The sequence below is a fragment of the Rana temporaria genome, chromosome 1, assembly GCF_905171775.1.
Source record: "Rana temporaria chromosome 1, aRanTem1.1, whole genome shotgun sequence".
Lineage (NCBI taxonomy): Eukaryota > Metazoa > Chordata > Amphibia > Anura > Ranidae > Rana > Rana temporaria.
Window position 1 is genome coordinate 216,846,368 of NC_053489.1, and position 121,961 is coordinate 216,968,328.

A 121,961-nucleotide genomic window follows, 5' to 3' on the forward strand; every position below is an offset into this window, starting at 1 on the left:
CGCGGGTCGGGTCTCCCGTGGATACGGAAGGCCCGGTAAGAGTGGCGGGAGGGGGCCATCTTTCACAAGACGAGAAGTGAGACCAAATCTTCCCAAACTGAAGAAAATCCACTTAAAGCGGAGGTACACACAAAGTGAACCTCTTTTTGGAAACTCCCCCCCTTCCGGTGTCACATTTGGCACCTTTCGGGGGGTGCAGATACCTGTCTAAGACAGGTATTTGCACCACTTCCTGATTCCCTTACCCAGGATGGTGGCTGGAGCAGCCGAGGACTGCTGACATCGCGGGCGCGCTGGAAAGGTAAGTGTCCATTTTTTAAGTCAGCAGCTGCGGTATTTGTAGCTGCTGGCTTTTAAAAAAAATAAAACTAAAAAATTGGCGGAACCTCTGCTTTAAGCAGTTGTATTTGATTTCTGGTGGAAACTTAAAGCGGGGGTTCACCCTTAGAGGGAACTTTTCCCCCTTAGATTCCTGCTCGTTTTCTCTAGGGGAATCGGCTATTTGTTTTAAAATATGTGCAGTACTTACCCGTTTACGAGATGCATCCTCTCCGTCGCTTCCGGGTATGGGCTGCGGGAATGGGCGTTCCTTCTTGATTGACAGTCTTCCGAGAGGCTTCCGACGGTCGCATCCATCGCGTCACGATTTTCCGAAAGAAGCCGAACGTCGGTGCGCAGGCGCAGTATAGAGCCGCACCGACGTTCGGCTTCTTTCGGCTACGAGTGACGCGATGGATGCGACCGTCGGAAGCCTCTCGGAAGACTGTCAATCAAGAAGGAACGCCCGCTCCCGAAGACCCATACCCGGAAGCGACGGAAGAAGATGCAGCTCGAAAATGGGTAAGTACTGCTCATATTTTAATACAAATAGCCGATTCCCCTAGACAAAACGAGCAGGAATCTAAGGGGAGAAAAAAAAAAATTTAACAAATGGGTGAACTCCCGCTTTAAAGTTTTAGACTTCTTCCATTCCTGTGACATTTGTCACCAAGACAAATATGATGAAGCAAGGACACCGAAATACAGATTCCAATCCTGCCACACTCCAAAGTTTAGGCAGTTTTTCTGCATGCGTTCTGCAAGGGCACAAATAATTGCTCTGTGTGTCTCGTAGGTTTTTTTATGTGCAGGAATCTGCAATGTATATGCATTTTTCTGGGAAGAAAAGCCGACGTGACATCCACATTAGTGTGAACAGGGCACATACCTGACATGCATTAAAACTGATGTCAATGTGCATAAAACTCACTGAAATGTGCATTGAAACTGAATAAGTTCATGTCTCTGCAAGTGAAATCTGTGATTTTACCATCTGTTTTCATGCATGTATGGTCTGAACGAGCCCTTAAAATACTGTGAAGCAGAGCTTTGTATCAAACAAGATCTGGCTGTTGGGACTATAAACAGAATGTCTGCCAGTGCCACTGTTGTACCCCTTTTTGGGCTTCCTGATGGCCAAACTTGCCTTTAGTGCTGCTCAACCCCTCCCTTAATTATTACTAACACCTAAATTCCAGTACTTGCTGCTATGGGGAAGACCTGGCATCCTGTCTAGTGTACTGCACAGGCCCACGTGGTTTGTCACCAGACCGCAGTGCTGTTACATGTTTTTTTTTTTTTTTTTAGAGGTTGATCTGACTAATTTTGGTAGCATAATTATTATTCCTTGCTAGACATTATTTTTTATCAAATTATGGGTAAAATTCCGCTTTAAGGAGTCAATCATTTGTCTGCTGTTATACTGCCTTAGCACTTGAGCTACAAAGTAAGTTTGCCAATATTATTTTTTTACAGGTCATCAGGTCTTTAAACCCTTTTTGTGGCAATCCTTGGAAGCACTGTCAAGATGCCCAGGGAAGACAGGGCGACATGGAAGTCTAACTACTTTTTGAAAATCATTGTGAGTTTCTGGTTTTGAACTTGTTCCTTTGCGTATAGTAGGCACTACTACACATACTTTAATTGAAATGGTTATTGCAAATATTAAATTTATTATCTTTGCCCAGTCCTTTAATGACAGATAAAGCTAACTTAAATTGTGCTCTGATAAAAATCTGTTTCGTTATGATGGGCAACACAACTTAGATGTGCAGTACTAGGAGCTGACAACCAGCAAGCTTCTTGCAGATAATATATGCCAGTATATTTACTGCATCTTTTCTGACTTGCTCATAGCGCTGTAAAAGTTTTATCAGTGAGTTCTTCATGGTGGAACTCAAGCAAAAATTCTGCACTTTCACTTGTGTAATTTAAAGCAGAGTTGCATCCTGGAAACGATTGTCACATTTTTTTCAGTCTTATTAATAAACATTTGCAGGACTTTTTTTTAACTTACCAGAAGTGCCCTGTTAGGTGGTGGCTTCTAATATGCCACTTCTGGCTCCGCATCACCTCCTCCCTCGCCTGTGCTTGTGGGAAATGTGAGTCATCGTTTCCCAGGAGTCAATGGGCAGGACTATGTGAAAGAATCATGTTATTTCCCGACAGGAATTTGTGTGATTTAAGGAGGATCACAGCGGCATTTTTAAAAAGGGAACACAGCCTTGTGTTTGTGTACTTCAGCTTATCCAAGCGCTGCAAATTATTGAGCTGCTTGGAAGGATAAAGCTTCTTGGTTTTGTTCTGCATAGACAATGTTGTCTGTTACCATAACGGAGCGGGACCTTCCTCCGTTGCCACCCATTGTTATGGCAACTTTCTTAACAATCTGCGCTACTGCCGCAGAAGCATTGCGCATGCGAGAGATCCATGCTGGTTGCCCAGCATGCCCCTCTCGATCGGTTATCCAGGAAGAGGTTGTGATTGGGCTTCATATGCCCACACATCATGGCAACGGCCAGAAGATGATCATCTAAATCGCAAGATTTACAAAAAAATGCTTACTATCCACTAGCAAATATACATATAGTTTGTGTGTTACTGCAGTGAGGCGATGCCTGGAAAAAAAATTGTGTCTGGAACTCTGCTTTAACTACACAAGTGCCTATACATTGAATATAAATTTGTTTTGAGGGCGTTTTGTTGGCCTGTTTACTGGTAGGGCTAATAATTGACAAGTTCCTTGCTTGTTTAATAACTGCAACTTTTTTATTTTCAGCAACTGCTGGATGATTTTCCAAAATGTTTCATCGTGGGGGCGGACAATGTTGGTTCAAAGCAAATGCAACAGATCCGTATGTCCCTGCGAGGAAAAGCGGTTGTGCTTATGGGAAAGAACACCATGATGCGCAAGGCAATCCGTGGTCACTTGGAAAACAACTCTGCCCTGGAGAAGTGAGTAAAATCGTTCCTGTATGCCCTGGTTGAAACTAAAAAAAAAATACAGTTTTTAACTTCTTTTTTTTTTTTTTTTTTTTCAGGCTTTTGCCTCACATAAAGGGGAATGTGGGCTTTGTTTTCACCAAGGAGGATCTCGCTGAAGTACGAGATATGCTGTTGGCAAACAAGGTGGGTCATTTCTGCTTTTACCTTGGTGGCCGTTTCAACATGCCACATACGCTATCTTGGATAGGATTTTCTTACTTTTTACAAAATGGTACTTGTGTGTTTTTTAGATAATCTAAAGCACTTGTTTGATATATTCTAGGTGCCAGCTTCTGCTCGTGCAGGGGCCATTGCCCCCTGTGATGTCACAGTGCCTGCTCAGAATACTGGTTTGGGCCCTGAGAAGACATCCTTCTTTCAGGCTTTGGGAATCACCACGAAAATCTCCAGAGGAACTATTGAAATCTTGGTAAGTGAGCAAAAATTTTAGTTTTTAATGAGGCCATACTTTCAATGTACAAATTTGGTTGCTTGTTTTAAGAATGTGGAAAAATAGCGAAAAAATATAAATGCTGAAAATAAATGTAAGAAAACGTAAGTTGCACACAACCGGAGATACTTTAAAGCAGCATTCCACCCAAAAGTGGAACTTCTGCTTATCTTTGTCCTCCTTCCCTCTGGTGCCACATTTGGCACCATTCGGGGGGGGGGGGAGCGAATACCTATATTTTACAGGTACCCTGTCCTCACTTCGGGGAGACAGGGCTGCATTATGAGTAGGTGCTGACTTTTAATTTTTAAAAGGGTGGGCGGAAGTCCGCTTTAATCCTTAGGAGTTTGACGTTTTTTTGTTATGTCAGCAGCTACAAAAACTGCAGCTCCTGACTTTTAAAACTCTCACCTGCCACTGAATAAGCGATGTGATCACCCAAGCCATTCCTTCCCTCTGTTGGGTCACCGGCATTTGGCTGTGATAGCTTGTTGCCCGCTGTGCATTGTGATGTGTCCCAGATGGCTGCAGGGAGAAAGGGAGTGGAAGTGTTAATGGGCGTCTGTCAAAACCAGGTACCCGCTTTGTCACATTTTTCCAAACGTGCCATTTGAGGGGGGGGGGGGGGGCTTTAAAGAGAAACTTCCCCTTTTTTGCATTGAGCTCTGCTTTAAGGCCCATAATTAAGATGGCCTTGCTGACCAACGGCAATGTACAGAGGGAAGTGGGCAGGAGCCTTGCCTGTTAGACTGGCCTGGGTTGCTCTAGGTGCTGTAGTTTTTCTTTAGAGGGGAGTTGGAGCTAGTGTTAATAGTTTTAGTGGATATGTTTTGGGATCATATGGATCATGTTCACCAAGGGGAAACGGGAAGTTCAGCTAATGATTGTACCCTGGTGATGTCATTGGTGGTGGTAAAACAAATAGGACTAACCTGCTACATAATTTCCTTTCAGAGTGATGTACAGCTGATTAAGACTGGAGATAAAGTAGGTGCCAGCGAAGCCACCCTCCTTAACATGCTCAACATTTCCCCCTTCTCCTTTGGTTTGATCATCCAACAAGTATATGACAACGGCAGCATTTACAGCCCAGAGGTTCTGGATATCACTGAAGATGCTCTGCGTACTCGCTTTTTAGAGGTATAATACTGTTGCATATATTTTATCTGGTTATGTGTGCACTTCACCAACTGGACTCAAGACTAATTTTCAGTTATGATTCTGGTTTTCTAGGGTGTTCGCAACATTGCCAGTGTCTGCCTTCAAATTGGATATCCCACTGTTGCCTCTGTACCTCACTCTGTCGTCAATGGGTATAAACGAGTTCTTGCTCTTGCTGTGGAAACCGATTACAGCTTCCCATTGGCAGATAAGGTAAGTGTTAAATTGAACAAGAGGGTGGAAGTTTGCTGGGGCTGAAACTTTGGAACAAAAGATCCCTTGATTTGGGCATGTGTTGCACATTAGTTATCCCTAGGGTGTTATTACCGGGCTGCCCATCTAAATTGTGTCCACCTAAAAAAAAAAAAAAAAAAACTTCAGGGAAAACACTGCATAGTCTGCCCACACTTCCCCATCACTGGGCTCACCTTGTTACTCTGAACCCAGGAGTGCTGCAAAGGGGAATCGGAGGGAAAAGCACTAATAAGATCAGCTGAGGGTAGATGATGCAGGGTCTTTGCTAATGAGCTGGTCAACTCTGAGGACCCTGTGCCATGACCTAAAGTGTGTTCAGGAAGTAAGGCAGAAGGAAGGGTTTTTTAACATCCATGAAGAGTGAGGTAAGCTTGTGCAGAATAAATGGAAAGTGGTTTTTATTTTGGCAAAAGTACATTAATGCTATATTGGGACATAAGGGAGCTGGAGTTTATAAAAAAAGTGAACAGAGGTGAACTTGGCCTTTTTAATTTTCAGCAGTAAAGTTAAAAAAAAAAAAAAATGGTTATCTCTCCCCTACTTGAGTTCTCTCTTGATCCAGTGCTGTGCCTGACTGCGGGTTTTCTCCCCTCCTGCTCCTACAGATGTCTGAGAGCGTAGTTTTTATTAAAAAAAAAAAAAAGAACCTTTATTATCACTTTAACTCTGCTCTGAGCTGTAAGGCTAATCAAAAACTTTGAGTATGGCCTCAATTAAAAATGATATATATCAGTGTGCCATCATCCAGAATACTTGGATACAGGAAACGGGACCAAGTGAATATAGGGTAGGGGCTGCTTGATGCCAACTAACCCATCAATAGTCACAGGTCAAGGGGTGTTGACTAGGATTTTTCTAGGCACTGATAACAAACATACAATAGTATGAAAAATATTTATTAACATAAACTATACAATGTTAAAAACATTTAGGACAAGCCCCACAAAATAGAACAGCAATGTTGGCAACAAAAACCGTAATATATCTTGCTGGAGTGGAGCAGGCCACAACCTCGACTGTTTCGCAGAATTATCGCTTAAGGAGGATCTACAGAACATTTATATAATATTGCTTGTTTCTATGTATTATATTACAACATAATCGACATAAATTAACAGTATTTTGTCATTACACGAAAGATTGAGTACTGTTGCCTTTGGATGGTAATCAACATCCTTAATAAATCAATATGCCACGTCCTAGTATGTGAATAGAAAACAATTTAGGAGGAATTGAGGGAAAATGGACTTTGTAGGCACCTTTATATAAAAGTACAAAATTTAATGTTTTACAAAAGAAATAACATCTGAATACATATTAAATAGAAAGGAAATTGATATACAATACACAGTATTGGGAACAACCAGTGACCCTCTATCAGGAGTAACTCAATAATAATGTAAGTAATTGGCTATAGAGATGTCTATATAGTAATTGCCTATATTGAGTATAAATGTCTCCTCAATAGGAGGTCCACCGGATCCACAATGATAGACTTGTGCTTTGTCATTACAAAGCTGTCAAATGTCAAGAGTGTAGATTGCTCACCTAAAAATGGTTCATGGATCAGGCACAGGCTCGGTAACCCCCGGGGCGCACGAGGGGGAATAATGTGACAAGCTCTGATGGAATAAGTAAAATACTTTAATGATTTAAAAAATGCATAGATGGGGGGGGGGGGGGGGGGCGGGCCACCACGTGTGAATGGTAAACACTTGAGTGAAGGAAAAGTAGATGAAGGGTGAAACGGGAAGGGAAGGAAGGGGGGATAAGGAAAAGGTGTGAGGAAAGAGGGCTAGAACAGGGGGAAAGGGAAGAAGAGGGGTGGAAAGGGAGGGAGAACAAATGGGGAGGTGAGGGGGGGGGGGGAATACATTTAGAGGGATGAAAGAGGGGTTAGAAAAAAAAATGGGGGAAGGAGGAAAGGAAACCAGGGGGAGGAGAAATGGGAACTGATAGCCGAAAAGGGAGGGGGAAAGGGAAGAGAAAAAGATAGAGGGAAAAATTAAGGGGGAAGAGCAGAAAGAGAATGCAGGTAATGGAGCGGTAGGATTGAGGAAATGGAAGCAGGTCCCACACTACCACAAATGGCAACAAGACATTAGGAGGTAACAGGAAGGAGAACAAACTGACTCCTTACCATCAAATTACAGTTGAGGATAGATTAACCGAGGATAACTAGTCACAAGTACCAACGGCAGCACTGGTACACTTTGGGGTCGGATGGATACAGTAAGGCTATTGTATTCCTTACTTACAATTATAGTTTTGAGCCTAGATATACTATATTTGTCAGCGTATAACTCACCCTTTTTTCCCCCTGAGAATAGGGGGCAAATCACGGGTGAATTTTACCTAGGAGGGGGGATGAGCTCTGCTAGAATTCACTGAGCCCGTCATGTCATCTCCTGTTTACTTGGTTCTCATGTCTGTGTCCTGCCTCTACCACTGGACCAGTGTTCTGTCTATCACAGGAGCTAGTCAAATGCGATTGCGTGACTACCGGCTGAGAGCTGAGTAAACAGGAGATGACGGCTCTGATTCCCTGCACTGTTTCGCCTGCAATGATGCACTCCTGTGATCCTATAGAAGCCCAGCCAAACAAGCTTTGACTGGACATGGCCTTTAATGTTTATCTGCTCTGCAAAAGCAACATTCATGTAAATATTACTATAATACTTCCCTTCCTTCGCCATTCTCTTGCTGGAGGATTAGCCCTACACATGTGCTGATCAGATTCTCCCCACTCCTACGTGAAATTACAAGGGGGGCCTAGTGACTACTAGCATCCAGTGCCACATCATAGGAAAAGATAGTCAGATTTTCCTCATCCATTTGTACTTTACACCATTTGTTCAGGTGGCTGAGTGACCTTGTGGGAGAACAAAAAGGATGATCAGTGTAAGAGAAGGGCTTATAAAGTGAAGCTGTTTTGCCACTTGATTGTCACTGGTGGTACAATACTAGCTAAAGCTCTGATTAGACCGTAATTGAAGAATCTATTCTCACACTGTACGGTTGGCTGCTTATTGTATGTTTACTTTAGGAAATTTTGTCTTTGCAGGTCAAGGCTTTCTTGGCAGACCCATCAGCCTTTGTGGTTGCTGCTCCTGTTGCTGAGACAGCTGCTGCTCCGGCTGCTTCAGCTGCACCAGCCAAAGTGGAAAAAGAGGAATCCGAGGAATCCGATGATGATATGGGCTTTGGGCTCTTTGACTAAATAAATCTGTTTTAGCCTGAAGTCTCATTAAATGCTTACATCTTTAAACGCTAAATGCTTGAATTGTTTTTATTTGCTTTCAGTCCATATATGGGATTTTTCATGAGTAATGGATTAGTTGTGGGGCAGCAAGTCATTTGAATAAGCTATTCATGGTTTAGAAACTACAGCCCTGTGCAAAATTAACAGATCCTTTGGTAAGTTTTTTACGTCATAATATGGAAATTTCCCCCATTATCTATTTCCGGGAGGGGGACCAGCACAGTCTCTCTCTGCAGATGTATTTTTTCTATAGTATAAGTCATTGGCTCTGCAGCTTACCCCTAATGACAAAAGTTGATTACCATCAAAAACGAATTAACTTGACCTATTATCCTTTGCAGAAAGAGACAGAAATGTCTGACACCATAAAATGAAAAACATTTTACATTTAATACGTTGGTATAAACCAGTGATGGCAAACCTTTTTGAGCCTGAGTGCCCAAATAGCGGCACAAAACCAACTTATTTATTTCAAAGTGCCAACATGGAATTAAACCTACCAGTGGCACTGTACAGAGGAAGGGACTGATCATCCCTCTGAATGAGCCCTAAGGGACCAAAAATATACAATTCTGCCCTGAATTTTTTTTTGCTTTTTTAAAGGAGTGAGTTAATACTGGGATCAGGAATAGATGCATGTTCTCAGAATACTGGGATCAGAGATGGATGCATGTGCTCAGAATACTGGGATCAGAGATGGAATGCATGTGCTCAGAATACTGGGATCAGGGATGGATGGATGTGCTCAGAATACTGGGATTAAGGGGGGGTGATGTGAAGGCCTTTCCCAAAGCAGTGTCCTCTGCCCCTTCACCCCCCCCCCCCCCACATACACAGCAGTGTCCTCTTAGCCCCCCCCCCCCCTTCCCCCATAGCACTGTCCTACCTGTGTATGTGAAGTCCACATTGCCATGCTTCAGCCTGAGCCCCTGCACAGGAATCTGCTCATAAAGTCCTGGAAGGGAGGAGGAGTCAGTCTTCCCGGTTTCCAGAGGCATCATGCCCTGCTTACAGCAGACACTCTGTAACCATGGGTGCTCAACCTGTGGCTCTCCAGCTGTTGCGGAACTACAATTCCCATGAGGCATTGCAAGCCGCTGACAGGTACAAGCATGTCTCCCAAAGGCTGAGGCATTATGGGAATTGTAGTTTTGCAACAGCTGGAGAGCCACAGGTTGAGCACCCATGCGGTAACCTATCCACTGGGCTGCCCCAGTGAATGCAGGGAGGGCTTTCCTCACATCTGCCGCCCCACTTCCTGATCACACTCACACTGCCGCCCGATCGCACTGACTATTGCCTGCACCGCAAGTGATTGCTTTGCTGTGGGATTCCCTCCTCTATCCTGGAGTGCCCACAGAGAGGGCTCGGCATGCCAGCTGTGGCACGCATGCCATAGGTTCACCATCACTGGTATAAACACAACCTGGTCACTCTATTAAGTGATCAACAGTGTGGTTCTAGTAAGCTCAGACTAAAATAGATAGTGGCATTCCACAAGTGCAAAGCAAAATGTCACCTGCACACCAAGAAATTGCTTTAAATGAGCTTTGTTTATCCAGTCCATATACAGTTTCATTGCTACACATAATTCCATCTGTTAGGCAACTGTGACCTTGTTATACAAAGTTAAACAACATTAAAGCAGGATCAAAATCAAACCCTTATTGCAGCTTGCTCATTTTCAGGTTTGGCTGCATTTTGTTTTATATTTTTAGGCATTTTTTTCTTCTGGTGAGCCAGCCAGTAGGTGTTTTTCAAGGAACAGCCTCTTTCAGATGTATCAGTTGGGTGTTGAGACAAACCATTTAACACTGATCAGCTTTTATTCATGTAATACCTTCATCTATTAACTAGAAAGCTGCAATATATAACATTTTTATTTTGGGTTGAATACAGTTTTAAGCAGCCCAAAACAGGACAATTTACCCTGCACCAAAGACATCGCCCGCTACCCATAACTTGATAAAAAAAAAAAAATAATGCACATACATTCCACGTTAATTTGCTACCAAAATAAGTGTGTGTTGTAAATTGCCTCCAGCATCACTCCTGTTCTTGCTGGGGGCTGCCATTTTGCTGAAGCCCAGAGCCCCAGCAATAAATCTAAAAGCAAAACTAAACCCATTGATTTAAATTCTAAAAAAGTTACATTCCTGGAATGCTAGGATTGCTGTAACATTTGCTTGTATCCTCAGCCAAATTGTCAAACCATCAAATGGTTGGTGTCCTAACTGATCACATGTGCAGCACCATGACAGTTGCAGATCGCAAAAGCAGCTTCCTTGGCTGTAAAGGATAGAAGGGTTTAATTCCGCTTTAAGGCTGGCACAAATTTTCTATGTGGAAAAATCCACATTTCTCAAGACGTCTTCCAGGACGGCACCCTGAGAGATGACTGGTCCACCTGACAGGAAACACAATCAGAAAGAGGTTTAAAACCCCACCCCTCCCTGTGCTCCTCAGTTCTTAATTGTGTTTCCCCACAGCGAACCAGTTTATTATTTTTTCTGACCTAAAGCCTGGGGCTGGTGGTCACCCTGGAGAGCTGGACCGCAGGCACCAGGTTGCCTTAGGGTCTAGGCGGATTGTCCCTCCTGGGGGTTCCCTTCTACTCAGGGGGGCCTCACTAAGTGAGCCGGAAGATCCCCCCGAGTGCTGGAGTCTCCTTGGGATAAGTGGTTATCCTGGAGCTCCAGGGGGCTGAATTCCTCTCTCTCCCAGGTCTCCCCCCCCCCCCCCCCCCCCCACCTTGGAGGTTTGTTGGGCAGGCCCTCTGGTGGTTCCTGGCGTCTGTGGTGGTGAGGCAGAGCGAATCCCCGTTTGAATTTGGCGCCATTTTCGGCCTCGCCAGCGCTTTTCGATGACGTCACGCGCGTCATTTCCGGCTCCGCAGGGTGGCAGCCTCCGTCGCTTCACTACGCCAGTGGAACATTCACCGGAGATGCAGACACACGCAGCAGCAGAGAGAGAGGCGCTCCTATCCTCCCTCGTCATGGAACAGGAGGACCGGCCATTAGGCCCAGCTGCGGAGCATGTCACTGGGGGTGAGTCTTCCTTTTCTCTATGCAGGGTGTATGGCCTGGGAACCGGGTGTCTTCCCCTGCTGTTTTTATGTGTGCATTACGGTGTGTTCCTTTTCCCAGGAGTTATCATTGCCCAGGGGGATGTTAGTCGTGCCTCTAAGAGTACTTCTAAATCTAAAAGATGTGGCTATTGTAATAAGCTACCTCCAGAACACTCTAAGCCCTTTTGCACCAGGTGCATTCAGAAACTGACAGGGAAGGAAACCTCTGATCATGAAAGATTTTTTAGAGGTGCAAACAGATGCTTTCCACCCTTAAGGATTTTCAGTCATCTCTTAGGGGTAGGGAGCCAGGAACCCCCCTCTGACGGGCCCTCCTCTCAGGGTAGTTCCTCTTCTCGGTTTTTTAAGGTGCCGCCAGGAATCTCTAGGATCCCTAGTCTCAGATTCAGAGGGCTTAGAGATTCCCCCTCAAGAAGAGGGACTGATGGATGACCAGGCGGAGGAGGAAGAGGAGGATACCAGGACAGGCAGATACATCTTTTCTGCCGACAAGATGGAGGGTCTCCTTGAGGCAATTTATGCCTCTGAGGGGATTCCTCTTCCAGCAGAACAGGTGTCCACTCAGGATAGGTTGTACCAGGGGTTAATTAAATCTCAGTTTAAAACCATTCCGGTACATCAGTCCATTAAGGACATTATCCTTAGGGAGTGGGCCGATCCAGATAAAAGGCTGTTTAGGTATAAAACTTGGAAACAACGTTGTCCCTTTAAAGAGGAGGAGTCTAAGTTCTTTAAAATCACAGGTCTCCAAACAGTCGGACCTCTCCTTTGAGGATGCAGGCAACTTGAAGGATTCTATGGATCGGCGGGCTGAATCTTCCTTTGCGTAAGGCCTGGGAGGCTAATGCGGCTGCTTTGAGCCCCGCCTTGGCCTCGGTCTGCATTTCAAGGAACGCAGATTCTTGGATCTCCAAGTTGATGGAACATGTGTTCCAGATTCCAATAATTATTAATTATTGGAATCTCTAAAACTTATAGAGAGCGCAGTAGCTTATTTAGCCGATGCAGCGATGGAGACGGTCCGTTCTACCGCAAAGACGGGAGCCCTGATCAATTCTGCTCAGAGAGCGGTATGGGTCAAGATGTGGAATGGGGATTTTGCGTCTAAGAACCGCCTGTGTAATCTTCCCTTTGAGGGCTCCCTTCTTTTTGGTACAGGCCTGGACTAAGCTTTGACTAGGTCCTCTGATACGGGGATATGGTTTCCCTCCAAGCCTAGGCTGAGGAAGAGACTTTTTTGTGTCCCCCCAGGGTGGACTCGGAGGTAGGAGCCGTCCTTCAGAGAGGAGGCCCTCAAACAATAGACGTTGGGAAGGACAAGCAGAGCTCGCAGAACAGGGGGTTGTAGTTCCAGTCCCTGTGATCCAGAGTTTACAGCCTCAGGAGGCTTCTACTGAGGGATGTATTCATGGTTACCATAGATTTAAGAGACGCGTATCTCCATGTCCCGATTTTTTTTCGGGCCATCAGAGGTTCCTCGGGTTCGCGATCGCCTCCGCCCAGGGGGTGCAGCATTGGCAATTTGCTGCCCTCCCTTTCGGACTGGCCTCCAGTCCAAGGGTCTTTACCAAGGTCCTAGCGGAGGCTATCGCCTTCCTACACTTGCAAGGGATAGCGATAGTCCCCTATCTCGACGACCTGTTACTGTACAATCAGAGTCGAGATCTCCTTCTTTCCGACCTAACCACAGTCATGACTACCCTGGAGTCCTTGGGCTGGAATATCAACAAGGAAAAGGTCCTTTCTCCTTTCCGGAGCAGAGGAAGCTTTATCTAGGTTTTCTGATAGACTCCCTGGAGAGGAAGCTTTTTTTTTGCCCGAAGACAAGATTCAGGGTCTCATGACAGTGGTCAGGTCAACGATGGAGAAAGCAGAGTCCTCCTTCAGGGACATCATGAGGGTACTGGGTCTAATGACTTCCTGTATCCCGGCGGTCCCGTGGGCACGGCTCCACTCCAGACCCCTTCAATTCTTCCTTCTTTCCTCCTGGGACGGAAAAAGAGAATCCTTAGATGTCAGGGTCAGCATTCCAGATCCAGTGAAGCTCTCACTAGGCTGGTGGCTCCTCCCACAGAACCTACGGTCAGGTCTCTTTTGGAGTCGGACCAATCCAGTCGGGATCACCACAGACGCCAGCGCCTGGGGGTGGGGAGCTCATTTGGACGAGCTTCTTGCCCAGGGTTCCTAGAGCCAGCAACCGAAGGGGAGGCCTCTTCAAACTACTGCGAGGTGTTAGCGGTTGCAGAAGCTCTGAAGGCATTCGAGGAAAGAATTTTGGGCCAGGAGGTCCAGATACTGTCCGACAATGCGACTACGGTAGCCTTCCTCAATCAGGGAGGCACCAGATCTCGCACCCTTCTGGAGTTGTCACTAGAGATCCTGGGCTGGGCAGAGCAGAGGATTCCCTCTCTTTTAGCAGTACACCTAAAAGGGACCCTCCAATGTGGAGACAGACTATTTGAGTCGCCATCCCATTCTCCAGGGGGAATGGGAACTGAATACAGTAGTTTTCAATCTGATCTGTCAGCACTTTGGCAGCCCAGAGGTGGATCTCTTCGCCCGCAGGGCAAACAGGAAAGTGAAGAGGTTCTTCTCCCTTTCCCAGGAATTCGGATCGGAGGGGGTGGACGCATTGGCCCAGGTATGGAGGTTTCATCTGGCCTATGCCTTACCTCCTCTGAACCTAATTCCGACAGTCCTACAGAGGTTAGACCTAGCAGTAGGAAAGTTTATCCTGGTGGCCCAAGAGGACCTGGTTTCCTGCTCTAGAGCGCCGGTCAGTAGCTCCTCCCCTCCTTCTCCCTGTTCGGGCAGATCTTCTCCGGCAGAGTCCTTTCACCCAGACCCTGGTTTCTTCAAGCTGACGGCCTGGTGCTTGAGAGGAGGCGGAGCCTGAGGGAGAAGGGCTGCTCTGAGAAGGTAATTGATGCACTTCTGGCTAGTAGGAAGGTAGTCACTAGGCGTATTTATGCCAAGACCTGGGGGATCTTCTCTCGCTGGTGTTCGGCGAGACAGGTATCCCAACAGGAGACTGCGACCATCCTAGAGTTCCTCCAGGATGGAGTGAACCAGGGGCTAGCCTCCAGGACTCTAAAAGTCCAAGTGGCAGCCTTATCGTATTTTTTGGATAGATGCCTATCCCTGGATCCCCTTATTAAAAGGTTCCTTACAGCCAGGGATAGGTTGTCCCCAGTTCGGGTTTCTAGGATTCCGCCCTGGGATCTTTTGATTGTTTTGGATCAGTTGACCAAAGCTCCCTTTGAGCCAATCGATAGTATTCCAATTAGATTACTTACCTTTAAGTTCGCCTTCCTCTTGGCAGTCACGACGGCCAAGAGGATAGGTGATATGCAGGCGCCCTCTATTAAAGAGACATTTTTTTGTTTGTTTGAGGACAGGGTTGTCCTAAGCCAGGACCCCCTGTATCTTCCTATGGTAGTGACCAAGTTTCACAGGTCACAGGAGATAGTTCTCCCTTCTTTTTGTTCATATCCCCAGAATGAAAAGGAAGCTTCCTTTCATTGTCTGGATGTTAGACGTTGTCTATTAATTTATTTAGAGAGGGTTAGTGAATTTAGACACTCTACCCATCTATTAGTTAATTTTTCAGGCCAGAAAAGAGGCCATCAGGCCTCCATTTCTAGGTGGATTTGGCAGACGATTTCCCTAGCCTATACCCAAGCAGGTAAAGCTGTCCCTAAGATTAAGGCACACTCTACACGCTCACTAGCAACCTCCTGGGCAGAAAGAGCAGGAGCTTCCATGGAGCAGAGCAGCAACGTGGTCAAGTCGAAACACGTTCCTAAGACACTATAGAGTTGAACTACTGTCACCTCCGGACTTGGTATTTGGTAGAAAGGTCCTGCAAGCAGTGGTCCCGCCCTAAGGTAGGCCTGAAGCTACTTGCTTCTCTCTCAGGGTGCCGTCCTGGAAGACGTCTTGAGAAATGACCAGTTACACTTACCGGTAGCTGTATTTCTAGTAGTGTTGCAGGACGGCAGGCCTACTTCCCACCCTTTTTTAATACCTGATTGGTTTGTATTGTTTTGTGGAAATTTTTCCCGTGCACTGGTGGGTCTACTTTATCTATAACTGAGGAGCACAGGGAGGGGCAGGGTTTTTAATCCTCTTTCTGATTGTGTTTCCTGTCAGGTGGACCAGTCATCTCTCAGGGTGCCGTCCTGTAAGACTACTAGAAATACAGCTACCGGTAAGTGTAACTGGTCATTTCTCTTCCATTCATGGACGGACACAGCAGCATCTTGACCTTGGGGTGTTATCCTCCTGCTAGGAGATTGACTAGGTACATCCCCTTCTCCCTGCATCTGCAGCCTCGTTTTTTTTTTCTGCCTAGCACAGGAGAATGACATGGCTACCTGTGGGCCCATGTGGCCTGGGGATTTTTTTAAATTCTTTTCTGCATTTTTGGATCCTAAGATCTACAATCAACTGCCGACTGGGTGACAGGCTGGATCCTTGTAGTCACCCCAGTTCGGCCATCGAACGTGTGCTGGCCTTTTAGCTACACGCTGGGCCGTCCATGACATGCCCCGTTGCTCCAGGGGTGGCCGGTGAGCTATATGCTCCAGGGCATGCATATGACCTGGCTCTATGTCCGTGCCAGGCCAACAGCCATGCCGTAACCGTGCGGATGTTGGTTCTGTCTGGGATACCGGTCGTCACAGGATGGGTAAGTAGCAGTCCCCCCTACTCCGGCAGGGTGGTACAGCTGGGCATTCCTGGGAGGTCGATAGAGGGTCCGCCTTGCTTTTTTTTTCTTCCCTACGCTCTGGATAGGTGGGTCGGTGGGGGTCCACCTGGGGGGATGGGGGCTCAATCCTGGGACTGGGGGCTGTGTGGAGAGCACTCTAGGAGGCGGACGGCAGCTGTACGGTACCTGGTTGGGGTGGTGAGTCATCTGGGGGGTCCCCTATCTCTGCTCCGGCCAGGTGGGTGGCCTGTGTCTCTTGCCTTATATCCCTAAGGGTGGCAAGGGGTGGGTCAACATGACGTTGGAACCGGACACATCTCCCCCAGACATGCCTGAATTAACTCAGTGCACCTGCGGTTTCTGTGGACACTATGGCGGCGGTCCTGGAGGCATTTGTTGCCAGGGTGGAAGTGGCGTGTGGACCAGGGGGGGGGGGGTGGGGGTAAAACGCCCCCGCCTTCTTCGCGGGATGCCCCTGACACAGAATCGGGCCCAGCTGCTGCTCCCGGCCCTGGTTCCGATGTGTCAAAGGATGCAGGCCTCGACCACTCGGACAGTGAGGATGACTGCATCGGTGCATGATAGGGCGCTGGTAGGAGCTCTTATCACCGCGGTGCGGGATACACTAAGAATTGTCCCATATTTCATCCTGCGTTACAGTCGTTGGTTTTGCTAAGGGACCGAGGTCTATCGGACTCTGATCTCTACCATGCTGCAGGCGTGGAAGTCTACTTTTCCAGAAGATTTAACATGGTACATGGAAGGCTTACATCTCTATGTGTGAGGAGTTGAAGTGGCATCTCCATGCATATGTGATTTACAGGATTCTGCTGTTTTTACAGCGTGGAGTGGACCAGAGACTCGCCTTAAGGGGCAGATTTCGGCCTTGGCTGTTTTCTTTCAGCGGCCCACTCTCTAGTGCGTACGTTTGTGCAGGGGGTTCGGCATGTGGCCCCTCCAGTACGTTCTCCACTACCTCCGTGGGACTTGAATTTAGTTCTCTCGGTGCTTCAGAACCCCCCGTTTGAGAACATTAGCGAAATTCCCTTAATGACTCTTTCCCAGAAGGTGTTTTTTTGGTGGCAATTGCATTGGTCAGATGGGTTTCTGAATTGGCAGCCTTGTCTTGCAAGCGAATCCCAAAGAGACTGCGTTGCATTCCTTGGACGTCGTCTGAGCCCTACGGGTGTATCTGTCTGCTACGGCTCCGTTCTGGAGGTCGGATTCACTGTTTGTTTCAGTGACTGGTCCTAAGAAGGGTCTGGTGGTCTCGTCTGCCACCACTTCTAGGTGGATCAGGCAGGTCGTGCTTCAGGCCTATGCTCTAAAGGGGCGGGCGCCTCCCTTCCCGGTTATGGCACATTCGACCAGGGCAATCGGTGCCTCTTGGGCTTTCCGCCATCAAGCCTCTGTTTCACAGGTGTGTAAGGCAGCGACCTGGTCGTCAGTCCACACCTTCTTAAAGTTTTACAAGGTTGATGTGAGTGCATCTTCGGATGCTTCCTTTGGCCGCAAGGTTTTGCAGGGGGCTGTTTAAGATTGCCCCTCCTCCGTTGAGCTCTGTTTTTGTTTGGGGTGAAGCTTGTTTTTCGCACCCCTCGTTTTTTTTTTTACACTGCTTGTGGACGTCCCTAAGGTCAAGATGGTGCTGTGTCTTTCCATGAACAAAAGAGAAAATAGGATTTTTGTATGTAACTGTAAAATCCATTTCTGAGTTCATGAACGGACACAGCACCCACCCCTTTATTTGTACTGCTTTTTGACGAACTGAGGCTGCAGATGCAGGGAGAAGGGGATGTAGCCAGGGGGACCACCCCCTGGGCGGTACTGTACTGTGTGGTGTGTTTTAACACTTAACATGCTGTTTTTCTGCCTAGGCAATCTCCTAGCAGGAGGATAATACCCCAAGGTCAAGATGCTGCTGTGTCTGTCCATGAACTCAGAGAAATGGATTTTACAGAAGTACAAAAATCCTATTTATGTTTGCTAGAAAATTACTCAGAACCCCCAAACATATATATTTTATTTTAGCAGAGAAGCTAGGGAATAAAATGGCGGTTGTTGCAATTTTTTGTCACACGGTATTTGCACAAATTGTTTTGATACTTTTTTGGGGGGAAAAAACATTTTGTGAAAAACAAAACCCTAACGTTGGCCCAATTTTTTGTATAATGTAAAAAATGTTATGCAGAGTAAACAGATACCCAACATGTCATTGTTGAATATGCACACTAATGGAATGGCGCTAAATTTCAGTACTTAACAATCTCCATAGGCAACGCTTTAAAATCTTTTACAGGTTTAGGAGTTAGAGGAGGTCTTGGGATAGAATTGTTGCTCCAACATTCACAACGATGCCTCACACCTGGATTGAACGCCGTTTACATATGTGGGCGCAATGTACATATGCTGCTGCATGCGGGGAAGGGGGCGCTTTAAATTATTTTTACTTTTCTTTTAAAATGTTTTTTATCACTTTTATTCCTATTACAAGGAATGTAATCCTTGGTCATAGGAATAGGGCATGACAAGTCCTATGGAGAGATGTGGGGTCAATAAGAAACCCACATCTATCCTCCAGGCTGGAAAGCTTGAGATAAAACAGGACGATCTTGGCTTTCCAGCCGAGTACATGGCAGTATTTTCAACTGACGCCCTCAGACGAAGTCCGGAAGTGACGAAAAGCATCAGTCGTGGTCTGTACTTTATACCAGGAAGTGACGTTTGCGCTCCATAGAGCGATACCCGGAAGTTTTGGTTGTCATCGCTGCCCTGATCGGTATTTATGTCTCTTGAATGACGAGCACTGAAGCACACGCACTTTATTTTGCTTGATTGGAAATTGTACATAGTACGTATATATTGAGAGGGGGGCACATGTGGAACAATAAAGTTTGAAGCAATATCACGCTGTGGTGTTTATTCTGTTGTTGTTTGCATGAGTCCACTGGATCCTAACTATATATGTGCTCTGTATGACCGTGTAAGGAGGTTCAAATGAGAGAAGGAAGGTCTTTGTGATTTCAAGGCAATTTATACTTATCCTTGGGGTAAGTGCATCCCAGAGAGGGGCTTCCTGTGTTCATGAGGTGTTATATGGGTGAACGGTGGATTGTGAAGAAGACTCTAGCATCGCTGTCACTAATGAACTGCACTTTTTTTGGGCACACCTCTCTCATCTCATTTTCTATTTGATTTCCTTTATGAAGATTAATGCATAAAGAAGTTTGTTCATTTCAACAAGAACAAAAGCGCTACTACAATATTTATTGGACATTTTAGTTGCTCTCTATTTATTGTTTTACATATAGTATTTACAACTTGCCCACTTGGCCCTCCGAAAGTCAGAGATAACCAGGAAGCAAATGTTCATCGGAAATCTCAATGGTCAACTTCAGGCACCCCAGGCTTGCAAATCGCACAGGCGAGCCGGTAGAAGCATCGGGGAGGGGGGTACCTCCCCTCCCGCCACCGGTAAGAAAAATCAAGGTTCTATGGTTGTTGCTGTGCAGGGAATCGCTGGCTGAAAAGAACGATACTGGGTTGATGCCTGTGGGTGTAGGCATCAGCCCGTTATAACCACTGAAACAGGAGGATGGCAATGTACACTCTCCTGGCAGGAACTAGTTAAACAGTGTAAACATTTAATTTTAATGTTTTACATAGCAGTGCCTGAAAAAGGGGCCATCATTAAGGGATCTAGCAGGACTAAAGTTCCACTTAACTACTAATGAAAATATGAACCCCAGTTCCTAGCCTTTAAGTGATCATTGCTGCATTACTATACATTGTAGCTCACCATGTACACACAAAGGCAATACATGCCAGAAGGAAACTAAAGTTTAATGATGTTGCTAAGCAATGCAAGGCCACATAGTTGCCTTCTATGCCAGCTGGGCTAACCATGCATCTATGCTCTCTGCATCATATGTGCTTGCGCCATTAGGATCCACATTGCCATAGTATTAGCACTCATAAGCACAGTCTTTCTCCCAGGCGGTTTACCCACCTGCCTTATGTAAATTGCGAGTAGGGGCTTTGGGAGGGAGGAGCAGTCTGAGGTTTGATAAATTGCTCCATAGTAGCTGCAGAGATCATTGAGGGTGTGTTGTGCTGTTTTAAATGTGTGAATACTTGCATTAAGGTTAGTGGCGTCACTAGGGTCAGTGTCACCTGGTGTGGTATAACATGGTGTGACCCCTACTCTCCTCTTGTCTAGCCTGCCCGGCGCCTGCTAGTTTTGGGCTAGCAGTGCACAGTAAAGGGGCGCACCTCAAACTGGCCCCTGTAAATGATTCGGTCAGTGCTGTTGCACAGATCTATGCGCTGTCATGGATAGGGGTGACACCTTCGTGGTTGGATATCACTTTGTACTTGGTGTCACCCAGGCCCAGACTGGGACAAAAAATGTACTGAGCAGCCTTTTTTTTTTTTTTTTTTTTAAACCAAATTACAAATAACTACCGGTTTTGATGTAATGCTTACCTGCTTGGTAATGGTTTTTAATGGTGCCTTCATGGCAGCTTACTCATGGATAGGCACAAGAAAAGGAAAATTACGGAAAGGCAAGTGTTCAATTTTCCATTTTATATAGAGCAGCCCGGATCTTCCTCCTAGCCTCTCCCTTCTGACTAGTGCTTGCTCCTAAACTGCTATCTATGTGTTGGTAAGACACACTGCCATGTCTTGGCCCGGCCCACACTTCCTCCTCTGACTGTGATTAACAGCAGAGGGAGCCAATGGTTCCTGCTGCTGTGTCTCAGCCAATGAGGATAGGCCCAGGAGAGCCACTGCTCCTGTGCACAGTGTGGATTGAAATTGGGCTTAGGTAAGAATCAGGGGGCACTGTGGGGTCAGCAATACACAGGTTTTTGATCTTTATAGATAGAATGCATGAAGGTAAAAAAAACTAGTCTTTACAACCACTTTGTGGGGGGGGGGGGGGGGTGTTAATTTAATTTACAATGTAACAATATGCAGAATAGAGAGGGTTAATGTATTCGCTGAAGCATTGGTGACCAGTGGCACTAAACCCTCTTGTGCTGCAATCGTGGCACTAGTGTCAGTGGGCCATATTCAGAGAGATGGGTACATCTTTAGTTAGGCGTAGCGCATCTCATATGCGCTACGCCGACGTAACATTGAGAGGCAAGCTGAGTATTCACAAAGCACTTGCTCCCATATGTACGCCGGCGTAACGTAAATGGGCCGGCGTAAGCCCGCGTAATTCAAAGCAGCAAGGCAGTGGGCGTGTTGTATTATAATGAAGCGTGACCCCATGTAAATGAAGCGCCAAACGAACGACGCATGCGCGCGCATGCTCAGTATCACCTCGAATTTACACCATAACATACGCCAGCTCAATGCCTGTGACGTGAACGTAACCTACGCCCAGCCCCATTCACGTACGACTTACGTAAACAACGTAAAAATCTATGCTTGTTCCGACGTCCATACTTTGCATTACCTGCGCTTCATATAGCAGGGGTAACTTTACGCCGGACGTACGCCTTACGTAAACGGCGTAGCTTAATGCGACGGGTACAAGTACGTTCGTGAATCATCGTATCTAGGTCATTTGCATATTCGACGCGTAAATCTACGGAAGCACCCCTTGCGGCCAGCGTAAATATACACCCAAGATACGACAGCGTAGGAGACTTACGTCGGTCGTATCTTGGCCAAATTCAGATTTCCAGAATACGCGGAAAGATACGACGCACATTTGGACTTACGACGGCGTATCTGGAGATACGCCATCGTAAGTCCTTTCTGAATCCGGGCCAGTGTTTATAAACCCCTTTATGCTGCAGCATAAATGGGTTAATTAACACTAGTAATTGACCCTCTTGTGCTGCATTAGTGGCGCTAAGTGCCCCTGGTCACTAATGCTTCAGTGAGTACATTAACCCCCTCAATGCTGCATATTATAAATTGTTACTCTGTAAATTAATTAACCCCTGCAATGCATTAAATACTTCACACAGCTAAGAAAATGTGACCCAAAACTCTGCTCACTTGCAGTGCACATGGGTTCTGGCTAGGGTTGCCAACTCATCCCTTTAAAACAGAACACATATTAATTACACAGGTTCTGTGGCTGATTAAGGAGGTAATTAAACTCACTTGGTGCCTTATTTACATTAAATTAGCCTCAGAACCTGTGTAATTCATATGTGTTCTGTTTTAAAGGGATGAGTTGGCAACCCTAGTTCTGGCTGTTGTAGCTACATTCTGCTGACTGTTGTTCAATCCCCTGCCTCTGGATCATGATGGCTTTTTTTCGACAGAAGATACGATTTCACGTGCACAATTGAAAGCTGTGCAAAGAGCGGAGGGACACCGTAGTTTATCAGATTGAGCCTCGCTGTTGCAGGGCGGGTTGAGGGTGTGTTGAAGGGTGGGTTTTGTCTGTTGCAAATTGACCTTAGACATAGGCAAAACCCGCCTTTCAACACACCAAACCCGCCCTGCAACACAGACTAAATCGTACTTTGAGCACACTGTAAACCCGCGCTGCAACAGTGAGGCACAATATGACAAATACGATGTCCCTCTGCTGTTTGCATAGCATTCAGTTGTGCCCTTCAAATGGTATCACCTGTCAAATAAAGCCTCCTACGATGTGCGAATGCGCTATGGTGACGCCACGCCAGATGATCTGGAAATCAGTTGGAGTGCCGTTCTGTGCACTTTTCGACAGAGGGCACAAATCAACGGAACACCCCGCTGGATGCCGGAGCGTAATCGGCACCTTTGTTCCGCTGCAGCTCTGCAAGTAACAGTGTGTAGCGGCGGCCCCGGTGTCACCCAGGTGCAGCCCGCACCACCATAGCGATGCCACTGATTAAGGTGTTATACAAAGCTCGCTGAGGCTGTGCAGTAGACACCATGCAGTGCTTGGGTGTGTGCCTATGATGTCTTTGGGAGTGATTTGTGGAGTAACCCAGAAAATGCACATATTGGGCTAGATTCACATAGAACCGCGTATCTTTGCGGCAGCGGCGTAACGTATCCGATTTACGTTACGCCTCCGCAACTTAGACGGGCAAGTGCTGTATTCTCAAAGCACTTGCTCCATAAGGCATAGCGTAAATTGGCCGGCGTAAGCCCGCCTAATTCAAATTTGGATCAGGGGGTGTGTTTTATGTAAATGTACTGTGACCCGACGTGATTGCCGTTTTTCCCGAACGGCGCATGCGCCGTCCGTGGAATTTCCCAGTGTGCATTGCTCCAAAGTACGCCGCAAGGACGTCTTTGGTTTCGACGTGAACGTAAATGACGTCCAGCCCCATTCACGGACGACTTACGCAAACGACGTAACTTTTTCAAATTTCGACGCGGGAACGACGGCCATACTTAACATTGGTACGCCGCACTTACGCCACCATATAGCAGGGGTAACTATACGCCGGGAAAAGCCTAACGTAAACGGCGTAAATGTACTGCGTCGGCTGGGCGTACATTCGTGAATTTGCATATCTAGCTAATTTGCATACTCGACGCGGAATTTGACGGAAGCGCCACCTAGCGGCCAGCGTTAATATGCAGTTACGATACGATGGTGTAACACAGTTACGCCAGTCGGATCTACGGGAAATCTATGCGTAACTGATTCTAAGAATCAGGTGCATAGATACGTCCGCGCAACTTAGAGATATGACGGCGTATCTGGAGATACGCTGTCGTATCTCCTTTGAGAATCTGGGCCATTGTGAACAGCGCAGTGGTTGACTGAGTGCGGTCACGAATATGTGAAATGAGGAGGAGCTCGTCTCACCAGTTCCTGATCAGAAATCGTGACCAACGGCTGTCATTATGCTGAGCATGCTGGACGCACATGTGCAGTGGCTGGACATTTAAAGCCCACTTTTTTTCTTACTGTCGTATATACTGTATGCGTTACATGGTTAAGTGTTTGCATATTGTGCTTCATCCTCAGTTGCTGTCAGAACCTTGGCTTAAAAGATAAGTTTGGTTTGTAGTTTCAATTAACTATCATGGAGATGTTGAGCGCTTTGGTAGTTCTTTCTTTCTTCTGTCAGCGTGTATCTGCCTGTCTGTACGAGCAGACAGATACACACACAAGTCTGCAAGAGTCCCGCATGGCACCTGCGATTTGATCGCGGGTGCAATGATTTACGGGCTCCAAGTAAAAAAAAAAAATGCATTTTTTTTTTGCCTGCAAAAAATGCATTTTATTTATTTTTATTAAAAAGGTGAACTTCTTATTTAAGGCCAGGGATGGAGATGGTGGGCACCTGTTGTGAATCCAGAGTACAGACCCCAGTGTCAAATGTGATTAAAATAAGAGTTTTTTTTTTCAACCCTGTGGTGGCAGAGATTTTTTTTTTCTTGTCCAGTGAGTAGGGTGACCACATTTCCAAACTACCATTCAGGGACACCCTCCCTTCCCAAAAATCAGCTTGTGCTGTAACGAATCGCAGCACAGTGATTGGACACAAGATGCAGGATTTTTCGATTTCTCCAATCACAAGCAGGGGGTAAAGCGGTGATGTGGCGGCCTTTTTTGGGGGCATCAAATTGGCCCGGGGGTGGCTGTGTCAATTTCATTCTGGGACACTATATTGTATGAATGTGCTCGGGACAGACTTGCAAAATGCGGGACTGTCCTGGGCAATCCGGGACACGTGGTCACCCTACCAGTGAGAGCCCCAGGAATTTAGATGTCTATAATATACTATTTATTATCTGTCTATCGTTACAAGTCTTCTCCATGAAGGTGTGCCCTCACTTTACAAGTGTAAGGGGATGATTGTGAATCCTTGCGTGTAGTGCCTTTTCGGGCATTTAGGTGCAGAGAGCATTCCTTTAAGCTCACGGCTATTCCCTCGTGTCTGGCACTCCTTCCAGTTGCTGCCTTTTCTCCCTCTCTGTGCTACCATACAATTAAAGGCCAAGCCTATTTCTTAAAACAAATTAAAAAAAAAATGCACATAAAGCAACCAGTGGCGTTTGGGTGTAATGCCAGGTTACTGCAGGCTTTCTCCAGCTTCTTGTCCATACTGAGGTACAGACTTCCAGTTAGAGAGCTGAAAAGAGTCTATAGACAATGAATGCAGTAATCACACAGGGCTTGTACAGCTGTGCTGGTGGTGCCCTGAATAGCCATGCAAAAAAGTGGCAGTGGCTGCAGGGGAGGAAAACCTCCACATGCTGTCACATGGGGTAGTTTTAGAGGGTCCTATTTGCATCATGTTACACTCTAAATGCAGAAAAGGTGGAGGTGGTCTTTAATATATTTTTCATGGTCAGCTTTGGTTCTTTTCACCCCTGGACTCCACTTGGTCTCTGAAGCTGTGCCCCATCTGAGCTACCACTAATTTCTTTCCTTCGGTGTCTCAATGAATTTTCTTTCACTTTTGATGATAATGGTACAGACCAGTGGCGGCTGGTGCTCAAAATTTTTAGGGGGGTGCAAACGTAAAAACAAAAAAAAATATTGCAGCCTCACTGTGCCCATCAAACGCAGCCACTGTGCCATCAATTGTCACCACTGTGCCATGTCATTAAAACACAGCCACTGTGCCATCAATTATCACCACTGTGACATGCCATCAAATGCAGTCACTATGCCATCAATTCGCATCACTGTGCCATGCCATCAAATGCAGTCACTGTGCCATGTCATCAAACGCAGCCACTGTGCCATCAATTATCACCACTGTGCCATGCCATCAAATGCAGTCACTATGCCATCAATTCGCATCACTGTGCCATGCCATCAAATGCAGTCACTGTGCCATGCCATCAAATGCAGCCGCTGTGCCATGCCATCAAACGCAGTCGCTGTGCCATGCCATCAAACGCAGCCGCTGTGCCATGCCATTAAACGCAGTCACTGTGCCATGTCATCAAACGCAGTCGCTGTGCTATGATATCAAACGCAGTCGCTGTGCCATGCCATCAAACACAGCCACTGTCACCACTGTGATCAATTGTCACCACTGTGACATGCCATCAAACGCAGCCACTGTGCCTTTCAATTGTCACCACTATGCCCCTCAATTGTCGCCACTGTGCCGATTTGTCACCACTGTGCCCTTTAATTGTCGCCACTGTGCCCATTGTCACTACTGTGCCCATTGATGTCACTGTGCCCATTGGCACTACTGTGCCCATTTATGCCACTGTGCCCTTTTGTCGCCTCTGTGCCCATTGTCGCCGTTGTGCCCTGTAAAATGCACTTACCTTAATCCTTCGACGTCCCTCAATGTCTTCTTCTCCCGCCTTGGTGACGCTTCAGCCAATCAGGTTACCAATTACCCCAAAATAGGCGAACCTGATTGCCTGAGACGGCCGTCAGTCTTATCCAAGGAATGCACCCCGTACGTTCCCTGGATAAGACATCCGGGAGGACGAGGGCTGTTGTTATTCAGGTGGACGAGAGCTGCTGTTATTCAGGTGGTCGGCGCTCAATGTCCAGCCACCTTGAATAAGACCAGCGGCAGCTGGGCTGGCAATAATAACATACATTCATGCAATGCATGAATGTATGTTATTTTCAGTGGCGGTGCGGAGACAGAGGGGGTGGCGCTCCAGCGCCTTCTATTGACGGACCGCCGCAGGTACAGACAGACGGCAATAAAATCCTGACTGGTCTTCTAATTTCTCTCTACTCTATCCAAAACGAAAAAAAAAAAAATTAAAGTGGTTGTAAAGTCTCCAACACAACTTCAGCACATTGCACTCCTCATAAATAAACCTAATGATTTCTGCCTGTGAAATTCTTGTTACTTGTTTTATCTTCTTGCAATCTGTCCCGTAAAGTTTGATTGTGTGAATTTTACTCAAATTTTGTTGAGATTCTAGCCCCCAAGCTTATGGTCCTCTTTTCTGATCTATCATTTCTTGCCACTCTCCCCGAATCCATGGAAGAGGCGGTTATTGTGTTAATCCCTAAGCCAGGCAAGGACACCCAGGAATGTGCCTCTTACAGGGCAATTTTGCTTCTAAATGTTGATGCAAAGATCTTGGCGAAGGTCTTGGCCAACCGCCTCTCCACCGTTGTTGAAGACCTGATATTGACCAGACGGGATTCATGCCAGGTAAGGGAACAAATATTCATAAACTGAAAAAACCTCAATGAGAGTGGGATTTTTAAGGCAACATATATAAAGCGCAAAAATTCATAAAAAAGTATACATTTATTACAAAACATATATATAATAGAAAAACATTATCAACAATGGACAAAAAAAAATCATTAATAATGTAATAAATAATAATAATTGTAATAAATTTATACTTTTTTATGAATTTTTGCGCTTTATATTTGTTGCCTTAAAAATCCCACTCTCATTGAGGTTTTTTTAGTTTATGATTGACTAAGAGATGATGGCAGCCACATGCCACTGTACATTAGTTAATTTATTTTAGGGAACAGATATTAACCCGTGACATCTTTTCCTTAATCCTTCCATACCACACAACAACCCAGGCACTAGAGTGATCACTTCATTAGACGCTGAGAAGTTGTTCGACTCATTGGAATGCATCTACCTCTGAGAGGTCATGAGGCATTATGGATTCAGCCCCAAGTTCCTTCATTGGCTTCATATGCTTTATAGGGCCCCCAGGGCATGGGTCCCTACTACTGATTGGCTGTCCGAGGTGTTCTCTCTTTAACCATGTCTCTACCGCCCGCCATCAATCTGCCTTTTGGCTAAGATCAAGTGTAGTATCTGTTCTTAGCAGTTGCCAAGAGGTGGCGATATGCTAACCGTCCCTAGTACACGGCGAGGTGGAAAGGGATGGCGGTGGCATATGTAAAGCCTGTCGGCGTAATGGCAGTAGCCTCCTGATGAGGATAGAGAACCATTGGGTTGAAGCTGAAGGGTCGGGTCCCTGGCCTTCTGGCCTAGATTTGTGTGGTGCTTGCTCCGGACAGTTTTTCGGGAGAGAACACTGGCTCCACCTTTCCACCGGGGGAGTGGTTGGTATTTCCCGAATGTGATTAGGCAGGAGTGATGGGAGTAGTGGTTGAGCCTTCTGGCATGGGCTCTTCCCATCTCTCAGAGCTCCATACCTTCCTGACTGGGGTAGGTGCTGCACCTATCGGTCTGGGCTGTTGGTCAGGGTTGAGAGAAAAGCCTGTGGTGATTGTGTCCCTGGAGTGGCAGTCCAGGGGTGCCATACTTGCACAAGTGTTGAGGGGCACTTTGAGTATTGGCACCTTGGTCACGTCACCACACACACTTTTTTCACACCTGCCCATGGGGCCGAGCCTTTTGGTCAGGACCAGAGGAATTTTTAATTCCTAGCCGGAGGGCCGGCCATTGTGATAGACAATGGTCACTTTTCACTTCTCCCACCTTCCTTCTCCCCACTTTCTTTTTATTTATCCTCCGTTTTCGTCACTTTTATGTATTTTTTTTGTTGGTTGTTGCATGTTTGTCACAGTGTGATTAGTAGGGTGTGTGTCCTTGGGCCTACCCTGAACGTCTTGGGGGTGGGTGGACATGGCCTTCTGACTTAGTTTGCCTGCTCTCATGGTGTCTCCCTTCAGGGGAGTCCCACCAAGTACTTGGGTGGGTCTGTTTTAGCAGACCCTCCAGAGAAAGGGGTCCGTCTAGTTTCGGCCAGATGGACCATGGCATGCGAAGTACCTCAGTCCCCATCTGAAGCCTAACGCCCCGGGGGATCAGGGTAAGGTCCCTCCTAGTGGAGGATAGTGTAAAACCTGTTGCACGTTTTGTGTCACTCTTAATGTGTGTGCACTTTTTTTGGCACCGGGTGGAGTTTTTGGGTGTGTTTTACACGCCATGGACTTTAAAAAAAAAAAAAAAAAAAATTACCAGCATTAACACCTGCCCATCAGTGCCATCTATTAGTGTCCATCAATGCCACCTGTCAGCGCCAATCAGTGCCCGTCAGTGAAGGAGAAAACAAACTTTTATAACAGAAATAAAGAAAAACTTTTTTTTCTTAAAAAATGTGTTTGTTTAACAAAAAATAAAAACCGCAGAGGTGATCAAATACCACCAAAAGAAAGCTCTATTTGTGGGAAGAAAATTATAAAAATGTAGTTTGGGTACAGTGTTGCATGACTGTGCAATTGTCATTCAAAGTGCGATAGCACTGAAAGCTCAAAATTGTCCTGGGTAGGAAGGGGCAAAAGTGCCTAGTGGTTAAAAGAAAATGGTAAAAAAAAAAACCAAGATTGGTTTAAAGTGGTTGTAAACCCTCTGGCGGAAGTTACACCCACAAGTAAGCCTACCTGTAAGTGCTTGCAATATCTCCGAGACCTACACGGTCTCGGAGATATTTGCAATTTCCCCCCCAGCGACGACTTCAACGGCGCATGCGCCTTCTAGAAAGGGCACGCTGTGCCGTTTCAAGCCGGGGTCATGCCGTGAAAACCGGCTCCCGCACTCATGCGCGGAAGTGACGTCACGTGACTCCGGCCAGTAAGAGAGCTGGAGTTTGTGGCCCCCAGAAGAAGAGGGGTGAAGATGGATGCTCGCTGCCAGCGTGGAAGACGGGGACATTGCGGGCTTCTACTGCAGGTAAGTGTCACATAATGGGCTACTATGAGATGCACAGTAGCCCACTATGCTTTACCTTTGCAGGGAAAGATAGAGGAAGTAAACCCATCAGGGTTTACTTCCTCTTTAAAGCGGAGTTCCACCTAAAAATGGAACTTCCGCTAAACCCACTCCTCGCCCTCTTACATGCCACATTTGGCATGTAATTTTTGGGGGGGGAGTGGGGGCTTCAGGAGAAGGGGACTTCCTGTCCCACTTCCTCTTTCCGCCGAGGGGCTAGTAAGGCGATTAGCTTAATCGCCTTATTGCAGCCCCTCCCTGTAGGCGAGCGCCTGTCCAATCGGACGGCGCCGCTCGCGCATGCGCAGTGGGTGCCCGGCTGTGAAGCCGAAAGCTGTCACTGCCGGGTGCCCACACTTAGGATGAAGACGCCGGCCGGGGACGGGGGAGAGGAGCAGAGCCCCGGCCGGCGCGTCGCTGGAGCAGGTAAGTGTCTGTTTATTAAAAGCCAGCAGCTACACTTTTTGTAGCTGCTGACTTTTAATAAACTTAAAAAAAGGCTGGAACACCCCTTTAACCCACAAGTGCTTTTTTTTTTACCACTACTATTCCTTTATATTGGCTTTTGTAATTTACAAATGCAGCAATTTAGAAATCAGATGAAAGGTTTAGCACTGGGAAACAATTTTTTGATAGATAAAAAGTGCATTTTATATACATCTATATAGATCAGACCAAAATGAGGGACAAATGAGGAGGATAGAGGGACAGTCCCTCTAAATCAGGGACAGTTGGGAGCTGTGATTAAAGTAAGATATGTAACAAACGAAGATGAGGGACAAATGAGAAGGATGTTGGGAGCTGTGGTTAAAGTAAGATATGTAAGAAACAAAGATGGGGGGCGCACACCATCAGAGCCAGCTTATGTTTTGCTTTGCTAATGGCCAAAATCATTTTTGGCTGTACTGTAGCTTTAAACGTTCTCTCCGAGACACAAGAGACAGCCCTGTGTTCCGTCGAGGCGCCCGCCGGAAGTGACGTAGTCTCCCGCTAGAGCCATGTGGAAGTATTTGGCGGAAGTGCGGTGACTAGTTCTTCCTGGGTCAAAGCCGGTAAGATGGCGGCGGACACGCAGGTTAGTGTGGCAGTGATTGAGCTGATTGGTGTGTGTATTTATAGCCTTCGGGCCGGGTGGTGTGGTGATGTTGGCGGGGTGTAATGTGCGGTGGTGGAATTAGAGGCAGCGGCTGTGTGTTATAGCGCCTCTCCGCAATGATGAGTCACATCCTCCATACGGTGTGTGGGAGAGCTGGGACTCACTCATTGTCAGAAGGCTGGGCACTATTGTACATCGTCTCCCCTCAGCCTGTGGTATATTGTGTGAGCACACATAGAGAACCGCAGTCCATAGTAATTATTAGGAATTGAGTTTATTCTAATGAGGGAATTCTGTCCATCGCTGACAATGGGTTCCTCAGAAGACTGCAAGTTAGGAGCTCTTCTTACTACAGGACATGAGGTGACACCGAGCCCCTGTATTCACACTTCTAAGCTAAGCCCCATGTAACATCCCAGGGGAAACCTACACTGCAAAACTAAAAAAAACAGGCCCACGCCCCCCTGGTACGTTTATTATATATAGGTGGTTGTAGACGCAATCACTGCCCTTAGGCCACGCCCCTCTGACACGTTTCCCCCCTCTTAGGGCTTAAAGAGGAACTAAAAGTTCCACTGTGGTACACTAAGCAGGTAGGGAATTCTATTACAGAAGAATTCAGTGCAATGTCTCCTGCAATAAAACGTAACTATATGTTCCCCTGAGCCAATCGTGTGTACTGAAATGACTCCGGACTCCAGCTGTGGTCAGTCACAGCCAATGAGGAGAGAGCGGGGCCCAGCCAGGCAATGCCCATTCACAAGAGCGCTGCGTGCCCCCCCCCCCCTCATTGCAAGAGGTTTGCTATTGGGGGCATTTGGCAGGGGGGAGGAGCCATTACTACTGGCAGGGGACCCAAAAAGAAGAGGACCGGGGGTACTCTGTGCAAAACATTACACGGAGCATGCAAGTTTAACTAACTATATACATTTATATAATATATATTACAACCTTTATAATCACTTTAAAGTGGATGTAAACCCTCCATACATCCAGTGAAGTGAACAGCCTCAGATGACATCCATATCTGCTGACTTCCCATTTATATACTGTTTAGAAAGTTCAGATGTGTTAGGAAATTTTCTCTTCCTGTTTAACACAGAGTGTGATGTCTGGGCATACAGCCAAGATAGCTAAAATTGCTGATTGGAGGAAAGGCACACACCCCCTCTCATCATAGGCAGAGACTCTCAGAGGTGTTTTGTAATAGGGCCAGCTCCCTGCTAATCTGTTTATAGCAACCTCCCCTGACAGAAATGTCAGGCTGCTTTTATCTGATGTGTCTGAGAATTTGTCAGGAGTTTTCAGGCTGATAACAGAGGAACAGTTCAAGAGAGAGCTACAGGACACAGCTCTTTGAAGAGAGATAACAAAACACTGCAGATATGTGCCCAGCTCAAATTTCATGAATTGGGTTTATGTCCACTATGACTTGACCTCCTATGATTAAGCCCTAGGAGGAGGGGTGAAACATGTTAGAGGGGCGGGGACTGTGTTTACGACCAGCTGTACAGAGTAACTTACCAGTGGAATCTCCATGGAGTTTGGTCTTGTTCTTCAATTCAGCCAAATCCCATGCTTTAATCTTGTCCTTGTTCGCATTCAGCCACCTGTAACTTAAAGTGGTTGTAAAGGTTTGTTTTATTTTTAGAACAAACATGTCATACTTGCCTGCTCTGTACAAGGGTTTTGCACAGAGCAGCCCGCCCCGCCCCTCCTTTTCTGCTGTTCCCCGACAGGGCTCCTTTTCCATCAGGTGCCCTCATGAAGAACCCCTTTCCCTGGGGCACCCATGCTGGCGCGCTCATGAGTCCCGCTGCTGCATCTATTGACGGAAGTACTCGCCCCTGTGTCACTGGAGCCAGTGGCTCCTGCTGCTATCAATCTATCCAATGAGGACCCGAGAGAGCGGCTGGGCTTGTGTACATCTATATAGACCTCCTCTGTAGCTCAAAAGATGCAACCTATAGAATTTTTTAAACGTCGCCTATGGAGACCTTTAAGGGTAAAAGTTTGACGCCATTCCACAAGCGGGCGCAATTTTGAAGCGTGACGTGTTGGGTATCATTTTACTCGGCGTAACATTCTTTCACAATGTATAAAAAAATTGGGCTAACTTTACTGTTGTCTTATTTTTTTTTATTCAAAAAAGTGATTTTTTTTTCCAAAAAAAGTGCGCTTGTAAGACCGCTGCGCAAATACGGTGTGACAAAGTATTGCAATGACCGCCATTTTATTCTCTAGGGTGTTAGAAAAAAAATATATATAATGTTTGGGGGGTTTTAAGTAATTTTCTAGCAAAAAAAAAACTGTTTGTCTTGTAAACGCCAAATCTGAAAAACAGCCAAGGTCCTTGAGTGGTTAAAAGGTTTTAAAAGCAGAAGTTTTTTTTATTTTAATGCATTCTATACATTCAGATAAAAAACCTTCAGTGTGCAGCAGCTCCCCTAATACTTACCTGAGCCCCATCTCAATCCAGCGATGTTGTACGAGTCTTGGCTGTTCAGGACTCTCCCTCCTCATTGGCTGAGACAACAGTGGGGCGCTGAGCCAATGAGGAGAGCAAAAAGGGGTAGACACACAGAGCCTATCAATCTATCCAATGAGAAATTCTCATTGCTATGCGGTGCCCCCATAGCAAGCAGCTTGCTATGGGGGGCACGAGGGAGGGGCCAGGAGCGCTGGCAAGGGACACAAGAAGAGGAGAATCTGGGCTGATCTGTGCAGAACCACTACACAGAGCAGGTCATTTTTTTTTTTAAACAAGACTTTTGTATCACTTTAGGGCTCTTTCACACGTCCGTTCCGTTCGTCCGTTTTTTGGACGTCCGTTAACGGACCGCAATGCTTCCCTATGGGCTAGCGTCCGTTAGCGGATGAGCATCCGCTAACGTCCGTTAGCATCCGTCTGCGTTCAGTTCCGTTTTTTTGGACGGAAGAAAACCCTATTTTTCTTCCGTCTAAAAAACGGAACGGACTAAAAACGGACGATCCGTTAATCATCCGTTCCGCTAACATCCGTTTTTCTATGTAAAAAGCCCCCCCCAAAAAAAAAAAAAACGGATGCAAAAACGGATGCAAAAACGGATGCAAAAACGGATGCAAAAACGGATCAACTGATGAAAAAAAAACTGATCTGAAAAACTGAACGGACGTGTGAAAGAGCCCTTAAAGTGATTGTGAACACTCATTTTGTAAAACAACCCATTTAGATTAAAATAAAAAGCAAAACATTTGTGTATAGATATATTAAAAAACATTCTAAATACCCTTTTCTATAAGTGATCGCATTCCCTCTGTTCCCAGCTGCACAAAAGCTGCGAGAGGAGAGGCTGCAGTACACTGATCTTCTCAGTGAAAGGCTAGGCAGTGGGGGGTGTCGGGACAATTCTGCTTATTAGAGGAGAGCAGGCCGAGTTTTCAGCACAGCTAGATTACTTACCATGGTGTGTTCTGCTTAGTGTGGTCAGTTTATAATAGAAAAGCAGAGGGACTGGCAGGAACACCAGGGATTTCACACAAAGGAAGTAATACAAAGAGAACAGGAGACGTTTTCGTACAAGTACATGGTACAGCAGCAGGCACATATCAGGAATATCAAATGTTGGGTTTACAAATGCTTTAATGCCGCAGCTCCAAAAATGAAATGAGCTACTTTTGAAGCAGAATGGGGAGTTGTAGGCCCCAATGACTTCAGTTGAAGAACACAAAAAAAAGCACACGTAGTTCCAATTTTTTTGTCACATATTATTGCAGCAGTTTAGAAAATGCAAAATTTTGGTAAAATATACTAAAGTTAATTTTAGGGCACACAAACACAATAAAGTACCCTTTTTTTGGGGGGATAAGTAAGTCGATACCCCACATGTCAAAACTTAAAATATGGCACACCCATGAAATGGCAGCAAACTTCAGTACCCCATATTTTCCATAGGCGATTTAAAAGTGTCATCGGTTTAGTTACCCAAGAATAATGGGCCTGGATTTATTGATCTCACTCCGACTTGCGTGTCAGTATGCAACATGCATAGTGCAATTGATGCATTTATGTTCGTATGTGGGGGGCTGAACATTTTTGGGGGGTTAATTTAAGTGCTTGTGTGGAACTTACATTTTTTGCAATTTTATTTAAAAAAACAAAAGTCACCTATGCAATTTATTTTATTTTTTTGGTAACGAGTCTAAAAGACTTTTGATTTCTCGCCTGTCTTCCAGTGAAGCTGGTAGAATGCAGATCGTGTTCCATCAGCTTCCAGTATGGCTGGGGAAAGTAGTACGGGGACCTGGAAGTGATGATGTTACACATTGCTTACGGGTCAGTAAGGCTTCCTTCCCAGTACCCTGCAGTACCTGTAATGCCGATTATGGGTCAATGGAGTCCAGCATACTTGGGGGAAGGTGGGAATCATAGTAATGCGGGTGTGTGGGAGTAATCTGACAGCTGGCCCCTGCTTTTAAATAGATTCTTTAGGCCAAGCTGGCCCAAGCAAACTATTTCTAGTACTGAGACATGCAGCTGCTGGCTCTATTTAAACTGTATCTAGCATCAGCAACGCACACAATGTACAGCACTGTCTGTTCAAGCGGTTTCTCTGGAAGAAATTAAGCACTGCTCAGCCATTCACAGGAAGCCTTGAATTTTTATGAATTAATACAAGATTTCCCCTGTTTGGTTGAAGTGGAAGGATGACATCACAATATCGTCCTTAGCCAATCATAAGATGCCTTGTATTCATTCATAATGTTACAAGGCTCCCTGTGTATGGCTGAGCAGCACTTGGACCGACTCAACTTTGTTCTGGGAATGGGACTCTACCACTTGCTGGAACGCAGCGCTGTATACTGTATGTTGCTGATGCTACATATAGTTTATTCCATGCTTACAGCTGTTGCATCTTAGTGAAGGCAATAGTTCTTTTTGGGACAGCTTGATCCAATCAAACTTTTTAAAGTGGAACATTGAGATCCGCTTCTTTCCTGCCTATCTTGTTCTCCCTGACCATCTTCTTCGGTGACATAATGCGAAAGCTGTTTGCTTTGCTTGGCCTTCCCCCCTCCTACTTTCTCAATGAAGGACTATGTTTTATACATGCAGTACATGTGTACTATGTGTGTCTGTTGCGTATCCTAGGAGGCACAGCGAGCAAAGGGCGTGTCATTCATCTAGGCAAGTGATGTAAAAAAAAAACAATTTCCACAATGGAGGGAAGGAAAGGTGGTCGGCATCTAACGTCTGATTGAGGGTGAAAATAATTTTTGGAGCACCATAGTGCAGTGCTGAAATCCTGGTTTGCAAAAAAAAAAAGTGAAATCCGAACATGCAGAAAAAAAAGTACACAGGGGTACAGTATTCGACCTATCTCTGAAGAGGAAGGGGCTTAAGGCTCCTAACAGGGGCAAGGTACTCTTGTCCATCCAAGGCTGAAGACAGATTGATCCTGCTCATTAGGGACCTTCTGAAGCTAGTCTAAGTACTTGGTGAGGGCTCTCATAGGAGAGAGTCCCCAATGGAAAGAGGGGGGGGGGGGAGACTAAAAAGCTACAGATCATAGTCCCTGACATTAGGGCAGGCCTTAAAAAATGGTAGGCTCAGTTATTGTGATTAAAGGATAAGTTCACCTTTAAATAAAAATAAATAAATGCACATCTTTTTGCAGGTAAAAATGCATAGTGTTTTTTGTTTTCTCTAGGAGCCTACAAAGCATTGCACCCACAATCACCAGATCACGGGTGCAATACAGGACACCTGCAGACTGTCGGTGTAAGCTGTCTGCTCATACCTCATATGGGCAGGCAGTTCCACACTGACAGGAAGCCTCAATGAACTACCTAGAGTGCTCAACAGCATCCCAATAGTTCATTGAGAACTACAAGCCAACAGCTGCACAAGCTGTCAGTACTTGTATGTCTCCCATTCACAGAACTGTGTTAATGAATGAATGACACTGCTGGGTAGGCAGAGCCCTGCACAGCTGCATTTAAAATTGTGACAGGGAGATGATCCCCTGCTCGCTGTCACTACAGGCAGTGGATTGGGGAGATGCTGCATTTACATGTTCCACCCAAAAAAAAAAACGGGTGGAATTATTTTGACAGCTGTCTCGCACGCTGTTTGCTTTCACTTTACTGTAGACATAGCAGGAAGTGAGGGAAATCCCTTGCATTTTTTTTTTTTTTAATTTCCAATCCAATTTCTCTCGCTTCCATTTCTTTTTCCGAGAATCATTGCTCTTTTGTCAGGCAAGTCTACATGGGCTTTAAAAGTATTGTAACTCCCCAGATGTACTTTTCTACACTGGTTATTTTTCATAAGAGGTCGCTGGAGTTGTGTTGTCAAGCATTGTAACCTTTTTTTGGTAATTGTAACTTTTGTTTTTTATTCCTTTTTAATAAAAAGGGTGAGATGGATGTTTTTTTTTTTACATTTAAAAAAATAAACATTAAATGCAGCTAAAGCTTTAACAATGCTTAGTATCATCTGTTACATGCATAACCTACATAACAGAAGAGGAGAGAAAAGCATACAAATAGATGTTTGCAGCAGTTGATATGTCAGAGATAAGATCATATACATTTTAAAAGCTCTTGGTGAGCATGTATGGAGAAGAGTTAAAGCGGGAGTTCACCCATTTCTAAAATTTTTTTTTTTCTTCCCCTAGATTCCTGCTCGTTCGGTCTAGGGGAATCGGCTATTTGTATTAAAATAGGTGCAGTACTTACCCGTTTTCGAGCTGCATCTTCTTCCGTCGCTTCCGGGTATGGTCTTCGGGAGCGGGCGTTCCTTCTTGATTGACAGGTTTCCGAGAGGCTTCCGACGGTCGCATCCATCGCGTCACTCGTAGCCGAAAGAAGCCGAACGTCGGTGCGGCTCTATACTGCGCCTGCGCACCGAAGTTCGGCTTCTTTCGGAAAATCGTGACGCGATGGATGCGACCGTCGGAAGCCTCTCGGAAACCTGTCAATCAAGAAGGAACGCCCATTCCCGAAGCCCATACCCGGAAGCGACGGAGAGGATGCGTCTCGTAAACGGGTAAGTACTGCACATATTTTAAAATAAATAGCCGATTCCCCTAGTAATAACGAGCAGGAATCTAAGGGGGAAAAGTGCCCTCTAAGGGTGAACCCCCGCTTTAAATGCACCCAAAAGTTATTCATAAAAACATGGATGACCTCTGTTTATGCAAACATTAGTAAAGCAGTAGTATACAGAGTTTTTTTTTTTTTTTATTAATGCATCCTGAAAGGTAAGCAGTAGATGCAGGACAAGGCAAAGGAGGTAACTCTGAATTCAGTAATTTGGTGCCTGAAGATGGATTGCCACAGCATATGACAAATCTGTAGTTTCCTGGCAAACTTTAAGGCTGTGCGGTGCAAATTCCAGCTCCGTTTTCTCTGCGAAGAGAAAAAACTGCTGTTCAGCGGTTCCTCTCCGTTGTAGGTGAGGATTGGCTGAGCAGGGAGAGGGGGAGGTGTAGTGAGGAGGGGGAGAGAATGCCTGTTCACAACAGAACGCATCTGCGAATCAGACACATTCCCATAGAAGATTGTATAAAATGCAAGTGTACTGCACATCTAGGACATGGTTTTAAATGCTATATCCTGAAATAACCGGCGAAGAGACTTATTTCCCAGATTACTTCAGCCAGACACATTGTGAACAGCAAGATAATTCATAGAAATATCTTGCGTCTGAATCAAACTATCATATGAGGTTAAAAGATCTGCCTGCTTGACAGTGCAGGGAGGATTCCTAGTTAAATAAAGCCATTTGTGTATTATGACTAGTTGGATGGTTAGATAATATTAATGGGGACATTTTTTTTTAAATTGCATAAATTTGAAGTGGCAGTTGTTGGGGTACAGGAACAGTATGCTGTATGCTCATGGACTAATCCATTTAAATAGCTTTTCCCAGGAAATCTATGGGTAGGGACATCCAGGTTCTGGCCTTTTCCTGCATATGGAGTCTATAACGAGATACAGTGCCTTGCAAAAGTATTCAACCCTCTTGGCATTTTTTATTTTTTGCTGCCTCAAAACCTGGAATTAAAATTGATTGAGGATTTGCAATTTTGCATCATTTGATTTACAGAACGTGCCCACAACTTTGAAGATGATTTGATTTTTTTTTTTTTTATTGTGAAGCAAACAACAAAGATGACAAAATAACTGAAAAAGTCAATGTGCATAACTATTCGGCCCTGTAAAGTAAATGATTTGTAGAGCCACCTTTTACGGCTATCACAGCTCCTAGTCGCTTTGGATAAGTCTCAATGAGCTTGCCACATCTTACCACTGGGATTTTTTCCCATTCCTCCTTGCAAAACTGCTCCAGCTATTTCAAGTTGGATGGTTTGCGCTTGTGAACAGCAAACTTTAAGTCTGACCACAGATTTTCTATTGGATTGAGTTCTGGGCTTTGACTAGGCCATTCCAACACATTTACATGTTTTCCCTTAAACCACTCAAGTGTTGCTTTAGCATTGTGTGTTTGGGGTCAATGTCCTGCTGGAAGGTGAACCTCCGTCCTAGCCTCAAATCACACACAGAGTGGTACAGGTTTTGCTCAAGAATATCCCTGTATTTAGCACCATCTATCTTTCCCTCAACTCTGACCAGTTTCCCACTCCCGATTGCTGGAAAACATCCCCACAGCATGATGCTGCCACCACCATCATGTTTCACTGCGGGGATGGTGTTCTTTGGGTGATGTGATGGGTTTGCGCCAGACATGGCATTTTCTTTGGCCAGAAAGATCAATTCTAGTCTCATCAGACCCCAGAGCACCTTCCTCCGTACGTTTTGGGAGTCTCCCACATGCCTTTTCGCAACGATCGGGGCATGTGGGAGACTTACAAATCGTATGGAGGAAGGTGCTCTGGTCTGTTGAGACTAAAATTTTACTTTATGTCCATCATAGTAATGGCTTTCTTCTGGCCACTCTGCCATAAAGCCCAACTCTATTGAGCGTACTGCTTATTGTCGTCCTATGAACAGACACTCCAGTGTCTCTGCTGTGGAATTCTGCAACTCCTCCATGGTTACCTTAGGTCTCTGTGCTCCCTCTCTGATCAATATTGTGAAGCAAACAACAAATAAGACAAAATAACAGATTTTTTTGCCCCTTCCTCCTTGCAAAACTGCTCCAGGTCTGTGAGTTTTGGTGTGCAGCCATCTCTCTTGACAGGTTAGCTGTTGTGCCATGTTCTTTCCATTTGGTTATGATAGATTTGATGGCGCTCCTAGGGATCATCAAAAATGTGGATATTTTTTATAGTCCCTAACCCAACAACATTATCCCTTACTTGTTTGGAGAGTTCCATGGTCTTCATGGCAGTGTTTGGTTAGTGGTGCATCTTGCTTAGGTGTTGCAGCCTCTGGGGCCTTTCAAAAAGGTGTGTGTATGTAATGACAGATCATGTGACACTTAGATTGCACACAGGTGGACATCATTTCACTAAATGTGACTTCTGAAGGAAATTGGTTGCACCAGAGCTTTTTATGGGCTTCATGACAAAAGGGGAAGAATACATACGCACATGCCTAATGAAACTATTTTTCATAAAAAAATGATATGTATATATTTTTCAAAGTTTACTTCACCAACTTAGACTATTGTGTTCTGATCCATCACATATAATTCAGATAAAAAAAAAAAATGTAACTAAAGGCTGTAATGTAACAAAATAGGTAAAAAGCCAAGGGGTAAATACTTTTGCAAGGCACTGTACATTTCCAGGGTAGTTGAATAATGATGTCTGAATATTTGAATTGGTGGACTAGTTGTAATTGGGATAAGGTCTAAATGCATTCGACGGATCCCGATGAAGGGCAACATGTATAGATTTGTCCCAATTCACCCTACCATCCAGAAGTCTACAAAGTTGTTTTTATTTTGGAAAATGTGGAGCAAGGAGTAGCATCTGCATGTCAATTAATATTGGTTTATCTGTGCAGTAGTATCAGGAGATATGGCTATTCCATTCTGTCAGATGCTTTATGCATGTCAAGAGATACTAGAGGTCTAATGATTATATTGCAAGTTTGTGAAAATGTATCTGTTAAGTCTGGTTGATCTACCAGGGACAAACCACATCTGGTTAACAGTGATATTAGTATTCTTAAACTCTGTGGGATCTTTGCCTGCTTTAAAGCGTAACTAAAGGCAAAACTTTTTGTTTTAGTTTTGAAGAGGGATTACAATACCTGCTGGTTTTTTACTGCTGTCTGTGCCCCCGTTATGGAGATTCACACTTTTTATATTTGTCTTGTTTACCATTATCCTTGAAAGTAAAAAGATTCCAAATTTTGGGTTGAAACCAGATCAGTGATAGAGTGGAAATCTTCCAATGGTTACACTAGTTCTGGTGGCACGCCAGGATCCCCTCACTTTGGAGGAATTTCTTCTCGCTTCCTGTTTTGGGTATAGGAACTGAACTGAAAGGGAAGCCTTCCCTATGGGACACAAATGACAACAGAACTGATAGGTTATAACCCTTACTCTATCCAAAAATGGGGGGAAATTTATTTTTTGCCTTTTGGTTACACTAAAGCGGTTGTGAGCTCATTTTTCTTTCCCCTAAAAAAATAAACATGGTATACTTGCCTACTCTGCACAAGATTAGTGCACATCGTGGCCCTTAACCTCCCCTTCTGGGGTCCCTCGCCAGTTCTTTTTGGCTCCTTCATAGGAAAACGCTTGGTATTGGGTCGGGCTGCACGATTCTGGTAAAAATGAGAATCGCGATTCATTTGCTTAGACTAAAGATCACAATTCTCTCACGATTCTCAAAAAAAATTATGCCAGAACCCCCCCAAAAAAAAAATAATAATAAATAAACCTGTGATTTATCTAAAAAATATGAATATATAAAAAAAGAGACCAGTGATATGTCTATAATGTTAAAGATCATATAACTCCTATGAAAAAAGCAGAATCAAACTTTGATTCTGCTTTTTTTCATAGGAGCTATATGATCTTTAACATTATAGACATATCGCTGGTCTCTTTTTTTTATAGATCAGAAGCAGTACTGCCAGCAACCATTGGGTGGCGCATGGATACACACAGTTGTACAGAACTGTGAGAAGGATGAATACATCACAAGCAGTACCGCCGGGAACCACTGGGTGGCGCATGGATACAAACTACTGCAGGCTGCTGACGTCGGTTTTGATATTGGCGGCTTTTGCGTTCCACGCTGGTTACGTGGAACCAGCGGTGAAAACAGAAGAATCGCCGGTCATCCCGCGGGGAGAATCGAAATCGCGATTCTCTCCGCGATTAATCGTGCAGCTCTAGTATTGGGTCACACAAGCAAGCTCAATGCCAAGTCGGGTTGTGCGCGTCAACACACACAGCGCGGCTTGGCCCTGCTCCCCCCTTCTCACAGGGTTGACTGACAACAAATGTAGCCAATGGCTCCCACTACTACCAGTGCAGTGGAGAGAAGACCTTCAGACTGGCACAGCCCTGGATCAATACAGGTAAGTATTTGGAGGTGGTGGTGGGTGGCAGGGGAAGAGCTACTAAAGTTTTTTTTTTAACCTAATGTATAGAATGCATGAAGGTAAAAACCTTTCAACTATAGAACTGCTTTAAGTAGTAGAACAATCAGAGCTTCACATATGGTTGGGGTGAATGACCCGACTTGTAAGAAAGGTATGATTTTGTAGGTGAATTCACCTAGACCAAGTGTAAGTGTTAATTTAAAAGATGCCTCTACCTTATTATTTTCAGATCTCTCAGCACTGGTCACATTCATGTCTGGCTGGGAGGAGAACATCCCTGGCCTGAGGGCAGGTGACTGTGACCAGCTCTGAGAGATCGGAGATGAGGTAGAGGCACCCAGTTTGCATTAACCCATACACACTGTAGGAAGAAATGCACGAAACAGAGGGACTGACAGTGATTAGTTTTAACTTTAGAGTGCATGGGTAGGGCTGCCCTCGGGAGAGGCAAGGGGAGCCGGCATGATGTCATCCATGCAATCGATGCAGCCCATTCTCCGAATTGATGCTGAATCATGCAAGACTGCATCTATTCAACGATTATTTTCCACACCCCTAGTAGTTAGGCAAAAATGTAGGGTGCAATAGCTAACACCATAAAAGTATGCAAATCAGGGGAAGTGACTTTACTCTGTCTCAGTCTGCATGCTTGTGCCAGGTCAGTGACATGGATAGTTATGAAGCCAGGGACAGTCGGGCAAGTACCATTTTCAGGAGGTCAGTAATGGTAACCAACCTAGTTATCTCACTACAAATTTCCTTTAACTACTTGTCTGCTGGGCACTTTTACCCCCTTTCTGCCCAGACTTCAGCTTTCAGCGCTGTCACACATTGAATAACAACTGGGTGGTCGAGCTACACTGTAGCCATATGAACTTTTTATCATTTTTTCCCACACAAATAGAGCTTTCTATTGGTGGTATTTAATCACCACTGGGTGTTTTGTTTTTTGCTAAATAAACCAAAAATCCAACTTTTTGGGCGGCACTGATAATCAGGACACTGACAATCGGTGCCCTAATTATCACAGTACATGTCCCATGCACACAAGTGTGGTTATCGGCTCTCCTCCTCACACTGTCAATGTGATGTAAGGAATGACGACAACGTGTTTACATTGTGATCAGCTGATTGGACACAGCTGATGACGTGGTAAAGGGCCGCTGTGATTGGCCCTTTACCCTGATTTGTGATCAGCTGTGTCCTAAGGACACAACGATCACAGGAGGACATCATGACACCCTCCCGGAACTGAACTACCGTGCTGTAGCTGTCCGGCTATAGTGCAGTCGGGAAGTGGCTAAAGTGGTGCTAACGTATTATTTTTTACCTTAATGCATTCTCTGCTTTAGGTTAAAACAACCTTTCCATGTCTGTGCCCCCCCCCCCCCCCTCCTTAAACACTTACCCGTCACCACTCCTGATTCAGTGCTGTCCCTGTCAGCAGCCCTACTCTCCTTTCTTCCTGCATTTACAGGACACAGGGGCAGCAGTGGAAGCCATTGGCTCCTGCTGCTGTCAATCAAATCATGTAAGGGTGGAGCACGGGGCGGCACCAAACAGCGCTGTTTTTTTATGGAGGCACACAGCCCGGTTTGGAAGTACGCCCCCATGAGTCTCCCCATAGCACACAGCTTGCTGGTTGGCGTTGACTCTGAAGGGAGCACGAGCCAAAAGCACCCGTGGTGGAACCCCAGAAGCGAAAGTAAAGGATCGCACTGTGCGATACCATTGTACAGAGCAGGTAAAAATAACATGTTTTTAATTTGAGGAAAATAAAAATTGGGCCACTGCGAGCATATATCTGGCATGTCTCTGATTGCTGTCCTTTGGTAGTTTTGATTATCTAAATTTTTTTTTTTTCAATCTTTGTTTTCCAGGCGCAGGATGCTCTGAAGAAATTTGCAGCAAAGGTGACAACAGCCAGTGTGAAAGAACGAAGACAAATCCTCAGTGAATTAAAAGCATGCATTTCTACAAAAGGTGGGGGTTACAATGCATAAGAATACTCCAACCAGACATCTTTATATTTCTGTACAAAATTTTAAACACTATGAAAAAAAGAAACAGACAAGATAAGTAATTTTAGCGAGAGCTGGCAAGGTTCTTACTAAAGAGAATACCCATGGCACCATGTGACGAACATATACAAAGATTAGCTTATAGGAAACTTCAGGCAGTCACTGAAGGCCCTTGTGGCATTGCCTACCACATTGGATGAACATTGGACCTCTTTTGGGGGGTGCTGTGGCATGAAATGGCGAGTACCCTGGCAGTAGCCCCGCTGGTAGCCTTGTGCCTTGAAGCTAGGTGATGTCACCAGTAGGAGAAGCACACTGGCGGTGGCCATCTTGGATATCATGCATTGTGGGCTCCCTGTGGGACTACGGGTCACAGCAGAACCTTTTTTTAGTGGGAATACAAGTTCTTTTTTTTTTGTCTAGAGGTCACAGCAGAGCAACCTCCACTATTGGACTATATGTCACAACCGTGCCATTCTTGTGTGGGTCTACAGTACAAGTCGCAGCAATTATTAAAGAGGCCGCATAACATTTCCTTGATGGATTTAGCACTGTCAAATCTCTTGGGATAACCAGCGTACTGCTGTTTAGTCACACAGTTCCCTCTCATCTGACCTGGGCTGCTCTTTCCAGTAAGGGTCCCTATATATACACTATACAAAAAGTATTGGGGTGCCTGCCTTTACACGCACATGAACTTTAATGGCATCCCAGTCTTCGTCTGTATGGTTCACTATTGTGTTGGCCCACCCTTTGAAGCTCTAACAGCTTCAACTCTTCTGGGAAGGCTGTCCACAAGGTTTGGTAGCGTGACTATGGGAATGTTTGACCATTCTTCCAGAAGCGCAATTGTGAGGTCGGGCACTAATGTGGATGAGAAGGCCTGGCTCGCAGTCTCCACTCTAATTCATCCCAAAGGTGTTCTATTGGGTTGAGGTCGGGACTCTGTGCAGGCCAGCCAAGTTCCTCCACCCCAAACTCGCTCATCCATGTCTTTATGGACCTTGTGTTGTGCAATGGTCCTAATAATTTGGTGGAGGGGGGATTATGGTGTGGGGTTGCGCTTGGCCCCTTATGCCGCGTACACACGATCGGTTTGTCTGATGAAAACGGTAGGGGTGCGCATCTTCACTGGGCTCACGATTCGATTACGATTATATGGTCAACGATTCGATTCCGCGATGCATCACGATTGCTGACGCGCTTCCGCTTGGGCCGCCTAGGCGGCCCTTCCTCCAAGCAATCTTCTGGGACACATCACAGGTCCCAGAAGATTGCCCGGCTATGCAAGACAGCTAAGTGAAACATGCGCACCCGGCTGTGAAGCTGCAAGCTGTCACAGCCGGATGCCCACAGTAGTATTGCCAGCGCCGTGGACAGGCAGGGGAGAGCATGGAGTGTTCAGGTGGCCACATCGCTGGATTGTGGGACACTCCTTGCACCCTGACATGCCACATTTGGCATGTCATGTTTTAGAGGGGGGGGGGGGTGTAACCTCTTTTTAGTCGGACTTCCTGTCTCACTTTCTCCTTCCTGTCCCGGCCCCCTAGGAGGAGACTCCTCTCGCCCTAGGCGGCCCCTCCGTGCCAGCGATCTTCTGGGACGCAACACAGGTCCCAGAAGATTGGCTGGTCAATGGCAGAACGCAGTGTGCACTCGGCCATGAAGCTGTAAGCTGTCATGGCCGGGTGCCCACAGTAGATTTGACAGGGGAGAGGAGGGGGGTAGACGAGTGGAGCTCCAGGCGGCCTCATCGATGGACCGTGGGACAGGTGAGTGTCGGTTTAATAAAAGTCAGCGGCTACACTTTTTGTAGCTGCTGATTTAAAAAAAAACTAAAAATAGGGTGGAACTCCCCTTTAAAAATTGCACTACAGGGTACAGGAAATCACACACACACACACACACACACACACACACACACACACACACACACACGGCTGCTGGGAGGTCAGGAGGGATTAGAATCCACAACTGACAAACAGCCCTGTGAGTTTCACTGCACTGTCTGTGTGCTGACATTTCTCTGGGCTTTGCACATTCCAGCACACTAGGAGTTGACACAGTGGAATGTGCAAAGTGCCAGAGAAATGCTGGCACAGACAGAGCACTGTAGGAGTCACATACTGCTGATAAAATACCTGTGGTAATAAATGCCGTTATAATCCATTAAGTGGCCACTGCTGTAATGTGCTTTTTAAAACATATGCAGATTCATACCTCATGTCTCTGTGTATATAACTGTATATTCCTCTCATGTGACTACATGGTCCGGCCTGCCTCTCTCCTCAAGTCTCACATCTCTCCTGACGTTCCGTTCTCAGCCCCGCCCATCGTCTTTAGCTAAAGTAACATCACAAGAGAGGCGGGCGGGGCTGGCGTCAGAAGAGACTTGAGACGAGGGATGTGAAAGGAGAGAGGAGAGGCGGGCCGGACCATGGAGTCACATGATCGCATGTACAGTTACTACACACGGAGCTATGAGGTATGAATCTGCATATATTTTAAAAAAGCACATACAGCGGTGGCCACTTAAAGCGGAGTTCCAACCACAATTAGCATTTTTTAAATGTATGTCCTTTCATCCTGCGTTTTTATAATATAAATCTGGTCACTTACTATTTTACAATCCGCCGCCGATCCGCATAGATATTTAAAAAAGATAGTTTATAAAACTATGTCCACACCGTTGTCTTTTTGCTTGTGGGCATTGTGAAGCCTACAAGCACTTCCTGGAAGTCTTGGATGGGGAGTGATAATTGGACAGCGCACTGCATCCTGGGAAATGATGACACACATTTCCCAGGAGCATTAGAGGGAGATGATGTCAGAATCCTAGGTGATTTCAAAGGCAGATTTTGTGGCACCGCATAGCAACAGGCATTTCCAGAGGAGTAAAAAAAAATTATTATTTTTTTTAACTTTTTTAGGTCTAATGAGCACAATAATGAGAAAATAATTTTGGGATGAAAACTCCACTTTAATGGATTATAACGCACATTTATTACAAAACAAGTATTTTAAAAGACCTGCTCAGAGCGATCTCCCGGGAGGGGCGGGGCATGTCGGATGACGTCACGGACATCGATTATTGGGGTCGCATGCATCGCTGCCGCATCGGGGACTCCCGAATCGCGATGCAGCGATTAAATTCAGCACCCCCTAGAAAACGGTCTGATGGACCGTTTTCATCAGACAAACCGATCGTGTGTGGGCCCCATCGTTTTTTTATCCATCGGTTAAAAAACTAGGAACTTGTTTTAAAATTATTTGATTGATTGATTTGGTTAAATAACCGATAGAAAAAAACGATTGTCTGTGGGCACGTCCATCGGTTAAAAATCCATGCATGCTCTGAATCAAGTCCACGCATGCTTGGAAGCATTGACTTCATTTTTCTCAGCACGTTGTTGTGTTTTACGTCACAGCGTTCTGACACAATCGTTTTTTTAACCGATGGTGTGTAGGCACGACTGATGAAAGTCAGCTTCATCGGATATCTGATGAAAAAAATCCATCAGTCCGTTTTCATCGGATGAACCGATCGTGTGTGTGAATGGAACTATTAAGGCGTCGGCATACCGAGACATTTTGGACAATTTCATGCTCCCAAATAAGTGAACTTATTTGTGTGTGTAGGACCAGGGATCCTCAAGTGTTCTCATTGGATGATATAGTGGCATAGTGAGACCTATTCTCCCTAATCTATGCCTTGCTATTACAGCTTCTTTCTCATCGCCTTACGGATTGTAAGGAATTCTGGTGATTCTGATTGCCCAGCTTAGCCCCTGAGAACGTAGATCTCCAACATTGTGAACATGTCAGCGGATGACCCTTTGACTCTTTCCGAATCATCTCAACCTCCCTGTTGCAAGGTCCGATCTTACAGTTGCTGGCTTTAAGAAAGTCTGTTTCTCTCATTCCTACCATACTAAAGAATTGGAAGGTGACTTCAAAGAAGATTTACCACAGGTCTTAAAGGATAAGTTCACCTTTGGGAACATGTTACATGTTCCACTCGTTTTGTAACGTCCTCCCAATGCTGCAGCTGCTGCGGATGTCGGCTTGTAGTTCTCAATGAACTACCACAGCGCTGTGTAGCGGTAGTTCATTGATTCTTTCTGTCGGTGTATCTGCTTGCCCGTATGGGATGTACGGGCGCACAGATACTGAGGGTCTGCAGGACACCTGCATGGTACCAGTGATCTGCTGATTGCTGGTGCAATACTTTGCAGGCTCCAAAAAGTTGTCCCCGCGTGGGTCGCATGCTGGCTTTTCTCCAGTTTGGATTTAACCTTGGACTGGTGTGATCAGATCAGATTTCGTCCATGGTGGTCCTCTTTTAGAGACCTATTGCTTTGCATTTCCTGGTGCGTACCTTTTTGTGCAAGGTGGCTGGCGTGTTCTAACTGTGTTGACTCTGTGGGACATCGACTTCGTACTTTTATTATTTTTTTTTTTTTTTTTTTTAGAAATCTGTTTGATCCCATCAAAGATTTCCCTTTTAGTCCTATCTGTATCAGAAGGCTATTTCTATGCTTGATAATACTTTGACTTGCAGATCCCGGTGTTTCACCATGACAAGGTGGTTTTATGGCCTCGGCCATCAATTTACCTAAGGTGGTTTCTTCAAGCTCAACCAGATTTTTTTTTGTTTCCATTCATTTGTCCTATGCCTCAGATGTCAGTGGACAAGGCTCTTCACACCTTAGTCGAGGTTTCTGCTATTGGGTAATACCTGATTTTTATTGCTGCAATTCATTAGTCTGTTTCCCTACTAGCACTTCCCAAAGGCCCAAGGAAGGATTACACCGCTTCCATGTCTACCATTTAATCAGTAGTCTTCAGTGCATACTTTTTATAAAGTTTTACCATGTGGACGTTTTGGTCAACAAGTTTGGCAAACTGCTGCATGAGGTTTTGGTTGGATGGCTTCTGTTGGCCATCCCTCAAATTGTTTGCATTGGAACATCCATATTGTAATGAAGATGCCTTGTTTTGTTTCCTGGGATGTACAATAAAGAAAATTTTGATTTTATTTTTGTAATTTTTTTTTGGCTTGCCTGTAATATCGTTTCCTTGGAGTACATCACAGGACACAGGGATCCCACCCCTCTGCCTTTGTGGTTTATGACTTGCTACAGAAACTGAAACCCCCTAACAGGGAGAGGGTATGGCTGGGAGGGGTCTTCCTGACTTTTTTTTTGCCAGTGTCCAGTCACCTGAATGTGGCAGCATAACCCCACCATAATGCAGATGATGATATCCTGTATTATTCTGTGATGTACTCCATGAGAAGGATCTTCCCAGGTAAACCTAAAATGCTGTTTTTACAGCAAGATTTGGGCTGATGCCTAGTACGCATGATCAGTTTTCCCATCTGGAAAACTGCTGTGTTTTTCTTTGGCTGGGAAAACCGTCCGTGTGTATGCTCCTTAGCAGTTTTCCCGACAGGAAAACTGCGGTAAAAAAAAAAAAAGAGAATCGTTTTTTTTTTTTTTGTTTTTTTTTCGTAGTTTTCCTATGGGAAACACTGCTAGGGAGCATACACACGGCCGGTTTTCCCAACCAAGGCTCTCCTGGCAGTTTTCCTGTCGGAAAAACCGGCCATGTGTATAGGGGAAAAGGGACCGAGCCGAGGTTCTCGGGTTTTCCCCTCAGTTTGAAAACCGATCGTGTGTACTAGGCATGAGTCTTGCATTTATTGAAAAACCTTTATTACTTTGGACTTCCTTTTGGAAATACTAATGTTTGTTTTTATATTCAGCTTTTTCTTTTTTAGCTAGTTCCTTGAGCTATTTATTGTTGCACGAGTATCATATTTAGTAATAGTTTTGTCTATTAACAGTATTGCATAGACGTCAAATTGTAATGCTTGTTGTGCTGGAATGGCTAGATTAAATTGCATTTATGTGAGTGAAACTTCTTACTGTTATTTGACTTGGTAAATACTTGAACTATTTTTGCTAGGGGGGAAAAAATAAATCCTGAAAACATGCTCTGTTGTGTTGTTACTACTAGATGACTGGACTTCTATTTACTGCATACAGAGCTTTTTTTGTAGTCTTATTTTTTTTTCATCTTTGCAGATCTGCCAGAAGCTGCTGTGAAAGGTCTCTGCAGATTATTCTGCCTAACATTGCATCGATACAGGTGGGTTTGCTAAAATTGTTACGTTTTTAGTTGTGTTAAAAGGGTGAATTTATTTAAATCTGAATGTGCTTTACAGGGATGCAGCATCCCGCCGAGCTCTGCAGTCTGTCATCCAGCAGTTGGTGGAATCCCAGCCAGATATAGCAGCTAAAAATCTGCTACAGTCACTCCAGACGTTTGGGGTGGGAAACAAGAGTGTAGAACCCAGGTAAATTGTGCCCTGTCATAACACTGCATTGCTTTGAGGCTGTTTGGTTTCAAGAGAACTTTTATTCATCTGTTCATTTATTTTTCAGCAAAAGCAGTGGTTCTGCAGCAACCTTAGCCTTGGCATGGACTTGTGTTGTTTCTAGGGTTGTGTTTTCTGTCCCTGATAAACAACAGGGGGAAACGTGGAACAAACTGGTACGTACTTTCTGTGACTATATAGTATGCTATATTGTAGTGATCAGTACCCCCTGCTACCAATCGGCATTTAGCAATCGAACCAGAAAAGGAAAATAGCTGGTTTATGTTTGAAAGATGCACCACACTGCTGTTTTAACTAAATGACTAAGTAAACACATTCTTGGCAAGAGTTTTATGTGCGGGAAGTTTTAGAAAGTGAGAGAATTCTTTTTCTGCTGTTGGTTACTTGTTGGATTTGTCTTAGTATGGTTAAAGCCTTTGATATATGGCCAGAGCTTGTGACCCACACACTTTTGGAAATGACCAAAACATTGAAGGTGGAAGTGCATGGTGCTGCACATTTACATATTTGCTTTGATTAACCAAGCCTTTTTCAGCCAGGAGGACACAGCACCCTGAGGTGCCCTCTGGGTTCTTTTGGGGTGCCGTTGCAAAATATCTAAAAATTGACAAAAATATCCACAAGCTAGCAGGTGCATCCAAGCCTGCCTTTTTTTTTTTCTGTTAGACAAAGCCACATGTTTTTTATTTTGCAGCGTTACAACCTTAGGCACAATGCAGGCCAGATGCTGTGGTTCTAACAATTACATCACCAGATGGTAAAGAGCACATTGGGCGACTGTACCGCATCCTTGTTTGCCCCTGTCTGTCACCTCTGGGGTAATGTTAGCTGCGCAAGGGAGAGACACTAAGGGAGAAGAGAAACAATGAAATATTAGTTAGTACCAGTGTGCATTCTGTTGCATTGCAATCATCTCTAATGTTGGGTGTCCTACATGTGTGAATGATACTGCATTATGTAAAACTGTTTACTGTATTTGCATTTTAGAATAGGATGCTCTGAGATTGTACATAATTTTAAACTGTGTTTTTACATTTCTTCAGTTTTCTTCCTGTTCTCTGGCCTATGCCAAAATTATGTCCTACATACCATGAGTCTTCCTGGGTATTTTTTTTTTTTCTTTTAACTTGGACGGGATTTCTCAGCTAAGCACACCCTCCTCTTGCTTAGATACAGTTTGCTTTATTAGGATAAAAAAAAGACAACAGGTTCAACATATAAGAAAACCTGAACTGATCTATGTATAGATTTCCTGAAGATTAGAAGGTAGAACTGAATTAAAACAGAACATGTACATTTATTCCAATCAGTATACCACTAGTTTAAAGAGGAGCTCCAGGCTTCTTCAGAAAAGTCAGCAGCTACAAACACTGTAGCAACTGACTTTTAATATTGATGGATAGAGTACAGCGCTCAGGGTGTTTGCACAAAACAATCAACGAAGGGTTAAAAATTAAAAATAAAAATAATAATAGAATTAAATGGTCAATTAAATTAAGATTAAAATCACGAACCACATTGGAGATATATGGTATAAATGTTCAAGAGTCCATGAAAGGTTCAGTCCCAGCAGGGTGCCGAAAAGGCTATAGTTGATGACAGTGAAGAACTGTTGTAGATGAAGGCAGTAGATCAGGGCTGCTATCCAGGAGCGAAGCCAGCTCAATATATGCAGGAGAAAAACAAAAGAGAAAAGCGCCTCTGAGTATACTGCTTTTAATTGTAAAACATAAAAATATCCAGCACTTACATCATAGTATTATGGTGCAGTCGTGGGAGCTGGTGTGCGTCTGTAGCTGACAGTCAGCAAGGCATGAGAACTGGACAGCCGGAGGGAGCCGGGGAGAGACGGCTAAATCCTTGTTGTTGTGCCGCTGCTGGACAGAGAGTTCATCAGCTGATGCGTGACATCAGCTCGGACGGAGGCTGAGGAGGACCACAACGCGTTTCAGAGCATGCGCACGGAAACGACCAGCGCGCTCCTTTTTCAAGTGTGAAAACTTGAAACTCACACTTGAAAAAGGAGCGCGCTGGTCGTTTCCGTGCGCATGCTCTGAAACGCGTTGTGGTCCTCCTCAGCCTCCGTCCGAGCTGATGTCACGCATCAGCTGATGAACTCTCTGTCCAGCAGCGGCACAACAACAAGGATTTAGCCGTCTCTCCCCGGCTCCCTCCGGCTGTCCAGTTCTCATGCCTTGCTGACTGTCAGCTACAGACGCACACCAGCTCCCACGACTGCACCATAATACTATGATGTAAGTGCTGGATATTTTTATGTTTTACAATTAAAAGCAGTATACTCAGAGGCGCTTTTCTCTTTTGTTTTTCTCCTGACTTTTAATATTGGGACACTTGCCTGTCCACGAACCCATTGGTGTCCTCGCCCGAGCCAATTTTTCAATTGGCACTCGGGTGCTGCTGCTGCCACCATCTCGACTAAGGGCCTTGCGGCTTTACAGACGTTACCTTGCTACGCATGTGCGAAGCACGCAGGGCTTTGTGAATGGCTCAGCGGCGGGGAAGGAGGAGGGGGGGGGGCAAAGCTTTCGGTTGTTTGCCAAGGCAAAAATCACCCGGAAGTGGGAGCTGGTACCTGTCAAAACCAGGTACTTGCTCCCTCCCCCCAAAAGGTGCCAAATGTGGCAGCGGAGGGGGGAGGAGGCAGACAAGTGGAGTTCTGCTTTAAGCAAATAGAGGTCAGACTTATTGTGTTTTAGCTTTTTTGGTTATAACTTTTTGCCCTTCTGAAATAATCATTTAGCCATATGCATTTATTATAGGCTTTTCTGAGACAGGAAATTGTTCTCTTTACACTGTAAAACTACTTATCGTGCTATTCTTTTATTTTGTTTTTACTATTTATTTTTTTATTTATATGTATATATAAAACTAATACTAGGTGAAAAAATTGATCACATTTTTTTTAACATATAAATAGTATATACAGCGCGTTTTTTTTTTTTTAAATGTACTGGTAATTGATGATTGTGCCATGTTCTTAGGTGGAGTGCCAGTCATTTCTGTTGATGGAGATTATTGGAGGCTCACATCGACATGCTGTTCAGGGGTCTTCAAAGAGGATAAATACATTGTGGAAGGAGGTGTGTGTGATGATTTTAGTGACTTTTTATTTTTTTACTCTGATTACACCTTTTGTAAAAATATAACTCTCTCCTCCAGGATGCTGGTCTAGTGGAAAAATACCTTGATGCAGTATTTAGCCTGGAGCCCAATCAGAATGTTGCTGGTATTCTCGGTCTTGCTGTACAATTCTGTGTGAAGCAGAACAAGATGGATATTCTCAACAAGTACAGGGTAGGTGTTTAGAAGCGAGAAGCTTTAAGGCTTTTTTTGTTTTTTAATAGATACAGATGGTATGCAACCACAGTATCCATGTTCTACTCTTAGTAAATTTTCTTGTTTTTTTAGAGTAAACTTATTGATTTCTATGTGAAGATGGTTCTCATGAGTAAAGTGAAACCTCCTAAATATATATTGGTAAGTCCTCTAGCTCACTATATATTTTATTAAGATTAATTGACCGAGAGATTAAACAATTATATAATGGTTTTACTATGCTTGATTGCAGGAGAGTTGCACACCTCTACTTCAGTATGTTACTCATGATGAATTTAAAGAACAATTTTTGCCTATGCTGCAAAAATCACTTCTTCGTAGCCCTGAAAATGTGATTGAAAGTAAGTATGCCCGGTAATGTATACTGGTCTGGACATTTAGAAACTCGGTTTATAGCAAACATGTCGCAAAATTTCCCCCAAAAAGACATGCTTGTAAAATAAAAAAAATGTATACATTTTCCACTGCCTGCTCTGTTGAACACTGCTGTATTGCTTAGAATTTGTCCCCTGAAATCTTACACTTTCAGGAGTGTTAATCCTGTCACCCACTTCCCTTGCTGGTTACTTCTACTGACCTCCACAATTGGCATTAGTAGTGACATTGAGGTCTGCAGAAGGCACTAGTGAGCACTGCAGGAAATTGACACTGCAGGAGGTGTTTCCCATTAGATTTCAGGGGACACAGCTTCTCAGCCATGCAGTTAAATGAGTAACTTTTTTTATTGTTTTTGGGGAATCTATCATCATGACAGGGTCACATTAATGTTTTATTTTCTTTTCTTCTTTTCAGCTGTTTCTTCACTGTTTGCATTTGTGACCATAGACCTGAGCCAGTATGCCCTAGAGCTTGGGAAAGGATTGGCTGGTAAGCTTGACTGTGTTCTTTTGTACCTTTTTATGTATTCAATGATTATTGGATTTTGCAGTCCTTTTTGTAAATGTATATGACATTGTTCTTTTACAGAAGCATCTATTACGTTTTCATACACTTAAATATACTGTCATTACAATATTGCTGGTAAATGTGGCTGATGTAATTTTAACTCTAGGATTAGATTTTTATACTTATACTTTATACTTTTAGGACAGTTGAAGTCTAATAACTCCCAGCTGATGGATGGAGCAGTGGTTGCTTTGCAGAACTTGGCACGTCAATGTAGTGACCCTGCTGCGGTGGAGGCCTTGGGGAAACATTTGTTTGCTATCCTGGGAGGTGAGGAAAGAACAGTTTTTCCTTTTTTCTTTGGCATTTATAGCAAACTATAAAATTAACCAGCTCTGTATTTCAGGTTCAGAAGGAAAACTCACAGCTGTTGCACAGAAAATTAGTGTTCTCTCAGGTAATGACAACTTCACAGTCCTTCATGTCTCCAATATAAGATAACTGTTTGTGTTGCATTGTGCTTGGTTCCTTTAATTTATGCTCACAGATTACATCTCCTATTACCACACTGGGGTATAAACCCAATCTATAAGAGGCTGGAAGCTAAGTAAAAGTTGTTTTTTCTTTTATGACCACCCTTGCAATACAGTGCTGCAGTTATAAACATATTTGTGACCATGAAAAACTAAAACACAAAAAGTCCAGTTTATTAAAACGGTCCCAATTTTAGGTATATAGCAATCTTGTGCCTTTCATTTACTTTTTTCTGTGGTATAATTACTACATGTTTCACACTCCATAATCTGCTCACTTGGTGCTTAGACCTATTAAGACTAGATCAGGATGTGCCATCCCCTTTAAAGGGGATGATATAGCCTAGAAGGATTTTATAAACCCAGATGCTCCTTTCGATACCACTTATATTAAATCTGCACAGGTACTGAAAAAATTACTGATCATAATGTTTTCCATATTGCATAAATATTTGTTAAAGTGGAGGTTCACCCGAAAAGTTAATTTTAATTTTTTTTAAAATCTAAGCAATACTTACCGTTTTAGAGAGCGATCTTCTCCGCCGCTTCCGGGTATGGGTTGCGGGACTGGGTGTTCCTATTTGATTGACAGGCTTCCGACAGTCGCATCTATCGCGTCACGATTTTCCAAAAGTAGCCAAACGTCTGTGCGCAGGCGCCGTATAGAGCAGCACCGACGTTCGGCTTCTTTCGGCTACTCGTGACGCAATGTATGCGACCGTCGGAAGCCTGTCAATCAAATAGGAACGCCCAGTCCCGAAGACCATTCCTGGAAGCGGCGGAGAAGATCGCTCTCTAAAACGGTAAGTACAGCTTCGATTTTAAAAAAACTATCCGATTCCCCTAGACAAAATGAGCATCAATCTAAGGTTAAAAAATGTTTTTCGGGTGAACTCCCGCTTTAAACCTTAACGAAAAACACTCACATGGTACTGTGCACCACAGGTAATAGCTTTACTGTCCCCTTAAGGCACAAATGGCAGCTGCACTTAATTTGTTCCAATATGCATTGTCCCCTTAAGGTGTGGATGAAAACTGCACTATATGACTCGCACTGTCCCTTTAAGGGTGGTGGATAACCCAGCTTGCTGAATTTGCTAGGCTGTGTGAAAGTTCCACTCTGCTTCCTGTATGGCACATTGACCTCACTGTCTCCGCCCCTTACGTGTTGCGCCACTGTCCCTCTGATGTAGCAATGTTACAGTGAAGTATCACGTATTGGGTGGAGCCGGTGACCTCAGCTTTGTGTGTGTATATAGGTATATAATATAATGGTTGAAGAATGTGGTACACCTCTAAAATTGAAATTTTAATGGTGCAAATTAAAAAAGAGCTAATACAACTATGATCCCCTCAAGCAGAGGATGTAGAACAAATTGTACACAATGGGATGTGGCTTTTGAGGCAAAAAGAGTTTAACAGCTGGTGAGTTTATTGTGCATGAAGTTTGGCTTTAAAGCAAACATAGTCCAAAATTACTTGGAGGAACTCAAGTCATTTTTGTGTATAAAGTCAATGGCTACAAAAACTGTAGCTGCTGACTTTTAATAAACATTCGGTTTATTTACTAAAACTGGAGTGCAAAATCAGACTCCCTTCTGCATAGGAATCAATTGGCTTCTGGGTTTTATTGCCAAAGCTTAAATGAACAAGCTGGGGTTAGAAGCTGATTGGTTTCTATGCAGAAGTGAGTCTGATTTTTGCACTCTCCAGCTTTAGTAAATAAACCCCACACTCGCCTGTCCCAAGATCCAGCGATATGCTCACCCGAGCCATCCCTTCTCTGTGTTCTTTTCCGGATGCCGACTTGTCAACTGTGGGCACTCAACTGTGACTACGTGTGGCTTCACAGCTGGGTCCCCACTGCACATTTGTGAGGTGGTGCTGCGCATTGTGACTGGTTCTACAGTTTTCTTGGACCCGTGACATGTCCCAGATGACTGCAAGGTGGGAGGGGGAGAGGAAAACTTCTGGTCAGATCACCTAGTTCAGGGGTCTCCCAACTTTCTAAACAAAGGGCCAGTTTACTGTCCTTCAAACTTTAGTAGGGCCGCACTGTTGCCACTAGAAACAAATAATGTCCTGGCATCAGTGGGAGTAAACAATGCTCCATGGGTGGTATTGGGGGGAGAAATATTGCCTTATCATTGGTGGCAATGGAAGGATTAGTGCCCCATCTTTGGTGTCAATAGGAGGAATAGTGCCCGATCATTCGTGTCAATGGGAGCGATAGTATGCCATTATTGGTGTTAGTGGGGGAATAGTGCGCCATTGTTGGTGTCTGTGGCATAAACTGTCAAACGCTGGAGGGGTGAGTTTACATTGTCGGCTATGGAGATGGTTCACATCTCCGCGCCGAACGCCGAAACGCCTGAAGCCCAAAACAAGTTCCGGACCTTTTTTTTTAGGCGGCTTTCGGTGTTCGGCCATAGCTGACATTGTTGATCACACCTCCTGTGTATGTTACCGCGGCGTATTTTACCGCGTTTTGTCGCGGCAATTCGCTGTAAAATACGCCACGTTGTAGTGTGAATGCAGCCTGAGGCATGGGCCCTGGTTGCAGCTTGTAGAAGGAGTCCATCTTTTTGTTTAGCCTTCTAAAGGCAGCGATTTATACCTTTTTTTTGAGCTTACAGTTTTCACTTGATTACCCACAACCATCGATTGAAAAGGAATCTCATTATTTTCTCCTCACCGTATGCTGTAAGAAAAATATAGTTGCTCTACTTCTTGTTATACTTGAATTTCAAACTGTACTATATTTTCTACTCTGTGGACTTTATACAGCTAAAGGCGCTTGGTCACAAGCCAGAAGGCTTTGATTGAAGCAACCATTACACAAAAAAAACAAAACACTTACTAGTTCCTGTGCGGAAAGTAATTTTTTAGTTAAGCTTTTACAGAGGCATTTTGCAAAATGATAAATGCTTTAAATGGGTTGTAAACCCTCCTGTTTTTTCACCTTAATGCATCTTTTGCATTAAGGTGAAAAAACTTCTGTCAGTCACAGGCCCCCCGCCCCCCAGTTTTACTTACCCGAGCCCTGGAATGTCCCACGGAGAGGACTCGTTGTCTCTCTGCCCGGGGTTCTCGGCTCTTGATTGGATAGATTGATAACAGCGCAGCCATTGGCTTCCGCTGCTGTCAATCAAATCCAATGATGTGGGTCCGAGTCCTGCATTCTGTGGCTATGGACGCCAAATAATGGACTCGGGAGCACGCCCGCAAGGTAACCCCCCCCCCCCAGTAGAGGGCTTCCCCTAGGGGGTTATATGATGCGGGAAGGAGGCGCCGGGGAACCCCAGAAACCGGCGTTCGGGGCCTACTGTGCAAAACAAACTTCACAGTGGACGCAAGTATGACATGTTTGTTTAAAAAATAAATGAACTTTTAGTATCACTTTAAATCTAGCCAGTAGGGCTACTGGCTAGGATTGCTTTGTAAATTTATGTTGACTTTCAAGTCTATAAACAGAAGTGTATTGAATTGTTTTCTCCACTCTGTTTTAAGGGATTGGCAGTTTAAGTCACCATGGAATTTCTGGACCCTCAAGCCAAGAATTGAGCAGGACTGTGTCTGAGTTGTTTATCCCATTTCTTCAGCAGGAAGGTAAGAACACTCATTGTTTAATATGTAAACATCATTTCTATTGTTGTATCAGAGAAAGGAATACCCTTCTTGTTAAAGGACTATTGGAAGTGGCAGTTCATACCAGTGAGCTTCAGACTAAAATGGAAAAGTATTTATAAATATTTATTGCATCAAACATGTTTATAAAAACATTGTGGCTAGAAATGGAGTACAATAATCTCAGCCTGACTGTATGGAGAGTGTTTTTTATGTTTTTTTTTTCTTCCTTTTTAACCAGTGGGCTTAATGGGGATAAAAACCTCAGAATCCCACATACATGCAAGCAGGGCTTTTTTTTTCAGCAGGAACGTGGGGGAACGCAGTTCCGGCACCTCCAGCAATGAATGTATGTAATGGCAAGGTGTGCTGGAGGGTCTATTGATGCTTGCTGCTGGGGGATCTATTTTCGTTGGTGGGGAGGTCCTATGTTTCTATTTTTGTGTGGAGGTCTCTTGTTGCTGGGTAGATCTATTGTTACTAGTGGGGGGTCCAATGTTTCTAGGAGGGAGCAATTGTTGCTGGGAGGAATCTACTGTTGAGGGAGAGGTCTATTGTTTCTGCCTCCTGGAGGGTCTATTGATGCAGTCTGCTGGGACATCTGTTGTTGCTGGGGTGATATTTTTTTGTGTGGGGGCTCAATTTTTGCTGGGGTGAGGTCTATCATTGCTGGGGGGGGTCTCCTGTTGCTGGGGTAGGGTCTATTGTTGCTCATTGCAGGGGATCTATTTTACTGTCTGTCTTTGTTATAAACAAATTCAGTGAAAATCACTTGGTAGCAAAAATGATACTTTGTTCTGTATTCTCTAAAATGAGCGGTACAGGGAGGCCGGTAGGAGGTGGAACCAAGGAATGGTGCTCAGGGGCTGGTAGGGAGAAGAAACGAAGGGTGAAGGTCGCAGTGCCTGCACCTATTCTCTGTGGGAAAAAAAGCCCTGCACACAAGCAATATTAATACAGGAATCTCTCCACTGCAGCGGCTGATCAAATGCTGGTTTTCCAGCAGGACCATTTGACAGAAGCTGGTTAACAGTTGGCTTCTGTTGAACAAAGAGGGCTACACATGGATCAAAATTTGACCGGTTCAGAATGATACGTGTATACCCAGCTTAAGTCTACATCCCAATACAGCCTGTCTTTATTTGTCAGGATGTTGAGCTATTGCCATGGACACTTGTGGCTAATTAGTTTTTTTAGCAATCATAGCTTCAGTGAAGATGCCAAAAGCCAGACACATTGACTCCATGCTAATGATAACTGTCATTTATTAATGGCCACATGATAGTGCATCTTTTCTTAATCAGGATTTCTTTAAAGGTTACTATGGTTACATGGGCAATGAGCAGTTAATACTGACACCGATTCTTTTAGCGGTCTGCAAGAGGACACTTTTCCCACTGACTAATAGTGCATAATATTTTTTTGTTGTGGTTTACAAGGTGAATATAAATGGCTTGGGGGGAGTGGCCTTTCAAGAAACATTCACTTTTGCCCTGCATGTAAACTCTGCTTTCTGCCAAGAAACAGAGAGAGGGGCAGCTAATATGTGCCCAGCAATTGTAGGTAAAAAAACTAAGGGCTTGTGACCTGTACCAAGTTAACAAAGTTTTAGTCATAAAGTTTACAGGGGCGTTCTTCAAAATCATGACAGAACTTAATTCCTTAAAGCGGAGTTCAGCCGAAAAAATAAATAAACATTTAAAGTCGGCAGCTACAAATACTGCAGCTGCTGACTTAGAAAATAAGAATACTTGGCTGTTCAGGGCACCAGCGATGTCCTCACCCGAACATCCCTTGGATCACGAATGGAGGCACCGGCATCTTAAGTAAGGGAATCAAAGTGAAGACTTTACGGCTTCACAACTCGGTTCCCTACTGTGCACGTGCGAGTCGCTCTGTGCGTCCTGACTGGTCCCTGCGGTCTTCTGGGACATGTATCTGCTCCTCCCTGAAAGGTGTCAAATCTGACATCGGAGGGAGGGACCATTTTTGGGTGGAACTCTGCTTTTAAAGGTGAACCTATAATGTATTTTAACTTCCTGCTGAGTCATTGAGTCAGTGGGCTTCACATTCATCAGAGACAAACTTATAGCTGAAAAGAAAAGCAAAATTATTAAAATATCGGATTTCATATTCAACTGCCTAAAATGTTTTAAAATTGTGTGTGTGTGTGTATGTGTGTGTGTGTGTATATATATATATATATATATATATATATATATATATATATATATAGTAAACCACTTTACATTGCTCTTTAAGATTTGTTTCTAAATGTTCCATGTATTCATAGTGCTTTCACATGGTGTACTATGGATTGTATTGATATACTTGCATTCCTTCTTTATTTAGTTCATGAAGGAACTCTTGTTCATGCTGTGGCTGTGCTTACTCAATGGTGTCAAAAGTTCACTACAGAGGTCCCCAAGAAGCTAATAGAATGGTTTCAGAAAGCTGTTTCTCTGAAGACCAGCACCTCAGGTGTTAGGCATTCATATTTTCAGTGTATGTTGGTGTCATTTAGAGGTGAGTTTATTTTTTATTTTTTTAACTGTATTTTTCTTACTGACTTTTCATTGGTGTCGAGGCCTTGTCATGACCATAAACTAGATAATGTGTCCAATTTCACCCGTAAAAATACATCGGTCATCACAGAAATATAAAGGATCCTGGCTATCGCGTTAATGCTTTTACATTTTCTGGGTCACTGATTTGAAACAAGAGTACAAAGATCTACATTTCAGACTTTTATTTGCATTGTGCTTGTCCCATGTCTGTGAAGCCAGACACAGGCAGGCAACTAGCAATTTCAGAATGATCCATGGCAACCACATTCTATTTTTCCTGTGTAGTTGTACTTTAAAGTGACTGCACATACCTAAAGCAGCTTTTAATTTCCCTTTTCACACCCAAATTCTGGGGCTATTCCAACTCCACTGCCTCTCCTCTACATTCCTGTTAACTCATCACTGTAGGAAAGTAGAAATTTGCGATGTAGCTCCATCATCACTAGAACGTTCTTGAGCTTTGCTCAATCAGGTGCTGCATTTCGCTGTGGTGGGGGTTGGAGATGCCACGCCACAGGTATGTACCATAAGGTGCCTGTGCTTTATAGCTGCTAGCAGAATTTTAATTTTTTTTTGAAAATTACTTTAAAAGCACATTTTAAAAATATTTGTTCTGTATACCTCAGGTGATACATTGGGCCAAGCTCTAGGGCTCTTGCCTCTTTTGATCCAGACTGTGGAGAAGGCTGCATCACAATCTGCGCAGATATCGTTTTTAACAGAAGCTCTTGCCGCTGCTGTCCTTGTGTGCAGATTGTCTATCATTGAAACACAAATTGGTAAGATTCCACATATATCATGCCTAAAGCTCTGTACTACTGCTTGAAGTGTCTGTGTTTAGAAAGTAGTCGGTGATAAAGTGTTCACTAAAATAAGTATGGGCAAAACTTTTTTTGGTCATACTTTTCTTCTGGATTACAGGGGGTGCACTTACATTTGCATTACTTTGACCCAGAATAAGCCAACTGCAGGCTAAAGCCCACTGTTGACTGAGATCACAGAACTGTCTCAGGCTCTGGAAGGATATTGTCGGGATCCTCCCAAATGCCTAAACCTTGCAAGTCTGAGAGCCGTGATCAGCCCCCCCCCCCCCCCAGCCCAGTGCACCAGTCAACACTGGAGGGGCAGAGCAGAGAGCGGTGACTGACTGTCACCATTTTCCTGTCAGAGCCAACCGAAAACTGATCATCAGTCGTGATTGCTCAGTTCTTGGACTTTTATTTTGTTTCTTATGTCTCTCTTAATTTACAGGCTGACTTTATTATTATTTTTTTTACAGAAGGCAAGCTAAACAACTTTTGGCAACTGCTGTCAGATGAGAAGAAGCAGATTTTCACCTCTGACAAATTTCTTTCCTCAACAAGTGAAGAATGTAAGTGAACTTGAATTGTGCCTTCATATTTGAACATATGCTGCCATTAAGTTATTTTTGCCATGCTTTTGGCGGCTGCTGCTGCTTTCATAGATATTTCGTCATTTCTTGTCCTGCAGACACAACAGCAAATGAGAGAAAATCTCTCCAACGTGAACATAATTGTATCTTGGGCCCCTTTCACATGGTCCTATGGAGCGTCGGATGTCAGCAGAGACATGTCCGCTGACATCCGATTTGCCAAAATCTGACGTATGGCGCTACGTCCCTATCCGTCCATTTCTGATCTGGTGAGATCTGATGAAAACGGACATGATGTCCGTTTCTATCAGATCTCTCAATAGGAGACAGCGGCGCTGCACAAGCCCCTCCCCACTCAGTGAGCAGAGAGGGACTTCTCATCCGCCGGTTCAGCGGACAGATCTCCCGCTGAGCTGGCGGACTCCGCAGCGGCGGAGTCCACCTCGTGTGAAATGAGGCCTTAGACAGTTTTTGGCATGAGCAAGCAAATTCTTGCCTTTACATATATTTTAACTTTTTGGCTGTGAAGCCAATGTAGCTTATACATTGTTGTGCCACAGCTCCACCGAGTTCATGGGCTCTCAGGACCTTCAATATGTACTATTCCATGGACTTGGGGTACCTGGCATTGCACAGTTGAAGCAGCTTAACACATTTAACATGCTGACTGTTCACATATAAAGGATAATTTCACTGTGCCATTTGCATCAAAACAGTCATTTACATAACTTTAATGACATTTCTAAAAAACAATAATCTTTTTGGTGGATAATATTAACCACTAGGCACTTAAACCCCCTTCCTAACCAGACGAATTTTCAGCTTTCAGTGCTCACATTTTAAATGACAATTACTCAGTCATGCAACACTACCCATATGAAATTTTCGTCTTTTTTTTCAGACAAATAGAGCTTTCTTTCGGTGGTATTTGATCACCTCTGGGTTTTTTATTTTTCTTGCTATAAATGAAAAAAGACCGAAAATTTTGTAAAAAATATAAAAACTATTTCTTCATTTTTATTATAAAATTTTGCAAATAAGTAATTTTTCTTCATAAATTTGGGCAAAAATGTATACGGCTACATATCTTTGGTAAAAATAACCCAAATTAGTGGATATTATTTAGTCTGTGTGAAAGTTATAGGGTCTACAAGCTATGGTGCCAATCACTGAATCAATTTGATCACACCTGATGTACGGACAGCCTATCTCATTTCTTGAGACCCCAACAAGCTAGTAAAGTACAAATACCCCCCAAATAACCCCTTTTTGGAAAGTAGACATTCCAAGGTAGTTAGTAAGAGGCATAGTTGGTTTCTTTAAGTTGTCATTTTTTTCCCCACAATTCTTTGCAAAATCAATATTTTTTCATTTATTTTTTATTTTTATTTTTTTACACCAAATTGTCATTATAACAGGTTATTTCTCTCACATGGCATGTACATTCCACAAATGACACCCCAAAATATATTCTGCTGCTACTCCTGAGTATGGCGATGCCACATGTGTGAGACTTTTACAGTCTGGCCACATACAAAGGCCCAACATTAAAGTAGCAACTTTGGGCGTTCTAGGAGCATAAATTACACATCTAATCTCTCAACCACCTGTTACACTTTTGAAGGCCCTGGAGCACCAGGACAATGGAAACCCCCACAAAGTGACCCCATTTTGGAAAGTTTTTGGAAAATGTGGAAAAAAAATGAAAACGCATTTTTTTTTTTTTAACATAAAGTTGTCCATTTTATAAGATATTTCCAACACATAGCATGTACATAGCAAAAATGACATCCCAAAATATATTCTGCTATTCCTCCGGAGTATGGCGATACCACATGTGTTGGGCCTCTATGTGACCAGACTGTGTAAAAGTCTAACATCCAAGAAGCACCATCAGAACATTTTCTGATGATTTAAAGGCAAGCCTTAATTGTATTTACTTCTATAACTTGTTGTGTGTGTATAATCCTCTTTAAAGATTTGTTTAGTTTGCATATATTTCTCCTGTGATTCTAAATGTTAACATAATTTGATATTATATTTGTTCACAATTTTTACCCATGTAATTTTATTTTTCTAAACTGTGTTTTTTCGTTTTTTTTTATTTAGCCCTTTCAACCTTGTTACAACTATGTGAGAGACTCTTACTTGACCACATCCATAGGCTTCCAGACAACCGGGCTCAGTAAGTCTCTAATGTTTGTCAGGGTTGTGTCTCATAGTATAAAGTATCAGAAAGATTTATTGGCCCTGTGTTTTTTCTTTCAGGCCATATTATCACTCTTTGATTACTGTTCTGCTCACTCGCTCATGGAAAGTACGTAGGCAGTGTCAACAAACCATCAGAAAGCTGCTGGCATCTCTTGGTGGCACTAAGCTGTTGTATGGCCTTTTGACAGAACTTAGAACTGTGCTAAATTCAAACAAGGTAGGTGTAGTAAAAAAGGGATAATCTTTTTTATAATATCAGACGGTGTCATTTGACTCTTGGCCTGATGTTTGTTTTCATACAGTTGCTATTAATGGATAGCGCACTAACTGAATCCGAAGAATTGACAGAGCAAGGAAAGCCCCATATATCTCCAAGAATCGTACAAGAGGCAATCTGTGTCCTCACTTGTGTTCCAGGGATAGAAACGGACTCGGTGGAAGCAGAAAAGCTTGCCCAGGAGCTTCTAGTATTAGCAAACCATTCTTTAGTTGGTAAGTTGTGTAGAGCATCTGTGGGAAAGTATAAGCATGAAAATTCTGCTTTTCTCAGTAAATTTTTTTCTCTCTGTAACAGCATCTACATATCCAGACCTTTGGGTAGACCTTTTGCACAAAATGAAGATCGACCCTGCTGAGTTTATTAACAAGCACTTTGATGATTTTTTACCAGTAATCACTTCTAATTCATCGAACGATCAAGTAAGTGGACCTTTGAATCCAGAAAATGCATCCATAAATGCTATCACCAAGATCTAAGCTGTTTCTGTTCATGGTGCACAGAGCTAGTATATATAAAAAAAACAATGGGGGAGATTTACTAAAACCTGAGCCCTCAGAATCTTGTGCAACTGTGCCTGGTAGCCAGTGTCTAGCTTCAGCTTGTTCAATTAAGCTTTGACAATAAAACCTGGAAACTGTTTTTTTTTTTTTTTTTTTTGCAGAGCTCAAACACATTTTGCACACTCGGGTGTAGTAAATGTCCCCAAATGTGTCCATCGCTTTTTGTAGAAATCACTGAAAGTATTGCTAGATGAGATATGCAAAATGTCTAGACCAAGGGTGCTCAACCTGTAGCCCTCCAGCTGTTGTGGAACTGAGTCCCATGAGGCATTGCAAGCCGCTGACAGTTACCGGCATGATACCCAAAGGCAGAGGCATGAAGGGAAATGTAAGGGAAATGGCTGACTTTTAATAAACTGACACCTGTCCAGGGATCTAGCGCTCTCCTCAACCAGTCTGGTTCTTCACCAGTCTTGGGGGCCACAGGCATGTTGACTGTGGGAAGCCAGGTGAGACTCTTTGGAACTTCATGGCCTGCTCCCCACTGTGCGAGCCGTGTTGTGAATATGGACCCGCACCCCAAAAAATAAATTATATATATATATTCAAAATATGGCAGAGGAAGGGGGCAGGAGGAAGAAAAGTGAAAGTCTTAGTCTAATAGCATTTTTTTGTAAAGTGAACAGGTAAAATGCTTATGCGATACCCACGCCATGTAAGAAGATATTTATAAATGATATTATGTTTATTTTAGGCAGTCCTGAATGCAGCTGGTACTTTGGCTCGAATATCTTCACACAAGGTTCTTCCTCAATTAGTTGGAATTATAACTGAATCTCTGCAGAATCCAGCTTTGTTTCAAGTCACCAGAGAAGAATATGCCATTATGCAAACTCCTGAGGGGGAGCTGTATGACAAATCTATCTTGCAAAGGTAAATACCCCTGGGACATAAATAGATTTTGTTAAAGGTGAAAAAGTATTGTAGTAGTATTGATATTTATAGTCGTCTAGTAATAGACTTGTATTGCATTTTATTTAACGCGCATCTAAACTAAACTAGGAATGTAATATATTGCAGCTTGCCATTTCTTATATGTGGTGGCTACTTCAGTTTTATTTTCTCGGGCTATTTTTCTTTTAATTTCACCTGGTGATCCTGCCAGAAACACAGTTCCTTTCCTATGGTGACAAAGCTAATTCCCTGTTCTGTATCTGTGGAGGAGTAGCATTGTCACCCTAGGACAGATTAGGACTACAGCACTCCTCCCTACTTCTATCTCCATAATATAAGGGGGTTTTCCGTAGTTCACAGAGATGAACTTGGCAGCACTAATGGCACTGTTTATGCATTTAGTGCAGTAAAGGTAGAGACCACAGCTAGTTGTAGATTACTGGATTTCTGGCAGGATCAACGGGTAAATGTTGCATGTTTGCAAATGCTGCTTCTGCAAGTTACAGCAGCAGAGCCTGAAAGGTCAAAGCCAACAATAAATCTGCCATGTAGATTACTAAGATATTTGGCATCCCCAACAGCCCTCTGGGTGTAGTAAGATAGCTAAGCTAAATCAATCTAAAATAAAGTTTGGCTTGAATTGTTAAGGTTTGCATACCATATAATAATGAACATAATCGCCAGTATGTTTTGTTGATTTCAGTGCTGGATAGAAGTAACACGTAAAAACACATTGCATATACAAATTCTTACGATTTTATAGTAACTGTTTTTCCTTTCCAGTGCCCATCAAGATAGTTTAAAAAAAGCCAATATGAAGAGGGAGAATAAGGCATATTCTTTCAAGGAGCAGATCATCGAATTGGAGCTCAAAGAGGTTTTTTTTTTTTATTATTTGCTTAGTCTTCTTCACAAGGAATGTGCGTGTGTTGGCTTCTCTCTCTTTGCACATCATTGGGAAATTATGTAAATCTCATGCAGGCTCTTAAAGCGGGAGTTCAACCAATTCCTTTTTTTTTTTTTTTCCCTTAGCTTCCTGCTCGTTTTGTCTAGGGGAATTGGCTATTTGTTTTAAAATATGATCCGTACTTACCCGTTTTCGAGATGCATCTTCTTCCGTCGCTTCCGGGTATGGGTCTTCAGGAGCGGGCGTTCCTTCTTGATTGACAGTCTTCCGAGAGGCTTCCGACGGTCGCATCCATCGCGTCACTCGTAGCCGAAAGAAGCCGAACGTCGGTGCGGCTCTATACTGCGCCTGCGCACCGACGTTCGGCTTCTTTCGGAAAATCGTGACGCGATGGATGCGACCGTCGGAAGCCTCTCGGAAGACTGTCAATCAAGAAGGAATGCCCATTCCCGCAGCCCATACCCGGAAGTGGCGGAGAAGATGCATCTCGTAAACGGGTAAGTACGGATCATATTTTAAAACAAATAGCCGATTCCCCTAGACAAAACGAGCATAAAGCGAAGGGGAAAATGTGTAAGGTATGGGTGAACCTCCGCTTTAAGTTTACTGTATTGCAAGTTTTTCCTTGTGTACTCTGAACTGTACGTACTTTGACTTTGTAAATTGAATACATGCAGTGCTACTTTGAATTGATATTTTCTTTCTTTAAATAAAGCAAAGCTATTGGGGCTCAATCACACCAGCCATGGCATTGCTAACCATGGGGGCTTAGATGAGTGCAGTGATGATGCGCTAAGCTTTTTTCACACAGACATCTCGTACTGCATACAGTACGTTTTTGAGTGTACCGTGCCCGCACATCATCGCTACACAGTGGTGTGAAATGTGCCCATAGAAGAGAAGGCATTTTGCCTTGTCAGTGCAGTGGAACTGCTGTGGAATAGCCACCCAACGCAGTCCCACTGCATAAGGTTGAACAATGCCCTTCATGAAATCTCTGACAGAACTAATGGACACCTGAACAGTTCATACCAGTGTCTGAAAAAAACGTCAGAATGTAGAAGATGCTTATGTGAACACTGAAGTCTTTCAGTCAGAGCACAATTGATTAATCCCTTACCTTGTTAAAAACTAGTTTAAAATGTTATCACAAAACAATTTTGGAAAGCCACTTCCACAAAATTACCCTTAGGACTTGTTTCCACATGCTTCAAAATGTGGCATTGGACACACTATTTTAACCACTTAAGACCCGGACCAAAATGCAGGTAAAGAACCAGGCCCCTTTTTGCGATTCGGCACTGCGTCGCTTTAACTGACAATTGCGCAGTCGTGCGACGTGGCTCCCAAACAAAATTGGCGTCCTTTTTTTCCCACAAATAGAGCTTTCTTTTGGTGGTATTTGATCACCTCTGCAGTTTTTATTTTTTGCGCTATAAACAAAAATAGAGCGACCATTTTGAAAAAAATGCAATATTTTTTACTTTTTGCTGTAATAAATATCCCCCAAAAATATATAAAAAATCTTTTTTTTTTCTCCTCGGTTTAGGCCGATGCGATATTTTTTTTATATACCTCATGTTGCTTTCTTGGTGCTTCAAGGCATCTCCAAAGCCTCCGTAGAAGTCTGTAACAATGCTTGCTTACAGCTCCTGAAGCTTTTGAGGGGCTTTTATTAAGCGTGGGCTTCACTTTGTTTAGGAGGTATTGCAGGTATCGGATATCCTATGATGCACCGGGAAATCAACAAGCGAACTGGAAAGACTTCGCCGGCAGTCGCTTCCGGTTCATGTTTATGCATTCTGGAAGTGTTTTGTCTAGACGTCACATTTTGTGTGCAGCATGGAGCAGCAGGAAAATGATTGGGGTCTGGACTGGAGCAAAGAAACTAGCAGACAACACACATGGTGTGCAACATGGGACCAGAGAGAGGAGGACCAGCTGATGGTTACTACTAAGTGGGGGATCAGCAAAGCATGGGTTTTACGGAGTAGGGAATCTGCTGAATGTGTGTACTAATAAGCTGCAGCATCTGCTGAACAGGGATACTAATAAGCTGGGGATCTGCTGAGTGGGGGGAACTACTGAGCCAGGGTTTTACTGGGCACTTTTAAAACAAAAAAAAAATCAACACACAGCATTTGCCAAGCTTCATTAAGGCAAAAAAAAAAAAAAGCATCACTGAAGCATGAAAAACACATCAAGCATATTAAATGGGTTAAAAAAATATAAAAAAAAAATGTCATCAGTTTAGGCCGATATATATTCTTCTACATATTTTTGGTAAAAAAAAATCCCAAAATGCGTATTTTGTTTTGGGCAAAAGTCATTGCGTCTACAAACTATGGGATAGATTGAGGGACTTTTTGTTTTTATTTTTATTGTTTTTACTAGTAATTGCGGCAATCTGCGATTTTTAGCAAGATTGCGACATTGTGGTGGACAAATCTGACCCCAAATGACACTGTTTGGGGGCCAGTGACATTATTACATTGATCAGTGCTATACAAATGCACTGATTAATGTAAAAATTACACTGGCAGGGAAGGGGTGAGCGATCAAGGGGTTAACCGTGTTCCCTAGGTGTATTCTAACTGTAAGGGGGATGAGCTGCCAGGAACATGACAGAGATCACTGTTTCCGATGACTGGGAACAGTAGATCTCATGTCCCCTGTCAGAACAGGGATGAGCCTTGTTTACAAATGCAGATCCCAGTTCTGCTTCTGTACTAGGCGATCGCGGGTTGCCGGCGGACATCAAACCCGCAAGCTCCCGCAGCATGCGGCAGTGTACGCTCGCAACTGTGCAAGCCAATGTACAGCTATGGCGATATGCGCAGGAGAGCCAACCTGCCGCCTTATAGCGACGGCGGCTGGTCGACAAGCAGTTAAAGTGGTTGTAAACCCTTGCATATACCAAGTGAGGTGAATGGCCTCAGGTGATGCACAAAAATGAAATGAATCCTGCTATGTAAGTTTTACCTGTTTATCTGCAGTCTTCTCTCCTCTATACAGCTTTACTGAGCTGTCAGAAAATAGGGGGTGGAGAGCTGAATTTACACTCTGAGCTCAGTGAGGAGAGCTCTGAGAGTTGATTGGAGGGAGGGGACCCCCCTTCACACAGGAACAGAGCTGAGGCTGGAGACCCCTGCTTTGTCACCAATTTCCTCTTGGTGTCATGTAAACTTGTCAGAAGTGATTCATGCTGGTAGCAGAGGAATGAAACAGCAGACAGAAATTACACATAGTGCTCTTAATTGAGACAAGTGCACACTACATATTTAATGTCTGAGGTTTACAACCACTTTAAGGGTTCAGGAATCTCCAGCTGTCCAATATTGCTTTTGTTAAGTTTCTGTCTTTGTTTACTTGGTACACTGATTGAATTGAGGAAACATTTCAATAGATTTCAATGATCCTTTTTTGTAGGAGATTAAGAAGAAGAAAGGGATAAAAGAAGAGGTTCAGTTAACAAGTAAACAGAAGGAAATGCTGCAGGCACAGATGGAAAAGGAGAGTCAGATACGAAAGAATCTGCTGCAGGTAAGCAGATTGCATGAAGTATATGGGAAGGAAAGGATTACACCACAATCTTCTCCCTCCACTGGAATGTTGTGTTTATAGTATTTACATGTGTATATGTTGACAATGTGACCGATCTTGAGCCTTTTGCCATATGCTGGTTCTATACAGCCTATCTAAAGCCATTTATTCTGAAGTAAGTCAGATGGATTAAAGTTCAGAAAACATCTAACATCTAAAGTATGTTGTAATGCTGGATAAATGCAGACCTCTTTCTGTTGCTAAATTATAGAACAGATCAATGCAGTCTACCATCAACAGTTTTTCTAAACCTGAAAACTTTTGATGGTTGGTTGCCTTGCCCTATATGGAAAGTTGTGCAATTAAAAACGGGTTGAAATTGCCTCAAATTGTGTGGGGTTTTCACAACAATATGATAAATTCGTCTGTGCCCCTCACTGTATGTAAAGCAGTTCAATCCCAGGCACAGGTTTGCTCTCTTAATAGGTGACATTGAGCCAATGGCTGTGGCTTTGCCATTGCACAGATCCTGCCCTTTGAGAGAACCCACGTCTCCTCGTCACTCATATGTGTGCGTCACTGCTGGTGGTTAAAGGGAGTTTGGAGCCATTGTAGGGTGAATATTGCAAAGCTTTGCATATTCGCTTAATGTGAATCTGTGCGTTTGCCCTTGTAGAGCAAAGCAACCGGTTCATTTTAATGCAGATTTCCCCCCTTATATATTTTATTTTGTGCTTTTTTGAAGTCGTAATTTTCTGGTTGTGCTTCTATTTTTATATACTTAGTCTAATTTTTCTTCTTTTAGTTGGATACCGAGTTGGAAAACAATATTCGACTTCTGGACTGTATAATTCATCAGAGCCCTCCTGGTCTTTCTCAGCACATTCCTGTTTTGACCAGCTGCTTTATACCATTGTTGAAGTCTCCATTAGCTGCTGCTCGGATCCACGGTCCATTTGTGCAGTTTTCTGCTTGTGTCATGCCAGTTCATTTGAAATCATTTGGTAAACATCCTTATTTTCTATTATGACTCAGAGCAGTTGTAAAAAAAGATGTTTTGTTAAAGCCTTGCATTCTTTGCATCTCTCAGAGAATTGGCAGTAATATCTGTTTTTATTCCATAGGAAAATTGGCTGCTTACATAACTCTTCGCTTGTTGAAGCCAGAATGTAACTTGGATGCTGCCTGGTGTCAGGAAGACCTGCCAGTAGCTGTGAAGAGAGCCGTAAACCTCTTACACGCGTACACTGTGCCCAAACGCAAGGAAGACCCAGGTAACGAATTATAATTGCTAGAACTTCAAATGTGCAGGAGTAGAGCATTTCACATAATCCTCTTCACTTTTCTTTCATTTGTCCATGCTTACTCTGATGTTTGACATGGCATTGAAATGTCTTTGGGTTGGGAAGCAAAAACAAAACATTCAGTGGAGATACAAAGTAGTGAAGTGTTATCTGTGTAGGATTGCCAAGTGTATAGAGAAAACCATTGAGTACACACTGGTGGGCTCCGGTCGTGTGTGTGTATGTGATTATTTATATATATATATATATATATATATATATATATATATATATATATATATATATATATATATATTCAATAATTATAGGCTGGTGACTAATAAAAATGCAATCCTGAATTTTACTTTTTATGGATCACAATAAAGTTCAACATTTTAGGGCTATATGTTAATACAGAAGTCCAAAATAAACATGTTCATTCTATGGGTGGTATGTACCATGCTTTTACAAATGTCTGAATTTATACATCAGGCATGTGTTATATTTGTGTATATTTTTGAATACAGGGGCATCTCCTTTATCAGCGCCAGCATTTTCCTTTGTCTTCCCACTGTTGAAAATGGTATTATTGGAAACAAGCAATAACTGTGAAGAAACTGAAGAGCTGTTGGTGCAGACCTTACAGATAATCACTGTTCATTCCCAACTAAGATGCTCCAAGGCACAGGCAAAGCTTATTGATGAGGTTAGTAGAGTTTGTACACCAAGCAGCCTGACATCCTTTGGTCAGAACTTTCTAAAGTGCAATACTACCTACCAAATTGTATTTTCTTTTTAGAATGGACCAGAGTTCCTGCCTCGTACAGATATGCTACTACTGTTGACTAAGGTGATAGGAACAGCCAGTCCAAGATTACAGGTGAGAACAAGTTATCTGTAAAGTAGTATTGTTTTATAGTCATGGAAATAGATTTGGGTCAAGTTAAATTTTTTATTTTTTCGTCACTACTGGTAAGGGAGCCTGACTCTTGGGGATATATGTCCTGCCTGAAGGAAATCGCGCAGTGCATATCAATGTGTGCATAACACACGCTACTGTGTGCTGTGATGTGTTGTTAACTGCTTACCGATCATATAACTTGAATATACGGCAGCTCTTCTGCTCAGGATCACGTTCCTAGTACTGTTCTGCCGCAGTTAAAAGCATGTTTTGTTATTGTGAAATTCAGAGAATCCTGGCACAGCGTTCACTTAGCTGCATTTACGTGCGACTGCGTTTAGCTGCGTTGGAACATTCTTGCTATTTCTGTTCCACTGTTCCATTGCTTTCTGTTGTTTTTATGCTATCTGCAAGTGACATAGTACACTGCAGATAGCTGCATTAATCGTTCCTGGACGCAGTCAAATCAATTTTTTCTATCCGTACCATACCCCATGTGTGTGAATGTGGACATAGGAAAGCATTGTCTGAGTTTAGCTGCGGTAGATAACTTGATCTATCCACAGCTAAAAGCTGAATTCTATCCGCCCGTGTGAAGGGGGCCTAATAGTGCAAAAAATTAAAACTGCACAGGTGATCAAGTACCACCAAAAGAAAGCTCTATTTGTGGGGAAAAGAGGACATACATTTTTTTTGGGTACAGCGTTGCACGACCGTGCAATTGTCAGTTAATTTAGCACAGTGCCGTATCACAAAAAATGGCCTGGCCAGGAATGGGAGTCAATCTTCCAGACTTCTCAAGTGGTTAAAACACATTGCAGGACTTGCTTTTGTTTCTTTTTCTCCCCAACTGTATGTGATTCTTTTGTGCTGCAGGACATTGTAAAGTGTTACAATGTAACTTGTTCTACTTGTTTTCCCCACGCACACCAACGAAACACACTGGTGTGAACTGAAGCCATAAGACTTTTTTCTTGCATTAGAATAACGTTCCCCATAGTGGCTGGTGTGAGCAAGCACATGGGAAAATAAAGTTGCTAAAGATCTTTATATATATATATATATATATACACATACATACACACACACACACACACACTTATTTAGATTTTTACTAAGTGGCATTTGAAGTCAGGTGAAAACTTAACTCTTCCTTCCAAGCCAGCATGTTCTTTACCGTTTTTCTGAGGATAATGCCTAATTGCCCATTGTAGCGCATCCCTCCTGCACAACATTTGCTTTTCCATCGGCTAGTGCATTATGCTTTGTTGGGAAAGATGAGGCAGAATACAAGGAAAACTCAGAGAGGCTCTAAACTGGGCAATATAGGCCACACTCTGTCAGAAGCAGGCTGGCCATTTACATGTAGAGGTAGCTCTAAATATAACCACTTATGCTAAAATGCTTAATAGAAAAATGCAAACATGACCTCAAAGTGTTTGAAATTAGTATTTTAAAAGTAGAAATGTTATAAATTTTTGGAATGTTAATATCCTATTTGATATTTCAAATGTTGTGTCCTCTCAAGCCTTTTGACTACTGTCAGTGAAGCAGTATAACCATGTAGGTGCAAATCGCCTTGTGTATCTCAAGGAATAATAAAAGAGCCGGTGCTTTTTCATTTGTAGATCTTGGCTTCCCATGCACTTACATCATTATGCACAAGCAGCGGAGGAGGAGAAGGCTGCACATATGCAGAACAGGAAGAAATAGATGTTTTACTTCAAGCTTTGCAGTCATCATGCTCAAATGTGAGAGATTCTGCTTTGAGGGTAAGTCATCCTACACAAGCTTTTCTGTATTACCCAATCTTGTTAACATGTTGTATAGTCTTTTATTTCATGTCCAATAAGTTGTGCAATCATGGGTAGCAATAACCATTCATATTTAAATTATTTGTTAGGGACTAATGGAACTTGAGATGGTTTTGCCAACACCAGAAACTGATGATAACAATGGATTGGCCTTATTGCACAGGCTTTGGGTGGCGAAATTTGATGTGGATACTGAAATCAAAAGACAAGCTGAAGGGTAAGGTGTTTTTATCCTCTTCCCCCCCCCCCTTTTTTTTTATTTTTTTTAATATACTGAGGATAAAGTCTTGCATGATCCTGTGTGATACATTAGTAGGACAATAAAAAAAAGTGCATGACCAGTCAGAGCAACCAATCAAGCTTTCTCCAAATGTTTCCTAAGGAAAACAGCTGACCACTGGGGTATATGCCCAAAAGTTGCTACACTTCAGCATTGTTATTAAAGTGTTTGTTACCCCAGCATTTCAAATTCCTGTTATGTGCCTGCTGTCCCCATGTACTTGTATGAAAAACTATCCTGTTCTTTGTATTGTTTCCTTTATCTGAAATCCCTGGTGTTCCTGCCAGTCCCTCAGCTCACGTGGAACTCTGGCTGCTCTCCTCCAATGATTAGACTTGTTCTGACACCCCCCCTCCCCTGCACAGCCTTTCACTGGGAAGACCAGTGTGCTGTTGCTTCTCCTCCAGCTGATGCAGCTGAGAACAGAGATAAAGTTATCGCGTATAGGACAGGTTTGCAAAACACTTTGTGGATGTTTCTGGGAATGATTTAATTACTCCAACACAACCCTATTATTGATGTTTATGCTTTTTTATTCCCTGTGTCATCACAGGTTTTGGGAATCACTTGACTTGGAATTGCAACCGGACCTATGTTCTTTGCTCATTAAAGATGTTATTCATCATGAAGAAGCAATGAGGCATGCAGGGGCTGAGGCACTCTCTCATGCCGTGGCAGAATATCAAAATCAAGCCACAGAGGTCCTGAAAAAACTTGTGGAGCTGTACCACGAGAAGCTTTACGTAAGTTGTGAAGTTAATGTTCATTGCAATAGTTTTGTAAAATAAAGGAATAACTACAGGGAAAATAACTTCTATAATCCTGAGTTCATGCAAAGTATATACCTAGTTAAAACAAAGCAAATAAGATATATAAGCTTATGTGCCTGACCAGCACAAAGTGTATCAAAGTGATTGTCAACCGTTAATTTTTATTTTTCGTTTCTAATAACAAACATGTTATACTTACCTGCTCTGTGCATTGTGCTGCACTCAGGTTTATTTGTATTTTTTTACCCAAATGCAGAGAATGCATTAAGGTAAAAATAAAAAACTTCAGGCTTTTGAACCGTTTTAATGGTACACTGCTGCTTTTTAAATGTTTTAAAGGCTAAATTTACCTTTTGGCAAAAAAATTCTAAATGCCCAAGTTCCAGCAGAAAATAAAAATGTGCATTTATTTTTTCCCCACAAGACCCTAGAAAGCATTGCACCCATAATCGGTAGATCATGAGTGCAGTGTCAGGCTCCTGCAGACTCTCAGTATGGCTGTCTATACCTCCCATACGGGCAGACAGTAGCTGAAGATCAATGAACTACGAGAGCGCTCCCCAGTGCCCTTGCAGTTCATTGAGATCTACAAGCCACCTTCTGCAGTGGAATACGGGACTTGTAGTTTGTTTATTCAGATGGCTGTGAATAAATGATGCAGCTGTGTGTGCTGGAACATGTTCCACCCTAAATATGGGTGTAACATGCTCCCAGAGGTGAACTTACCATATAGGGAAATGACCACTGAACTAAAATCAGTGAATAGATAAAGGTCAGACGCAAACGGGCAGCCTTAGGAAGCTTGTCTCTGTCATCAGTCAGCCTGCACTCTTTCTAATTCCTACACAGAAGCAGTGTATCCGGATCAGTGCAATCTCGGTAAACTTTTGGGAGCCGTCCTCTGATCAATCTGTGCAATCTCGGTAAAACCTTAGGCGCTGTACCTAGAACAGCCTGTGATGTTGCTTCAAGTTCTGGGCGGGGCACTCACCTTGAGTTAACCTCAGGGTGCTATAGAGGTCCAGGGCCATGGTACATCTGTATGGAACCAAGTCCCTGAGGACCCCCTTTGGGGTTTAAATGCAGTCCAGCCTTGTGGACAGATGAAACGCACGTTACTGTAAATTTGGGGCTATGTTTGGAATGTATTCACTATACAGTGCAAACTTTTCAAACTTGGCTCTAAAAGTCAACCACTTACATTGAACTCGGTCTTAGTTGGATGACCAGATATTACATCACACAACTAGTCGCACACTTTAATGAAAATTCTGCTTGGAGCCTTTGTAAAGGACTCAGACGCTTCCTCACTCCCTATTGGTCAGCTGTTTGCAGACACGCCTACTCTATCTCCCACACTCTACTCCATGAGTACTCCATAGGGAAATACCCTCATTTGGAGCTATGGTGGAGACCAGGTGAAAGGGAGCCAATTCTAAACAGCCGGCAAACCTTCATACTGCCAAAAGCTCTCGTAACACTCAACTTCAGAATGATGATGCATCCCTTGCATCGAAGCAGGACCCAGTTTTTAACACCGGTTTCAGCATCTGATTCTAGCTCTTTTTCAGGCCCACAGCAAGTGGCCTACTTTATAAAAGCTGATTTTCTTTGCATCTATGTCACAATTCCTTGGACAGATTACGGCCTTAATACAGTCATCTTTGTCTAGGGCTCCGAAACGAAACGCTTCTCTGCCTTTTGGCTAAGATCCAGTGTAGTTCTGCTACACTGTGTGACTTGGTCAGGAGGTGCCCGGGGTACCCGACGGTCGGCCTTGGGGGGAATGTTCGTTTTCGGAAGCCCCCCCTGCTGCTATTGGCCTTAGGCTTAGTCCCCCGGCAACGGGAAGCGACCGCCCTTCTAAAGGCGGTCGGAGTGCGTCTTAGGGGCCCCCTTGGGGGAGGAAGAGGCGTGCTGCCTTACTGGTACCAAAATGGCGACCCGTGGGATGCGGGATTCTTTACGGTTCCTTGTGAGGCCGGAGTTCAAAGTGGAAGTTAGTCTGCGGACGATTGTGGTCAATGTTTTGATGGAGTTCCTGGGCCTACGGGTAAGGGATATTTTATGTTTGCAAGATTTTCCTCAGCAGAGGTTATATGATGTTACTCTCTCTTCTACCGAGATGTGCTGGAACGTATACAAAAAGGTGAGGAAGGCAGATAATGAATTGTTGAAGAATATGGAGGTCATACCTTTATTTATGCAGGAAGAGAAGGCAATAGTTGTGCATATGTATAATCCCTTCGCTGATGTGAACCTTAAGGCCTTTCTAAATGACTATTGCGAGGACTTGCATGGTGGGGACAAGGTTCTGAATAAATTTGATATATGGACCGGTAAATACAGGTTCTATGGGAAATTTCGCCCAGACCCAGACTGTGTTGGGGTGAGGAGGCCCCCTGCGGTGTTCAATATCGGTGGGGAAAGGGGGTTTCTCTTTTATCCTGGGCAACCAGTTTATTGCAGGAAATGCGCTGTTTATGGCCACACTAGTGCAGACCGGGGGGTTAAATGTAGATTCTGTGGGACTGAAGATCATGCCTCTAAAGATTGCGGACAGAAAAAGATGTGTGACATTTGCAGAAAACCGGGTCATCTTGTGAGACAATGCAAAGAATACACTGCAGCAAAGATGAACACGGAGGTGAATAGGATGGTGGCCAGGAATCTCGCTAAGGAGGAGAGGGAGCAGCAGAGGTTGGCACATATAGCTCGGAGGGAAGCTAGCCAGAGCTAGGCCTGCGGATATGGGCCAGCCTGCTGCATCCTCAGGGTATGGAACCAATGACGCTGCACCTACAGGTCAGGCTGAGGCAGTGAACAGTAAGGTCAGCGCTGCTGCTGCTACTGTGGTTACAGGGTCCAGCACCAGTGCCGATTCTGGGAGCCTCAATGTCGCTGTGGGGGGAAGGAACCAGTGTGGCCCAGGACCATCAGGAAGAGAAGGAGGATGGAGCCGCGGTGGGTCAACAGGACAGCGGTTCGGAGGGAGGACAGAGGAGTCCTGCGATGTCATGCCCTGGACGTCTCTCTGATCTGATGAGCGGGCTGTCATCAAGTGCGGAGGAGGAGGGGAGGAAGGTGATGAGGAAATGGACAGCAACGAGAGTTTGGAGTGTGGGCAGTGATTGGTGATCTCGATGGATGAGACTGCTCAATCCTCCACTAAAAGACCTCGGGAGGAAGGTCTAGGATGGGGGGGGGGGGGTAATCCCTTCCCAACAATGGAGGCTCTGGGTCAGAGTCTGCCAGTTCTCCTTTTACTAGAAAAAGGCTGACTTATGCTAACGTGGCAAGCAAAGGGTTGGAGGAGAGTAAGCGCTTTTAACAAGTCGTTGGTATGGCTGTGCAAACCTTTTTGATTTACTTCTTGATGGCATTGACTGTGTTCTGTGAATGTCAGGAGTATATGTTCAGGGGTGGAGGAGGGCGGCGTTTTTTGACTACTTGGAAGGCGTGTGCTCAGATATTATCTGTGTTCAGGAGTGCGGTATTGAAAGAGCCTTATGTGAAGAATGGAAACATGGGGCGTCTGTGTGGTCTCCCATGTGTGAATCCAGGAATGAAGGAGTGGGGATTCTTATAAAGAGCCCATATATTCATGTTATTTCCCACGAGGTGGTAGTACCGGGGAGATTACAAATTGCGGTTTTGGAGGTGGCGGGAAAGGAATTTAAGTTAATTGTTACGCACCAGCGGGAAAAAAAGGAGCGTGTGATATTTTTTAACGTGCTCAAATTGTAATTGCCTGGTAGAATCCCAACTATTCTGGTTGGGGATTTTAATTGCGTGAGAAGGAGTGAGGAAAGACAGGGTGCAAGTCTGGAAAGTGGTACTGATGTGACCTCTAAAGCTCTGAATGAAATGGTGAATGATTTTCATCTTCAGGATACGGCTATGAGTGTGCAGAAAAATTATCTTTCCTTTACCTTTTTTTCAGATAAGGGGTCAGTTAGGTCCAGGATCGATTTTTATTTTCGTATCCCTGGCTTTTAAAATTGTTGGGTATCGGGTTGACCCGGTATCCTTCTCGGATCATGCAATAGTCTCAGGCTCCTTTTGCCTGCATGATACAAAGATGTGTGGGAGGGGTGTGTGGAAGCTTAATGTTTCCTGTTTGAAGGAGGATTTTTTTTTTACAAATTTCAAGGATTTTTTTCAACACCTTACCTATAAAAAATGTAGGTTTGATGACCTCTTGGAGTGGTGGGATTGGGCAAAAAACTGGATTGACGGTTTCTTTAGGAAACTGGGTGTGGGGGCGGCTAAGAGAAGGCATGAGGAGGAAAGGAGGCTGGTGGATAGGATGCACTTCCTATTTCAGTGCAAAAGGGTGGGGGTGGATGTGGAGGAAGAACTGAAAGAGGTACGTGAGGCCCGGAATGAGATGATTAAGGAGCGCGGGAAAGGCATTGGCCCAGATTCAGTAAGCAATTACGCAGCGCAATTGCTGACTTGCGCCGGCGTAACGAGTTCTCCTGATTCAGAGAACTTTGTTACGCCGACTGCAGCCTAAAATCTGCGTGGCATAAGGCTCTTATGCCACGCAGATTTTAGGCTGCATTCTTGCGTTGACCGCTAGGGGGCGCTCCCATTGTGGTCAGCGTATAGTATGCAAATTGCATACTTACGCCGATTCACAATGTTGTGCGGGCCCTGCGTACGCAAGTTACAGAGTTTCCATACGGCGTCTTTAGCGTAAGGCTGCCCCTTCTAATAGAAGTGTCGGATGAATAAATGCGGGAATATTGTGAGGTGGTGAGAGGGAATTTGAGCACGGATGATGCGGAGATGTTGCTGGAGCCAGTGAAGGAGGAGAAGGTGGTCAAGAACATGAGAAGGAACAAGACCCCCGGAGGGGACGGCTTGCCCATCGAGTTCTGAGCAGACTTCTGGCCGGTGTTGAAGGACGAGCTATGTGAAGTGGTGAGAACCTGTATAGAAGAGAAAAGAATATCAAAATCAATGAAGGGGATAATTACCTTACTGTATATAAAAAAAAGGGAGACCAACGTGATATACGGAATTGGCGTCCAATAACGCTTCTTAATAGTGACTAACATTTTTGTAAATTACTGGCTGATAGGATGAAGAGAGTGGTAGATAACATTGTTGGAGAATGGCAAGTCTGTGCCGTTTCCGGACCGAGGATCTCTGATAACTTGATCCTCCTGAGGGATTTGATATATTATGCCCAATGTAACATGCCTTTGGCGGTGGCAACCATCGACCTGGAGAAGGCATATGACCGTGTAACCCACAAGTATCTCTTTACGGTACTAAGGCAGATGGGGGTGCCTGTTGATTTTGTTAAGATGGTGGTGTGCCTCTAACAAGGCATTAGTAGTCAGGTCCTGGTCAATGTGAAGTTGTCAGGGGAGGTGGAGGAGAAGTCGGGGGTAAGGCAGGGGTGTCCCCTGTCGCCTTCATCTGCGCAATTGAGCCTCGTTTAAGGCAAGTGCTTCAGGGGAGTATTTGTGCCAGGTTGTGGGAACGAACCAGTTAAGGCCCTCTGTTAAACAGATGATATCAACTTTCTATGTAACACAGCAAAAAATATGATGAGAGCAGAGCTCCAACTTGGCATTTTTGGGGCAATTTCTGGCCTGCGTGTCAACTGGGGCAAAAATAGTGTATGTGTCCTGAGTGGCACATGCGATGCATCTAAGAGCAAGCTGAAGACTGTAAAGGAGGTGGACGTATTAGGAGTACATTTTGAAAGAGATCTAATAAACCAAGTTAACACCGCTAAATGTGCTGAGAAGATTGAGAGGAAATTGTGTTTGTGGAAAACCAGAACACTATCCCCGTTCCAGGAAAACCTTGGTAGTCAGATGTGATTCTCCACTTATTGTTGTATTGCTCTGTAGTTTTCCCACCGAACAAGAGATGGGTGCAGAAGATTACAAGATCTTTTGGGGTTCCAAAATGGAGAAGGTGTCTAGGGAGGTGGTGACAAAGAGCATACAGCTGGGTGAATACAATTTTCTTAACATTGGCCTCTTTCTAGAGGTCCAGTGGTGGTTGGTCCACCTCAGGACTTTTCTCGCAGGAGGGAAAGCAGCAGCCTTAATGCGCTGATTGGATGGCCTTTGCTGAGGTGGGGGTGGTGTGAGAGAGATCTCACAAGACCAATGTCCCTGTTATCGCCAGCGTACTATTTAAAAATGTCAAGTTTTTTTTTTTTTTTTAGATTAACAAGTTACAGGAGTTGGGGGAGGGAGCTCGTAAGAAAGAGTCCTTGTGGATGTGGCTAAGAAGAGGTGAACTGCCAACCAATATTTTCGGTCTAAGCCTTAAAAAAGCTGAGCTTTGTTGGAAAAATGTATTATTTGAAGGTGTAACCAATAAGCAGCGGGAGGTGGTATGGTTAGCGTTACATAATTGTTTGCCCACAATGTCCTTTTTAAAATCCAGAGATCTGGTGAGGAGGGAGGTATGCCCTAGAGATGGGTGTATGGAGGTTGAAAGTGTGAGGCATGTGTTCTAAGAGTGCAGTTTTGCTATAAAAGTTTGGACGCTACTGCATGGCTTTGTGAGAAGGGTAGTGGAGGTGGATGTTGTGTCGCTTGAAAAATGTGTTTTTTGGGTTGGTGGAAGGAAGCAAGAAAAAGCAACGCAAGATGTTTGTTGTGTCTGCTGTGATAAGGGAAGCGATGTGGGAAACACGGTGTGCTTTTGTGAAGAAGAAAATGGTTCTAACTGAGAGAGATTGTGTTGATTGGGTGATGGCAAAAATGTTTTATGTTCTGACGGTGGAAAGGAGGAGTATGGGGGAGGAGGAGGCAAATCTTTTTTGTAACTTCGAGAAGTGGCGGGTGGGGGAAGGATAGGATTTTTTATTTTTTCTTATTTACTGTGTGAGAAATTTTATTCATGATTTTGCCTTTTTACGTTTTGTTATGCTAGTATGATGCAAAGAACATGGCTCAGTTGTTGGTACGGTGCGGAGATATGCTTGAGTCTGTGATTCAGTCTGATGCGCAAAAAAAAAAAAAAAAAAAAAAATCTGTTCTTATCAGTTGCCAGGAGGTGGCGCTATGCTAACCATCCCTAGTACACGGCAAGGTGGAAAGGGATGGCGGTGGCAGATGCAAAACCTGCTGGCGTGAAGGTGGAAGCCTTCTGATTTGGACGGAGAATCATGTGGTCGAAGCTGAAGGGTCGGGTCCCTGGCCTTCTGGCCTGGATTTGTGTAGTATACGCCCCTTTCAGTTTTTCGGTTGGGAAAGCCTGCCCCTTTTCGGTGTTAAGGGGATTTGGCCGGTACCGCCGAAAATAATTAGAGCGATGGCAGAGTCTTCCCTCTCCATAGGTTCCTACTTGTTCTGATACTTTCCTGGCTGGGGTGGGGCTGCATCGGTCTGGGCTGTGGGTCAGGGTTGTGAGAAAAGCCTATGGTGAATGTGCCCCTGGAGTGGCAGTTTAGGGGTGCCATAACTGCACTATTAGTATAGTTTTCTTCTGGCACTTTTGCTTTTTGGCACCATGGTCACTTCACCATCACACTTTTTTTACACCTGCCTCTAGGGGCACGCCTTTTGGCTGGGACCAAAGGAATTTTTGTTTCCTGGCCGGAGGGCCGGCCATCGTATTGCACAATGTTTCTCAACCAGAGTCGGATCCTGTTCTTACGGCACTTTGAATCAGAAAAGAATGAAGAGGACATTTGGGCAGTGTTGGAGGAAGATGCAGATGGTTTCTCTCTCCCACATTGCCTCTATACTGAAGAGAGAGCTTCCCACAACAAGCTTGCTAACATTGATAAACACTTTGTCCCCAAAAGTTTGGCATTGTGCAGATTGATTCATTCAAAAACGTGCAAAACTTTACATGTCTGTGAACAGATTGTGCAGTTTATAATGGCTGAGTCACTTCTGAAAAGATTTCCACTCCCCCTAAAATCCTTGCTGAACTCTATCCGGTGAAAAGAGTTTTTAGAAAGTGGGCTATTCCTGTAGTTTATATTTCCGTCTGTCATAAACGCACATCTAAATGTACCTAATGAGGATGTTCCTTTTTTAAAAGATTCTGCTAATAGAAAATTTGAGACACTCCTAAAAACTTTCTTTTAACCTGACCGATCCAGGTCTAATGCTTGCCTGCTTTGAGGCAGTACTCTTTGCCCAAATCCACTTAAGGACTCTCCAACTAAACAGTCTGTCAGCATAAATCATGCTCTTACCCTGGATTTACCCATGCTCCTTTCCAGCCAAACAAGAATTTGCTTGTCCCGGTGGATCACTACTTCAGCCCTAACAGTGGCAACGTTTTTCCTTCCTCATAATTGTAAAGTTCTTACAACAGACGCAAGTCTGTCAGGCTGGCAAGGAGTTTTTCAATCCTTGACAGTTGAGGGAAACATGGTCAAGAGAGGAAACCAAACTCCTCATTAACATCTTGGAGCTCAGAGCAGTCAGGTTTTCTCTCCAGGACTGGACTATTTCTAAAGGGACACCCAATTCCAGTGGCATCAGACCATGCCTTCACAGTGGCATATTTTAACCTTCAAGGGGACACAAAGAACCTGGAAACACAGGATTCTTTCATGGTGAGAAACTCCTTGCCCAGTGATTTCTGCAGTCATCATCCTAGGAGTGAACTGGCAGGTGAATTATTTCAGCCAGCATTGCTTGGACCAAGGGGAATACATCTCCTAATCCAGATGTGTTTATTCTGATATGCCAGAAATGGGGGACTACGGATGTGGACATACTGGCCTCCAGAAACAACAAAAGCAACACTCTGTGGCCAGAACCAGGGATCCTCCAACTCTGTTCTTGGATGCTCTAATTATACCATGATCTCAGTGAAAGGAAAGCATAACATAGCCTGAACTGAGTATTCTACATCGCCTGCTCCATGTGTTTTTTTATTGTACAATTAAGATGAGAGGAATTCTGACTTTTACATTTTTTTTATTTTGGAGTACAGGACACAGGCCACCCTCCCTAAACTCTTGTTACTCTGCATTGCTGTGTATTCACAAAGCATTCCCTATACCCTCCTTGTTTTGCATTGCTGTGTATTCACAAAGCGGGGTATGGTTATAGAGGAAACGCCCTGAGGTAGTAACGCCACCCCCCCCCCTTTTTAAATATAATCTGTGTGCGCGCACGCCGCTCGTGTGACTGCCCGGCCTTGTTCCTCTCGCGTCTCTCCTGACGTCAGCGGGGAATTCTCATCCCTGTTTGCTGACTCTAGCTATCAGAAGAGAGGTGGGCGGGGCTGAGAATTCCCCACTGACGTGAGCGGCGAACTAGGCAGTTGCATGAGCGGCGTGTACACACCCTGAGAAATGCGGTATGTAGCTCCATATTTTTTAAAAGGCATATACAGTGGGCACTTAGTGGATTGTAACACAGGATTTATTGAAACGCAGTTATTTTAACAACTATGCGCTCAGATCGCTCTCCCGGGAAGGGCGTGGCAAGTCGGGATGACGTCGCCTGCCAATCGATTTTTTCGGTCGTATGCTTCTCTGCTGCATCGGGGACACCCGAATCGCGATGCAGCGTTTAATTTCAGCACCCCTGATTTTAGTAAATCAACCCCATGGTGTATAAATAAGTTACTTGTAAACGCCATATTTTGGAATACACTACAGCGCACAAGTAAGTCAAAATTCCCCCCCTTGATCCCAGGGCCTGATTGATAGTTTGAGACTCCAAAGCACTCATTACACAGAATAGGATTTAATAACGGAGATATGAAGCAGTCCGTACCTCAGATTAAGCAGACTATTGTGTGGCCTAGAATCTTCGAATCTAGGGGCACCCTGATAAGCAAATTTCTACCAGCTTCTGATGTTTAAGACCACACACCAGTGTGTAGTTTTAATTTGCGTATTTTATGTTTTTTTCTTTAGAGGCCACCACCTATTCTTGATGCTTTGGGACGAGTAATGTCAGAATCTCCTCCTGACCAATTTGAGGCAAGGTATTAAAAATGTTATATACAATCAAGGATACTAAAGCATTTATGAATTCTGCAATAAAAATAATGTGTGCAGGTCTGAAGAAGTGTTATGGTAGTATGGATCTTAGACAAACCAAATTACAATAGTTTGGATTAGAATGTTCAAGGTTAGAGTCATATTGGTGTCCTTGCATACCTGCCTGGTATTTAACATTATAGTGGCATCTGTTTATCAGCACCCTCCTACAAATCACTATACCACAGCAAGTTGGCCTTTTTAGATCACTAACACTAACAAGATTTTTGGAAAGTTGTATGCAAAATGTTAAGTAACTATTTAGATAATCTAACTCAAGACAAAGATTTTTTTGTTTCCTAGAGGGAAAACATACACATATTTTAGTCATTTATTGCTGTCTGCCTCACCAATAGGGAGATTTTCCTTACATCCTCTTAGTGACAGTGGTCTAAGGTTTCAACCCCTCTTTCACTCCAAAATGTAAACCAAAGTCTTGTCTGAGATTACACTTGAAATCTATGCAATATAGTTATTATAAAGCAGTAAATGTGTCAGTTACCAAACATTCACTGCAAATCAATCACGGAAATGTAAAACACTTGCGACCAGTGATATACACATGCAATGAACGCTCCGTGAATGTCATGCTCGCTGCTTAAAATACACTTCTAATAGTGATGTCTGAAAATGAGTTTGTTTGACATGGAAAATAAAGGTTTATGATTTCTGCATTTGCATAGGTGTGGCGTAGCTTTGGCATTGAACAAGCTTGCCCAGTATCTTGACAGCTCTCAAGTTAAACCGCTTTTCCAGTTCTTTGTCCCTGATGCCCTTAATGATCGTCACCCTGACGTCAGAAAATGTATGCTGGATGCTGCTTTGTCTGCACTGAACACACATGGAAAGGTGATGAAAGTCTTGCATAAAAATATGAAAACCTAATCATGTTTGTAATGCCTTATACTGTATTTGGTAAGAATTTCTGGTAATATATATACAATTCTTAACTTACTGTTGATAAATATTTCTACATTTCAGGACTGTGTTGGCTCTTTACTACCCGTGTTTGAAGAATTCCTGAAGAATGCACCAAATGATGCTAGCTATGATGCTGTTCGTCAGAGTGTTGTCATTCTCATGGGCTCCTTGGCCAAGCACTTGGACAAAAGTGATCCTAAAATTAAACCTATTGTGGGAAAACTTATAGCAGCGCTCTCAACGCCATCACAGCAGGTGTTCTTTCTTTCTCATACAACGTTTGAATTCTGATTAGCATTACCTTCTGAACAGTACTTATGACCTCCTTCTATTACTGTCTCTCAAAGGTTCAGGAATCAATTGCCAGCTGTCTGCCTCCTCTGGTGCCAGCAATTAGGGAAGATGCCGGTGGTATGATCCAAAAGCTAATGGCCCTTCTTCTAGAGTCCGATAAATATGCAGAACGAAAAGGAGCCGCCTATGGTTTGGCCGGGTTAGTGAAGGGTTTGGGCATTCTTTCCCTGAAACAGCAGGAGATGATGACAACCCTGACAGAAGCAATTCAAGATAAAAAGAATTTCCGACGTAGGGAAGGTAAGAAAGTGATGGTATAGACCAGGGGTCTTCAAACTACGGCCCTCCAGTTGTTCGGGAACTACAATTCCCATCATGCCTAGTCATGTCTGTAAATATCAGTTTTTACAATGCTTCATGTGACGTGTAGTTCTGCACCAGCTGGAGGGCTGTCGTTTGAAGATCCTTGGTATAGACATTTGCCAAAGGAAGTGTAAGGGTATGCATCCAAAACTGACTCGCACTTTTTTTTTTTTTTCCCTAGGGGCCCTCTTTGCTTTTGAGATGCTGTGTAATATGTTAGGAAAGTTATTTGAGCCATATGTGGTTCATGTATTGCCTCATCTTTTGCTGTGCTTTGGTGATGGAAACCAATATGTGCGAGAGGTAAGTCTTGATCTTACAGAATCTTGTATGCTTTAAAAAAAGCAGATAGTGATTGAAGTTCTTTAATGTAATTTATGTCTAACTTAGGCAGCAGATGAATGTGCCAAGGCAGTAATGAGTAACCTCAGTGCACACGGTGTAAAGCTTGTATTGCCATCCCTTCTGGTGGCTCTTGAGGAGGAATCCTGGAGAACTAAAGCGGGTAATTCTATATATGTATTTTACTGTTGGCTGTGTCAGATTTGGTGGGATTTCATCAGCCATCTGCCAACTTTAATTAGAATATTTTATATGTCAGATTATGAGTCACTGAATAACGATGTCCTGATCATGCTGTCTTTTTGTAGGATCTGTGGAGCTGTTGGGAGCTATGGCTTACTGTGCTCCAAAACAGCTATCCTCTTGTCTCCCTAGTATTGTGCCCAAGCTCACTGAAGTGCTTACAGACTCCCACGTAAAAGTACAAAAAGCTGGGCAGCAGGCCCTTCGGCAGATTGGCTCTGTAATTAGGAACCCAGAGATCTTGGGTGAGTTCAAGTTGTATTGCAATACAGTATCATATTGTTTGTATTAATTGTAAAGTTGTTTAAAGTTACAAGGTTCAATACCTGTGTTTTCTTTTAAAATGTAATAAACTCGGTGTTATGCGAATTTCTTTGTACTTTGGATTTACTGCCATTCTTTGTAAGGTAATGTTTGTTTTTGTTTCTCCTTTTAAAGCTATCTGTCCTGAGTTGCTTGATGCACTTACGGACCCCTCAAGAATGACACAGAAGTGCCTGCAAATATTATTGGACACCAAGTTTGTTCATTTCATTGATGCCCCCTCGCTTGCTTTAATTATGCCTATAGTACAGCGGGCATTCCAGGACAGATCTACAGACACTAGGAAAATGGCAGCACAGATTATTGGGAACATGTACTCTCTGACTGACCAGAAGGTATTGTTTTGCTAGTTGTCCTGGATTGTCTTACAAGTAGTTTTTTTGCAAATAATACCAGTTCATGGAAAAGAAATTAGAACGCATGTATTTCACTTTATTTTTCAGGACCTGGCCCCTTACCTCCCAAGTATCACACCAGGACTCAAGGCATCCCTTATAGACCCTGTTCCTGAAGTAAGTTTCTTAGGGAGTTTACCACATTTTCTGCCGTCCATGGAAATAACTTCCTGATAACATCTTGGATTCTTTTCTTTATAAACTGTTCTTTCTAGGTTCGTACTGTGTCTGCTAAGGCTTTGGGTGCTATGGTGAAAGGAACAGGGGAGTCTTGTTTCCAGGATTTGCTGCCATGGCTGATGGATACTCTGGCATCCGACTTCAGCTCAGTGGATCGCTCGGGTGCTGCACAAGGTAAACACGGTGGTATAGAAATTGTTTTATTTGAGTGCTATGTAGGAAAAATTAACATGGTCCCCTTTGCTTTTCCCACAGGTCTTTCAGAAGTAATGGCTGGTTTAGGAGTTGAGAAACTAGAAAAGCTAATGCCAGAAATTGTAGCTACTGCCAGCAAACCAGACATTGCTTCTCATGTCCGTGATGGTTACATTATGATGTTCATTTATTTGCCAATCACTTTTGGGGACAAATTTACACCCTATGTTGGTCCCTGTATACCATGCATTCTAAAGGTAACTTGTTTGTTTGAGTACTATATTATAATGTGGCATCAAATTTATCATTGTATTTTCTTTTAAAAATTTAACAGGACTCTTACATTATCTTTTTGATGGTACTGTTTCATCCTTAGCTGTCGGCTTTGTTTATTGTCAAGCTTGTTTTTAATCATGCTGAAAAGGTTTGCTATCTCTGTATTTTATTGCAGGCCCTAGCAGATGAAAATGAGTTTGTACGTGATACGGCACTACGTGCAGGCCAAAGAGTCATCACCATGTATGCAGAGACAGCCATTGCACTCCTCTTGCCACAACTGGAGCAGGGTCTGTTTGATGACCTTTGGAGAATAAGGTTCAGCTCTGTTCAACTTCTTGGAGACTTACTGTTTCATATTTCTGGAGTTACTGGAAAGATGACCACGGAGACCGCCTCTGAGGATGACAACTTTGGAACTGCACAATCCACCAGGGTAAACTACCAGACACTATTGTACAGCAGCAACGCCAACATATAAACAAGATCAGTGATAGTCAACCTTAAATTAAAAGAGGGCCTCAAATGTGGCCCCCAACCATTCCAGAGGGCTGCACAATAGCAGTGTGCTTTCATGGATCAACTCTCAAAAATTTCAGTCCTTTTTGCATTTTTTTTTCTCTGCATACAGCAACACGCTGAGTCTGTGTACAATAATTCCCATTATTCATGTCAGTTGACCCCCCCCCCCCCCTAGATATTTGATAGTGATTTTCAACATATTTTTTTGTGAAGCATTAACATAAATATTCTGAAAGCATTGAACACATTTTTAACGTTGCCTTGTAAATGTTTTTTTTAGGCCATCATTTCTGCACTTGGAGCTGAAAGGAGAAACCGTGTGCTAGCTGGATTGTACATGGGACGTTCTGATACGCAACTGGTGGTGCGCCAAGCTTCACTTCATGTGTGGAAAATAGTGGTTTCAAACACTCCTCGCACACTCAGAGAGATTTTACCTACTCTTTTTAACTTATTGCTGGGATTCCTTGCTAGCACCTGTGCTGACAAGAGAACGGTAAGTAGAATAGTATGCATTCCTCTTAGTCGTAAAATGACATCATTATAACAAACTAAAATTGGGGGCTTTGTTCTTCCTTTAGATTGCAGCCAGAACACTTGGGGACCTAGTCCGGAAACTTGGGGAGAAAATTCTTCCTGAGATCATTCCAATTTTGGAGGAGGGGCTGAGGTCTGATAAGAGTGATGAAAGACAGGGTGTGTGTATTGGTTTAAGTGAGATCATGAAATCAACAAGTAAAGATGCGGTAAGTAGTAAAAGACAATAATGCATTGATCATTTTTTTTTTTTTTTTTTTCATACCCATTTATTCTGAACAATTTTCATTGTTTTTACATTTTAGGTGCTGTTCTTTTCTGAATCCCTAGTACCTACAGTGAGGAAAGCTTTGTGTGATCCCCTTGAGGAGGTTAGAGAGGCGGCTGCCAAAACCTTTGAGCAGCTGCACTCCACCATTGGTCATCAAGCACTGGAAGACATTCTGCCATATTTACTGCAACAATTGGTAATTACATGTATAGCAAGACAAAGCTCAAGTCTTATGCCGCATACACACGATCATTTTTCTGCATGAAAGAAAACATTGTTTTTCAGCATGTCTAAAAAACGACGTTTTCCCAACTTAATCATTAAAACGATGTTGCCTACACACCATCGTTTTTAAAAAATGATCTAGCAAAGCGCGGTGACGTACAACACGTACGCTGGCACTTTAAAGGGGAAGTTCCATTCGCCTGTGGGCTGCTTTAGCTGATTCCGTGTTAGTAAAAGACGATTCGCGCTTTTTTGTCTGTTACATCGTGATGAATGTGCTTACTCCATTATGAATGCTAGTTTTACCAGAACGAGCGCTCCCGTCTCATAACTTGCTTCTGAGCATGCGCAGTTTTTTTTCCGTCGTTTTAGCCCACACACGATAATTTTTTACCACCCGAAAAACGACATAGTTTAAAACGACGTTAAAAAATGCAGCATGTTGGATTTTTTTTTTTTTTTGTCGTTTTTTTTTTCATGCTGAAAAATGATCGTGTTTACACGGCATAAATCTCAACTCCAAGCTCACTCTTACTTTTCCTTTTTTCAGTCATTGATGCAGACATCAGCACTGATGCAGGGGTGTTTTATGAAATTAGTGGGCCTGTGTGCAAGATCATAAGTTGGACCCCATTGCTTGATAAAAAAAAAGAGTTTGCTTAGTGCGCCACAGTGAAGAATGGGGATGGTTTTCATTATGCCAGAGGTCTTGCTAGGATTGTAAAGACTTGGGGCAGCTGTGAACAGAAAAGTGGCTGTGGCCAAATTGTGTTAATAATGGAAGGGGCTTAAGGCGGCACGATTAAATAAAACAAAAGTATTCTTGTACCCATAAAATAGGCTTTGATTGCTGTGAAACAAGTGAGCCTCACATAAATGGATACAACTCGGCACAATCATTTAAAAATAAATAAAATTCTTCCGTTACATTTGAGTTGTGTACACTGAAAATAGACAACTAACACGTCAGCTGAGCCTACCATAAAGGGGTTGTAAAGCTTTGCGTTTTTTTCACCTTAATGCATCCTATGCATTAAGGTGAAAAAACATCTCAGCCCACCACTATGGCTGCTGGCTGTATCACAGGAGCGTACCCGCACGCTAACCCCCTTAGGAGAGCGCTTCCCATGAAGGGGGTTAGCTCTTGCGGGGAGGAGCCGAGACAACCGCCGTGGAACCCCAGAAGACAAGGATAGGGGCCACTCTGTGCTAAACGTACTGCACAGTGAAGGTAAGTATGACATATTTGTTAATCAAATAATCAGGAACTGCTTGGCAACCAGCAACTGTTCAGACCATGAACATTTAGGGCAGAAGTATGTAATGTACAATATAGTTCTGGAGTCCGTTAATCTGTCCATAGTTTTTTCTTGTTCAGCCAGCAAGCTGACCTGAGAAATGGGAGGATTGTACTGGGGGGAAAGATTGACCTGGAGGGGTGGTGGAGGGGGTGGTAATATTGGGGAACAGACTGACCTGGGGATAAGGGGGATTTCACTGGGGGACAGACCCCAGGGCAATCGTACCCCCCTTCGAAATCAACCTGCCAGTGTACACAGCCACAACCCCCCCCCCCCCCCAGATCACAGTCGCAGTATGCACAGCCACAATCCCATGTTATTTTTTAAGCTATGGGTGTAAAAAAATTTAAAACTTTCGTATTGGGTTTTAACCACTTAAGACCCGGATCAATATGCAGGTAAAGGCCCCTTTTTGCGATTCGGCACTGCGTCGCTTTAACTGACAATTGCGCGGTCGTGCGACGTGGCTCCCAAACATGGCATCCTTTTTTCCCTACAAATATAGCTTTCTTTTGGTGGTATATGATCACCTCTGCGTTTTTTTATTTTTTGCGCTATATACAAAAATAGAGCGACAATTTAAAAAAAAGAATGCAATATTTTTTAATTTTTGCTATAATAAATATCCCCAAAAAAGATCTTTAGAAAAAATAAAACGTTTTTTCTCTTCCGTTCATGGACGGACACAGCAGCATTGACCTTAGGGTTATATACCTTCCTTTCAGGAGAGACTAGGCAGAAAACACGGCACTTTAAGTGTTAAAAACACTTCTCTCAGTACAGCACCTCCCAGGGGGTGTGTCCCCCGGGTACATCCAGCCTCAGTTTTTTTCTGCCTAGCATTAGGAGAAGACATGGCCTTTCTGGAGCCCATGTGCGCTGGAGATTTTTTGCGATTTTTCGCCTTTTTATTTTTTATGTTTGGCCATCGAGCGTGTGCCGGCCTTTAGCTAGGCCGTCCGCGACATGCCCGTTGCTCCAGGGGCGGCCGGTGAGCTATATGCTACAGGGCTTACATATGACCGGTCTCTATGGCTGTGTCAGTGTGCCGGGCCGACAGCCATGCCGTTTCTACCTGCGGACGTTGGGTCTGTCTGGAATGCCTCCAGCCGGTGGTCGCAGGATGGGTAAGTAGTATCCCCTTGCCTCGGCAGGGTGGTTCGGCTGGTGCATTCCTGGGGAGGTCGACTGAGGGTCCGCCCTGTTTCCTCTCTCCCCTTCCCCGTTCTGGGTGGCGGCTGTGAGGTGGGGGGGGTCCACCTGCGGGGGGGGGGGGGCTGTGCTGCTGTGGGGTGCTGTTGTTTTTTTTATTGTGCCTATGTGCTGTGTATGCTGGACAGTGTCTGCTGTGTGTTACGGAGTGTGTTAAACACGTGTACGGCCGCCATTTTACCAGTGACGCGGTTCTATATGTCGCGGCCATTTTCTTGTAGCCCACATGCATTTTTTCTGCATGTCGGCGGCCATCTTGGAAAAGTTTTGGCCTCTAGTGTCTGGAATAACGGCGCAACCGCCGCAGCATTCTTCCTGAGGGACGGCACAGCCCGGACAACGCTCTCAGCTCTGCACAGTAGTACAGCCTGTTTTTGGGTGGTGAGTCCCCTGGGGGTCCCCTGCTCTCTGTGACGGCCGGGAGGGTGGCCTGTGGGTCCCGTTTTCTGCAGTACTAAGGCGGCATATATAGGTGGGTCAGCATGGAGTCTACCCCAACCATGCCATAGTTAACCCTTGGTGCCCCTGTTCCTGCAACCTCGGTGGATGCTATGGCAGCAGTCCTTGAGGCATTTGTTGCCAGGATTGAAGCGGCAAGTGGCCAGAAAGGGGGTAAAAAGCGCCCCCTCCCTGCGCCTGTTTCTGGGGATGTCTCTGACACGGAATCAGGCCCTGCTATTGCATCTGGCCCTGGTTCCGTTATGTCGGATGATTCAGACTTAGCCCACACGGACATTGAGGATGACTCTGCTTCAGGGTCAAAGCATGATAAGGAATTTGTTGGAGCTCTTTTCACTGCGGTGCGGGACACTCAAAAACCTTGAGGATTTGGCGGAGGCATCAGATTTGCCGGTCCCTTTTGGGTTCCGCAAGCCACCCCGCACCGTGAAAGTGTTTCCTTGTGTTCCATATCTGGACAAACTGTTCTACAAGGAATCGGAACGGCCGCAGAAAGTTTTTGCAGTACCAAAATACTTTGCGGTCCGTTACCCACTTTTTTAGGAAATCTTCCTCAAAAGGGTATCTCCTCCGTCAGTGGACCCTCCGGTATCCAGGCTGAACAAGGCCACCACGTTGCCTGTGGAAGGGGCTCCCGCATTTAAGGACCCCGCAGATAGGAGAGCTGAGGCTGTGGCCCGCTCCATATTCACAGTGGTGGGGTCGGCGGTGAGACCGGTTTTGGCCGGGGCTCTTGTGTAGCAGACACTTACCGAACGGGCCAAGTCCCTGGTGCAGGAGCTGGAGGCGCAGAATGCTTCTAAAAACCTGCATGGACCTGGCCGACCAGTTGGTGCAAGGCCTAAAATGTGTCTGTGAGTCGGCCCTGGATACGCTCCCCTTGCACTCCAGGGCCTCCGCTTTGGTACTACGCAGCCTTGTGTGGCTAAAGTCGCCAAAAGCTAGACCAAGGAGAATGGTCGTTACACCCAGAGGTGTTTCAGAGTCTGTGCCAAAAATGGGCCACTCCAGTTGTGGACCTTCTAGCGTCCCGTCTCAATCGGAAGGTGTCACGATTTGTGACCAGGTCAAGGGACCCGTGGGCGGATGCGTCAGACGCGTTGGTGGCGCCTTGGGGTCACTATTGCCTAATATACGCCTTCCCTCCCCTGCAGCTTCTTCCTCGCCTGCTGCGCAGGGTGGAAGCCGAGGGGATACCAACAGTCCTGACCGCTCCAGATTGGCCACGCCGTCCCTGGTACGCGGACCTGGTGCGTCTGGTGGCAGACGTCCCCTGGCGTCTACCCCCGAGAGAAGACCTTCTGTCGCAAGGTCCTATCTTTCACCCTGCTTTACAGTCGCTGGCTTTAACGGCGTGGCTGTTAAAAGCCAGGTGTTGGAGGACCGAGGTCTGTCGGGCTCGGTGACCTTTGCCATGCTACGAGCACGGAAGTCCACTTCACGAAAGATTTACCATCGTACGTGGAAGGCCTACATCTCTATATGTGAAGAGATGAAGTGGCACCCCCGTACATACGTGATGTCCTGGATTATGCTGTTTTTACAGTGTGGAGTGGATCAGGCTCTCGCCTTAAGTACGGTTAAGAGTCAGATTTCGGCTCTAGCTGTCTACTTTCAGCGACCCTTGGCGGGGCATTCCTTGGTGTGTACGTTTGTGCAGGGGGTCCGGCATGTGGCCCCTCCTGTGCGTCCTCCACTGCCTCCATGGGACTTGAATTTTAGTTATTTCGGTGCTTCAAGAAGCTCCGTTTGAGGACATACAGGAAGATTCCTTTGTTGACTCTGTCCCAGAAGGTGGTTTTTCTGGTGGCAATTACTTTGGCCAGATTGGTATCTGAACTGGTGGCCTTGTCTTGCAAGGCTCCTTACTTAGTCATCCATGAGGATAAAGTGGTGCTGCGGACGCAGCCATTATTCCTTCCAAAGGTTGTTTCGGCTTTTCACATTAATGAGGATATCGTTTTGTCATCCTTATGTCCATGGCCGAAAAACCCGAAGGAGGCATTCCTTGGACGTGGTTCGGGCCCTACGGGTGTACTTGTCTGCTACGGCTCCGTTTCTGAAGTCGAACTCACTGTTCGTGTCGGTGACTGGTCCTAAGAAAGGTCTGGCGGTCTCGTCGGCCACCATTTCTAGGTGGATCAGACAGGTCGTGCTCCAGGCCTATGCCCTAAAGGGGCGGGCGCCTCCCTTTCGGGTTTTGGCGCATTCGACCAGGGCGATTGGTGCCTCTTGGGCTTTCCGCCATCAAGCGTCTGTCTTACAGGTATGTAAGGCGGCGACCTGGTCGTCAATCCACACCCTTTCAAAATTTTACAAGGTGGATGTGAGTGCATCTTCGGATGCCTCCTTTGGCCGCAAGGTTTTACAGATGGCAGTTTGAGGTTGAAGTTTCTCCGTTGAGGAACTCTGGTTTGTTTGGGGTGAAGCTTGGTTTGCTGTGTTTTTCCCACCCCACAAAATTTGACACTGCTTGGGCATGTCCTGAAGGTCAATGCTGCTGTGTCCGTCCATGAACAGAAGAGAAAATAGGATTTTTGTACTCACCGTAAAATCCATTTCTCTGAGTTCATGGACGGACACAGCACCCACCCCTCCTTTGTTTGTACTGCTTGTCTACGAACTGAGGCTGGATGTTCCAGAGTGGGATGTACCCGGGGACACGCCCCCTGGGAGGTGCTGTACTGAGAGAAGTGTTTTTAACACTTAAAGTGCTGTTTTTTTCTGCCTAGTCTCTCCTGAAAGGAAGGTATATAACCCTAAGGTCAATGTTGCTGTGTCCGTCCATGAACTCGGAGAAATGGATTTTACGGTGAGTACAAAAATTCTATTTTTTGCTCAGTTTAGGCCGATACGTGTTCTACATATTTTTGGTAAAAAAAATTGAAATGAGCGTTTATTGATTGATTTGCACAAAATTAATAGCGTTTACAAAATAGGGGATAGTTTTATGGGATTTTTATTAAAACATTTTTTTTACTACTAATGGCGGCGATCAGCTTTTTTTTTTTTTTTTTTTCGGTTAAGGGAAAAATTTACTTTTTGTTCATTGAAGAACACAGCAGATCTTTTAAAAGCGGGTAGAACATGTAACATTCCAGATGTTCCTGAAGCTGAACTCATCTTTTAAGACCTGCTTATGTTTGCATATATGAGCTCAGTCTCCTAATGTATGATGTACTCCCATAGGATGATGAAGAGCTGTCAGAATTTGCCCTGGATGGACTCAAACAGGTTATGGCAGTGAAAAGTCGTGTTGTACTTCCTTATCTTGTCCCAAAGGTGAGTCATATAACACAATTTCTGTAATATTAAACTAACCAAGTTTGCTATTTTAATGCAACTGTTATAATCATTTTCAAACTATTGTTGTTTTTGTAGCTTACAAGTCCTCCAGTGAACACTCGCGTCCTGGCCTTCCTTTCTTCAGTGGCGGGTGATGCATTAACAAGACATCTGAATGTCATCCTGCCTGCTGTAATGACTGCACTGAAGGCACATCTGGGAAAAGAGAATGAACAGCTGGTAATAAAACTGTCAAAAATGAAACTAGATCTACCTCAAAGTACTAAACCACATTGGGTGGGGGTCATGTGAGATGAATGGTGAATTCATTGAAGTTCCTAAACATACTGTGCATAATGTAGCCAAGTAAAATAGTATTTATACGTCGTTCTTCAGATGAACTGAAGTGGTTTGGATAAGTTCTGAAACATCTTCAACGTTACAGAAGTCTAGTTGAATGTGACTAACTACTACTTGATATACCATGACCTAGGTAAATGAGAACCCTTACAGACAGCATTTGTGCTATTAAGCCCAAAATTAAGAGGTTTATGTCCTGCTACATAGAATATGGAGTTTATATGGTTCATGTAAATAGAGGGGCATTTCCAGGAGATCTTGATTTGTGGAACCATCTACACTGGCCATATTTTTACATTCCCAGCCTAGGATAACATTATACAGGGTGAAACTTGACATCTGAGATATGCAGCTATGTATTGCTGTTTGTAGAGACCGGAGGCCTTGCACTTCATATAGGAAAAATCCTGTTTACGGACCCCTGTATTCATTTCCTTAACGCAATTGACTAGTTCTTCTTAACCCCTTGGCACCAGCGCCACCCATCCCTTTAAGGGAAGGAGAAAACTGCCGCTATGACGAAGCACTCCCCCCTCCTGCCCAGGCCAATTTTCAGCATTGTAGCATTTTGAATGACAATTGTGCGGTCATGCAACACTGTACCCAAACAAAAATGTTATAATTTTTTTTCCGCAAATGGAGGTTTATTTTAGTGGTGTTTGATCACCACTGGGTTCTTTATTTCTTAGTGTCTGTTGACTTATTTACAACGTTTTATTTCTCCTTCACTGATGAGCACTCATAGGCAGCACTGATAGATGGCATAGGCAGCACTGATTAGTAGTCACTGATGGGCACTGATTGGCATTTTAATGGGCACTGATTGGTCTCTAGTGGGCACCCTTGATGGGTTTGCACTGATAATCAATGAGCTGATTATTGGCTCAGACACTGCCCCCAGAAATAGTGTAGAAAGTGCCTGAAGGTCACTTCACGACTAGTCTTGTAACACCCAGTTCAGTGGGGTCCAGTTAAGGCACTTAAAGCCATGCTGAGGATAGGCCACGCTGGATAGCTGCTTTCGTAGTGACTGGCTTTAGCAGCGACCTATGCAAAACTCAGTGCCTAAAAGTCACTTTCAGGCTAGCTCTGTAACATCAAATATAGCGAGGTCCACCTACCTCCCTGGTGAAGGTAGGCAATGGATTCCATACAGAACATCTGAGTTTGAATAAAGACATTTGTACCAGTTGGAACCAAGAAGGGGCAGATATGCCCTCTTTCATTTTTTTGAAAGGTTGGTGTAAAACCCCTAAAAACAAGCACTGGAGCAATAACACCCTGATCTAAAAGCCCTGTTAAGAGAAGTCTGGAGATTGGATTTGTGTGGCCATACTGCAAGGTTGGAACCAAGCAGGGTGCTGTAAATAACTCCTGGAAACCACTCGGCACACCCAACCATCTGAGATACAGGCAGTTGAAATGTCTACATAGGTTAACGACATCCTCTCGCTTTGGCAAGTGGGGGACACATGTTCATGTCGAAGACTTGTTTATCAGACTTGGAGCTCCAAGCTTTGTATGTGGTTTGGACTGGCTTAGTTTGCTGAATAACAAAAAGTTACTTTTCTTAACCTCCAGTGAAGGATGCGTCCTTCAGACTGAGCTTAAGGCATCCTTCATGACAGTTTCCAGATTAGACCCAAAGAGATGTCATCCCTTTTAACACTTGTGGAGTAAATGTTTTTGGAGACAGGTTTTTCAGTCCCGCAGTATAACCAAGGTGTTCTTCACATACAAACTGACAGGAAACCTATTTGGTAAATGAGACGGGAGACCTCCACCAGCCTACCAGCTGAGGGCTACAACTATCAAGGGATCAACCACAATAGTGATCCTTTCTGATAGCCTTAGACCAATCGGTCAGTGTTTAGGTCTTAGCTAGAACAGGGTGAGGATCAAGATCTGCCAAGAAGAACATGGCTCTAGAGAGAGGGCCTCCTAAGAACAGATGCATCTTTCACCAGGATGATGAGGCTTTGCTGGATCCTCAGAGAGGGCAGGCTACTTTTTAACCACTTCAATACCAGGAATTTTCACCCCTTCCTGCCCAGGCAAATTTTCAGCTTTCAGCACATTGAATGACAATTGCGCGGTTGTGCGACGTGGCTCCCAAACAAAATTGACGTCCCCCCCCCCCCCCCCCACAAATAGAGCTTACTTTTGGTGGAATTTGATCATCTCTGCAGTTTTTATTTTTTGCGCTATAAATAAAAAAAAGACTGACCATTTTGAAAAAAACGATGGCCCAGATTCTGGTAGAACGCCGCAAAAATGTGCGGGCGTAACGTATCTCATTTACGTTACGCCGTAAGTTTTTCAGGCAAGTGCTTTATTCACAAAGCACTTGCCTGTAAAGTTGCGGCGGCATAGCGTAAATCACCCGGCGGAATTCAAATTCGGCGGGTAGGGGGCGTGTATCATTTAAATGATGCGCGTCCCAGTGCCGATGATCTGCGGATGCGCCGTCCGTCAAATATCCCAGGGTGCATTGCTCCAAATGACGTCGCAAGGACGTTATTGGTTTTGACGTGAACGTAAATGCCGTCCAGCCCCATTCACGGACGACTTACGCAAACTACGTAAATTACGCAAACTACGGGGCAACTTTACGCCGAGAAAAGCCTAACGTACACGTCGTAACTTTACCGCGTTGGCCGCGCGTACGTTCGGGAATTCGCGTATCTAGCTAATTTGCATACTCGACGCAGATTTTCGACGGAAGCGCCACCTAGCGGAAAAAAATGCAGTTTAGATCCGACGGCGTAAGAGACTTACGCCTGTCAGATCTAAGGGGTATCTATGCGTAACTGATTCTAAGAATCAGTCGCATAGATACGACGGGGCAACGCAGAGATACGACGGCGTATCTGGAGATACGCCGTCGTATCTCTTCTGAGAATCTGGGCCTATATTTTTTACTTTTTGCTTTAATAAATACCCAAATACAAAAAAAATCCGTTTTTTTTTTTCCCCCTCAGTTTAGGCCGATACGTATTTTTCTACATATTTTTGGTAAAAAAATATCACAATAAGCGTTTGGTTTGCGCAAAAGTTGTAGCTCCTACAAAATAGGGGATAGATTTATGACATTTATTTTTATTATTATTATTATTTTTACTAATAATGGCGGCGATCTGCGATTTTTGTCAGGTCTGCGATATTGCAGCGGATAGATCAGACACTTTTGACACTATTTTGGACCATTCACATTTATACAGCGAACAGTGCTATAAATATGCACGGATTACTGTATAAATGTGACTGGCAGGGAAGGGGTTAACACTAGGGGGTGATTAAGGGGTTAATGTGTTCTCTAGGGAGTGATTCTTACTGTGGGGGGAGGGGACTGACTGGGGGAGGGGACCGATTGGTGTCCCTATGTACATGGGACACACCATCGGTCTCCTCTCCCTGACAGGATGTGGATCTCTCTGTTTACACACAGAGATCCACGTCCCTGGCTCTGTGACGAGCAATCGCGGGTGCCGGCAGACATCGCAGGCACGTGCATCGGGTCCCCAGTGATGCGGCAAGCGCGCACTCCACACTGCGGGAATCCCAGGGCTGGGCCGGAAGCGGTTAAACAAAGTTCATATGGGTACAAGGGTAATAAGCACTTGAGGGGGGACAGACACCTTGTCCAGGTGTTTCCAGTCTCTAAAGAAAGACTTGGGACAGCTTATGGTCCTTGGCAATCGTCGTAGCTCTAAAAGAACACAGACTAAGAACAGCATTGGTGAAAGCAACATGCTAATCCTCTCGTTTCAAAGTGGTGTGTAGTGTATTGCACCAAGAGCCAAAACATTCTCTTTCAGTTTGGGAGTGATGGCAGAATATTGTGACTTTGGAGGCAAGTTTGTCATAAATGGACTGAAAAAAAAAAAACCAGGAATTAGTATCTCAGTGGCGGATGGCTCAGAGGTCAGTTTTTTGTTTTTTTTCTCTCTCTCTTTACATTCCACACTTTTTACCAAGATTAGGAATTTCCAGAGCGGCCCCTTTGTTCCGAAGTGCCTTGTGACATCCTATGCATTAAGGTGAAAAAACACCTTGCACTCTCGGGCCCTCCAGCCCGAGGTGGCTCTTTATTGGAGATTGATGGCGGCAAAGCCATTGGCTCCCACTGCTGTCAAGCAAATCAATGACGCAACGCGTCAGGGGGTGGGCTGAGTGATACAGTCGGCGGCTATAGCGCGCCTGCAAGCTAACCCCCTTAGGATAGCGCTTCCCAGAAGGGGTTAGCTGTTGTGGGGAGGAGCCGAGACAGCCGGGGACCCCAGAAGACGAGGATCAGGGCCACTCTGTGCAAAACGAACTGCACAGTGGAGGTAAGTATGGTATGTTTGTTATTTTAAAAAAAAATACCTTTACAACCCCTTTAAGAATCATGCCAACTGTGGAGCAGGATTGATTGCCCACTCCATGTTTACAATTGCCAGTTCGACTTTGCTGCCAGTGTTGGTCGTGGTCCAGGTGTGTCAGGCACTTCCTGACTAGTACAAGGTCCTGCAGCAAGGTTTGAATGCCTGACAGGTGTCTCAAGTGTAATATAGAGCTGGCAGTCCGATTGGTTCGGGCCTGACTTGCGTATGTGATGCTCCCTTGACTGCTCTCCCACTCCTTTCCAAGCTCTGCGGTTCGGTTGGAGTGCATCGGTGCTGCTTTGGTTCAAATGTTGGTCTCCCGAGACTCTGGAGGGGCCTCCTTTTCCAGGGTGACAATCTCCATAGGGCTCCCTTTGGCTACCTATGGCACACTGTCCTTCCACAAGCCAAGCAGAGATTAAAAACCACATCGAAGACCCAGGCCTTCCGTCACTACTGGGTCCTATGATAGGGACTCAACTTTTAGAAGCCCCAAAGGGCGGTGCCAAGCTTCCCTGGACTTGCTAATCAATCCACCATGACTGCAGATGAGTCCTCCTTAGAATGCTGTTTTGCCCCCAACTTTTTCTATAGGTGTTTTTGTCACTGTTTTTGGGCCTGTGGACCTAATTTTTGGTGTTCTGTAAATCCGCAAACAGATTGAGTCCAGCTATAAAAAAGCATCTCAATCCTTTTCCATCTGAGAAATTCTTTCTCTCCAGTCTTCAACTGGCAACATTGCATCTTTGGGACTTGTGTGCGTCAGGCAGGACATTCTTCCTCAGGGAGTGACTGTCCCAGTGCCTGAGCTGGAACAGTTCTGGTTTTTTTTACTCCAATCTGTTCCTGTTCCCAAAGAAGGATGGGGGGTTCAACCGATCCTGGACCTCTAGGCCCTAAATTGCCTTGTGAAAAGTGCTAAAAAAAAGTGCAAAAATATATTGCAATGTGTATATTTGTGAACAAAGTCCTTTATAAAAAGTGCTTCAATGATATCACAAAAAGCACTTTTTATAAAGACTCTGTTTACAAATATACACCTTGCAATATATTTTTGCACTTCATCACGTGGACACTTTAAATAATAGATAAGGCAATAGTTGTATGATTTGCAACAAGAGCATTTATTATTTAATAAGGTATCGCAATTTTAGGTTAAGACAGGGCGGCACTCTCCTATATTTCAACCTTTTTTGAGTAGCCAATCGGCGCCTCTGGCTCATATGAGAATCTGCCTTTTGCCCAAGAGTAGGTCTGACAAAAACAGGGAATTGGTGAGACAAATGGACTCAAAAGTAAACCCTCCCCATAAAATATAAGTATACAAGTGTTCTCATTAAACATCTCTTTTATAGAGCAGCAGTGGGAGGGCAGCAGACCTAACGTTAATTTAGGACTTTAACTTCCAAAGAACAGTCAAATTAGACATCTGTTCAATTCAGTGTGTGAAATTATAGAATTGTTTAGTTGTTTTTGAATGTGTGTGTGTGTGTGTTATATAATAACTTGCATTTAATTACACTATTCCAAGATATTTTTTTTTAATCAGTTATCTTGACTTGGGTGCCAAATCCTTAATGGTGAAAAGTCCTTTCAAGCCACTTTACGCTTTTGTGTTCACCCTTCAGGAACTTGCAAATTGCCAAGCTGTTATTTTGTCTGTGGAAGATGATGCCGGACAGAGAATTGTAATCGACGATCTATTGGAAGCAACTCGCAGTTCTGATGTTGGAATGCGGCAGGCAGCTGCAATTATCCTAAACATCTACTGTGCAAAGACTAAAGCTGATTACTCTGCACATCTTCGAAACTTGATGTCGGGACTGCTTCGCTTGTTCAATGACACAAACAGTTTGGTTTTGAGTGAAAGCTGGGATGCCCTTAATTCTATCACTAAAGTAAGTTAATTTTTTAATAAAAAGGGTGTATATGCAAAAGTAAGGACATACTTAAATGTACACACTTTTAACTAAAATTTAATTTGCAGAAACTGGATGCTGCAAGCCAGTTGACACTGATTGACGACCTGCATAGAGATATTCGCATGGTGGGAAATGATGCCAAAGGAGAAAATGTACCAGGATTTTGTATTCCAAAGAAGGTAACCCATTCAATTATACAGATATCATTAGCTGTTTTATTGCGGATTGATTGCATTGTAATCTTTTTTAAATTGAATTTCAGGGAGTGACTTCAATTTTGCCAGTGCTTAGGGAAGGTGTTCTTACAGGGAATCCTGAACAGAAAGAAGAGGCTACCAAGGCACTTGGCCTAGTTATTAAGCTGACTTCTGCACAAGCCTTGCAGCCTTCTGTGATTGGCATCACTGGACCGCTAATCCGTATTCTGGGTGATAGGTTCAGCTGGAGTGTGAAAGTTGCCCTTCTAGAAACATTGAGTCTTCTTCTTTTCAAGGTAAAACTTCCTACATCATTTCCAGTTAGTTTGTGATCGGTAAATGAGTGTTTACAAAAACTGTATTACAGATGTTTTTGATTTTTGTAGGTTGGCATTGCATTAAAACCCTTTCTTCCGCAACTTCAAACCACATTTACTAAAGCATTGCAAGATTCCAATCGTGCTGTGCGTTTGAAGGCGGCTGATGCCCTGGGGAAGTTGATTGTTATCCACACAAAAGTGGATCCACTGTTCACTGAACTTTTGAACATCATTCGCCAAAGTGAGGATTCTGGCGTGAGGTAATGCACTGCAAGAGACCAAATGGAAAGCATAGTTTCTGAATTGATATGTATTTTACATCTATGTGTACAGATTATCACCATACTGCACAGAAAAAAGATAATACTCAGGTTTTAAGTATATGATGTCTAACATTTTTAGGGAGACGATGCTTCAAGCTGTGCGATTCATAATTCAAGGTGGTGGAGGAAAAATAGATGCAGCAATAAGGAAGAACTATGTGAGCATGTTGATTGGGATGTTGGGACATGATGAGGTAATTTTATCTTTACAAGCTACTATCTTTTTTATTTTTATTTTTTACTAGTTTAACGGTTTTCACCAGATAATAGTGATATAAAACATGGACTGCGTACAGTTGTTGCAAAGTGCACATTCTGAGTCGGTGAAAGACCGTAAACCATAGTATCTGACAAATGCATAAAAAAGGCATCATTGTGCATATAGAAACAAAACTGCAGCAATCATTTGTATTTGTGCAGCGTTTTTTTGGAGGAAAAAATGTAGTTTAATTAAATGAAAAACATAATGTATAACCCAATTGTTTAGTAAAAGATATAAAAGATTGTTGCGCAGAGAAAATAGATACCTAACATGTAATGCTTTTAAAATTGTGCATGTGGAATGGCGCCAAACTACAGTACTTAACCACTTCCTGCCCAAGCCAATTTTCAGCTTTCATTTGAATGACAATTGCGCTGGTATGCTGCACTGATGGGCACTCATAGGCGGCACTGATGGGCACTCAGACACGGCTGATCACGTGATAAAGAGATCGGAGATGCAGGGTGCCAGACTGACACCCCGCATCACCGATCGCTGCGCGCCACCACGAAATCCTGCAGGACATCAATGGACGTCCAGTCAGGATTTCACAACCACTTCCCGGACATCAATTGTATATTGACCGGGCGGGAAGTGGTTAAAAATCTCCATAGGCGACACTTTAACCGCATCTGTCGAATTGGTTCCTGGGCTTCCCAATAAGCCAGATAAAATGAGAACCACTGGAAAATGGGGGCCATCTCTCCCGCCGCTTCTAAAAGTTGCTCTGCGGCTGATCAGCTGCTCAGATCACTTTTTTTTTTAAAGAGCGGCAGCTGCTGAAAATTTTAATACAGGGGTTATTGGCTGTATTTTACTGTAAAATCACAAGTTATTTACAGTTAGGCGGTCATCAAGTGGGTAATGTACATACACACATATGTTTGTGATTTATACATATTTAAACGTTACTGTTATTATATTGTAAAACCTTGTTAACACTTGTCTCACTATTTGACAGAAAGTGGGGAAACTGTATCTCCTCACCCGCCTATTTTAAACCCCTAATGACAGACCACTGCACCAAAACCATGTACGTAGTGGGGCAGTTGCACTTCAATTGGTCATGTTTGGCAGGTGGTAGTTCTCATTAAAGCGGGAGTTCACCCGAAAAAAAATTTTTTAACCTTAGATTGATGCTCATTTTGTCTAGGGGAATCGGGGAATTTTTTTTTAATCGAAGCCGTACTTACCGTTTTAGAGATGCATCTTCTCCGCCGCTTCCGGGTATGGTCTTCGGGACTGGGCGTTCCTACTTGATTGACAGGCTTCCAACGGTCACATCTATCGCGTCACGAGTAGCCGAAAGAAGCCGAACGTCGGCTACTTTCGGAAAATAGATGTGACCGTCGGAAGCCTGTCGGAAGCCTGTCAATCAAGTAGGAACGCCCAGTCCCGCAGCCCATACCCGGAAGCGGCGGAGAAGATGCATCTTTAAAACGGTAAGTACGGCTTTGATTTTAAAAAAACTCCCTGATTCCCCTAGACAAAATGAGCATCAATCTAAGGTTAAAAATTGTCATTTCCTGGGTGAACCTCCACTTTAAATGTACAATTTCTGCTGCGGCATGAATAAACCCACAGCCACTGACTTTCCAGTAAAGGGGGGGAGCGGTTGAGGGGCGTTAAAAGTGACTTAAGCATGTGATTTTTTTTTGTTACCACACCTCAACTGCTAGCTTAAATGAGTCCTTCTATCATCTGTAATATTACTAACCTGTATTGTGTCCTTTTTATATCAAAAGTTAATTTGTCGTTGAAGGAAAAAAGCGTTCTTGTAGTTCACAGAAATCAACCAGATGGATCCCTGTTATTTTTCCTTACTGCCTTTGTGGCAATAAGAACTGTTCCTCCTTCAGGGTCGGTTCACCCCAGGACATGGTGCAGGAAAGGCACATTCTGTGTTTGCCATCTGCAGAAGGTGCCAGTGCATTATTAATGGCACCCCAAATGCAGATCGCAAATGCAGTGCGTTTGCAGGCAAATATTCACATGGTGCCACAGTACCATGCAATTTGGTACAGTGTAGTACATGCACTACATTCTCCACGTTCTGATGCGATTTCAGACCATTCAATTGAATAGAATGCAAAATCGCGCCACACAAGAGTGCGTTGGAATCGCATGGGAACGTTCCTGTGCAATCCTGGTGTGAGCTGGCCCTTAGACATGTTTTTAATGCTGTGCTTTGTTTTATTTACTATATTCACCTTTTCTTGTTTCAACACTCTTCTACTGTTTGTTTCATTTTCAGGATGCTACACGTATGGCATCTGCTGGCTGCCTTGGAGAGCTCTGTGCCTTTCTTCCTGATGAAGAACTTTCTGCAGTTCTACAACAGCATCTCTTGGGTTAGTAGACCAGGTTTACAGTTGCCTAATGCCCTGTACACACGATCCGTTCATCCGATGAAAACAGTCTGATGGATTTTTTCATCAGATATCCGATGAAGCTGACTTTCATCAGTCTTGCCTACACACCATCAGTTAAAAAAACGATCGTGTCAGAACGCGGTGACGTAAAACACGACGTGCTGAGAAAAATGAAGTTCAATGCTTCCGAGCATGCGTCGACTTGATTCTGAGAATGCGTTGGATTTCCCCACAGACGATGTTTTTTTCTATCGTTTTTTTAACCATCAGATAATTTTAAAACAAATTCATATTTTTTTTCACCGATGGATAAAAAAAACGATGGGGCCCACACACGATCGGTTCGTCTGATGAAAACTGACTATTTTCATCAAATGAACCAATCGTGTGTACGCAGCATAAGAGTTTGCTTGTTTGTCATTTCAAGTCTTAGACCAGGGGTTGGTAGCCGGCGGCCCGCCACCACTAGATGTCTGGCTGGTCGGTGCCCCTGATTAATTTACGGGCTCCCCACCCACCGACATTTTCGCAGCTGTCCTCTTCATTGGACAGTGGCGAGCGGCTGGTATCACATGGCTGCATGGGGGCAGGAACCATTGGTGATAACTTTTTATATTAGACAGCAGATGATTGGTTGCTGGGCGATCCTAGCAACCAATCACCAGCCTGTTAATTTGAAAAGTTAACCAGCAGTTCCCGTTCCCATCCAGTTCTGTGATATTGATCTCTGCTCGCTGTACATCCTGTGTAAGGTAGGAGAGTTCTACACACCGTGTGTGGTGGAGGGGGACAGAGGACACTATGGGGGGCGGGGGACAGGACAATATGGTGGCGACAGAGGTCACTATGGGGGGTACAGGGGACACTACGGGGGGGGGGGGAGGACAAGAGGACACTGCTTTGGGGGCACAGGGACTCCATCTCCAGACCATGCTGGCTGGCGTCAGCCACCCTTGGGTGCCAGGATGGGGGAGGGGACATTAAAATCAGAATCCCCAGCCACATGCTCCCTCAGGGTGAATTGGCTTTGTATTGGTGAAGCACCTTAAAGTGACGTAAACCTGTACTGTAATATTACTATGTTAGGTTTATTATCTTCATTTATTAGCAGGTGAATGTGGCCTGCCATGCATTTGCATACATTGAATCCTGCCCTTAGGTGGAAAAAGGTTGCTGACCCCTGTCTTAGACTAACAGATTCAGTAAAAGTAGCAATCCAGTTCACCCATAACCCAAATATAATATTCGGGCAGTCTTGGCCTCTCATTATTAGTCTGTGCATATTATAACGTTTTAAAAAGGGGTGTGCCATCATTCTGTCCTGGGATTTACGATCTGTTCTTTTGATTCAAGAATGTTATCTTATTTTTATTTTTTTTACCATATACAGCTGATACTACTGGAATTGACTGGATGGTTAGGCATGGACGAAGCATGGCTCTAGCTGTGGCAATTAATGTAGCATCCAGCAAGTTGTGCACAACGAAATTCTCAAGTAATGTTGAGTCTATGGTCTTAAGTAATGCCACAGCAGATAGGGTAAGGACTAATAACTTGTTAAGTGTCGCCTTCAGGCTATATTATATTTTATTTGAAAATAAAATTATCATAGCACCTTATGTGCCTCAATTATATGAAACCCCTAACATTTGTAATGTTTATACTGATTCAATGACAATTGATTATGCAATGTTTTATAGATTCCTATTGCAGTTAGTGGCATCCGAGGAATTGGATACCTCATGAAACATTATATTGAAAAAGAAAATGGAAATTTTCCACCCAAGCTTGTGTCCCTGTTTGTAAAGGTAGGTCTGTGAAGCTGTCAGCTGTTTTTTTTTTTTTTTTTTTTTTTTAATACCATTAACCTCTTCTGGCTGGGTCGACTGTCTTGTAAAAGTAATCCTAGCAGCTAACTAGCTGCTGGATTGATTTTACAAGTAGTGGGAGGGGACCTTTCTGTAGCTTGCTCTGGCTGGCCGTAAAGCCAGACAAAGCTCGCCGCTATGGTAACCCGGAAGTGATGACCTGACATCACTTCCGGTTTATCCTGATGTCAACGGCGCTGTTTTAAAAAAAAATAGAAAACCCAGATCTTGGTGCTTTTGAATGCTTTTAAGGGTTGAGGAGGGATTTGGGGTCATATAGACCCCCAAATCTCTCCATAAGGAGTACCTGTCACATGCCTATTGCTGTCACAAGGATGTTTACATTCCTTGTGACAGCAAAAAAATGTAAGAGCAACAGTGTAAAAATAAAATGAATAATAAAATCAAAAATGTAAAATGCTGCTGTCTACAAACCCTCTCTTGGTCATACAATACAGGACAGATTTAGAGACAACTGGGTTGTAGGCAGGTATCTTCAGGCGACTGGACACTGACAAAAATTTGGGTGTTGGATTTATTCTCCTTATTGAGTGTACTTTGAGTGTCTGTTGCACTCAGCGATTTATTTAAATCGACTTTCATTGCTGAGCTGTGGCCACAGCGTCTTGTGCAGCTTCTGGATCGGTGTCTCATGGGTGACCATACCTGAACCCAGTCAGCGAAGATGCGGGATGGCCTGTAATCTTGCTTTGCATCCTGAGATAGGCACCCACTTTGGCACATAGTGCAGTGCGTTGTGTTTGTCACAGGATGCTATACAGGTTCAGGGAAGAGGCGATCCATAACAGTGTAACCTTGTTCCTAATGGCCCCCTCGCTGAGGAGGTATGCCCTTCTGAAAGTGGCTGAAGTCGGGGGTTAATTTCCTATCCTCCCCAGTAATGGAGTTGTTTTGTTTTTGAATCTTGAGCAAAGAATCCCTGGGTGGGATTTCTCCCTCTCCCTCACTTTTGTAGTTGGTGGGTTTCAGCTCACTGTCTGGTCAACGCCCCTTTCTCTCTGTTGTGTGGGCCTAGTTTACCGATGGGCGGCCCATAGTTAGTTTAGCCACTCAGGCACTGCCAAAGACAGGTGAAACAAAAATATGCAGCGTTAATGAGTTGTAATCAATATTAAATTGACGGAACAATGAATATACAAAGATGTAAATAAATGAAGTCCACGTGAGAAACAAAATCTCAAAAGTAATGAAGGTGGGTGGATCACTCCAGTGAGTAGATGCATTCACAGTTCAATACAAAAGTGAAGAGTGGATATAACCACATGAGGTGTATAGTTGTCTGAAGAAATCATCAAAGGCATCAACTTGAAAAAGTAAACAAAATGGGTACTCTTACCGAAAGGTGTGGACTCAACTGTTACTACTAACAGCAAGTCTGAAAAGCATAATGGTCTCAGCAGACCTGGATCTCTGCACGGACGGTCACTCCAGGCGGCGATGGCCGTATCAATCCGATGAGACGAATACCACCAGTACCAGGAACCAGACGGATGCGACTTCCGATGCAGGTCATGTAGGGAGCCCCAATGAATGGCAGGACATGGATGGACACAAAAAAAGAAAAAGGAGTGCTCCAAATGGTGCAGGTCAAATCAAACCATGACAGGTTTTATTTGAAATTAAAAGTCATAAAAATCACGTGAATGTATAATAAAAGCAGTATAGGGTGCTGTAAAAGCAAACCCGACGCGTTTCGGCTGAGAACCGTCGACAGGGGCATATCACTGCACCCCCATACTGCTTGCTTTTATATGCATAGTGAATCCAAAGCCCAACCCACGCAAGGGCGGGACCAGGAAATGATGTGTTCAGTCTACAGGAAATGGTAACATAAATCTATAAACATTAAACCAAGCGTCATATATGAAGTCTAATATGCTAAAAAAAACTTCCTATATCAAAGTTTCTTGTATAAATGACTTAAACCTGAAATACGGTAAGCCCATAATCAAAAAACATAATGTAGGAAAATAAAGATAAAACATAAGGAAAAAATAAATGGTTAACAAAGGTGAGTGACAACCAATGAATGTAATACATGGGGACACACAAGAAGGTCAATATAGCTACCACAATGCAGAAATTACACCGTATGTGATGCAATATGATCAGAACTGGAGTGTCCCCATGTGTGTATTTGGCTTTATCCAGTATCCACGTTTGGAAAGTGTGTCCCATATGTGTGTTTGAACTAAACAGCCCTAGGCAATCCTACCTCATTCCCTGGGCTCCTGAGCAATGTGAGTGAACTAAACATGTGTGGGATGGTGCGGTGGCCATATTGCCTCACTGCTAATGAAGCACACGTTTGCAGGATATTGTCGCAGGTATCGGATCAAGGATAAAAGGGTCATGACACTCGGGCAGAGCAGCGTAAGTGGACACAGGGAGGACTGCCCATACTCTCCCCTCCTCATATACAGGTCACAGTGAGTACCCTATAAAGGGCCCCCCCTCACTTACAATACGGACCTAAGGAGGAGAGGGTCAGGTTTTTTGCGGGCAATTTTTGGGGGGAATTGTATGGTGTTGGCGCTTCCATCCTCATGGCACAATGGTTGATATGGTGTCAGAATGATTGAAGCACATTGTGTCTATTGCATTGTAAAAATAAAATGAAACGGTTCAACTTGCCATAAGGCAGAATCAGTGGGAGCCCCAAGTGTCCCTTGCCACTGTCGCCTGCCACCAGATGCAGTTTGTTACCTACAGCTTGCTACGTCGCCTGCCCCCGATATAGAGGACTCATTTCTGAAAAAAATTGGTGATTCCGGAGGTTAATTGGGCTATTTCCTGCCCCAGCAGATCCCTAACATTCCCAATTGAGGATCTCTTCTCTTTAAAGACACCATAGTTAAGAGACTTGTTGTCTTTTTCAAATCTTGTTTTACTTTATCTGACAATGCAACCTGTTATCACTGCTATAGTGGGTAAGCTAGGCTCTGGGGGTATGGACAAACACATATCCTGAGAACTAGATTCCATTTCTTCAGCACTTGGAACACCTGTTGACTACTCTGAGGTCATGCGTTGATGTATTGCCTGACTACAGTTACCAAAATACTGGTCCACGGAGTCGGTGTGCAAAAAGCGGTTGGTCAGTAATTCCCTTTTTGGGAGCACAGCTCTTTGGCAAGGAACTGGACTTGACTTTTTAATGAAAAAGGCAACAGGGTGCTCTTACCCCCAGTGAGCTAACAAGCACAAGGATATGATGAAAGTCCTTCACAGGCCCCTCCTATTTTTTTCTAATAAGAAAGGAAGAAAAACAAGATATTGTATCAACATACAAGTGAATTAAATAATAGATTTTTTTTGTATTTCTCTCATAACAAACCGTGTACATATAGTTCACTTGACAAGGCATCCAATGATAGGTTAAAGTACATTCAGTAATTAGTAAGGTGCGTGGTACTTACATCCCATAAGAATATTTTCATGTATGGACAACATGGGCATGTCGGATGGATCCTCTGAGAACAAGAAGTCCAGCTTAGATATAGTCACGCATAGCCAAAAAAAAAGCCTGGCCCTTAAAGGGGTTGTAAAGGTACAATTTTTTAAATGAAGGAAATATTTTTTTTCCCTAAATAGCTTCCTTTACCTTAGTGCAGTCCTCCTTCACTTACCTCATCCTTAGATTTTACTTTTAAATGTCCTTATTTCTTCTGAGAAATCCTCACTTCCTGTTCTTCTGTCTGTAACTCCACACAGTAATGCAAGGCTTTCTCCCTGGTGTGGAGAAAGCCTGTCTCTCTCTCTCTCTCTCTCTCTCTCTCTCTCTCTCTCTCTCTCTCTCTCTCTCCCTTGTCTACATAGGCAGACCACCATTCTGTCTCTCCTATGAACAATTGCGGGTGGCCTGCGGCTGCAGGACCCGCTGATTGGCTCCTGCTGTGTCCAATCACAACAGGAGTGGGTCTCCGGCGGCGTACAGGTACATTTTGCGCAGCTGGGCCGCCCCACAGTATATTCACATGGGTGGTCCGGAAGCCGTTAAAAACACAGGAATCCCTTGGTTCTCATGATCTCTGTATCATTACTAGGATGCTGATGTATCTCTGTGTAGCTATCACTTCAGGTATTTGTGGAATTAAATGCACTTGAGAAGTATATGCAATACAGAGTAGCAGTGTTGTATCTTCCCTTTGTGACGTCCAAGTGCCAGCAGTCCCTGAGATTATTCTTCCTTTGCTAAGTCATCTTCCTTCCTATTGTGCTGTGAAAGTAGGCTCTGCATTCATTAAAAACAGTGAGGCGGAGAACAAAGTGTTCTCCACAAGGTGGAGATCATGATGTAACCACTCGCCTCTCCACCTTGTCCAGTCAGAGAATGCCCTGACTTCATTGAGAAAAAGGTAGGGTGTTCTGTGATGGGGCATGGGAGTTTTCCCCAGTGGGGTTTTTAGGCAGCTCAATTGATGAATTGAAGGACAATGTGTATATAAAAAAGGGTTTTATTTATAAAAGTAAAAAAGATTATAAGTAGTTAAGATATGAGTTGCGGTATTACAAAATATAGGAATTCCATACATAAAAGTAGCAAACACAACAAACTGTCATACAACTTGGCATATATATTATACAAGCGTGTGGCAATTACTAACGTATTTCAACCCTTGTGCGGTTCTTCTTCAGAGGTTTTGGTGTTGCTAAAAAGAATACATAATTAATATTCAAATGTTTTCGTATTCCCCCTTCCCCCCATATGAGCAAGGGAGAAAAAACAGAATAAGCAAAAGATTAATTTAATTAGCAAAATTACCAAATTTTTATGTATGGTTATGGAATAATCTAAACCGAACTCTTTCGCCAAAAAGAGAAGGCCCCAAAATATCCCAGTCAGGTCCACGACCTCTCCGCGTCCCAATGTGGAGCACCCCCTAAGAGAAGCAAGTGCATGTGACTTACAGGGAATCGCACAGTGGGAAAGGCATCCTCGAAAACCGGCAGGCACAGGAGAGGGCCAATACCTGCGGCAAAACATTTTTAGAAAAGACCATAAGTACATAATACCATCTGCGTTTTTACAGTACATAATTAAAGCAGTTTGTGAGCTGACATAAAATTCCCCATAAGGAGGAATACACACTGAATAGTTATGTTTGTTATGATCGAAAAAGAAATTGTATATATATATTAAATAAGTAGTTGTTGTATAGTATGTGTAATGGTAAATAGATAAGTGAAAAAAGGAAAAGAAAGAAAGAAAACAAATGAATTGGCACAAATGATTAAGCACTATAAATTAGTGCTTAATCATAGAAGAATGTAGAGAGTACACCAACAGGTCATGTTTTCAGGATCTCCCTCAGATGAAACGGCTGTGGTTATTACTAAGGCAGTGAAACTGATCAAATTACCTGTGCAAAATAATGGAAAGCCTGAAAACATGACCTGTTGGTGTGCCTTGAGGACTGGAGTTGAAAAACACTGATTTAAGGGACCGCCTCATACTCAGGGAGATATATATGGTCCTTAATTAGGTTAATTGTGTGCATATTGGCCGCAAAGTCACACCACCCCACCACTCCAGGATCAGGTGCCTCCTACCGCAATTGCGGATTCCCTATGTGATTTCCTTGGCGTCTGTGAAGGGACCCTGGCCACTGCCGTTACTTCCACCGTCAACAACGTGATGCTGTGACACATTGTCAGTAAATTATTGCAGTTTATTGGTATTGATCTAAAAAAACATTGGTGACATAAATTACCCATGTGAAAGTCAACTATGATCTTATGGCCATGTGATGTGAAACATGAATATGAAACCTCGTACAGAAAAAGACAAAATTGCCAAGGAGACTAGCCGAAAAAAGGGGAAGGGGGAATGGAAGGATGGACTATCAAAGAGTCCTATTCAGGTGTGATTATTATATATGAGAGGTGTTCTGTGACTGACACTTGTGGTTGCTATGCAAAAGGGCAGCCACTTGACACTGACCGTAGAAGACAGCGGCCATCACTGTAGTAGTGGTGACTACTATAGTGATTTCCAGCTTCCAAAGGATCTCACAGGTATGGCATATGCATACTTTTTTGGTCCAACCTGGCCCAATGTATACCATACCAGGAATTCAGTTTAAACTATAGATTAGGACCATGCTATTCATTTGCTCTGTAATCTTGTGTACTTGGGGAAAACATTTGTCTTTATTTACTAAAATGTTCTCCTTACTGCATATTAACATCAATATTTTGTGTTTTCCCACAGTGTCTTCAGAACCCTTCCAGTGATATTAAACTTATTTCTGAAAAGATGATCTGGTGGTCCAATAAAGATCATATGCCTCCATTAGATCCTCAGACCAGCAAGCCGATACTCAAGGTGCTGCTAGACAACACTAAGGACAAAAACACGAGCGTTCGAGCATACAGTGACCAGGCTATAGTGAATCTTTTAAAATTGAGGCTGGGCACTAACCTATTTCAGGTAAGGCAATTAAAATGTGTAAGGGTTACTTTTACACGATACTGATATATGAACATCTGATATTCCTGGGAGAAATAAATGCGAGAATGGGCTGTATAGCATTGCACATTTATGCATGTAAAAATTCTTCTAGCTTTTTTTTAACCAAGGAATTTACATGTATATTTTTCTGATCTACAATGTTGTGAAAAACTATTCATACCCCTTAAAATATTAAACATTTTGTCATGTTACAACCAAAAACATAAATGTATTTTATTGGGATTGTATGTGATAGACCAACACAAAGTAGCACATCATTGTGAAGTGAAAGGAAAATTATAAATCATTTTGTAGGAATCTCTAAAAGTGTGACGTGCATTTGTATTCAGCCCCCAATACTTTGTAGAACCCCCTTTCACTGCAATTACAGCTGCAAGTCTTTTTGGGGATGTCTCTATCAGCTTTGCACATCTAGAGAGTGACATTTTTGCCCATTCTTTCCAAAATAGCTCAAGCTCTGTCAGATTGGATGGAGCAATTTTCGAGTCTTGCCACAGATTCTCAATTGGATTTAGGTCTGAGCTTTGACTGGGCCATTCTAACACATGAATATGCTTTGATGTAAACCATTCTATTTAAGCTCTGGCTGTATGTTAAGGGGGGTCGTCCTACTTTGAAGGTGAACCTCTGCCCCGATCTCAAGTCTTTTGCAGACTCTAACAGGTTTACTTCTAAGATTGCCCTGTATTTGGCTCCATCCAACTTCCTATCAACTCTGACCAGCTTCCCTGCCCCTGCTAAAGAAAAGCATCTCCACAACATGGTGGTGTGCAGTGTTAGTTTTCTGTCACACATAGCGTTTTGCTTTTAGGCCAAAAGGTTCAATTTTGGTCTCATCTGACCAGAGCACCTTCTTCCACAAGTTTGCTGTGTCCCCCACATGGCTTCTTGCAAACTGGACTTTTTATGCCTTTCTTCTGCCACTCTTCCATAAAGGCCAGATTTGTGGAGTGCACGACTAATAATTGTCCTGTGGACAGATTTTCCCACCTGAACCATGGATATCTGCGGCTCCTCCAGAGTTACCATGGACCTCTTGGGTAATGCTTTCCTTGACCGGTCTGTCAATTTAGGCCCCTGCTGAGCCGGCGAATGACAGGGCGGTCCCCGCACACTGTGCAGGGACCGCCCTGTCTTTTCTCCGCTCTCCCCTATGGGGGATCGGATGAACACGGACCGTCTGTCCGTGTTTATCTGATCCGCAGATGGAAGGAAAAATAGGGTTTTCCTCCGTCTGCAGAATCGGAGGAGTGCGGAGGCGGGCGAGAACATCCGCTGACACCCGCAATCTCATAAGGACCAATGTATGTCCCTTTTTCATCCGCACACGGATGGATGAAAAAGCGGACATACGGTCCGCAGGTGTGAAAGGGGCCTTAGTTGGACGGCCATGTCTTGGTTCTCACTTCAGCCCCTGAAGTTTTGGCTGCTCAATGACCAGGCCATTTTTTGAGATTCGGCACTGCGTTGCTTTAACTGACAATTGCGCGCGGTCGTTCGTTGTACCCAAGAAAAATTGACATCACAAATAGAGCTTTCTTTTGGTGGTATTTGATCATCTCTACTTTTTTTTTTTTTTTTTTGCACTATAAACAAAAAAGCGCAACAGTTTTAAAAAAGAAAATATATATATATTTTGTACTTTTTGCTATAATAGCCCCAGTTTTTTTTTTTTAAAGGCAATTTTTTTCCTCGGTTTAGGCTGATATGTATTCTTCTACATATTTTGGTAATAACAATCGCAATAAGCGTATATTTTGCGCAAAAGTTATAGCGTCTACAAAATCGGGGGAAAGATGTATGCCATTTTTTTATTACACTTCTTTTTTTTTTTTTTTTTTTACTAGTAGCTTTTTTTATTTTATTGGGACTGAAACATTATGGCGGACAGATTGGACACTTGTGACACATTGGACACTTGTGACACATTGGCATTTATACAGCGATCAGTGCTATAAAAATGCACTGATTACTGTGTAAATGTCACTGCAGGGAAGAGGTTAACATTAGGGGGCTATCAAGGGGTTAACTGTGTTACCTAGGGAATAATTCTAAATGGGGGGGGGGGGGTAGGACTGCCTGGGTGGTGAGAGTGATTCGTTGTTCATACTTGGTGTGACAAGATCGCTCTCCTCACCCCTGACAGGACGAGATCTGTCTGTTCATATTGACAGATCTCCATTCTGGCTCTGTGTGGCGGTCATTGCGATCGCGGGTGCCCGGCGGTCGCGCACGCATCGGCTCCGGCGTCGCGGGCATGCCTCCCCATAGTGGTCAAAAGGCGAGATGACTTGTAGCTATGATGGTTTGCACAGGGGAGCCAACCTGCTGCAGTATAACTGTGGCGGCTGGTTGGTAAGGGTTAAAAAAATGGTTGTCTACTTTTCTTGCTTTTCAGGTGTTGAATGTCAAGTCACTTAGAGTGATCCTATACTTTACCCCTAGTCGATAAAAAGATTTGCCGAGTAGCAAGTATCTTACTCTGCTAATACTTATTTCCACTTGGTACCCCACTGCCCAAATTTGTTGTGGGAGTTTTACAAAAAAACTGGCATTTCCTGGGTTTGGTGAAGCAAGGGACTCGCTCCTTTGACCCTCACAGTTCAGTGCTGGGTGTCTGAATGAGTCCCTTGCTTCCCCAAGGGATTTTCTTAGAGCTTCTACAACGAAGTAGAAGAGGGGAGCTTTCAATTGTGGTATGATCTGATTCAAAGATTCTCTAGAATACAGTGATTTTTGAGGATTTTGTTCTGTTAGTACAATTCATGGAATATGTCTGGTATCCTCTTAACCTGTTTACTTTGCTCTGATTGGGCCAAGTACAGGGTTGCTTTAAAGTGATTTTAAAGGCAATAGAAAAAAATAAAAATAACTCGCATGTCATACTTGCCTACACTGTGCAGTGGTTTTGCACAGAGCAGCTTTGATCCTTCTCTTCTCAGGTCCCCCGCTGACACTTCTGGCACCTCCCTCCTGCAGAGTGCCCCCAGAGAAAGCAACTTGCTCTGGGGGCACCCAAGCAGGCTTGCTCATGAGCCACTGCTCTGCATGTCCATTTACACACAGACCCGTGGCTCGGCCACGCCCCCCTCATTGGCTCACTGGCTGTGATTGACAGCAGCGGGAGACTATGGCTCCTGCTGGATTGCACTGGGCTTAAGTAAGTATTTAAAATCCTTATTGCAATTTTACATAAGCCAGCAAATTTTGCTATCATTTGTGTACTTAGTTCTGAAGTATGGCTTGGTCCAGAAACATATGTTATACCAGTATATCCAGTCAAACATGGTTTAAATTTCAGTAATTTCTGTTTCTGGACATGTAGAGCTAAGCAGTGGAAATGTATGCATTTCAGGAACTAATTTGTTGAGCAATGTAATGTTATTGCTGCTATATAGTCATTTGTTCCCTTCTGTTATAATGGTGCATTCCTTAAAATCACCATCATTAATTATATATTTTTTTCAAATTTTTACCAGGATATGACTAAGATACTGGACACAGCCAGCCTGGAGATGCTAAACGAATGTCACCGCAGGTCCCTGAAGAAGCTTGCAGCTCAGCCTGACTCCAATGAACAGATTGATGAAACAATTTTGACGTGATAGGGAATCTTAACTGTTGTATCAACATTTCACCTCTGAATATCTATTAAGTATGCCTGTCAGAATTAAAATTCAAGGGCTGCTATCTGAGGATGCTAGCTGCCTGGCTGAGTTTGGCTTACTTTAGAGCAGTGTTTCTCAATTCCAGTCCTCAGGCCCCCCCAACAGGTCAGGTTTTCAGGATTTCCATTATTTTGCACAGGTGATTTGATCAGTTTCACTGCCTTAGTAATCACCACAGCCTTTTCATCTGAGGGAAATCCTGAAAACCTGACCTGTTGGGGGGGCCTGAGGACTGGAATTGAGAAACACTGCTTTAGAGTCACAGATCTGGAATAAGCATGCAGCAAACTAAGCAACTCAAAGAAAATTCTGACTTCCTTATCTCTTCTTTTTACTTATTCCAGCTCAGTAATGAAGCCATTGGGTCACCATGACAGCCAAGCAGCTGGCATTTTCAGATGACCAGCAATGCCTACATATTTCTTTTTACGATAGGTTTCCCTGAAATGTTTTTTTCTAAATATGCACTTATTGTGTAGTGCATGGAGACAATTAAAACCTTTTGGCTTTCGAAGTGTTTAATGATAACATAAGTTTCTTTATCCATGCAGTCTTTGCAAGAGTTGCTAAAAAAAAAAAAATCGGTGTACAACAAGTAAGAATTAAAATCATTTGTTGAAATTAAATTGTCACACTTACCATTGGTATTGGATCAAATGGAACTGCTGGTCATGTTTCTTAATGTTTTCTGTCTCCTAGATCAGCAGTCTCCAAACTTTATAAACAAAGGGTTTGTTTAATTGTCCTTCAGACTTTAGGTGGGGCAGACTGTGGCCAGTAGTAAGAGTCAGAAGAAAAGGCCCCAGTATCATTGGCCGTAGGCACTGTCTCTGATCTTTTGGCAGATGGGGGGGGGGGGATTACATAACGCCTATCAGTAGGAAGAATGGTGCCATATTGTATATATCAATGGAAGAAATTAATCCGCCATCGTTTGTGTCAGTGGGAGGAATGGTGCCTCATCATTGATGTCAGGGGGAATAACCTGTGCCCCAAGGGTGCATCCAGCCCAGGGACCGCAGTTTGGAGACCACTGATCTAGATCATACGATGTCTAGTGGCATTAAATCAGAATGGAACATAATTATTTCTCATCCAACTTCTGGCCATCTAAATTATGTGGGGTTTAAAACCCTTTGAAGTCATGTTATACATGTGTGGTAGTACAATTTAAAGCGGTCTTTCTTAAAAAATTTCAACACAGGGAAACGCTTGAAATAACTTTTCCGGTCTCAGGGAACCCCTACTAAAAATCAATACATGTACAACTAATGATATATTGATGTCATGGACAGTGAGAAGAATGCTCCTTACACTTGTGATCAATGGGATAGCGGGAGCTTATCTGAGAGGCAGAAATTGCTTATTGCCCAGGGAACCCTTAGCAACCTCTGGAGGAACCCTGGTTGAAAGTGTAAAACTCAAAGGTAAAGCTATTGGGGTGGAATTGTAAGTTGCTGATAAGCACCCGTCTCGAGAAAAATGTTTCAGATGGATGTAAATGGCCTCTGTCTCATCTGTTAGGAATCATCTCTTTGTAGTCTGTTGCTGTCTACAGTAGGCATTTGGATGACTGGTGAAACACAAAGGCTAGAATGTTTGTTTTTACTACCAATGTTTATTGTGCGGCACACCTTGTAACACCAATCTGATAACAGTTGTCAAGTTATTGGCTGCTTTAAAGCTGAACTCCAGGCAACTCCCTCACTTTGCAGTCACATGATGGAGGCAGGAAGTAAGTGAGCTGTGTTGGGTTAATTTCAGCAGAAAAAGTGAGGTCATTGGACTGTCTTTACGGTCTGACAGGGATATGTACATCTCAGGACTGG

At 43.9% G+C, this 121,961-nt stretch overlaps 2 protein-coding genes across 2 annotated transcripts in view; both read left to right on the forward strand.

Annotated features, from left to right (window-relative positions):
- Nucleotides 1-8,445, forward strand: part of RPLP0 (ribosomal protein lateral stalk subunit P0) — a 10,651-nt gene extending 2,206 nt beyond the window's left edge. Inside the window, exons 2-8 of the mRNA XM_040350434.1 lie at nucleotides 1,795-1,900; nucleotides 3,098-3,273; nucleotides 3,360-3,447; nucleotides 3,587-3,733; nucleotides 4,709-4,894; nucleotides 4,988-5,128; nucleotides 8,235-8,445. Of these exons, the coding sequence (XP_040206368.1) occupies nucleotides 1,847-1,900; nucleotides 3,098-3,273; nucleotides 3,360-3,447; nucleotides 3,587-3,733; nucleotides 4,709-4,894; nucleotides 4,988-5,128; nucleotides 8,235-8,390 (948 nt within the window). The 5' untranslated portion in view covers nucleotides 1,795-1,846 and the 3' untranslated portion in view covers nucleotides 8,391-8,445. The remainder of the gene's footprint in view (nucleotides 1-1,794; nucleotides 1,901-3,097; nucleotides 3,274-3,359; nucleotides 3,448-3,586; nucleotides 3,734-4,708; nucleotides 4,895-4,987; nucleotides 5,129-8,234) is intronic.
- A 22,334-nt stretch (nucleotides 8,446-30,779) lies between these two features.
- Nucleotides 30,780-120,090, forward strand: GCN1 (GCN1 activator of EIF2AK4). The gene is made up of 57 exons (XM_040350444.1): nucleotides 30,780-30,874; nucleotides 44,287-44,389; nucleotides 50,517-50,580; nucleotides 50,657-50,788; nucleotides 50,877-50,985; nucleotides 53,833-53,931; nucleotides 54,011-54,145; nucleotides 54,260-54,328; nucleotides 54,420-54,528; nucleotides 54,980-55,054; nucleotides 55,274-55,402; nucleotides 55,479-55,529; nucleotides 59,116-59,214; nucleotides 61,585-61,758; nucleotides 62,426-62,578; nucleotides 63,079-63,171; nucleotides 65,302-65,377; nucleotides 65,461-65,620; nucleotides 65,706-65,895; nucleotides 65,978-66,102; nucleotides 66,938-67,116; nucleotides 67,921-68,014; nucleotides 71,474-71,587; nucleotides 72,393-72,591; nucleotides 72,712-72,861; nucleotides 73,398-73,576; nucleotides 73,670-73,750; nucleotides 75,400-75,543; nucleotides 75,675-75,802; nucleotides 76,419-76,608; nucleotides 86,507-86,577; nucleotides 87,316-87,481; nucleotides 87,614-87,808; nucleotides 87,901-88,147; nucleotides 88,392-88,513; nucleotides 88,601-88,715; nucleotides 88,861-89,040; nucleotides 89,234-89,454; nucleotides 89,563-89,631; nucleotides 89,730-89,868; nucleotides 89,950-90,146; nucleotides 90,341-90,601; nucleotides 90,968-91,183; nucleotides 91,269-91,433; nucleotides 91,530-91,691; nucleotides 97,882-97,974; nucleotides 98,074-98,217; nucleotides 104,333-104,602; nucleotides 104,692-104,805; nucleotides 104,889-105,119; nucleotides 105,210-105,403; nucleotides 105,546-105,660; nucleotides 107,983-108,079; nucleotides 109,491-109,639; nucleotides 109,801-109,908; nucleotides 116,204-116,422; nucleotides 119,944-120,090. Exons 1-57 carry the CDS (start codon nucleotides 30,857-30,859, stop codon nucleotides 120,067-120,069), a joined length of 8,007 nt encoding a protein of 2,668 aa, XP_040206378.1. The 5' UTR covers nucleotides 30,780-30,856; the 3' UTR covers nucleotides 120,070-120,090.
- Nucleotides 120,091-121,961: the final 1,871 nt, after the last annotated feature.

Coding starts and splice junctions, on each gene's coding strand:
- GCN1 (XM_040350444.1), top strand. Junction 54,329..54,419: donor AACCTCCTAAATATATATTG/GTAAGTCCTCTA, acceptor GCTTGATTGCAG/GAGAGTTGCACACCTCTACT. Junction 87,482..87,613: donor CACTGAACACACATGGAAAG/GTGATGAAAGTC, acceptor TCTACATTTCAG/GACTGTGTTGGCTCTTTACT.